The sequence below is a fragment of the Salmo salar genome, chromosome 13, assembly GCF_965601325.2.
Source record: "Salmo salar chromosome 13, fSalSal1, whole genome shotgun sequence".
Classification (NCBI taxonomy): domain Eukaryota; kingdom Metazoa; phylum Chordata; class Actinopteri; order Salmoniformes; family Salmonidae; genus Salmo; species Salmo salar.
The window spans coordinates 75,712,058-75,819,203 of NC_138303.1; the positions used below are offsets into that span (position 1 = coordinate 75,712,058).

Consider the following 107,146-nt stretch of genomic DNA (forward strand, 5'->3'; position numbering starts at 1 on the left):
TCCACCAACGCCACGTTGCACCACAGACTGTCCAGGAGTTGGCGGATGCTTTAGTCCAGGTCTGGGAGGAGATCCCTCAGGAGACCATCCGCCACCTCATCAGGAGCATGCCCAGGCGTTGTGGGGAGGTCATACAGGCACGTGGAGGCAACACACACTACTGAGCCTAATTTTGACTTGTTTTAAGGACATTACATCAAAGTTGGATCAGCCTGTACTGTGGTTTTCCACTTTAATTTTGAGTGTGACTCCAAATCCAGACCGCCATGGGTTGATAAATTGGATTTCCATTGATTATTTTTGTGTGATTTTGTTGTCAGCACATTCAACTATGTAAAGAAAAAAAGTATTTAATAAGATTATTTCATTCATTCAGATCTAGGATGTGTTATTTTAGTGTTCCCTTTATTTTTTTGAGCAGTGTATATATACAGTGCCTTGCGAAAGTATTCGGCCCCCTTGAACTTTTCGACTTTTTGCCACATTTCAGGCTTCAAACATAAAGATATAAAACTGTATTTTTTTTGTGAAGAATCAACAACAAGTGGGACACAATTATGAAGTGGAACGAAATTTATTGGATATTTCAAACTTTTTTAACAAATAAAAAACTGAAAAATTGGCCGTGCAAGATTATTCAGCCCCTTTACTTTCAGTGCAGCAAACTCTCTGCAGAAGTTCAGTGAGGATCTCTGAATGATCCAATGTTGACCTAAATGACTAATGATGATAAATAGAATCCACCTGTGTGTAATCAAATCTCCGTATAAATGCACCTGCTCTGTGATAGTCTCAGAGGTCCGTTTAAAGCGCAGAGAGCATCATGAAGAACAAGGAACACACCAGGCAGGTCTGAGATACTGTTGTGGAGAAGTTTAAAGCCGGATTTGGATACAAAAAGATTTTCCAAGCTTTAAACATCCCAAGGAGCACTGTGCAAGCGATAATATTGAAATGGAAGGAGTATCAGACCACTGCAAATCTACGAAGACCCGGCCGTCCCTCGAAACTTTCAGCTCATACAAGGAGAAGACTGATCAGAGATGCAGCCAAGAGGCCCATGATTACTCTGGATGAACTGCAGAGATCTACAGCTGAGGTGGGAGACTCTGTCCATAGGACAACAATCAGTCGTATACTGCACAAATCTGGCCTTTATGGAAGAGTGGCAAGAAGAAAGCCATTTCTTAAAGATATCCATAAAAAGTGTCGTTTAAAGTTTGCCACTAGCCACCTGGGAGACACACCAAACATGTGGAAGAAGGTGCTCTGGTCAGATGAAACCAAAATCAAACTTTTTGGCAACAATGCAAAACGTTATGTTTGGCGTAAAAGCAACACAGCTCATCACCCTGAACACACCATCCCCACTGTCAAACATGGTGGTGGCAGCATCATGGTTTGGGCCTGCTTTTCTTCAGCAGGGGCAGGGAAGATGGTTAAAATTGATGGGAAGATGGATGGAGCCAAATACAGGACCATTCTGGAAGAAAACCTGATGGAGTCTGCAAAAGACCTGAGACTGGGACGGAGATTTGTCTTCCAACAAGACAATGATCCAAAACATAAAGCAAAATCTACAATGGAATGGTTCACAAATAAACATATCCAGGTGTTAGAATGGCCAAGTCAAAGTCCAATCGAGAATCTGTGGAAAGAACTGAAAACTGCTGTTCACAAACGCTCTCCATCCAACCTCACTGAGCTCGAGCTGTTTTGCAAGGAGGAATGGGCAAACATTTCAGTCTCTCGATGTGCAAAACTGATAGAGACATACCCCAAGCGACTTAGCTGTAATCGCAGCAAAAGGTGGCGCTACAAAGTATTAACTTAAGGGGGCTGAATAATTTTGCACGCCCAATTTTTCAGTTTTTTATTTATTAAAAAAGTTTGAAATATCCAATAAATTTCGTTCCACTTCATGATTGTGTCCCACTTGTTGTTGATTCTTCACAAAAAATTACAGTTTTATATCTTTATGTTTGAAGCCTGAAATGTGGCAAAAGGTCGAAAAGTTCAACGGGGCCGAATACTTTCGCAAGGCACTGTATTTCACCTTTATTTAACCAGGTAGGCCAGTTGAGAACAAGTTCTCCTTTACAACTGCGACCTGGCCAAGATAAAGCAAAGCTGTGCCTCACAAACAACAACACAGAGTTACACATGGGATAAACAAACGTACAGTCAATAACACAATAGAATAATCTGTATACAGTGTGTGCAAATGTAGTAAGGAGGTAAGGCAATAAATAGGCCAATAGTGGTGAATTAATTACAATTTAGCAATTTACACTGGAGTGAGATATGTGCAGATGAGGATATACAAGTAGAAATACTGGTGTGCAAAAGAGCAGAAAAACAAAAACAAATATGGGGATGAGGTAGGTAGTTGGTTGGATGGGCTATTTACAGATGGGCTGTGTACAGTTGCAGCGATCGGTAAGCTGCTCTGACAGCTGACCCTTAAAGTTAGTGAGGGAGATATGTCTCCAACTTCAGTGATTTTTGCAATTTGTTCCAGTCATTGGCAGCAGAGAACTGGAAGGAAAGGCGGCCAAAGAAGGTGTTGGCTTTGGGGATGACCAGTGAAATATACCTGCTGGAGCACATGCTACGGGTGGGTGTTGCTATGTTGACCAGTGAGCTGAGATAAGGCAGAGCTTTACCTAGCAAAGACTTATAGATGACATGAAGCCAGTGGGTTTGGCGATGAATATGTAGCGAGGACCAGCCAACAAGAGCATACAGGTCGCAGTGGTGGGTAGTATATGGGGCTTTGATGACAAAACGGATGGCACTGTGATAGACTGCATCCAATTTGCTGAGTAGAGTGTTGGAGGCTATTTTGCAAATGACATTGCCGAAATCAAGGATTGTTAGGATAGTTAGTTTTACGAGGGTATGTTTGGCAGCATGAGTGAAGGAGGCTTTGTTGCGAAATAGGAAGCCGATTCTAGATTTAACTTTAGATTGGAGATGCTTAATGTGAGTCTGGAAGGAGAGTTTACAGTCTAGCCAGACACCTAGGTATTTATAGTTGTCCACATATTCTAAGTCAGAACCGTCCAGAGTAGTGATGCTAGTCGGGCAGGTGGGTGCATGCAGCGATCGGTTGAAGAGCATGCATTTCAGTTGGAGGCCAAGGAAAGAGTGTTGTATGGCGTTGAAGCTCGTTTGGAGGATTGTTAACACAGTGTCCAAAGAAGGCCCAGATGTATACCGAATGGTGTCATCTGCGTAGAGGTGGATCAAAGAATCACCTGCAGCAAGAGCGATATCATTGATATATACAGAGAGAAGAGTCGGCCCGAGAATTGAACCCTGTGGTACCCCCATAGAGACTGCCAGAACTCTATCTGAGAAGTAGTTAGTGAACCAGGCGAGGCAGTCATTAGAGAAACCAAGGCTGTTGAGTCTGCCGATAAGAGTACGGTGATTGACAGAGCCGAAAGCCTTCGCCAGGTCGATGAAGACGGCTGCACAGTACTGTCTTTTATCGATGGCGGTTATGATATCGTTTAGGACCTTGAGCGTGGCTGAGGTGCACCTGTGACCAGTTTGGAAAACAGATTGCATAGTGGAGAAGGTACAGTGGGTTTCGAAATGGTCAGTGATCTGTTTGTTAACTTCTCTAGGGTAGGGGGCAGTATTTTGACGTCCTGATGAAAGGCGTGCCCAAATTAAACTGCCTGCTACTCAGGCTCAGAAGGTTGGATATGCATATTATTAGTAGATTTGGATAGAAAACATTCTGAAGATTCTAAAGCTGTTTGAATGCACCTGAGCTCAATTTCGAGTCTCATAGCAAAGGGTCTGAATACTTATGTAAATAAGGTATATATATTTTTTTGTTACATATAGAGGGTCTCGTGGCCAGTTTCAAATTGAACACAGGAGAACTGGAAAGGGCAGTCAGACAGAGAATAGGAAAAGACAGGGGGACCACACGTGTCATTAGTGAACGAACCATCTGAGGAATGTCTGGCAATGGAGAAATGGGTTCATTAGGGAAAATGAATGACTGATTGGTAACAGTTACTGAGTGGAGACCAGCATAGTTAATTTAAAGACAGGTATATATGAAAACTGAATTGGAAAAGCGAGAACTTAACCTGGGGTCCACTTAGACGTGGGGCCCGATTAATGACAGGATGATTTGTTTTTAACTTAGGAACAGGAAGAGAAGTTAGAAGCTGTACCCCCCCGTGTTATGGTCCCAAGGACCAGTTGAGGTGGAGTTAATTAAAGGAGTTATTTTAGTATAAGTAGTCCCGAAGAACAAATTATAGATTTTATTAAAAGTAATATTTAATGAATACTCCCATATTTCAGTAATTGGTAGAAGGGGGGGTAATCAGAGAATGAGATGAAGCATAGTGCAATTCTCCAATGTTTTTGGTAAAGAAAGCAGCCTCGAGTAATGACTGGAGGATGTTATATCTACTCGGCTACTATAAGGAGTGAATTAGAGTGTAATACCTAGAGCTTTATGTGTACCAGATTTATATACTTTGTTTATTTAAATAAAACTAGAAAAAAACTTGTTTTACTGTGATAGATTTGATGAATGTATTTTTTTGTTGTTGTAATACTAGTATATCCTGATAGCCAAGGTTGGTTTGGCTTTACCTTTTAGGGGAGGAAATGGTTATATACTAGGGTATTATATAATGTTTTAATAAGTAATTATTAGTAATTTAGGAAAATTTGAGCCCCCAGAGGGAAGTTCAATTTTGATTTATGTAGATGATATTTTAGTGGCTAATCCTACTTGTGAAAGATGTAAAAAAATATATACTGCAGTTGTTGACGTATATGGCAGAATAAGGCCATAAGATAAGTAAAAGGAAATTATAATTGTGGTAAAGCGAGGTCGTTTATCTGGGATATATTATAATTCGAGAAGGGTGTATTCTGAACCCCTCTAGAAAAAAAGGTGATTTTGGAAGTACCGAAACCTATGAATAAAAAAAAAAACAGATGAGTTTTCTTGGAATTATTAATTACTGCAGAGTCTGGGTGCTATGGTATGCTTTCTATATTGGGAAGTTGAGAGCAAAGAAGGCAGCTTTAAAACCATATACAGCAGCACAGATAAATCTTAAAGAGGACAGAACAATTGACAAAGATTTGTTACAGTAAAGCCAAGAACAAGCACTTCAAAAGGAATTGGACATGTGGAAAAAGAAAGGGGTAATTCTACGAGATAATGTCTGGTATAAGGATAATTTATTTATTTTATTAAAGTTACTGTTTAGATATGTGGTAATATTGACACACGGGTAAAGCGATGTGTCAACAGGGGGGTGGTAGAGCAGGTTAGGAAACACTGCAGGTTAGGAAACACTTTGTGGCCTTTGGGATAACAAACTACTTTTACATTTTTTTATAATAGATAAATATAGTAAATGGGTAGAAGCGTTCCCAACTTACTTGGCAGACACGATTATGGTAGCTAAAATATTAGGTCCAGATATTATCCCTAGAGTTGGTTTACTAGGATCTATTTCTTTAAACAATGGATTACATTTTAGCTAATCAGGTAGACCATATAGAATGCCCGAATTGGGAGGACCAGAGCAAGCAGATATAGAAATAGAACATACCCTAGCAGAACACATAAGAAGGTTGTTTGTTAACCACACCCGTATGTCAAAGCTTTTGTATCCTAAAGGTGAGTTACAGAAGAAGGTGATTCACTCGATCCAACCGGGAGACTGGGTGTGGATTCAATCCTTGAGAAGAAAATACTGGAAGCGGCCCCGTTGGGAAGGCCCATACCAGGTTTTGTTGGTGACCGCCTTTGCCATTAGAATAGCGGAGAGAGCCACTTGGGTCCACGTTACCCACTGCAAAAAGGTAGGAACACATACAAACACTGCTGAACACACACAGAGTTAGGGAGCAGAACCGAGTACCAATAGGGTCCGGGGGTTACCTCCCTAACGAAGATTTCCTACCCTGACCTATCATCACTGTGTGTGCTCCTAGAAGTGTGAGTGTGAGGTGGTACCTAGCAGACCGACTAAGGGCAGGAGAGGGTTGGCAGTTTTTGGGAATATTAGGGACTCTGAGCTGCATCATAGTCTTGGTAATCTTTCTGATACATCCAGATCCACCACCTTCCGGTACTAATTATACGACGCCGTTGTCATTGATAAGAAGTAAAGGACAAACTATATAACAACTGACCATCAAGGACGAGTGACTTACAGAATAGGAGTCAAAGAAGGTCAAGATGTAGGATTTAAGGTAAACATTAAACAATTCCCTAGGAAAGCAGACAACTGTACAGGGATTGGGTTGGCCAGATTGAAGTACTCGGCCAACCCACCTCGGTTCACTTTAACTCCTGGTGAGTACCAGTGTTATAGACACAAGAATGGCACCAAGAACTTAGGTGATTTTAATGGCTTTAAGGCGATAGTTAATGTGACTGACTTAGGTTTGGAAGCACAGGAGAAAATTCTTAACCTCATAGCACCTATAACTGATGTATGATGGGCTTGTACCAGCAAAGGACGCATACGACAGACACTACCAAAAGGGTGGTTAGGTACTTGCGCCCCAGTATTATTGGTGCAAACAGTTAGAATTAGTCATCAGAGGCCAGTTGTGGGAAGCTCAACTAGGAAAAATAGGAGTCTTGACCTGGAAGGATAGACGCTATTGGCATTCCTAGGGGAGTTCCAGATGAATACAAGGCTATGAATCAAATTGGTGAAGACTTTACCACTACATTCTTCTGTTGGGTAACGATAAATAAAAATGTGGACTGGATCAATTATATATATTATAATCACAACGTTTTGTGAATCAGACTAGAGATGCACCTCCCTAATGACCTGGCAAAATAGGTTGGCTCTCGATATGTTATTGACAGAAAAGGGTGGAGTCTGTAGAATGGTGGGGGGGGTCATTGTTGTACGTTTATTCCTAATAACACATCACCAGAAGGGACAGTTACAAGAGCTCTAGCAGGGTTGACTGCTCTAAGTGAAGAATGGGCTGAGATCTCAGGGGTTAATACATCTGTGACAGGGTGGTTTGATGAAATGTTTGGCAAATGGAAAACCATAGTAGCTACCATCTTGGGGGCTGCTATTGTTTGTATTGGTAAGCTCGTATTATGTGGTTGTTGTTTTATTCCTTGTGTCCGAGGGTTGGTGAGCAAGGCTTTGGAGAATGCGGTGACTCAGCAGATGGTGAGGTATGGGCCCATACCTGACTCAGACCAGTGGGATGAACGCTACATTCCTCCTGGAATGGTGAATGATGCTGACCAATTCGACCCTGATGACCTACAATTAGATACAACTTTTCTTAGTTCTAACGTGTGAAGGTTATAGTGAAAATCTCAAAAGGAACAGTTATAACTGGAAGTAGAAATAGAACTATACCCAGGTGAGGTGAAATAGACGTTGTACATACATTTATGGGGGTGATGAAGTGATTTTTTAATAAACAAATGTTGTATCAAGATGTAATATTTAGTCAAAGGGTGGATTGATAAAAAATATTGTATGTTTAAGATAATTACTAAAGTATTCCACCCTGAAACCATATAATTGTATGAAATGTGTTAGAGTCATAATCCAATAATGTGTGTGACTAGACCATTGTGTTACTATTTCGCAATATGAGCAGGGTATAGTTGAGACATTCAAGGACAACTTAACTGTCCACTTGTGATAATGGTGAAACTAATAACTGGAAAGAGGCCTCCCCACCCTAGGGAGGAAAAAGCACTGTTAGGCTTGCAGAAGATGATGAAACATGTTGCAGAAGGGTGATAAACAATGTATGTGAACTTCGGAAAAATACAGCCCACCTACAGAGAGGTGGAGTTCCTACTGACATTAAAAACTTCACCTCTCTTTAGGTGGGCTGTATTTTTCCGAAGTTCACATACATTGTTTATCACCCTTCTGCAACATGCTTCATCATCTTCTGCAAGCCTAACAGTGCTCATTTGTGTGTGTGTGTGTGTGTGTGTGTGTGTGTGTGTGTGTGTGTGTGTGTGTGTGTGTGTGTGGTGTGTGTGTGTGTGTGTGTGTGCTATAAAAAGATTGTGTTCTTATTTTGAAGACAGAGCGCTCTCTGAATAAAGGACTGATCTATTGCAGGCTGAGACTGTCTATTTATTTGAACTGGAGATTTACAACCTTCAGGAATTAGACAGAGATATAAAATAGTTCAGTTAGAACATTGGGATAGAAATTCTCGTGACATGTATGTGCTGTGCTACAGCCCGATGTCTTGGAGGTGCAGGGACTTACAGTGAGGGAAAAAAGTATTTGATCCCCTGCTGATTTGGTACGTTTGCCGACTGACAAAGAAATTATCAGTCTATAATTTTAATGGTAGGTTTATTTGAACAGTGAGAGACAGAATAAACATTATTTTAAAATGATTTAAATATAATACATAGAAATGTTGTGGGACTATAGTAGATGAAGAATCAATATTTTTTAGATTGAGTATTTATTGGGTCATTATGTTAGTATATTATGTATGTTTGTAATAGTGTTATATGTGAAAATGTGTTCGTATTATAAATTGTATTTTAATGTTTAAGGACTCTTGGAAGATTAGTCCAAATGGGGACTAAAAGAGAATCAAATCAAATCTCAATCAGAAAGATTTCTGGCTCCCAGGTGTCTTTTATACAGGTAACGAGCTGAGATTGGGAGCACACTCTTAAAAGGAGTTCTCCTAATCTCAGCTTGTTATCTGTATAAAAGACACCTGTCCACAGAAGCAATCAATCAGATTCCAAACTCTCCACCATGAACAAGACCAAAGAGCTCTCCAAGGATGTCAGGGACAAGGTTGTAGACCTACACAAGGCTGGAATGGGCTCCAAGACCATTGCCAAGCAGCTTGGTGAGCAGGTGACAACAGTTGGTGCGATTATTCGCAAATGGAAGAAACACAAAAGAACTGTCAATCTCCCTCGGCCTGGGGCTCCATGCAAGATCTCACCTCGTGGAGTTGCAATGATCATGAGAACGGTGAGGAATCAGCCCAGAACTACACGGGAGGATCTTGTCAATGATCTCAAGGCAGCTGGGACCATAGTCACCAAGAAAACAATTGGTAACACACTACGCCGTGAAGGACTGAAATCCTGCAGCGCCCGCAAGGTCCCCCTGCTTAAGAAAGCACATATACATGCCCGTCTGAAGTTTGCCAATGAACATCTGAATGATTCAGAGGACAACTGGGTGAAAGTGTTGTGGTCAGATGAGACCAAAATGGAGCTCTTTGGTATCAACTCAACTCGCCGTGTTTGGAGGAGGAGGAATGCTGCCTATGAGCCCAAGAACACCATCCCCACCGTCAAACATGGAGGTGTAAACATTATGCTTTGGGGGTGTTTTTCTGCTAAGGGGACAGGACAACTTCACAGCATCAAAGGGACGATGGACGGGGCCATGTACCGTCAAATCTTGGGTGAGAACCTCCTTCCCTCAGCCGGGGCATTGAAAATGGGTCGTGGATGGGTATTCCAGCATGACAATGACCAAAAACACATGGCCAAGGCAACAAAGGAGTGGCTCAAGAAGAAGCACATTAAGGTCCTGGAGTGGCCTAGCCAGTCTCCAGACCTTAATCCCATAGAAAATCTGTGAAGGGAGCTGAAGGTTCGAGTTGCCAAACGTCAGCCTCGAAACCTTAATGACTTGGAGAAGATCTGCAAAGAGGAGTGGGACAAAATCCCTCCTGAGATGTGTGCAAACATGGTGGCCAACTACAAGAAACGTCTGACCTCTGTGATTGCCAAAAAGGGTTTTGCCACCAAGTGCTAAGTCATGTTTTTGCAGAGGGGTCAAATACTTATTTCCCTCATTAAAATGCAAATCAATTTATAAGATTTTTGACATGCGTTTTTCTGGATTGTTTTGTTGTTATTCTGTCTCTCACTGTTCAAATAAACCTACAATTAAAATTATAGACTGATCATTTCTTTGTAAGTGGGCAAACGTACAAAATCAGCAGGGGATCAAATACTTTTTTCCCTCACTGTACATTCATTTGATATGGCCCCCATTAATTGGACATTGATTGGTGCTGCCCCCTTCCTCTCCTCAAATTCAGTTCTAACCCAAACCAAGCACCAGATAGACTCTGCTAAAAGACCAAAGGCGGATGAATATCTAGGTGGAACATTACAGCTGTTGCCTTTCTTGTCTTCCGTTGGGCCTTTCCTTGAATAAACACCTCCCTCCACAACATTTTCATAGGGCTAATGAGCAGCACGCACACACGCGCGCCCACACACACACACACACACACACACACACCACACACACACACACACACACACACACACACACACACACACACACACACACACACACACACACACACACACACACACACACACACACACACACACACACACACACACACACACACATTTTCACCTGATCCCATACTGTGAATAGTTGGAAGGGAAAACAAATATTTAAACATTTCTGCCTCAATTAAACATTAAACATTCACCTGACTTAAATATCCATGCATAGGAAAAAGGAAAATATGCTTTCATAAATCAAATGTATCTTTCAACTATTAAATATGGCTGATGATTTTCTTGGTGTGAATGAAAAGGATTATAACTGGATTGAAGCTTCAAGGAGATTGAAGGCCCACCCAATGACTGTATCACTACCCTTTGTCCAGCTGAGAGACGGCCAGGCCGGCCGCGTCGCCTACAGGGAATACAAATAAGGCCAACATCTTTAATTTACGACATTGTGTGTATTTCTACTTTGTTTGTTAAAACCTGTTTAGGATAGGGGGCAGTATTTTCATGGCCGGATAAAAAACTTACCCGATTTAATCTGGTTATTACAGTTCTGTATCTATAATTCTTAAAATAATTGTTATGTTTTTTGTGAACGTTTATCGTGAGTAATTTAGTAAATTCACCGGAAGTTTTCGGTGGGTATGCTAGTTCTGAACAAAACATGCTAATGTAAAAAGCTGGTTTTTGATATAAATATGAACTTGATTGAACAAAACATGCATGTATTGTATAACATAATGTCCTAGGAGTGTCATCTGATGAAGATCATCAAAGGTTAGTGCTGCATTTAGCTGTGGTTTTGGTTTTTGTGACTTATATGCTAGCTTGAAAAATGGGTGTGTGATTATTTCTGGCTGGGTACTCTCCTGACATAATCTAATGTTTTGCTTTCGTTGTAAAGCCTTTTTGAAATCGGACAATGTGGTTAGATAAAGGAGAGTCTTGTCTTTAAAATGGTGTAAAATAGTCATATGTTTAAAAAATTGAAGTTTTTGCATTTTTGAGGTATTTGTAATAAAAATTAGGACATAGGGACGCTATACCATCGGATATTGGTGAGGCGTTCCGCTAGCGGAACATCTAGATGTAAGAGGTTAAGATTTGATAATGTAGGCCAGGTTGAAATAATGAGATCAATGAATTCATAGTAAGTGGTGTATTGTAGTGAATCAGGCATGTAGCGTGTAAATTGCTCCTGTATGTCGCTCTGGTATGTCGTATGTCGTCTGCTAAATGACTTAAAATGTCAAATGTAAATGTGTTTCCACACACAACGGGGACAATGTTTTTTCTCCTCAAGCAATCAGGTCACTGGCAGTTCAGTGTCTAGACATCCATACCAATTGACATTTCCCTAATGAGAAACCATGATTTTATTCGGAGAGGCCTGCCCTGGGGGTGCTTTCTCTTAACACTCATATTTTAGATGCCACACGTGTTCATACAGAGAACAGGCAGAAAGGGGAAATTGACTTGACTTTCATATTAATAGCAAATTTTCAATGGAATACATACTAATAATTTTTGACATTGTGCTTGCAACCATAATCCACTGACATGAAAAGCTATGGTCTTTTCATGTCAAAAGTATAGTTTTTGTCTGAGTGAGTCGTCACCATATTCCCCTCCATTTACAGGAAAGCTGAAGGAGTATTCAGTTACCTTGATGAGGGAAGGGAAATATACTGTACTGGACAAAATGTAAAAAGCTTTAGATGTGATCCTGAAACAGAAGGAAAATCCCGCATTGATATAACATACCATTCCCCTTCATAAAGATTTTCTGTGATAGATTCTGTTTATTATCATTAGGCCTAATATCTGGGTTAGAATTGAAATCCCTCTCCAGTGGCTATGGTTGATAACTTATGGTAACCTTAACTGGAGGGTGACAGTAGACCTCGCTGTTGCAAAAGTGTTAAAACATGAGTTACGTCAATTCGCCAACATGAGCTGAAAGTCCTGGTACACTGTCAACCTCGTCAGAATGAGTAGACCAAGGTGCAGCGTGGAATATGTTCATCTTGTCGTTTAAGGCAAAAGAATGAACACTTTACAAATTAAACAAAAAATGACAGCAGACAGTTCCGCCAGGTACTTACAACTAAACGGAAAATAACTACCCACAAAAAACAAAGAAAAAACAGGCTGCCTAAGTATGGCTTCCAATCAGAGACAACGATAGACACCTGCCTCTGATTGGTAACCATACCCGGCCAAAACATAGAACACAAAACATAGAATGCCCACCCACCTATCACACCCTGGCCTAGCTAAATAGAGAAAACACAGCTCTCCTAGGTCAGAGCGTGACATACACAAACAATGTGGGTTAATTAAAGTAATCTTACTCTAATCCCTTAGGTTACACATGAACTCTGTACAATCTTACTGCCATGAAAAAAATTAGGACATAGGGACTTGCTTGTTTGTGACTACAGTCCCTCCCAGTCATGGTCGTTCTCTTTGGCATGCCTTGGCACTGGTCTCATATGGAGAAGGCTCTAAATTCACACTCACCTTTTAGCCAGCTGTGCTACAAGGTCGGTCGTCAATCATGTCCTTAGATTGACCCTGAGAGCTAAACAATGTGTTTTGTTTGGTTGGAAGCCTGACTTGTCACATGGAGATTCCTGTGCCAACTGATGTAACGGACCTGCTGTGATAGTAGTTCTCTCACAATGAATATAATGCTAATCACATCATTGAGAGAAATGTATTTTATTGCTGAAAATTTTGCGCCCCATCGATTTGAAGCGTAAAACCAGGACGTTATAATGACCAATTATCCTATTTACCCCAAAGTGCACTTCTATGCTGGACCGGTAGTAAGAAAATGAAAGAGGCAAGCAATTGTTTCATATTAAATCATAACAGTACGTGCTTCCGGCAGAAGTCTGACTTTCTCACAGAGATTCAATTTGCACGCTCTTATACTCAGTTCGGAGGAGAAATAAAAACATTCAGGAAGCCCTGAAAGAAAAAACAGCCTCTCATTTATCAGAGTAAACAAAAGCCTTTGAAGCTGGGCATTTAAAATAGGATTTCCATAAATAAGTAAACCATTCACCGATGTGAATGCTTCGACACACTGTTTGTGAAATAACAAATGCAGAGTTGTGCGCTCCTCGAGGTTTATTTGTGACGGTATTCAACTTCAGCTGAGAAACCTGGTGACCCTTTAGAAAATGTAGCCCTATTTGGGAGCCGGTCCAAAGATAACAATGTTACTGTTCCCCCAAATCCACTCTCAGCGATATATTCATCATCATTATACATGTGATAATAAAAAATTTGAAAAGCCTGAGCAAACAGTCATGTTGCCAGTATATATCTACTGGCCAGATAAATAATAAATATTAGACCATCTGCTCTAAATATGCATTTGAAAGGGGAAGCTGCATAAACACTGCCACCTATTCAGTGTTCTTTGTTCATCTTTGTGTTGTGATGTCTTGTGTTTGCGCATCAGGAAAATGGCTTGGAAATGATTCCAAAATTGCATAAATATGACTGCATCGCTTGGACCGAACTATGAAACAAGTAACAACAGGGATTTAGGTTAATAATAAACACCACAATTTGTACTTTATTGATCATCAGCAAAACGACACCAGGCCATTTCAGAGAAGCCTTGCAGTTCTCAGTCGGAGGAATGGACAATGGGGTCCTTTATGACAAACCGGAGACACTACTCCATTTGAGACATTTCACAACCCTGTGACGCCCTGACAGTGTAACATTCAAAGAAAAAAACAAACAACAATGAAAACCACACCCTGTTGCTCCTTCATTCATTCACTTGCTTGCTTTCAATTACACTTACTCCATGCTTAATGGCTTCCGGTTATCTCCTTTTTAGGTATGTTTACATTTTCTGTCATGGCTGGTGAACGTATGTGTCAGATCAATTCCACAAAGTCTTCAAAGGCCATCTTTGCGTGCATGAGTCTGGTAGCCGCTGTTTGGTTCCATGTCTAGAGACCTCCGGGGCCCATGCCTCAGCTATCGGTATAGAGGCTCAGGCTGGTGAGTGGCGGGCCTATAGAGCTGCTGTAACCGCACCGGTCTGGTTGGCCAGCCACCGGGTAATTGTCCAATGAGCCGTAGGTTCACAGGGTGCCCATGTCGCGAGAGCTGGGCACTTGGACTCAGGATGTGGGTCTGGCCCGGCTGGGAGCCCAGCGGAGGTAGACTGGCGTGTGACGGAGCAGAGGGTGAGGTGGTTGGCAGGGGGAAGTGGGGCAGCAGGATGGCGGGGGTGAGGCCGTAGCGGAGCTGGAAGACCCGGGGCGGGCCCTGGGCCACGAAGCCGTTGGGCTGCTGGGTTTCAGGGTGCTTGTCTCTCTTCACCTCCTGCGCCTTGTCCTCTCGCTCCTCTAGCTTTTTGGGTTTGCTGGAATTCTCTTTGGCTCGGCTGAGCTCCTGAATTTTCTCTGCCTGAACACGACGGATGTGGTAGCTCTTCCTGGAGCTTTGGAAGGAATCCAGGAACCCCTCCAAGGGCACGTTCCCCTCCATGAACTTCTCCAGGAGGTCCTGTGAAGCAGAGGCCCAGGTATCAGAAGACAGGAAGTCTAACAAAAGGATTCCCAACCCCTGGGAACAGTGTAAACACAGCCCCACATGTAAAAGGGGGTTTCACATTGACTTGTAATGCTTTGCCATGAACTTTGACACAGATGTGTTGATAATTTAATTGCAAGATATATTATTTTACATGGGCCACAATGGTATATCCAGTAACACTTCCACTGGAACAGCCCTAGAATGACTGTAATCAGTCTGACTGGCAACTGTACCCCCAGTCATTGGGAGCAGGTGGAAAAACCTGTCTAGCCTAGTGTTGGGGGAGTGAATAATTGATTACAGTCTGCACAGCCCAGCTCCCCACTCTAACCTCTGTCTGAGCATAGTCAATGGGAAGGACTCAATTAGCAAGAAGCCAACGGCTACGCACACAAAAAAAGATTTGGGTCATTACTGTGTATCTTCCATATCAGAGCAGCACAAATGGTGCCCATGGCACCACCATAATTTCTGTGGACATTTCTTTATTCATAGTTGCCAGCTGTAGATGGCTTGACACTAGGCTTGGGTGATATACTGTATATTGGGTGATATACCGTTTACCTGTATACTGGGGTATTTCGAAATACCAACGGTTTATTATATTTTTTCAATCCCCCCCTGGATCAAGATCCCTGTTGCCTAAATTGTTTTGTGCGTCAATATATAAATATATTTTTTCAATCCCCTTGTGTGCACATTCGGTAATACCCTATACCCCGGTATGGTACAGAAACGGTATGCCGGTATGAAATCTGGATACCGCCCAACCCTACACAATCAACTCTCTATGATGTTACCTTCAGCCTCGGGGGCTGAAAGCTGTCAGCTTCAACAGGGAGCCGCTAAAGATATTAATGAGTGGCACTGGCGATACATGAAACCTAATTGCTGCAACACACAAAAGAACCCACCCTTACTGCCATTCATTAGATATATTGATTGTGTGAAATCCATTTAATAAACAAATGGGCCATTTATTATGGCCGCGAGCTGGACGGCCTTTCATTGATATATGTTGGAAGGATTGTGTGTGGGGGGATAGTCTATGGTAGTAAGCCTTTCTCATTATGGGAACGTGCTGTATAGGACTATAGTCTGTTCACGGTTATACAGTCACTTCCTTACAGTATATGGTTTGTGAAATTAAGGTTTACAAGGACCACATGGTAATGGATCTAACTCAATAAATGTGTAGTGCCATACATTCCTCTCCAAATAAAATGTTTTATCACCTAGGAAAGTATGAGGTCGGATTAAACGTGTATAGTTTGCACCAATTGCGCTGTAAAAAAAAACAACCTTTCCTACAAGGGTAAAAACATACCAATGTGGGTATGTTTGCTGGGTAGTGTCTTGGTTAAAGTATGAAGGAGCTGAATGTAGTTGTATGAAAATTGTAGCTATAGGTTAATGAGGTATTTAAATTGTTCAGTAAACCGTGGCAGTCAACGTGCAGTGCACATTAAAAAAGTAGCTGATGCAGGTGAAAAAAACGACACTTATATATTGCGATATTACTTTTGTATCGAATCATTTTGACCATATCGCAATATTATTTTGCACTAGTTTGCTGTAACTGCAACAAAACTCCAGTATTTGTCCTTCATGGCTTGTATTTTATATTCTTTTTAAATAGGGAGACCATTTGTTTTTTCCATGGCTGATCAAAACAAATTTTTTCTCATGGCTCTCTCATGTCCCTCTGAAGCAGATATATGGTGAGCAATATTTTTGGAACATTGAATCACAATAATATGAGAATTGGTACACATATCGTATCAGCACTTAAATATCATGATAATATCCTATCGTGAGGTCTGTGTGTATTTCTATTAACTGTCTAGTCATCTATAACATTATGCGTTTAATAAGCAAATGAACATTTGAAAGACCTGATTATTTTTAAATCAAAAGGTCAAGGCAAATGTTCTCGTTCAAATTGTAGACATTTCTATTGAAATCGTGGCCAGATGGAGTATAGTGCACAGAAAACTTTGGGCAAAATTATTTTTTTGATCTCGCTTGAAAAAGGCAACCAGTTCAGTGTGGATCCTAACTCCTGCAGGCTTGAATACTCAAGTATGCATGAGTTTCACAGACTATTCCTAGAATTTGTCCGATTTTAATGGAGCGCAGAATGAACAAGTGTGGCCTGGCTGTCGACTTACGTGGAGGCTTTTCAATGATTCTACACTAGTGCTGACAATGCAAAGAACACACTCAGTGGTTTATGCTAAGACCCAACAATAGAGCTCAGGCTTTGGATTTACCTCAGACAGTTCCTCAGCACGCGCCACATCTTCGTGGAGAAGATTTTGTGCTGTTTGGAGGCTGTGCTTCTGTGTGTGGGGCACTGCAAGGACAAGGAAACATAATTGATTCACAAGGAATGACAGTGACAGAGGGATCAGTTAATTACATAAAAGAGCTTACCAAAAAGAGTGACTTATGACTAGCTCAAGAATTAGGGTGGTTCAGTCAATGAGAAACCAGGAGAGATTAAATCATTTTAAAACACAAAGAACCTTTAGGGTTGTAAAGGGAGATGGTGGGTGGACAGTTTTTTTGGCTCGGTGAGAGGGGCTTGGGAGCTGTAAACGTTGCCTGTGAGCAAACATTTCAAAACATTGAGGTTTGTTCAGCTGAAGAAAAACCTGTCGCTTCTGTCTCAGTCTGTCAACCAACCCGTGAGAGAGGAGTCCACACATCAAGGTTCCACTTCCATTGAATAATGTTTGCAGTGTCATCGGTAGGCAGAGTACGAATTAAACCATGAAATTCGGGGGTCTCTATTTTTTTCATGGAACCTGCAATTTTTCTGGGCCTAATAGTAAAGACATCATATAATCATATTTTTTGATTACCTTTTTTTTTGGCATGAACATAACGTCATCTTATTGAACAACAAATCACTTCAAAAGTATGCTACCTGCGCATGTTTGTCTACTCCAAAATAATTCCAGCATCCAAACTGTGCACTCGAGACATTTGTTACAAAACACCAAGAAGTGTAATGACAGTAACATTAGCCCTTTCAAAATATTATACTAAGGAAAAAGTTTTTATATATACACTACCGTTCAAAAGTTTGGGGTCACTTAGAAATGTCCTTGTTTTTGAAAGAAAAGCAAAAAGAATTGTCCATTAAAATAACATCAAATTGATTAGAAATACAGTGAAGACATTGTTAATGTTGTAAATGACTATTGTAGCTGGAAACGGCTGATTTTTGGGGGGAATATCTACATAGGCGTACAGAGGCCCATTATCAGCAACCATCACTCCTGTGTTCCAATGGCACGTTGTGTGAGCTAATCCAAGTTTATCATTTTAAAAGGCTAATTGATCATTAAAAAACCCTTTTGCAATTATGTTAGCACAGCTGAAAACTGTTGTTCTGATTAAAGAAACAATACAACTGGCCTTCTTTAGACTAGTTGAGTATCTGGAGAATCAGCATTTGTGGGTTCGATTTCAGGCTCAAAATGGCCAGAAACAAAGACCTTTCTTCTGAAACTCGCCAGTCTATTCTTGTTCTGAGAAATGAAGGGTATTCCATGCGAGAAATTGCCAAGAAATTGAAGATCAACGTCAACAGCGAACAGGCGACTCCGGGATGCTGGCCTTCTAGGCAGAGTTCCTCTGTCCAGTGTCTTAATCTTTTATTTTTATTGGCCAGTCTGATATATTTGATTTGATTTTGATTTGATTTGGATCTCTTTTAGTCCCCATTTGGACTAATCTTCCAATAATCCTTAAACATTAAAATACAATTTATATACGAACACATTTTCACATATAACACACTATTACAAACATACATAATATACTAACATAATGAACCAATAAATACTCAAAAAAAATATTGATTCTTCATCTACTGTAATCCCACAACATTTCTGTGTATTATATTTAAATAGTTTTAAAATATTGTTAAATGTATATATTGAAAGGTTTCTGGTTTGCTCAGTTAATTTATTCAATTTCTTTATTGCTCTAAATCGAAATGTTCTTTTGCCTATTTCTCTTTTCTGTCTGGATAACACATAGATGGTGGACAATCTATTCCTAGTATTTACGGAATGTCTGTCTCTTACCAACTGATTACCGTTGTGAATAGAACTTGGCCGTTTTAAATAATATATATTATGAAATAAAATTAGCATGTTTTTTTCAATTATCTTGTCGATTGATGACCAACCAAGAACATTGCGCATGACTGCAACAGATGAACCATATCTCCACCGTAAAACAATCCTTGCTGCTTTGTTCTGTGCAATCTGCAGTCTCCTAACTTCACTTGCTGATGCATTTCCCCAGACCACAGAACAGTAGTTCACCTGACTCTCAATTAACGCTTGTGTTATTTGCTTAAGAATTTTTCCTGGTAAATATTTAGCTATCCTTCTGATTATGCATGCTGTTTTAATATTTTTTTTACATAGATTAGTTATTTGAGACGACCATGATAAGCAGTTGTCTAGCTGCACTCCCAATAGTTTGGTTTCTGCCACTTCTTTAATTTGTACTCCTCCCATACTTAATTGTATCCCATGCTGTTTTGGCCTTTTCTTAGTGGAACAGACCAACATAACTTTGGTTTTCTTGGTGTTTAAAACAAGTTTGTTCTGGCAAACCCACTTCCTGATATTCTCCAAATCTCCTTGTAAAGCTTACTGTACCTGTTGAACCGATTGTCTTGCTGCATAAATTGTAGTATCATCTGCAAATATAGTAGCTTGAGTTTCAGCTAAGGCATAGGGAAGGTCGTTGGTATATATTAAATAAAGAAGTGGCCCAAGGCAGCTGCCCTGCGGTATTCCACAGTTTAACACATGAGGGGAAGAAAATGAATCATTGATATAGGTGGACTGTTTCCTGTCAGTTAGATATGACAGTACCCAATTCAATGCTACCTCCTTAAAACCATAATGCATTCATTTTGTCAAAATTATTTCATGATCCACTAAATCAAATGCTGCACTGAAATCTAAAAATAGTACACCCACAAACTTGCCATTATGCATTGAGCCACTGGTCAGTCATGTCAACCAATGCAGTGGTAGTGGAATGTTTTTTGCGATAAGCATGCTGATTGGCTGTAATCAGATCATTATTTTCCATGTACTCCCATATTTGTCTACTCACAATACCCTCCAATATCTTACTGAGTGTAGGGAGTAGACTAATTGGTCGACTATTGGCAGGAGAAATGGGTTCTTTGCAGTCTTTGGGAATAGGACACAGTTTCACATGCTTCCATACATTTGCAAACATCCCCTTTTCCAGTGACCAATTAAATATGTATCTCAGTGGAACTGCAATCTGGGGAGCAGCACAGTGAAGCAAAAAATTGTCCATAAGATCATAACCTGTAGATTTCCCATCAGGTAATGACTTCAATAGGTTTAACACCTCCTCCACTGACACCGTTTGCAGACTAAAAGAGCAGATCTTGTTGCTCATAATATGATCATCAATCCATTGGACAATAGCTTGTTTGGAAGAATGTATGTTTACATTGTTGCTCAGTAAATTAATTTTCTTTGTAAAAAAATCTGCAAAATGATTGGCAATATCAACTGGTTTTGTTATTATTCTCCCGTCAACCTCCACACTAGATGGGAATGATGAGATAGATGTACCAAGTAAGCCCTTAACTGTGTTCCATACCTTTTTAGAATAATTTTTACAATCAATAAAAGCATTGTTGTAAAATAACTTTTTTTCTTTCGATTCAATTTAACTGTATAATTACGCAATGTTCTATAATTCTGTTGATCAATTTCTAATTTTGACTTGGCTGCTAAGACTTTTGACATATTTCTTTGAGAAAAAGCATCACCCAGTTCATCATCAATTCATGGAGATGGACGAGCACCAACTGTACTCTTTCTTATAGGGGCATGATGGTCCATTACCTCAGTGAGCAAATCAATAAAACATTCTGTAGCGTGATTTAAATCATTCTCTAGATAAATCAGCTCCCAGGGAACAGCAGCCAAATAATTTTGAAATAGCTCATGATTAAATGTTTTAAAATTTCTCTTGACCACAATCCTAGGGGGTTTCTTTGGAATCTGATTGATTGATTGCTTCTGTGGACAGGTGTCTTTTATACAGGTAACGATGAAATTAGGAGCACTCCCTTTAAGAGTGTGCTCCTAATCTCAGGTCGTTACCTGTATAAAAGACACCTGGGAGCCAGAAATCTTTCTGATTTAGAGGGGGTCAAATACTTATTTCCCTCATTAAAATGCAAATCAATTTATAATATTTTTGACATGCGTTTTTCTGGATTTTTTTGTTGTTATTCTGTCTCTCACTGTTCAAATAAACCTACCATTAAAATTATAGACTTATCATTTCTTTGTCAGTGGGCAAACGTACAAAATCAGCAGGGGATGAAATACTTTTTTCCCTCACTGTATACACACATCCCACCAATATGGCTGCCTGGTGAGGCAGATGTACCTGAGCACATAGTGCCTCTAGTTGACATACATTAAGGTCATCCCTCCTCTTAAAAGGTATATGATTCTGAATATACAGTGCTACACTCCCATCATTCCTATTCCTGTCCCTTCTAAGTAGACTATATCCATGAATGTTAATTTGCCCATCATTTACAGATGCATCTAAATGCGTTTCGGTCAAAGCCAAAATATGAATATTATTTATGTTGACCAAGTTAAAAACCTCATGTATTTTGTTAGTAAGGCTACATACATTAACCTGAGCTATATGCAACCCTTTCCTTATCAAGTGAAGATCAATAGAGCATCTATTCGTTATAGTTGAAGTTGTCATGATACACTACAACACACAAACTCAAATTTGAACATTAAATTAAAATAGCCAGGGAGTTACTCTAGAGTCCCAATACAATTGCCCGTTGATATAAAGTTTATCCATCACCATGGAAACTCGTTGATTCAGGCAACGTTTTTCCTTCATGATGGGATATAGTTTTTTCTCCTTTCATTGATCTCGGTGGGGAAGTGATCATTCATTCCAAAATCAGTGTTTCTGAGTTCTCTGCCCATGTTCTTCGTCATTTCCTTTTGCTTAAATTTGTCAAAACATGCAATAATAGCCCGTGGCCTATTTCCAGAGGCCTTACCTATTCTATGGAGACTGGAGAAAGTGACATTATGCACAACATCAGTGGGCAGTTTTAGTTGAGCTGACATAAAGTCTCGGACTGTGTCCTCACAGCCTCTGCTGTTGTCATTCTCCGGTATCCCTGAGAATATTAGATTGTCCCGCATTGATCGACACTGTACATCAAGCAAGGTTTCTTTAAGTTGTTTGTTCTCCCTTTGTACCACCTCCACCTTGCTATGAATAGAGTCTACAGTACCTTTCAGCGCCGTGTTCTCTTTCCATAGATCATCAATCTGACGTTGGCTGAATTCTAGACTAGCACATGATGCATTGATGTCCTCTCGTAATATATCCAAGATATCAAGTTTGGCAAGCCTTCCATTGATGGATTTGAACAAGTCAACATCCATATCAGTAAACCTCTCCCCACTCGCCACACGCGCCCTCTTACTAGGGGATGGTTTGGTTCCATCGTTGATACCTATTGGCCAACCTGGTTTTGGTTTGTTTTGTTGATTGGGTTGGTTGTCCTTAACAATGCTTGAGTCCTCTGAAGCCAGCGACATGCTTCTAAGAGTTCGTAAGTATCTCTCGTCAATAAATAGTTCAAGTTCTTCAATGTGTTTACAGGCAGAGTTAAACACATGATATATGGCTTTTTCTTTGCAACTCTGCCTAGATGGCCAGCATCCCGGAGTCACCTCTTCACTGTTGCCCCACCTATCTGGATTACTGACCTCTGCCTGCCATTGACCTGCCTTTTGCCTGCCCCTGTTCGATTTAATAAACTGTTGTTACTTCGACATTATCTGCATCTGGGTCTTACCTGAAACGTGATAGTAGGATCAGTCCAACTATTATTTAATTCTGATTTATAAAGATTTTCATAGAAGCTTTTAAAATTGTTATTAATAGCATTGTTGTTTCTAATTAAATAATTTGTATCGTTATCGTTTCAAATTATAACTGGTTTGGCGTGTATCCATTTGTCATTTTTTTACCCCTTTTTCTCCCCAATTTCCTGGTATCCAATTGGTAGTTACAGTCTTGTCTCATTGCTGCAACTCCGGTATGGACTTGGGAGAGGCGAAGGTTGAGAGCCGTGCGTCCAACGAAACACAACCCAACCAAGCCGCAATGCTTCTTGACACAACGCCCACTTAACCCGGAAGGCAGCCGCACCATTGTGTCGGAGTAAAAACTGTACACCTGGCGACCGTATCAGCGTGCACTGCGCCCAGCCTGCCACAGGGGTCGCTAGTGCGTGATGGGACAAGGACATCCCTGCCGACCAAACCCTCCCCTAAACCGGACGACGCTAGGCCAATTGTGCGCCACCCCATGGGTCTCCCGGTCGCGGCCGGCTGCGACAGAGCCTGGACTCGAACCCAGAATCTCTAGTGGCACAGCTAGCACTGCGATGCAGTGCCTTAGACTGCCACTGGGGAGGCCCGTCTGAACACTTAATGATGGTGTTGGAGTCGTGCCCGGCCACACAGTCGTGGGTGAACAGGGAGTACACGAGGTGACTAAGCACACCCCCATGAGGGGCCCTGGTGTTGAGGGTCAGCGTGGCGGATGTGTTGCCTACCCTCACCACCAGGGGACGGCCCGTCAGGAAGTCCAGGATCCAGTTGCAGAGGGAGGTGTTCAGTCCCAGGGTCCTTAGCCTAGTGTTGAGTTTGGAGGACACTATGGTGTTGAACGCTGTGCTATAGTCAATGAACTGCATTCTCACATAAGTGTTCCTTTTGTACAGGTGGGAAAGGGCAGTGTGGAATGCAATAGAGATTGCATCATCTGTGGTTCTATTGGGGCGGTATACGAATTTGAGTGGGGTGTCTGGGATGCTGTAGACCTGGGAGGATGGTATTGATGTGAGCCATGACCAGCCATGACCAGCCATTCAAAGCATGGCTACAGATGTGAGTGCTAAGGGGTGATAGTCATTTAGACAGGTTACCTTGGCATACTTGGACACAGGGACTATGGTGGTCTGCTTGAAACATGTAGGTACTGGGTTAGGGAGAGGTTGAAAATGTCAGTGAAGACACTTGCCAGCTGGTCAGCGCATGCTCTGAGTACGCGTCCTGGTAATCCTTCTGGTCCTGCGGCCTTGTGAATATTAACCTGTTTAAAGGTCTCACTTACATCGGCTACAGAGAGCGTGATCACACAGATGAGCTCTACATCAGAGTCTCACAACTCAATCGCTGGTTGAAAACTATTTTCTGCCCCTCCCAAAAGATAGAATTAGTAGATAATTGGCCCTCTTTCTGGGATTCACCCACAACAGGACCAACCCTGGCCTGCTGAGGACTGACAGACTCCATCCTAGCCGGAGGGGTGCTCTCATCTTATCTATGAACATAGACAGGGCTCTAACTTATCTAGCTCACAATGAGATAGCGTGTAGGCCAGGCAGCCAGCCTTCCAGCTTAGGGATGGGCAGGTAGCCTAGTGGTTAGAGCGTTAGGCCAATAACCAAAAGGTTACAAGGTAAAAATCTGTTGTTCTGCCCCTGAACAAGGCTGTTAATCCACTGTTCCCTGGTAGGCTGTCATTGTAAATAAGAATATTTTCTTAACTGACTTGCCTAGTTAAATAAAGGTTAAATAAAAAAAATATATATAAAAAATATATATATTTGGGGGAGTCTGCCACTAGCACAGTTAGTGTAGTCAGCTCAGCTATCCATTGAGACTGTGTCTGTGCCTCGATCTAGGTTGAGCTAAACAAAACATGGCAGTGTTTGCCTTAGCAATCTCACTGGAATAAAGACCTCCATTCCTGTCATAATTGAAAGAGATTGTGATATCGCTCATCTCAAAATAGGGTTATTTAATGTTAGATCCCTCACTTCCAAGGCAGTCATAGTCAATGAACAAATAACTGATCATAATCTTGATGTGATTGGCCTGACTGAAACTTGGCTCAAGCCTGATGAATTGAATGTGTTAAATGAGGCCTCTCCACCCGGTTACACCACATCCCCCACACATCCCGTAAAGGCGGAGTTGTTGCTAACATTAATGACAGAAAATCTCAAATGATATATAAAAAAAGACTGCGTTTTCGTCTTTTGAGCTTCTAGTCATGAAATCGATGCAGCCTACTCAATAACTTTTTAAAGACCTCCTGGGCCGTTTATAGCGTTCCTCGCTGAGTTCCCTGAATTCCTATCGGACCTTGGAGTCATGGCAGATAATATTCCAATTTTTGGTGACTTTAATTTTCACATGGAAAAGTCCACAGACCCACTCCAAACGGCTTTCGGATCCATCATCGACTCAGTGGATATTGTCCAACATGTCTCCGGACCTACTCATTGCCACAGTCATACCCTGGATCTAGTTTTGTCCCATGGAATAAATAAATGTAGACACCATCTTACTACATTTGCAACCAGAACAAATAATATACTCAGACCCCAACTAAGGATCATCAAAAGCTGTGCTATAAATTCTCGGACAACCCAAAGATTCCTAGATGCCCTTCCAGACTCACTTGACCTACCCAAGGACGTCGGAGTACAAAAATCGGTTAACCAACTAACTGAAGATCTAAATTTAACCTTGCATAATACCCTAGATGCAATCGCACCCATAAAACAAAAAACATTTGTCACAAGAAATTTGCTCTCTGGTATACAGAAAATACCCGAGCCCGAAAGCAAGCTTCCAGAAAACTGGAACGGAAATGGCGCTGCACCAAACTGGAAGTCTTCCAACTAGCTTGGAAAGACAGTACCGTGCTATATTGAAGAGCCCTCACTGCTGCACAATCATCCTATTTTCCAACCTAATTGGGGAGAAATAAGAACAAACCACCAAAAAAATTGGGATACTGTCGCAAAGCTAACTAAAAAGCAGCATTCAACAAGAGAGGATAGCTTTCACTTCAGTAGTGATACATTCATGAACTTCTTTGATGAAAAGATCATGATCATTAGAAAGCAAATGACGGACTCCTCTTTGAAACTGCATATTTCTCCAAAGCTCAGTTGTCCTGAGTCTGCACAGAACTGCCAGGACCTATGATCAATGGAGACACTCAAGTTTTTTTAATCCTGTATCTCTTGACACATTCCAACAGTAATTCCAACAGTAACTGTCAAGCTGCATAATGGACCCTATTCCAACTAAACTACTGAAAGAGCTAATTCCTGTCCTTGGCCCTCTTATGTTGAACAAAATAAATGGCTCCCTGTCCACCAGATGTATACCAAACTCACTAAAAGTGACAGTAATAAAGCCTCTCTTGAAAAAGCCAAACCTTGACCAGAAAAATGTAAAAAACTATCGAATCTCCCATTCCTCTCAAAAATGTTAGAAAAAGCTGTTGTGCAGCAACTCACTGCCTTCCTGAAGGCGAATAATGCATACGAAAGGCTTCAGTCTGGTTTAAGATCCCATCATAGCACTGAGACTGCACTCGTGATGGTGTTAAATTACCTTTTAATGGTGTCAGACCAAGGCTCTGCATATCTCCTAGACCTGCTTTTGACACCAATTATCACCACATACTTTTGGAGAGATTAGAAACCCTAATTGGTCTTCACTGACAAGTTCTTGCCTGGTTTAGATCTTATCTGTTGGAAAGATATCAGTTTGTCTCTGTGGACGGTATGTCCTCGGAGTTCCTCAAGGTTCCATTTTTGGACCACTATTGTTTTCACTATATATTCTACTTCTTGGTGATGTAATTCAGAAACACAATGTCAACTTTCACTGCTATGTGGACAGCAATACATTTCGATGAAACATGGTGAAGCCCCACAATTGCCTACCCTGGAAGCCTGTGTTTCAGACATAAGGAAGTGGATGGTGGCAAATGTTTTACTTTTAAACTCGGACAAAACAGAGATGCTAGTTCTACGTCCCAAGAAACAAAGAGATCTTCTGTTGGATCTGACAATTAATCTTGATGGTTGTACAGTCGTCTCAAATAACTGTAAAGGACCTCAACGTTACTCTGGACCCTGATCTCTCTTTTGACGAACATATCAAGAATATTTCAAGGACAGCTATCTTCGTAACAGAAAATTATGCAGGAAAGCTAATCCATGCTTTTGTCACTTCTAGATTAGACTACTGCAATGCTCTACTCTCCAGCTCCCCGGATAAAGCACTAAATAAAATTCAGTTAGTGCTAAACACGGCTGCTAGAATCCTGACTAGAACCCAAAAATTGTATCATATTACTCCAGTGCTAGCCTCTCTACTTTGGCTTCCTGTTAAAGCTAGGGCCGATTTCAAGGTTTTATTGCTAACCTACAAAACATTACATGGCTTGTTCCTACCTATCTCTCCAATTTGGTCCTGTTGTACATACCTACACGTACGCTACAGTCACAAGATGCAGGCCTCCTTATTTTTCCTAGAATTTCTAAGCAAACAGCTGGAGGCAGGGCTTTCTCTTACAGAACTCAGTTTATCTTTGGACGGGGCCACAGTGTCCCCCGACCCACCCCTGTCTCAGTCTACAGTATCTATGCTGAAATAGTCTATGTGCAGGGGGGCTAGGGTCAGTCTGTTATATCTGGTGTAATTCTTGTCTTATCTGGTATCTGGTGTATCTGTGTGAATTTAAGTATGCTGGACTCCCGAGTGGTGCAGTGGTCAAAGGCACTGCATCGCACTGTGCCACTAGAGATTCTGGGTTCGAGTCCATGCTCTGTCACAGCCAGCCGCGACCGGGAGACCCATGGGGCAGCGCACAATTGGCCCAGCGTCGTCCGGGTTAGGGGCGGGTTTGGCCGGTAGGGATGTCCTTGTCCCATTGTGCACTAGCGACTCCTGTGGCAGGCCGTGCGCAGTGCACGCTGACACGGTCGCCAGGTGTACAGTGTTTCCTCCGACACATTGGTGCGGCTGGCTTCCGGGTTAAGTGGGCATTGTGTCAAGAAGCAGTGCGGCTTGGTTGGTTTGTGTTTCGGAAGATGCACGGCTCTTGACCTTCGCCTCTCTCGAGTCCGTACGGGAGTTGCAGTGATGAGACAAGACTGTAACTACCAATCTGATACCAGGAAATTGGGGAGAAAAAGGGCAACAAAAAACTATCTAATCCTCTCCTCCTGGACTACATGGCCTGATGACTCCTGGCTGTCCCCAGTCCACCTTAGATCCTGGTTCCTCTAGGTTTCTTCCTAGTTTCCTGCCTTTCTAGGGAGTTTTTCCTAGCCACCACACCTCTACATCTGCATTGCTTGCTGTTTGGGGTTTTAGGCTGGGTTTCTGTATAGCATCTGTGACATCTGCTGATGTAAAAAAGGCTTTATAAATACATTTAGATTGATTGATTGATTGATTGATTGATTGATTGATTGATTGATTGATTGATTGATGGTTTTACCAGTTTTAGTTGAACGTGTCTCCACAAGCTCTTCCCTTTAAAGAACCAACAAATCACTTCAGTCAAACAATGATAATGCAATTTAGCATGATAATGGTTTATTCTGAGCACCTCAGGCAGTGGGTTCACACATAAAACAACAAACCATAGTGGACGTTCCAACAACAAGCCCATCACAACTCTGCACCTACTCGCCCCGTTCATGTCTCTCCGTTGTTTAAACATGAATAATACAAACCAACAGTAAGGCCTCTACTGGCAAAAGCTGTGTGAACATGTACCTTCATATACGTGAGAACCACGCATGCATGAAAGGATAATGGTGAGGCGTGCCACGTGCATGACCCTGTGCTCCAGTTGTTGGGGGTGTAATGGAAGGCGACAGACAGCCAAACAAACACACCAGGAGCAGCTGCATTTAATTCAGCAGGCCTGGAGGATAACTGGCTAAAACAATAGCATTACCAGGTCCTCCTCAGGCAGAATGGGGGAGGGGGCAGAGCAACACCAACCTCAGACTAGCTGGCATATGGGCGTCGGCAAATGGGGTCCCTAATAAATCAAATCAAGCCTCTGGGAGCGGCATTTGGCACGGTGACACTCACAGCAGAGGATTGAGAATTTTGCTCCCCGCTGTTTTCAGAAAACAAGATATGGTCAGATAACTGCCCCTCTTATCTGAAGCAATGGTCTACTCACGAAAGCTACCCATCCCTGGGTGGGCTTGAAGTACTAACCTTTCAGTTAAGAGCCAAACATGATAGCCGATTGCTCCAAGACACAGGAGCTATAGAAATGTGACACAGCCTGACTTACTGTATGAATGTAAGCCCTACTTGTTCCACATTTAGTTACATTACATGGATTAAATAATTTTTTCCCTCATCAACCTACACACAATACCCCATAAAGACGAAGTGAAAACAGTTTCTTTTTTTTTTACAAATGTATTACAAATATAGAACAAAAATACCTTATTTACATATAAGTATTCAGACCCTTTGCTATGAGACTCTGTAACAATGGCGCCGGAGAAGAAGGCTGACATTTTACGTGTCCCCAACCGATTGTGGTTTCTTGTTTGTTTATTTTCGTTGTTTGTAGCTTACTTTTTTACTTATTTTGTACATAATGTTGCCGCTACCATCTCTTATGACCGAAAGAATTTCTGGACATCAGGACTGCGAGTACTCACCACAGACTGGCAGAATACTTTTTTTCCTTTAACGAGTCTGACGAGCCCATGCATCAGTGACCGTACGTACATTCACCAACCAGAAGCCATGGATTACAGGCAACATCCGCCATGAGCTAAAGGCAACAGCTGCCGCTTTCAAAGAGCGGGACTCTAACCCGGAAGCTTACAAGAAATCCCACTATGCCCTCTGACGAACCATCAAACAGGTAAAGCTTGTTACCTACACATACGCTACGGTCACAAGACGCGGGCCTCCTAATTGTCCCTAGAATTTCTAAGCAAACAGCTGGAGGCAGGGCTTTCTCCTATAGAGCTCCATTTTTATGGAATAGTCTGCCTACCCATGTGAGAGACGCAGACTCAGTCTCAACCTTTAAGTCTTTACTGAAGACACATCTCTTCAGTAGGTCCTATGATTAAGTGTAGTCTGGTCCAGGGGTGTGAAGGTGAACGGAAAGGCTGGAGCAACGAACCGCCCTTGCTGTCTCTGCCTGGCCGGTTTCCCCTCTCTCCACTGGGATTCTCTGCCTCTACCCCTATTACAGGGGCTGAGTCACTGGCTTACTGGTGTTCTTCCATGCCGTCCCTGGGAGGGGTGCGTCACTTGAGTGGGTTGAGTCACTGACGTGGTCTTCTTGTCTGGGTTGTGCCGTGGCGGAGATCTTTGTGGGCTATACTCGGCCTTGTCTCGGGATGGTAAGTTGGTGGTTGGAGATATCCCTCCAGTGGTGTGGGGGCTGTGCTTTGGCAAAGTGGGTGGGGTTATATCCTACCTGTTTGGCCCTGTCCGGGGGTTTTTTATCGGATGGGGCCACAGTGTCTCCTGACCCCTCCTGTCTCAGCCTCCAGTATTTATGCTGCAGTAGTTTGTGTCGGGGGGCTAGGGTCAGTCTGTCACATCTGGAGTATTTCTCTTGTCTTTTCCGGTGTCCTGTGTGAATTTAAATATGCTCTCTCTAATTCTCTCTTTCTCTCTTTCTTTCTTTCTCTCTCTCGGAGGACCTGAGCCCTAGGACATACCTCAGGACTACCTGGCTTGATGACTCCTTGCTGTCCCCAGTCCACCTGGCCGTGCTGCTGCTCCAGTTCCAACTGTTCTGCCTGCGGCTATGGAACCCTGACCTGTTCACCGGATGTGCTACCTGTCCCAGACCTGCTGTCCCAGACCTGCTGGAACCCTGACCTGTTCACCGGACGTGCTACCTGTCCCAGACCTGCTGTTTTCAACTCTCTAGAGACAGCAGGAGCGGTAGAAATACTCTCAAAGATCGGCTATGAAAAAGCCAACTGACACTTACTCTTGTGTTACTGACTTGTTGCACCCACGACAACTACTATGATTATTATTATTTGACCATGCTGGTCATTTATGAACATTTGAACATCTTGGCCATGTGCTGTTATAATCTCCATCCGGCACAGCCAGAAGAGGACTGGCCACCCCTCATAGCCTGGTTCCTCTCTAGGTTTCTTCCTAGGTTTTGGCCTCTCTAGGGAGTTTTTCCTAGCCACCGTGCTTCTACACCTGCATTGCTTGATGTTTGGGGTTTTAGGCTGGGTTTCTGTACAGCACTTTGAGATATCAGCTGATGTAAGAAGGGCTATATAAATACATTTGATTTGATTTGATAATTTAAGACTCTAGGTTTCAGGAATTGGCAGTTACAGATTTATTTTAAATGCGCTTCCTGCTCCAACTTCACTGACCCCCTACCCAACCTTAGGTCTACATCAGCACCACCTTGTCAGAAAATCCTAAGGACAGCCCTGGAACATTTAAACACATTTCCAGTTAGCTACTGAAGAGCAGCCAATTGCCAAGTACCCATAACTGTCTTGCCTACCATTCCAAAATCATTATTAGGCTACAAAAAGGTGCATTTGCCACCCAAGTCATTGACTGACTGTTCTCTCTGCAACTGCACGGCAAGCGGTACTGGAGCGCCAAGTATGGGACCAAAAGGCTCCTGAACAGCTTCTACCCCCAAGCCATATGACTGCTGAACAGTTAATCAAATGGCTGCCTGGACTATTTGCATTGACCCCCTTTTATTTGTACTGACTCTCTTCAACTGGCTCTATACACACTCACTGGACTCTATCCACACACTCACACATACTACACTGACACTCCAACACACACATACTGTACATACACACACACACACACACACACACAATATATATATGCTCACACACAAAAAACACACACACATACACACACTTATTGACGACACACACACACAAACACACACAGACACACACACACATTATTTCACACTCTTTCACACTCTTCACATACGCTGCTGCTACTCTGTTTCTGATCTGTCCTGATTGCCTAGTAACTATTTCCCCTTCCTACATGTACAGCTGATGTCGGAAGTTTACATACATTTAGGTTAGAATCATTAAAACTAGTTTTTTAACCCCTCCACAAATGTCTTGTTAACAAACTATAGTTTTGGCAAGTTGGTTAGGACATCTACCTTGTGCATGACACAAGTAATTTTTCCAACAATCGTTTACAGACAGATTATTTCACTTATAATTCACTGTATCACAATTCCAGTAGGTCAGAAGTTTACATACACTAAATTGACTGTGCCTTTAAACAGCTTGTAAAATTCCAGATAATGATGTCATGGTTTTAGAAGCTTCTGATAGGCTAATTGACATAATTTGAGTCAATTGGAGGTGTACAGTCATGGCCAAACGTTTTGAGAATGACACCAATATTAATTTTCACAAAGTCTGCTGCCTCAGTTTGTATGATGGCAATTTGCCTATACTCCAGAATGTTATGAAGTGTGATCAGATTAATTGCAATTAATTGCAAAGTCCCTTTTTGCCATGCAAATGAACTGAATCCCAAAAAAACATTTCCACTGCATTTCAGCCCTGCCACAAAAGGACCATCTGACATCATGTCAGTGATTCTCTCGTTAACACAGGTGTGAGTGTTGACGAGGACAAGGCTGGAGATCACTCTGTCATGCTGATTGAGTTCGAATAACAGACTGGAAGCTTCAAAAGGAGGGTGGTGCTTGGAATCATTGTTCTTCCTCTGTCACCCATGGTTACCTGCCATCATTGCTTTGCACAAAAAGGGCTTCACAGGCAAGGATATTGCTGACAGTAAGATTGCACATAAATCAACTATTTATCTTATCATCAAGAACTTCAAGGAGAGCGGTTCAATTGTTGTGAAGAAGGCTTCAGGGCGCCCAAGAAAGTCCAGCAAGTGCCAGGACCATCTTGTGGTCAATCCTCACGAGGCGGGTGGACAAACAAAAACCCACAAATTCTGACAAACTCCAAGCATTGATTATGCAAGAATGGGCTGCCATCAGTCAGGATGTGGCCCAGATTTTAATTGACAGCATGCCAGGGCGGATTGCAGATGTCTTGAAAAAGAAGGGTCAACCCTGCAAATATTAACTCTTTGCATCAACTTCATGTAATTGTCAATAAAAGCCTTTGACACTTGTGAAATGCTTGTAATTATACTTCAGTATTAAATAGTAACATCTGACAAAAAATATTTAAAGACACTGAGACTTAGTGAAAATTAATATTTGTGTCATTCTCAAAACTTTTGACCACGACAGTACATGTGGATGTATTTAAAGGCCTACCTTCAAACTCAGTGCCTCTTTGCTTGACGGGAAAAATCAAAAGAAATCAGCCAGAAATTGTAGACCTCCACAAGTCTGGTTCATCCTTGGTAGCAATTTCCAAACGCCTGAATGTACCACATTCATCTGTACAGACAATAGTACGCAAGTATAAACACCATGGGACCACGCAGCCGTCATATCGCTTAGGATGGAGACGTGCTCTGTCTCCTAGAAATGAACGTACTTTGGTGTGAAAAGTGCGACTTAATCCCAGAACAACAGCAAAGGACCTTGTGAAGATGCTGGAGGAAACAGGTACAAAAGTATCTATATCCACAGTAAAATGAGTCCTATATTGACATAACTTGAAAGGGCGCTCAGCAAGGAAGAAGCCACTGCTCCAAAACCGCCATAGAAAAGCCAGACTACCGTTTGCAACTGCACATGGGGAAAAAGATTGTACTTTTTGGAGAAATGCCCTCTGGTCTGATGAAACAAAAATAGAACTGTTTGGCCATAATGACCATCCTTATGTTTGGAGGGAAAAGGGGGACGCTTGCAAGCCGAAGAACACCATCCCAACCGTGAAGCACGGGGGTGGCAGCATCATGTTGTGGGGCTGCTTTGCTGCAGGAGGGACTGGTGCACTTCACAAAAGAGATGTCATCATGAAGCAGGAAAATGATGTGTATATATTGAAGCAACATCTCAAGACATCAGTCAGGAAGTTAAAGCTTGAACGCAAATGGGCCTTCCAAATGGACAATGACCCCAAGCATACTTCCAAAGTTGTGGCAAAATGGCTTAAGGACAAAGTCAAGGTATTGGAGTGGCCATCACAAAGCCCTGACCTCAATCATATAGAACATTCGTGGGCAGAACTGAAAAAGCGTGTGCAAGCAAGGAGGCATACAAACCTTACTCAGTTACACCAGCTCTGTCAGGAGGAATGGGACAAAATTCACCCAACTTATTGTGGGAAGTTTGTGGAAGGCTACCCGAAACGTTTGACCCAAGTTAAACAATTTAAAGGCAATGCTACCAAATACTAATTAAGTGTATGTAAACTTCTGGCCCACTGGGAATGTGATGACAGAAATAAAATATTAAATAAATCATTCTCTCTACTATCATTCTGACAATTCACATTCTTAAAAAAAAGTGGTGATCCTAACTGACCTAAAACAGGGAATTTTTACTAGGATTAAATGTCAGGAATATAAAAACTGAGTTAAAATGTATTTGGCTAAGGTGTATGTAAACTTCCGACTTCAACTGTACATATTACCACAACTACTTCGTACCCCGGCACATTGACTCGGTACCGGTACTCCTTGCATATAGCCTTGTTATTGTTATATTATTGTGTTACTATTTCCTTTTTTAAATTTAGCAAATGTTTACTTTTTAACTTAAAAGTGCTCGTAAGTAAGCATTTCACGGTAAAGTCTACACCTGTTGTATTCTAAACATGTGACAAATCAAATTTGATTAGCGCGGTGTGGGTGTCGCACACGTGCCGTCATGGGGTCCGGGGCCCGGGGTGTCACCAGTTACGTAATCTGATTACATTCAGTTACTTTAACATCAATTGTCCCTTAAGAGGTATTAGAAGAAGACAAACATTTATGTTACCAATTGAACCACATCTATTGCAAGATAAATCAATGTTAAAGTCTACATAGCTGGCCATATATGGATGTTAAACTTTACTTTAGTGGTTGGTTATGTATGCATCTTCTAACCCATCGCTTTATACTACATATAATAACATGATTAAATGATATCTTCCCATTAAAAACCAAAGTCTATCAGAATTCCATAACAGCGCAAACTGGCTCTAACCAGAATAGAAAGAGGAGCGGGAGGCCCCGGTGCACAACTGGGCAAGAGGACAAGTACATTAGAGGTTCTAGTTTGAGAAACAGATGCCTCACAAGTCGTCAACTGGCAGCTTCATGTACCGCAAAAAGCCAGTTTCAACGTCAACAGTGAAGAGGCGACTTCAGGATGCTGGCCTTCTAGGCAGAGTTGCAAAGAAAAAGCCATATCTCAGACTGGCCAATAAAAATAAAAGATTAAGAGTGGCAAAAGAACACAGACACTGGACAGAGGAACTCTGCCTAGAAGGCCAGCATCCCGGAGTCGCCTCTTCACTGTTGACGTTGAGACTGGTGTTTTGCGGGTACTATTTAATGAAGCTGCCAGTTGAGGACTTGTGAGGCATCTGTTTCTCAAACTAGACATTCTAATGTACTTGTCCTCTTGCTCAGTTGTGCAGCAGGGCCTCCCACTCATCTTTCTATTCTAGTTAGAGCCAGTTTGCTCTGTTCTGTGAAGGGAGTAGTATACAGCGTTGTACGAGATCTTCAGTTTCTTGGCAATTTCTCGCATGGAATACCCTTCATTTCTCAGAACAAGAATAGACTGGCGAGTTTCAGAAGAAAGGTCTTTGTTTCTGGCCATTTTGAGCCTGTAATCGAACCCACAAATGCTGATGCTCCAGATACTCAACTAGTCTAAAGAAGGACAGTTTTATTGTTTCTTTAATCAGAACAACAGTTTTCAGCTGTGCTAACATAATTCCAAAAGGGTTTTCTAATGATCAATTAGCCTTTTAAAATGATAAACTTGGATTAGCTCACACAATGTGCCATTGGAACACAGGAGTGATGGTTGCTGATAATGGGCCTCTGTATGCCTATGTAGATATTCCATAAAAAAATCTGCCGTTTCCAGCTACAATAGTCATTTACAACATTAACAATATCTACACTGTATTTCTGATCAATTTGATGTTATTTTAATGGACAAAAAATGTGTTTGTCTTTCAAAAACAAGGACATTTCTAAGTGACCCCAAACTTTTCAACGATAGTGGTTGAATTCAAGAAGTTTAACCTGCCTATCAATCATTGTTTTTGAAACCAGTGGACAGTGTGCGGATCCAAGCCTATGGAATAAAAGTTGGGCTTTTATTGCTCAATAAAATTTATTGAGCAATAAAATACACATTTAGATTTGTGAACAGCCATCCACAATAACCACAATCCGTAAGGTGCAAATAGCTTAACGAGAGAGCAGCAGTGTGATTCACATCAATGATCTATGTAGATATCAATAATAAGTGATATCCATATCACTGTAGACTACAACACTGTTGTCATCCTTACCTCCAAGTGTTTATTCAAGTTGGATAATCTTTGGATGCAGACAGCAGTCGCACCATTGGAAGACATAGCTTGGACTGTAGCCTAGAAAAGCCTATTCCTGCTCTTTTCCCGTGATCCATCAAACCCATTTGGTGTGTCATCATAGTGGTCTCTGACTTGTGGTCAGACTCATTCAGGTGGAACAAACTTAAAACTTGCGGCTTTTTTCAGTGCTGATTTGAATGTCATTGAGAAAAAATATTTTTTTTCTCTTAAACATCCTTTCTGAATTTAAAAGTAATCCTTGAAGTAACCATCTAGTTTTTCAAAAGTATCTGTAATCTGACTACAATATTGTTGCTGGTAACGTAATGGATTACATATACCGTTTTTTGTAATCTGTTACTCCCCAAACCTGGCCGCCGCACTGAAGTGGTAGATCTGGTGACGGATTTTATTGACAAAACACTGACCACAGTAGAAACAAGCCCATGTTAATCTGTATATGAACTGGTTATTAATAAGACATTTGAAAAAGAGAATGCAGTATACTGAACATTTTGTGAAATCCTTTGAAAAATACAGCGTCCTTCCAAACACTTCCTTGGACAACTCTCAGTAAAGCATATAGTATAAAGGTCTCCAAGCAAGCCAACAGAAAGAAGACCGATTTCATGATTGAACTGCAGCTAACATTGTCTCATCAATGGCTATTAGATAGAATTTCTGCTGACTGGTATGCCTGAAGCACCGCAGCTAGACACCAATATAAGGCCATGTGTCCAAAGGAATCTCATATTTTCCAATGGTAATGTACTCTACCTATCAGCTCATACTGATGCCACGCAAATAAGTCATAATATCACAGATGGGGCCTCGCAGGGCTTGGAATATTTGAATGTTCAGAATCAGCCAGTGGTTCAGCAGTAAATTATAACCCTGCAGGACCCTGGCCCAGTTTAGATGCCTACAGAGCCCAACATGTCTTCTCTCTCAAATTAGGTCAGGATGAAAAAGACAAAGCACGCAAGCTCCGAGGCCACTTCATACAGCGAAATGAAAGCCCCCTCACACACACACAGACAGACAGACAGACAGACAGACAGACACACACACACACTTCCTGTCAATAACAGTGGGTGTTATTTGGTCTGTGGAGATAAATACTGCTGACTGGTGCTGCTCCGCTTGACTGGGGATGATAAAATGAGCTTGATGGGCTTCACACAAAGAGACGCATGTTTCCTGAATGTGTCACCCTGTCTCCTCAAAGCTTTTTATAACACAATACACTGTGCTGACATCATCTATTCCTCCCTATGACAAGTTTGGTAGAGACTTCCCAAAAATCTTTTAGGATGTAGATGAGGCAGAGAAAATGCACACCAGCATCTTGTGTAATGTCATTTGTACAGAATAGTTTCTCAGATCAAAAGAGACAGTGTGCGAGCAGAGGTTAGAGCATAGTGCTTGCTCTCCAGACTGACGCTGTGTAGCAACTCTGTGGCTTCATCTTTACTTTACCACAGTTTGACAACAGCAACACAGTTAGCAGCAGTGCCTTCAGCAGCTAACGACATAGTTGTTTCTCCACAGCAGCTAAAAATAACATGAAAAGCATTCTTTAGACAAATCCAGCAAGATAGATTACACCTTCGGGCTAGTTGAAAGGTGGAGGATTTTGTTTCTAGATAACGTCCTACAATGTGCGCTTTAACAGCTCACCACTATATCACATTTGTTGGGACTTTTATTTTCTCCTTACAGTTCCTCCAAAAATATGAGATATTGAGCAAATTATTTCATAAGCTCTATTTCGCAATCTCTTTATGACAACTTTAAGGCCTACATACTGTGTGAGATAATGGAGGCCGCTCACACCGCGCGTGTGTGTGTGTGTGTGTTTATCACCCTTTACCTTAATGTATGCTGATAGTCTTTTCGCTTCTTGGGCTGTGCTTTCCAGTGCTCTTGAGTCTATATAACGTGCAGTGGTGCCGTTTAACCTCTTGGGGCTAGGTGGGACGCTAGCGTGCCACCCGTGGTGCACTCCATCAACAGCAGGTGCATTTCAAGAGCGGCAAATTTGAATCCAAATAAATGTCAAAATTAAAATTTTTCAAAAATACAACTATTTTACACCATTTGAAAGATAAACATCTCCTTAATCTAACCACGTTTTACGATTTCAAAAAGGTTTTACGGCGAAAGCATAAATTTAGAGTATGTTAGGACAGTACATTTACAAGAGTTGTGTGTAATGTTTTGTCAAGTCAAAGACAGGGTCACCAAAACCATAAAACCAGCTAAAATGATGCACTAACCTTTTACAATCTCCATCAGATGACACTCCTAGGACATTATGTTAGACAATGCATGCATTTTTAGTTCTATCAAGTTCATATTTATATCCAAAAACAGCGTTTTACTATGGCATTGATGTTGAGGAAATCGTTTCCCTCCAATAACCGGCAGTCAAGTCAGCGTCACAAATTAAATAATTAAAATTAGAAAACATTGGTAAAATATTATATTGTCATTTAAAGAATTATAGATTTACATCTCTTGAACGCAATCAACTTGCCAGATTTAAAAATAACCTTACTGGGAAATCACACTTTGCAATAATCTGAGCACTGCGCCCAGAAAAATACGCGTTGCGATACAGACTAGACGTCATGTTGGGGAGATCTAAAATCGAAAATACTATGTAAATAATCCATTACCTTTGATTCTCTTCATCAGATGTCACTTCCAGGTATCACAGGTCCATAACGAATGTAGTTTTGTTCAAAAAAGCTCATCATTTATGTCCAAAAATCTCCGTCTCGTTAGCACATGATGTAAGCCAGCCGGACTTCTCGTCATGAACGAGGGGAAAAAATATATTTCCGTTCGTTCAAACATGTCAAACGTTGTATAGCATAAATCATTAGGGCCTTTTTTAACCAGAACATGAATAATATTCAAGGTGGACGAATGCATACTCTTTTATAACGTATTGGAACGAGGGTACCCAACATGAACTCGCGCGCCAGGTGTCTAATGGGACATCATCGTTCCATGGCTCTTGTTCGGTCAGATCTCCCTCCAGAAGACTCAAAACACTTTGTAAAGGCTGGTGACATCTAGTGGAAGCAATAGGAAGTGCCAAAATATTCCTAAGCCCCTGTGTTTTTCAATGGGATAGGTTTAAAGTCAATACAACACATCAGGTATCCACTTCCTGTCAGAAAATGTCTCAGGGTTTTGCCTGCCAAATGAGTTCTGTTATACTCACAGACACCATTCAAACAGTTTTAGAAACTTTAGAGTGTTTTCTATCCATATATAATAAGTATATGCATATTCTAGTTACTGGGTAGGATTAGTAACCAGATTAAATCGGGTACATTTTTTTATCCAGACGTGCAAATGCTGCCCCCTAGACCCAACAGGTTAAGATGAGGGAGGATGATTACAGAATATTGGATGACTGTCATTCATATTCCATTCACCCAGCTCAATGTAACATCGATAGGTTCAGGCTACTACATGATACTTGTCACGGCTGTTGTCGGTGAATGAGGACCAAAACGCAGCAGGTACGTGAATGCTCATCTTGATTTTTAATTATCTTTCAAAACGAACATACAAAATAACAAAAACACGAACGATCAACAAAAACAGTCTGGTAAGGCACAAGGCGAAACACAGAACAATCACCCACAAATCACACATACAAACACACCCTAATATATGGAACTCTCAATCAAAGGCAGATAGACAACACCTGCCTTCAACTGAGAGTCCCAACCCCAATCAACCAAACATAGAAACACACAACCTAGACTAACCATAGAATACTAAACATAAACCAAAACCCGGAATTATTAAATCAAACACCCTTTACACAAAACACACCACCCCGAACCACAGAAAACAAATACCCCCTGCCACGCCCTGACCAAACTACAAAACAATTAACCTTATATACTGGCCAGGACGTGACAGTACCCCCCCCTTAAAGGTGCTACCCCAGAAGCACCTTAACAAAAAATAACCCCAAGCAACACCAACAAAAAGTCCCCTTTTCTAAAGGGAGGGAAGGGAGGGTGGCTGCCGTCAACGACGGCACTGTGCTACACCCCCCCTCCCCAACCCACCTATTTCTGGAGGTGGCTCTGGCTCCGGCCGTTCCAGGCTGTCGGGCCACTCTGGCTTCGCCGGGGGGCAGTCGGGGCAGTCTGGCAATTCGGGAGAGTCGGGGCAGTCTGGCAATTCGGGAGAGTCTGGGCAGTCTGGCAATTCGGGACAGTCTGGGCAGTCTGGCAATTCGGGACAGTCTGGGCAGTCTGGCAATTCGGGACAGTCTGGGCAGTCTGGCAATTCGGGACAGTCTGGGCAGTCTGGCAATTCGGGACAGTCTGGGCAGTCTGGCAATTCGGGACAGTCTGGGCAGTCTGGCAATTCGGGACAGTCTGGGCAGTCTGGCAATTCGGGACAGTCTGGGCAGTCTGGCAATTCGGGACAGTCTGGCAATTCGGGACAGTCTGGGCAGTCTGGCCACTCGGGACAGTCTGGGCAGTCTGGCCACTCCGGCAGTTCAGGGCAGTCTGGCCACTCCGGCAGTTCAGGGCAGTCTGGCCACTCCGGCAGTTCAGGGCAGTCTGGCCACTCCGGCAGTTCAGGGCAGTCTGGCAATTCGGGAGAGTCGGGGCAGTCTGGCAATTCGGGAGAGTCTGGGCAGTCTGGCAATTCGGGACAGTCTGGGCAGTCTGGCAATTCGGGACAGTCTGGGCAGTCTGGCAATTCGGGACAGTCTGGGCAGTCTGGCAATTCGGGACAGTCTGGGCAGTCTGGCAATTCGGGACAGTCTGGGCAGTCTGGCAATTCGGGACAGTCTGGGCAGTCTGGCAATTCGGGACAGTCTGGCAATTCGGGACAGTCTGGGCAGTCTGGCAATTCGGGACAGTCTGGGCAGTCTGGCAATTCGGGACAGTCTGGGCAGTCTGGCCACTCCGGCAGTTCAGGGCAGTCTGGCCACTCCGGCAGTTCAGGGCAGTCTGGCCACTCCGGCAGTTCAGGGCAGTCTGGCCACTCCGGCAGTTCAGGGCAGTCTGGCCACTCCGGCAGTTCAGGGCAGTCTGGCCACTCCGGCAGTTCAGGGCAGTCTGGCCACTCCGGCAGTTCAGGGCAGTCTGGCCACTCCGGCAGTTCAGGGCAGTCTGGCCACTCCGGCAGTTCAGCGCAGTCTGGCCACTCCGGCAGTTCAGCGCAGTCTGGCCACTCCGGCAGTTCAGCGCAGTCTGGCCACTCCGGCAGTTCAGCGCAGTCTGGCCACTCCGGCAGTTCAGCGCAGTCTGACCACTCCGGCAGTTCAGCGCAGTCTGACCTCTCTGGCGACTGTTGACTGGCGGGCAGCTCTGACGACTGTTGACTGGCGGGCAGCTCTGACGACTGTTGACTGGCGGGCAGCTCTGACGACTGTTGACTGGCGGGCAGCTCTGACGACTGTTGACTGGCGGGCAGCTCTGACGATGACTGTTGACTGGCGGGCAGCTCTGACGATGACTGTTGACTGGCGGGCAGCTCTGACGATGACTGTTGACTGGCGGGCAGCTCTGACGATGACTGTTGACTGGCGGGCAGCTCTGACGATGACTGTTGACTGGCGGGCAGCTCTGACGATGACTGTTGACTGGCGGGCAGCTCTGACGATGACTGTTGACTGGCGGGCAGCTCTGATGAAGACTGTTGACTGGCGGGCAGCTCTGATGAAGACTGTTGACTGGCGAGGCTGGGTTGACGCACTTGTAGCCTGGTGCGTGGTGCTGGTACTGGGATTACCAGATTATGTACACGCACCTCCAGGCTAGTGCGGGGAGCGGGAACAGGACGAGTCGGACTGGGTTGACGCACTTCCGGGTCCGCACGAGAGACAGGAGCTGGAAACCCAGGGCTATGGAGGCGCACAGCCGGTCTAGATCTTACCTCCTGCACAACCCGCCTTGGCTGGATGGAACTAGTAGCCCTGTACGAGCGGGGTGCTCGTACAGGGCAGACTGGGCTGTGCAGGGGCCTGATGGTAGCCGTGCGTAGAGCGGGAGTTGGGTAGCCTGGTCCTCGGAGGCGTACCGGCGACCAGATGCGCTGCGCAGGCATCCTCCTACCAGGCTGGATGCCCGCTCTAGCACGGCACCTGCGAGGGGCTGGAATAACGCGCACCGGACTGTGCGTGCGTATGGGTGAGATAGTGCGCTCCTCAGCGAAACATAACGCTCTCCACCCCATACGCTCCTCCATATAACCACGAGTAGCTGGCTTCCGGCTCTTCTTACGCCTAGCCAAACTACCCGTGTGCCCCCCCCCAAAATTTTCTTGGGGGTGCCTCTCGTGCTTCTCCTTCAGCGCGTACTTGGCCTCGTACCACCGCCTCTCTGCCTTGGCTGCCTCAATTTCCCCCTGCGGGCGTCGATAATCCCCAGCCTGATGCCAGGGTCCGGCCCCGTCCAGAACTTCCTCCCAAGTCCACTTCTCCCGCCAGTCCAACTCGAACTCCGTCTGCTCCTTCCTCTGCTGCTTGGTCCTTTGGTGGTGGGTGATTCTGTCACGGCTGTTGTCGGTGAATGAGGACCAAAACGCAGCAGGTACGTGAATGCTCATCTTGATTTTTAATTATCTTTCAAAACGAACATACAAAATAACAAAAACACGAACGATCAACAAAAACAGTCTGGTAAGGCACAAGGCGAAACACAGAACAATCACCCACAAATCACACATACAAACACACCCTAATATATGGAACTCTCAATCAAAGGCAGATAGACAACACCTGCCTTCAACTGAGAGTCCCAACCCCAATCAACCAAACATAGAAACACACAACCTAGACTAACCATAGAATACTAAACATAAACCAAAACCCGGAATTATTAAATCAAACACCCTTTACACAAAACACACCACCCCGAACCACAGAAAACAAATACCCCCTGCCACGCCCTGACCAAACTACAAAACAATTAACCTTATATACTGGCCAGGACGTGACAATACTTGACTTTTCCTGGTATCCATCATGAGGTTGCTACAATCTAACCTATGAATGAAAGTTTAAAACGTAGGTCCACAGGTTGAAAGAATTTTGAGTAATCAAGGTGACAGACAGACCGACAGTGACACATTCAATACAGCCTCGCACACTCTTGCCTGCATCTAGCTGATCTAGGGTGTAATCATTAGCCCAACAGTTGCAAATGAGAGTTTCTATTGGAAAAATTCTGGTATGTTTATCGCCGTTTCGTTCCTTTTGCTTCCATTTAAGAAAGGTTTTTAACAGAATCGGCGGAATGAATACACCCCTGATCACAAGCAAACATTTCACTTTCATAGCAACCACATAAAGACAGCATGATCACTTTGCTCGTTGTATATATAATTTCTTCTCGCAACAATTTATGCCTTCTCCTTCTCTCACCTTCTCCCTTTGCTTGTGGACTTTAGTGCACAACACATCAGCTGTCTGTGACCAGGCGAAAAAACCTTTCCAAGCCAAAACTTCATATCATGACCGCGAACTGCTACACACAGCCTACATCGTTGTCATGTCATAGTCAACTAGAACTACTAGAACTAACATGTTAGTAAACCCGCTACAATCATGCAGTACTGTGTACAGTCAGAAAGCAGTTTAACAGTTAAACTGGAGGGCCCTGGTGGCAATACATTTATAAAACCAAAAGCTTACCTTGACTTGGAAAAGTTCCAGTGTTGGATAGCAATAGCCAGCTAGTTAACATAGCACCCCTCTCTGTTTGAGTCAGGTGTTTGACTAGGCTGAACTAGCTAGCTGCATAAGCAGTTTAGCAGTTACACAGGCAGGCCCCGATTGCAATAAATTAATCACACCAAAAGCTTACCTTGACTTGGAAGAGTTCCAGTGTTGGATAGCCATAGCTAGCTAGCTAACATAGCACCCCTCTCTGTTTGAGCCGGGTGTTTGACTAGGCTAAACTAGCTATCTGCATTTGCTAGCTAAGTGAAAGTTGTAAAAAAATACAACCAAAAATAGCTTTCTCTCTCGCTCGCTTTTCCTTAATTTTGGAATAAATTAATTTGTTCAAAACTGTTCAACTATTGTCTTTCTCTCTCTTTGAGTCAACTACTCACCACATTTGATGCACTGCAGTGCTAATTGTAGCTTATGCATTCAGTACTAGATACATTTTCTGATCCTTTAATTGGGTGGACAACATGCCAGTTCATGCTGCAAGAACTCTGATAGGTTGGAGGACATCCTCCGGAAGTTGTCATAATTACTTTGTAAGTCTATGGAATGGGGTGAGAACCATGTGCCTCCTAGGTGTTGTATTGAAGTCAATGTACCCAGAGGAGGACAGAAGCTAGCTGTCTTCCGGCTACAACACTGTGCTACCCTACAGAGTGCTGCTGAGGCTAGTGTAGACCTTCATTGAAAAACAGTGTATTTTAATCAATTATTTGGTGACGTGAATATATTTAGTATACTTTTATCTAAAAAGGATAACTTTTTTAATGTTGAACTATTATTTATTTTTATGAAATTCACTGAGGATAGTCCTCCCCTTCCTCCTCTGAGGAGCCTCCACGGATAACATGGCCTAAACTATTTATAGAAATGAAAAACTAGTCCAATGTGACCTCAATATCACCCCTTATATTAAAATGCAAATAAATGTATAGAATTTATAAAACATAAATTTAGATCATATAAAACCCCTGAATATGAGTCTCATTGTGATCTTTGCTAAATTGCACAAAACTATGGGTACACAATTCCCATTGGAATGTGCAATGCTAAGAAAATCTGTTTTCCATTTGTTACATATAAGTGAGGACTGTCTTTGTCTAGCTGGCAGTTGTGGTTTGATTGTCAGGGGGATCGAGTACTAAAGCCTGCAAAGGGCCCCATTCTCCCCCCATGTGGTAAAGAGTAGTGTAAGGGGAGTTCAATAGCCTTAATCCAACTTAGATAACTACCCCTACCAACACCCATACCAAAATGAAACTGAGATATTTCTGACTCTTCCACCAGGCACTGTGCGATCTCACACCTTCACACTAAAGTAGCTGGCTTCCAATCATTAAAGGCCTTGCACATCATGGTCACTCAAAGTGGACTTCGTTTGTCTAGGTCCTTCTTTTCACAATTGCATTTGTAATCACCTGATTCTTTTACCCACCTGGGGGGGTCCCTTCATATTTTTTCTTTGATCGATCTCTGTCGAGATGATCGATCTTTGTTGAGGTGATTGATCTTTGTCGAGGGAGGAGCTGATTTTTACATATTGTGTATATTTATTTATTTTGAATACATTTCTGTTTGTTGGCAATGCCAATTCTCGGAAAACTTACTTTCATGTTCGCTAGCTGGACAGGAAAACGCTGCTGAGTACTAAACCGTAAACCAGATAACGCGTGTGCTATACACTACACATGGTACTATCTCTATTGATCTTGTCTGCCAATCACGTTATCTGTATCTAAGGTCGTAGACAGCTGGTGACATCTCGAGACAGATCTTCGTCCGACAAACTGCTATCAGGTAATGTATTTTTTATTGATTTGTAATCTAACTATTTAGTTATAGAAATGTGATACCATCCATTCAAGCTGTAAAATGACTCCCAACTTAGAACACAGCAACTATAATAATGTAATGTAGCTAGCTTACTGTGTTCTAAGTTAGATACAGATAACGTGATCGCCAATATCGCAATATTATCTTTGCACTAGGTGGTGGTACCTGCACCAAAACTCCAGTATTGGGGAGCTAGCACTTTTATTTACATTACTGATGACAAAAGAAGTGCAAAGCTATTTAGCTGGAAGCAACACAAGTAAACAAGCTTACAAAAAAAGCAAGGTCTTTTTTGCAAAAACAATGCATGGCCAGAATATTTGCAAAGTTTATCATAGAAAGAATGTAGCCAGCTACATTTCCTAATGTTTTTCTTAATAAAAACCATTTTAGATCTGCATTTAAGCAAGATATTTATTGTGCGTTTTATCTTTTTTCTCTGCGTGAAAAATGCTGAATTCACCGTTAACGTGACTCCTAAGTTTAACTTGCTAGTTATCTAAGTAAGTGGCTGAATTAATAAGCAGATGGGGCATAATATAGTGTTAGCTTTCTGCTATGTTTGAGAAATCTGTACAGCTGCCAATGCTATCTTGATTTTCTTGCGTTTTTTTCTCCTTTCCATTCTCGGCCCACCCCCCTCTTTTCCGAGCAGAGCAGGCAGGCCTGTTGCCCTAGTGACTCCAGACTCCACACAGACACAGCGTGTACACATGCTGAACCAGAGCCAGTACCGTTCTTCCATCAGACAAGCATGCAGCAAAACCTTGTTAATTTGCACAATGTCTTTTGTTCACATTCACTTGTAAATGTCCAAACTCACCAAAAATGGCATTCGGTAGCTCCTTCCAATATACAGTACCAGTCAAAAGTTTGGACACACCTCATTCAAGGGGTTTTCTTTATTTTTACTATTTCCTACATTGTAGATTAATAGTGAAGACATCAAAACTATGAAATAACACATATGGAATCATGTAGTAACCAAAAAAGTGTTAAACAAATCAAAATATATTTTATATTTGAGATTCTTCAAAGTAGCCACCCTTTGCCTTGATGACAGCTTTGCACACTCTTGGCATTCTCTCAACCAGCGTTATGAGGTAGTTACCTCGAATGCATTTCAATTAACAGGTGAGCCTTGTTAAAAGTTGATTTGTGGAATTTCTTTCCTTCTTAATGTGTTTGAGCTAATCAGTTGTGTTGTGACAAGGTAGGGGGATATACAGAAGATAGCCCTCTTTGGTAAAAGACCAAGTCCATATTATGGCAAGAACAGCTCAAATAAGAAAAGGGAAACGACAGTCCATCATTACTTTAAGACATGAAGGTCAGTCAATCAGGAACATAAATGCTTCACAGAGTTCAAGTAACAGACACATCTCAACATCAACTGTTCAGAGGAGACTGTGTGAATCAGGGCTTCATGGTAGAATTGCTTCACAGAAACCACTACTAAAGGACACCAATAAGAAGAAGAGACTTGCTTGGGCCAAGAAACATGAGCAATGGACATTAGACCAGAGGAAATCTGTCCTTTGGTCTGATGAGTCCAAATTTGAGAATTTTGGCTCCAACCGCTGTTTCTTTGTGAGACGCAGAGTAGGTGAACGGATTATGTGTGGTTCCCACTGTGAAGCATGGAGGAGGAGGTATGATGGTGTGGGGTTGCTTTGCTGGTGACACTGTCTGTGATTTATTTAGAATTCAAGGCACACTTAACCAGCATGGCTACCACAGCATTCTGCAGCGATCTGCCATCACATCTGGTTTGCCCTTAGTCTGGATACCGCCCAACCCTAGCTGTGATTTATTTGTTTAATTCTTGTCTCTCACTTTTGTCTCACATGATCTACTCAGCTCTCCTGTATCTGAGAGAAGCAGAAATGAAAGAGAAATCTTTACCGATGTCAATTAGATTGTTGACGATGCATTGATCTTTCTATCGATTTATGACATTCTGGTGAGCAAGGCTTTATGTAGTATTCTAGACAAGCATCAAGTAATGACAGAAGAGAAGCTGCATGTATCTAATTATAGTGTCACACCCTGATCTGTTTCACCTGTCTTGTGATTGTCTCCACCCCCTTCCAGGTGTCGCTTATTTTCCCTGGTGTTTATATCCCTGTGTTTCCTGTCTCTCTGTGCCAGTTCGTCTTGTATGTCTTTCAAGTCAACCAGCGTTTTCCCCGTACTCCTGCTTCTATTCTCTTTTGCTAGTCCTCACAGTTTTTGACCCTTGCCTGTTTTCTGGACTCTGTACCCACCTGCCTGACCATTCTGCTTGCCACTCTGTACCTCCTGGACTCTGAACTGTTTTTGACCTTTTGCCTGTCCATGACCATTCTCTTGCCAACCACTTTCGGATTGTTTAATAAATATCAAGACTCAAACCATCTGCATCTGGGTCTCGCCTTGTGCCCTTATATATAGACAAGTTGACTAACAAATAGCTTACCACATGTCAGAAAATATAAGCATATGAATAGCTAAATGAGTCTTAAAAACACATTTTCCTGCATTCTTTCCGCCGTCCCTGAACAACGTGCACAGGTACCCTACATGAGCCTTTTGAAGTAGCCTAATTGTTTGACAATCAGATGAAAACATCAGGTAAACAACAAATCTTTACTATTAGGTCCATAGAGATCCTATTAAATTAATAGGGATTCTATATGTCTTTCAATGATTAAGCCCATAACAAAATAAAGCGTGTGCACACATGAGGTCCCCATACCGGGAACAAATTAAATCTACTTTCACCCCTGGTTTCTATGCAAAGTATATGATTGAATGTTTCTTTAAACCTGCAGCTAGTTACTTAGAATGAGACATATAATCATGCCAAAACATGATTTGTAAATGTTATTCACTGACAGAGAGATAGCTAATGAAAGACAAATTGTCATTTACAGTATCTGGCTAGGCTAGTCAAACTGTAACATTGGCTAGCTTTCAATAAATTGGCTAAATGGTCAGAGTTATCTCTTCATACAATCAGGACAAATCGTATTGCATGCTGCATATTTCAAGTGTACTCAAAAACAGATATTTATCTTATTTAAGTCTTTGGGAGCTAACTATATCTGTCCTCTTCATCAGACAGCAGCTCGCATTTTCACAAGAGGCTGTGTTTACATCAGAAGTGGTATGTACGGGAGTTCTGATTGGTTCCAAGTTAAGCAGTTTGGCAAATTTTCCTGAGCAGACAGTTTTGAAATATACTTATTTTGAGCAAATTTGCACGAATTGAAGGTGCCAATAAAATGCCATATTCATCATAAGAGTGTTTTACTGTCATATAAAAAAATAAAAATAAGCTCCTCCCTCGACGGGGATCAATCAACTTCACGTTTTTTGGCTTCAGCCTACCACCTAACAGACACACAGGGAAAATGTGTGTTTTCATCTTCAAGTAGCATTGCGAGAAGGAGAAACTGAGCTGAATAATTTGGTACACCGTTTAGATTGAGCACATCTAAGCGAAGTACTGTATACAGTGGCTTGCGAAAGTATTCACCCCCTTGGCATTTTTCCTATTTTGTTGCCTTACAGCCTGGAATTAAATGTGATTTTTTTGGGGGTTTGTATCATTTGATTTACACTACATGCCTACCAACTTGAAGATGCTAAATATTTTTTTATTGTAAAACAAACAAGAAATAAGACCAAAAAAAAGAACTTGAGCGTGCATTACTATTCCCCCCCCCCCCCAAAGTCAATAGTTTGTAGAGCCACCTTTTGCAGAAATTACAGCTGCAAGTCTCTTGGGGTATGTCTCTATAAGCTTGGCACATCTAGCCACTGGGATTTTTGCCCATTCTTCAAGGCAAAACTGCTCCAGCTCCTTCAAGTTGGATGGGTTCTGCTGGTGTACAGCAATTTTTAAGTCATAACACAGATTCTCAATTGGATTGAGGTTTGGGCTTTGACTAGGCCATTCCAAGACATTAAAATGTTTCCCCTTAAACCCCTCCAGTGTTGCTTTAGCAGTATGCTTAGGGTCATTGTCCTGCTGGAAAGTGAACCTCCATCCCAGTCTCAAATCTCTGGAAGACAAACATGTTTCCCTCAAAAATGTCCCTGTATTTAGCGCCATCCATCATTCCTTTAATTCTGACCAGTTTCCAAGTCCCTGCCGATGAAAAACATCCTCACAGCATGATGCTGCCATCACCATGCTTCACTGTGGGGATGGCGTTCTCGGGGTGATGAGAGGTGGTGGGTTTGCGCCAGACATAGCGTTTTCCTAGATGGCCAAAAAGCAAAATTTTTGTCTCATCTGACCAGAGTACCTTCTTCCATATGTTTGGTGAGTCTCCCACATGCCTTTTGGCGAACACCAAACGTGTTTGCTTATTTTTTTCTTTAAGCAATGGCTTTTTTCTGGCCACTTTTCCGTAAAGCCCAGCTCTGTGGACTGTACAGCTTAAAGTGGTCCTATGACAAGATACTCAAATCTCCGCTGTGGAGCTTTGCAGCTCCTTCAGGGTTATCTTTGGTCTCTTTGTTGCCTCTCTGATTAATGCCCTCCTTGCCTGGTCAGTGAGTTTTGGTGGGCGGCACTCTCTTGGCAGGTTTGTTGTGGTGCTATATTCTTTCAATTTTTTAACAATGGATTTAATGGCGTTCCATGGGATGTTAGAAGTTCCTGATAGTTTTTTATAACCCAACCCTGATCTGTACTTCTGCCCAACTTTGTCCTTGACCTGTTTGGAGAGCACCTTGGTCTTCATGGTGCCGCTTGCTTAGTGGTGTTGCAGACTGTGGGGCCTTTCAGAACAGGTGTATATATACTGAGATCATGTGGCAGATCATGTGACACTTAGATTGCACACAGGTGGACTTTATTTAACTAATTATGTGACTTCTGAAGGTAATTAGTTGCACCAGATCTTACTTAGGGGCTTCATAGCAAAGGGGGTGAATATATGTGCACGCAACACTTTCCGTTTTTTTATTTTTTATTATTTTAAACAAGTTTTTTTTCTTCATTTCACTTCACCAATTTTGACTATTTTGTGTATGTCCATTACATGAAATCCAAATAAAATCAATTTAAATTACAGGTTGTAATGCAACAAAATAGGAAAAATGCCAAGGGGGATGAATACTTTTGCAAGGCACTGTATACTTTGTCATGATGATATAAATGGATGGATGTGTTCTAGACAGGTATGCACATACCATCTATTGGCTGATTTGGTGATCTAAAGTGCAGGCAATTGTTTTAAAAGCGTTATGAAATGTTATAGTGTGTTATCCCCTATCTACTATTACGAGAACCATGTAGCTATGATGCGCTCCTACACAATTTCCTGATTTCGCAGACGGACCACATGGAATTTAAATCATGGGGGAAACAATTATTTTACCCACTGATAGAACATAGGCTTTCACCAAATTGACAGGAGTTTCATGATTTTTATTTCTGGGGTTGGATTATCCCTTCAATATCTTCCATCTCTAAGCAAGCTGCATTACTCAATAGGTCTTTACCTTGAGCCAAAACACAGTCTAACAGTTAGACTCTAACTCCTCTGCGATTGCTTGCCTCAGGAATTCTTCCTTTTTTTCACAATTTTTCCCCGTCTTTTCCCCCGTCGTCAGGCCAAATGAGAATCAGATGTTTTGTGGAGGAAGGAAAGACTCCCACCCATCCTGCGTTGCTGGTGCAGCTGGAGTGTTGGTACATTGTGTGTGTGTGTGTGTGTGTGTGTGTGTGTGTGTGTGTGTGTGTGTGTGTGTGTGTGTGTGTGTGTGTGTGTGTGTGTGTGTGTGTGTGTGTGTGTGTGTGTGTGTGTGTGTGTGTGTGTGTGTGTGTGTGCATGGTGGCAGGAAGGTGAACATTCCACCCTCCTTCCATCATTGGACAGCTGCTAAGGCTGTAGAAAGGGAGAAAAGGGGAGAAACGACGGGCTACAAAACATGCTGGTTGTACACAAGGTTCAGTATAAATCTGCTGGTTTTGAGATTTCCTATCTGTACATAATATGGATAAGTTTGTCTAACATCAAAATAGTTAACTGATTTAAACACATGGAGCTGAACAGCACCTGCTTCAGCCCGACTCATGAAGAGTAACATTTTTCTGAGTTTCACCCATGAGGCTCAGGATTCAGGAAGAGGGGTTTAAAGCTTCCTCTACTGAGCGGCTGCTGCTCTGCTAAAGCTAAGAGTTCTCACATACTCTACTGGTGCAGCTCTACTATTGTCCTGTCAACAGCATGACTCTGCTAAGCAAAGACAAGGCCCCTTTCCACCTCCCAAAATCCCCTGACAACTGTTCAGTTTCCTGCTGGCATTGATGCGCTCAATATTTACCATGACCATTAGCTGGTGAGCTTGCACACAGTTACAGCAGAGAAAACCGAACCTGAGGAGTGGGCCACCTGCCTTCAGAGGCTTTTGGAAACAGTTCTCTACAGTCATGTGAAACTTTCCCTTGTCTTTGAACTACCTGATAGCAGCAGGCAAAAGGCCTTACAAATAGATTTGCTGCACCACTTGGCAATGGTGTAAAGTACTTAAGTAGGTTTTGGGATATCTGCACTTTACTTTACTATTTATATTTTTGACAACTTTGATTTTTACTCCACTATATTCCGAAGAAAAAAAATGTATGTACTTTTTACTCCTTTTACACATTTTCCCTGGCACCCAAAAGTACTCGTTACATTTTGAATGCTTAGCAGGACAGGAATTGTCTAATTCACACACTTATCAAGAGAACATCCCTGAAAGTCAACATATAACTCACATCTCCTTGTCTGCTTTGAATGCTAGAACACTGGCTGAGGCTGTAGGAGAATGTGGGTCGGGATTGAATGGAAGTAGGATGGGGAAGTGCTGCAATCTCATTCCTATGCTTGTCCTCATATTGACTGCATAAATTGATGCACCTGGGAGACTTAAAGCTAATCTAGACCTTGTTAGTTTTTTTGTGCTCCCCCTACATTTTCATAATCTAAATCATTAATTCTCAGTGTGCCGAAACCGGGGTGTTGAAGATTCCGAGAGGAGTTCAATCTGAGATTACCGCTTAAAACAAGAAAGCGAGACTGAAGCTTTCTCTCTCAAGTCTCGGCAGAACTGCTTCAATAAGTGCCCCTTTGTCTCTTACCTAACACGAGGTAAGACAATGAGGGCCACTGCGGACTAAACCATGCAATTACTCAGCCCGATGAGGTTAGAGTGATTGCTCTTCTTTGGGTGCTGAGGTTTCTGCCGTTCCCTTTGGCCTTGTGGGTCGGTAGCTAAACAAGATGCATGAACAGTACCATATCTATGAAAAATGATTTTATACTGTATTCTGTTTACATTTTTATTGTCTGTTTGAATAACATATTCCTTGGTTCAGCGAGCCAAAGATGACTCTGAGATGTGTAAGTCTGTCTGACTGTGAGAAAACAGTCAGTTTCTTACACAGCCAAGAAGAAAACATTTCATCGACGGGGCTGTAGTGGAGCAGGTTGAGAGCTTCAAGTTCCTTGGTGTCCACATCACCAACAAACTAACATGGTCCAAGCACACAAAGACAGTCGTGACCTATTCCCCCTCAGGAGACTGAAAAAATTTGGCATGGGTCCTCAGATCCTCAAAAGGTTCTACAGCTGCACCATCAAGATCATCCTGACTGGTTGCATCATTGCCTGGTATGGCTGCTCGGCCTCCAACCGCAAGGCACTATAGAGGGTAGTGCGTACAGCTCAGTACATCACTGGGGACAAGCTTCCTGCCATCCAGGACCTCTACAACAGGCGGTGTCAGAGGAAGGCCCTAAAACTCCAGTCACACTAGTCGTAGACTGTTCTCTCTGCTACCTATTGTTATTTTACTGCTGCTCTTGAATTACTTGTTACTTTTATTTATTATTCTTACTCATATAATTTTTTTTAACTGTATTGTTGGTTGGGGACTCGTAAGTAAACATTTCACTGTAAGGTCTAATACCTGTTGTATTCGGCGCATGTGACTAATTGTGACGTTCGTCGTTAGGAGTTGACCAAGGCGCAGCGTGAGTTGGGTTCATCATATTTATTTATAAATGAGAACCAACATAAACAATAAACCGAACGAAACGCTAGGCGTGCAAACACATGCAACACAAAGACAAGATCCCACAACTGACTGTGGGAAAAAGGGCTGCCTAAGTATGATTCCCAATCAGAGACAAGGAATGACAGCTGCCTCTGATTGGAAACCATACTTGGCCAATCAAAGAAAAGAAAAAAACATGGACATACAACACATAGAATGCCCACCCCATGTCACACCCTGACCTAACCAAACAGAGAAAAACGTCTCTCTCAGGTCAGGGCGTGACACTAATACAATTAGATTTTAACAGGGAGGAACACAATAATATTTCATCATTTTGGCCATAAAAAAAAACAGCTCCCTTAGTAGAGGAGCGACCCTGTTCACTGTTTGGGAAGTGAAACAGGCTTATGTGGAGCAGGACTTCTATTTCATACCTGCTCCAGTGGTTATTCTTGGCTAGTGTTGAAAGTGGGGTGAAACAGCCAGGTGGGAACCCCTTGGCCTGAGCTCACCTATGGGGATACGATAGCTCTGCTACACCCCCACCTCTGGCTCCAACCCTCACACCCATGAGGGGGACGGGATGGGAGAGGGGTGGACCATGGTTTGGATCCCAACAATGCCAGCAGATTTCACCCAGTCAACCAGTCATATGGGATAACAATCCACACAAGAGGTTGTGACACTGTTCATCGCTGCCTCATAAATGAAACACAGTGGACATTAGGGTGTGTTGTTATGGAACCTTGTTGCTCTGTGATGTGTTTCCACCGACACAAAGGCACACGCCCTGGGGTTGTTTGAATGTTATTAATAAACCATTTGCAGCTTACATAAAAAATAGTTTGCTAGAACAGCTCATCAAAACCTCATGCCCTGGTCTATGATCACACCACACACAGACAATAAGACATATATTTACATAAATTGTTATCCAGATGTCTGTGTATATTCCTAATCCTGACTCATGGTGGACAGCATTATTCCCTGAACATCTGATAACAGAAAAGAAACAAAGACAGTCTTCTCTTCCTTTCTCGTCTGTCTCTCTTGGGCACATGTAGACTCACCGAGCCGGCTCTGTTTTTCCCAACAGATGGTTGCCAGATTGGCCAGCTCCTTGTATTTCTCGGCCAGCTGGAGTTTTCCGTTGTTGAGGCGGGGTCGCCTGGCGATGCTCTCGTCGGCCAAGCTCCGGTTGGAGGTCAGCAGGATCTCTCTGTCCACCTGCAGCTCCTGAAACTGGAGGCAAACATGGCATCAGGACCCTGAGGATGTACAGCTCAGCACACACAAAGGAAAGGTTAATTGATTAACTAAAACAATAGCAGACTGTGATGATGGCGTGTCATGTTTAAAATAGTATTCCAGTAATACTGGTGTATCAACCCACTTATAACATCTTGATAAACAGGAGTTTAACGTTGGCATAACAGTTGAAAAGTACTTATTTATTTAGCTATTTAGAGATTGATGTTTCCAAATCTGCCCAACTGAGCCTTCCCAGAATTTATAGTTAATCAAACATTTGTCAAGCAACAACAGATCTTCAAGGCTAACCTCACTCTGCATGAAATGCTCTACACACTGAGATTGAAATGTAGTGAGCTGGAACACTTTGTCTTATTGGGTTTGAGCAGAGAAAGCAACAGCAAGGGGATTAGTCAAAGGGGAAAGTATGAAACTGTGAGAAACAACATAGTCATTGGGGGTTAGAAACACAGGAAGGAACAAGGGTGTATATACAGTACATACATGTTTGACGGCCAGTTACTTAAGAACAAAACTTGTTCCGTGGTGTGAACTTCAGCCAGTAAGTCTATGCTACATATTGAATGTATGAAAAGATGTTCTCAGCCAGGCTAAATAAAGCTGAGGGCACATAATACTAAGAGCAACTCAGCCCGTCTCAAATCTACTTTCATGTGATGGTTAAGTAAAGATGTGTTAAACAGGATAAATAAAAGTTGGTGTTAAAAAAAATACTTATAGGCCACATTCCCAAAACCAATGTGACTTTCCACATCTGGCAAACCGCGGACTGAATTCCTGGTCAAGAGCCTTGCTCATGTTACACATGGACAGCATGGCTACGCTTGTGGCTTTGTCACACTGGGAGCATTCAGTTGATGACTTGGCATGAGTGTCCAATTTTGCTTGCTTCACATATCAGCCCTTTAAAGTAGTTTAAAAACCAAACTCAGGACTAAATTCAGGCTATTGCTTACACTTTCATCAATCTTCATACCACAAGCAAGAGCATTCATATATGCACAGTAATTAATAGTGACAGTTCCGCAGACTAAGGCTTCAATTAAGCAAAAATCAGTTTTGCATTTAAGTAAGCATCCATATATGGCAATAACCCCCAAACTGAAGGACAATTAGAAATTATGCATTGAGAAGTATTCCATTTAAAGGGCCAGCCCCAACGGTCAGGAACTAATGGCGTGTCCAGTGTTTTTTTTACTATGCATCGCTCTGGACCAAATTAGAAAAATGATGAAGAGATTCTGTGGCCTGTTATTGGGGCTCCCTCCATTTTGTTCCCAAAACGACACAAAAGGCTCCTTCAAGATGACTCCAACAGCCACCAGCAACCTTTAGCTATGGAGCTCAGGAGGAATTGAAAAATGTCGTCATGGAAGACATTTGCATATCACAGACAGGACAACAAACCACAAACCCCACTGTTAACTCCAATTGTCTGAGGCCAAAAGAGCATGGAGGTTTTATAAGGATTCACTATTTTCCATCTGTCTCGAGTGAAATTATTTGTTTTTTTAGCTGCCAATTTCACTGTTTAAAACTCAGGATATTGTTAACTCTGGCTGAGCTCACCAAAGCATAGAAGATTAATGATTTATTTATTCAATGAATATGAGATTTTTGCCTCACTTGATATTCTGCTTTAAGACCAAAACACAGTTTAGCTGTATCCATGTGGAAAGCCTCCACTTGAAATTAATTTGCTTACAGGAATGTGAGAATTTATGTTCATTGCATCATTTCTACAATCAAATACACAACAAAGTTGGTCTGTTGAAAGTGATTGAGACTGAGAAATAGCCAAGGAGGAAAAGCTTCTCAGTGACATCAGAAAGTGGGGTAAGTTACTGAGTCACAGTCGCTAATAGTGATCTTTGTCACTGATGCAGTGGGGGTGCATTGAGTTTTCTTGAAGCTTGAATTATGGATTTGAAATGCTCAGTCAAATCAAATCAAATGTTATTGGTCGCATACACATATTTAGCAGGTGTTCTTCCGGGTGCTGAAAAATGCTTATGTTCCTAGCTCCAAAAGTGTAGTTACATCTAACAATACAAAACACGCAAATCTAAAGTAAAATAATGGAATTAAGAAATATACAAATATTAGGATGAGCAATATCAGAGTCCAGAATATAAAGATATATGTATATGATGGGATATATAGACATTATGGACAGTACATGTCATATACAGTGCCTCCAGAAAGTATTAAGACCCCTTGACTTTTTCCACATTTTGTTACGTTACAGCCTTATGCTAAAAATGATTAAATAGTTTTTTCTACACACAATACCCAATAATGACAAAGCAAAAATAGTTTTTGGACATTTTTGCAAATGTATTACAAATAAAAAAAAATGGAAATATCACATTTACATAAGTGTTCAGATTCTCTACTCAGTACTTTGTTGAACCACCTTTGGCAGCAATTACAGCGTCGAGTCTTCTTGGGTATGACGCTACAAGCTTGGCACAACTGTATTTGGGGAGGTTCTCCCATTCTTCTCTGCAGATCCTCTCAAGCTCTGTCAGGTTGCATGGGGAGCGTTGCTGCACAGCTATTTTCAGGTCCCTCCAAAGATGTTTGAACGGGTTCAAGTCCGGGCTGGGCCACTCAAGGACATTCAGAGACTTGTCCGAAAAACACTCCTGCAGTGTCTTGGCTGTGTGCTTAGGGTCATTGTCCTGTTGGAAGGTGAAACTTGGCACCAGTCTGAGGAACTGAGTGCTCTGGAGCATGTTTTCATCAAGGATCTCTCTGTACTTAGCTCTGTTCATCTTTGCCTCGATCTTGACTAGTCCCCCAGTCTCTTAGGCTGAAAAACATGCCCACAGCATGACGCTGCCACCACCGTGTTTCACCGTAGGGGTGGTGCCAGGTTTCCTCCAGACGTGACGCTTGGCATTCAGGCCAAAGACTTCAATCTTGGATTCCTCAGACTAGACAATCTTGTTTCAAATGGTCTGAGAGTCTTTAGGTGCCTTTTGGCAAACTCCAAGCGGGCTGTCATGTACCTTTTACAGAGGAGTGTCTGTCTACTCTACCACCAAGGCCTGATTGGTGGAGTGCTGCAGAGATGGTTGTCCTTCTGGAAGTTTCTCCCATCTCCACAGAGGATCTTTAGAGCTCTGTCAGAGTAACCATCGGATACTTGGTCACCTCCCTGACCAAGGCCCTTCTCCCCAGATTGCTCAGTTTGGCCTGGCGGCCAGGAAGAGTGTTGGTGGTTCCAAACGTCTTCCTTTTGCGAAAGATAGAGGCCACTGTGTTCTTGGGGACCTTCAATGGTGCAGACATTTTTTGGTACCCTTCCCCAGATCTGTGCCTCGACACAATCCTGTCTCGGAGCTCTCAGACAATTCCTTCGACCTCATGGCTTGGTTTTTGCTCTGACATGCACTGTCAACTGTGCGACTTTATACAGACAGATGTGTGCCTTTCCAAATCATGTACAATCAATTGAATTTACCACAGGTGGACGCAAATCAAGTTGTAGAAACATCTCAAGGATAATGCAACCCCTATTACGAGCCTGTTCAACCTCTCTTTCGTATTGTCTGAGATCCCTAAAGATTGGAAAGCTGCTGCGGTCATCCCCCTCTTCAAAGGGGGAGACACTCTAGACCCAAACTGTTACAGACTGTCACGTCCTGGCCAGTATAAGGTTAATTGTTTTTGTAGTTTGGTCAGGACGTGGCAGAGGGTATTTGTTTTATGTGGTTCGGGGTGGTGTGTTTGTGGAAAGGGTGTTTGATTTAGTATTTCCGGGTTTTTGGTTGATGGTCTATGTGTTTGTATTCTATGGTTAGTCTGGTGTGTGTGTTTCTATGTTTGGTTAATTGGGGTTGGGACTCTCAGTTGAAGGCAGGTGTTGTCTATCTGCCTTTGATTGAGAGTCCCATATATTAGGGTGTGTTTGTGTGTGTGATTTGGGGGTGATTGTTCTGTGTGTAAGCCGTATGCTTTACCAGACTGTTTGTAGTTGTTCGTTTCGTTTTTGTTATTTTGTATGTTCATTTTTGTAGTTAATAAAAATCAAGATGAGCATACACGTACCTGCTGCGTATTGGTCCTCCTTCACCGACAACAACCGTGACACAGACTTATACCCATCCTGCCCTGCCTTTCTAAAGTCTTCGAAAGCCAAGTCAACAAACAGATCACCGACCATTTAGAATCCCACCGTACCTTCTCCACTATGTAATCTGGTTTCCGAGCTGGTCATGGGTGCACCTCAGCCTCGCTCAAGGTCCTAAATGATATCATAACCACCATAGATAAAAGACAGTACTGTTCAGCCGTTTTCATCGACCTGGCCAAGACTCTGTCAATCACTACATTCTTATCGGCAGACTCAACAGCCTTGGTTTCTCAAATGACTGCCTCGCCTGGTTCACCAACTACTTCTCAGATAGAGTTCAGTGTGTCAAATCGGAGGGCCTGTTGTCCGGACCTCTGGCAGTCTCTATGGGGTGCCACAGGGTTCAATTCTCGGGCCTACTCTTTTCTCTGTATATATCAATGATGTCGGTATTGCTTCTGGTGATTCTCTGATCCACCTCTACGCAGACGACACCATTCTGTATACATCTGGCCCTTCTTGGACACTGTGTTAACAAACCTCCAAATGAGCTTCAATGCCATACAACACTCCTTACACGGCCTGCGACTGCTCTTAAATCCTAGTAAAACGAAATGCATGCTCTCCAAACGATTGCTGCCCACACCTGCCCTCCTAGCATCACTGCTCTGGACGGTTCTGACTTAGAATATGTGGACAACTACAAATACCTAGGTGTCTGGTTAGACTATAAACTCTCCTTCCAGACTCACATTAAGCATTTCCAATCCAAAATTAAATCTAGAATTGGCTTTCTATTTCCAAACAAAGACTCCTCCACTCATGCTGCCAATCATACCCTCGTAAAACTGACTATCTTACCGATTCTTGACTTCGGCGATGTAATTTACAAAATAGCCTCCAACACTCTACTGAGTAGAGCCTCCAACACTCTACTCAGCAAATTGGATGTAGTCTATCACAGTGTCATCCATTTTGTCACCAAAGCCCCATATACTACCCAGCACTGTGACTTGTATGCTCTCGTTGGCTGGTCCTCACTACATATTCGTCGCCAAACCCACTGGCTCCAGGTCATCTATAAGTCTTTGCTAGGTAAAGCCCCGCCTTATCTCAGCTCACTGGTCTCCATAGCAACACCACCCGTAGCGCGTGCTCCAGCAGGTATATTTCACTGGTCATCCCCAAAGCCAACACCTGCTTTGGCCGCCTTTCCTTCCAGTTCTCTGCTGCCAATGACTGGAACAAATTGCAAAAATCACTGAAGTTGGAGACTTATATCTCCCTCACTAACTTTAAGCATCAGCTGTCAGAGCAGCTTACCAATCACTGTACCTGTACACAGCCCATCTGTAAATAGCACACCCAACTACCTCATCCCCATATTATTTATTTTTTGCTCTTTTGCACACCAGTATCTCTACTTGCACATCATCATCTGCATATCTATCACTCCAGTGTTAATGCTAAATTGTAATTATTTCACCACTATGGCCTATTTATTGCCTTACCTCCCTAACCTTACTACATTTGCACACACTGTACATAGATTTTTCTATTGTGTTTTTGACTGTACGTTTGTTTATCCCATGTGTAACTCTGTGTTGTTGTTTTTTATTACACTGCTTTGCTTTATCTTGGCCAGGTTGCAGTTGTAAATGAGAACTTGTTCTCAACAGCCTACCTGGTTAAATAAAGGTGAAATATATATTTTTTTAATGATCAATGGAAACAGGATGCACCTGAGCTCAATTTTGAGTCTCGTAGTAAAGGCTCTGAATATTTATGTAAATAAAGTATTTCTGTTTATTACTTAGAATACATTTCTTAAAACTTTTTTCACTTTGTCATTTTGGGGTATTGTGTGTAGATTGCTGAGGATCTTTTTTTAATATACTGCTCAAAAAAATAAAGGGAACACTAAAATAACACATCCTAGATCTGAATGAATGAAATAATCTTATTAAATACTTTTTTCTTTACATAGTTGAATGTGCTGAAAACAAAATCACACAGAAATAATCAATGGAAATCCAATTTATCAACCCATGGAGGTCTGGATTTGGAGTCACACTCAAAATAACTTTGATGTAACGTCCTTAAAACGAGTCGAAATGAGGCTCAGTAGTGTGTGTGGCCTCCACGTGCCTGTATGACCTCCCTACAACGCCTGGGCATGCTCCTGATGAGGTGGCAGATGGTCTCCTGAGGGATCTCCTCCCAGACCTGGACTAAAGCATCCGCCAACTCCTGGACAGTCTGTGGTGCAACGTGGCGTTGGTAGATGGAGCGAGACATGATGTCCCAGATGTGCTCAATTGGATTCAGGTCTGGGGAACGGGCGGGCCAGTCCATGGCATCAATGCCTTCTTCTTGCAGGAACTGCTGACACACTCCAGCCACATGAGGTCTAGCATTGTCTTGCATTAGGAGGAACCCAGGGCCAACCGCACCAGCATATGGTCTCACAAGGGGTCTGAGGATCTCATCTCGGTACCTAATGGCAGTCAGGCTACCTCTGGCGAGCACATGGAGGGCTGTGCGGCCCCCCAAAGAAATGCCACCCCACACCATGACTGACCCACCGCCAAACCGGTCATGCTGGAGGATGTTGCAGGCAGCAGAACGTTCTCCACGGCGTCTCCAGACTCTGTCACGTCTGTCACATGTGCTCAGTGTGAACCTGCTTTCATCTGTGAAGAGCACAGGGCGCCAGTGGCGAATTTGCCAATCTTGGTGTTCTCTGGCAAATGCCAAACGTCCTGCACGGTGTTGGGCTGTAAGCACAACCCCCACCTGTGGACGTCGGGCCCTCATACCACTCTCATGGAGTCTGTTTCTGACCGTTTGAGCAGACACATGCACATTTGTGGCCTGCTGGAGGTCATTTTGCAGGGCTCTGGCAGTGCTCCTCCTGCTCCTCCTTGCACAAAGGCGGAGGTAGCGGTCCTGCTGCTGGGTTGTTGCCCTCCTACGGCCTCCTCCACATCTCCTGATGTACTGGCCTGTCTCCTGGTAGCGCCTCCATGCTCTGGACACTACGCTGACAGACACAGCAAACCTTCTTGCCACAGCTAGCATTGATGTGCCATCCTGGATGAGCTGCACTACCTGAGCCACTTGTGTGGGTTGTAGACTCCGTCTCATGCTACCACTAGAGTGAAAGCACCGCCAGCATTCAAAAGTGACCAAAAACATCAGCCAGGAAGCTTAGGAACTGAGAAGTGGTCTGTGGTCCACACCTGCAGTACCACTCCTTTATTGGGGGTGTCTTGCTAATTGCCTATAATTTCCACCTGTTGTCTATTCCATTTGCACAACAGCATGTGAAATTTATTGTCAATCAGTGTTGCTTCCTAAGTGGACAGTTTGATTTCACAGAAGTGTGATTGACTTGGAGTTACATTGTGTTGTTTAAGTGTTCCCTTTATTTTTTTGAGCAGTGTATAATACATTTTCGAATAAGGCTGTAACGTAACAAAATGTGGAAAACATTTTACCCACTTCATATGTATATACTGTATTCTATTCAAGGCTGGTCATTTATAACTACTGATATACACCCGTTTTCTATTCATATACTGTCTATAATGTCTATACACACCATCATATACATATATATTTATATTCCGGACTCTGACATTGCTCGTTGTAATATTTCAATATTTCTTCATTCCTTTCTGTTTATTTTTTGGATTTGCATGCATTGTTAGGCATTAGTGACTGCACTATTGGAGCTAGGAAAATAAGTATCCCGCTACACCCGCAATAACATCTGCCAAATATGTGTATGCGACCAATACAATTTCATTTAATTGGACAACTCACACTAAATTCTTCCGCTGCTCTGTCGTTTGATACATACTTTAATCTTTGAAGTCGTTTGTGGTGATGAGGGGCACAAGGGGCATTGTACAAAACAAAGTAATCAGCGATTGGATCGTCTCTAACCAATCAGAGTATCAAAGCCAATGACGAATTTACCCATATATGTTCTAGCTCTGTCCCAACCCATCAGGGAGGTACTCAGATCCAGACTCATTGCGGAGAAGAAACTAACGTCTGTGGGCGTGACATAGCGTTTGGCCAGAGCAAGGAGTCTGGGTAGCCAGGCAAGTAAAGACATGCAGATGTTTCAGACCACTGACTGACTGGATACACAAATGAGAAGTAGATCTCTGATTAATTGTTACAATGACCAAAAAAACCCTGTGGAGGATATACAACATTATAAATGCATAATCTAATGAAGTAGTGATGGGTTGAAATATGATTTCCGCTGATCTCAGTCACAAGTCACAGGGGAAAAAAGACTGGCTTCAATTGGATAATGACTCTGGATATCACAGCTACGAATGTGATCTCATTTCAGACAGCTCTCTGAAATGACCTTGGCCAAGGGACATCTGATGTTTTTTTTCCCTGAGAAACATCTCATCTGCCATTTGACTGCCAGCCAGTTGACACTTTTCAAAGTAAGGAATGATGGTAGACACTGAAGTTGACATGAAAGTCATCAGGATAAAAAAGATTTAAAAAAACATTCCACAGATGTTACCCAAGATACTGTGGGAACACTTTTCTCTTTAACTGTCCTTGACCAACTTTTCTTTGTCAGGTCAAGATCTCGTTTAAATGATCTGGTGGGATGATACATTCTTTCCATACCAATTCATTGACGACTTAATCTAAACAAGAATATGCCCAACAGGCTAAATTGTACATTTTTCTGAATTACTTGTTGATTGCTTTTGAGAATATTGTAACTTTAAAATGTGTTCAAATTAAAGTTTATAAGCATTAAAAAGCTTGTAAAACATGTGTTTTGGGCTTGCGTGTGTTTGCTTTGAGGTTGCATTTCCTTGCAGTGTTACAAATGCTCCAAATGTGGGGTATTTTCTTCTAGTATTCCACTTCTGTATTAATTTTAAATGACAATATTAAGACACTCATTCCATGTAGTAATATAATGTGAATGTTAACGTTTAGTCTAGTTATTCATTGTAAGTTGGGAGTATATTTGCCAATACTCAAATGCATTCAAACTTTCTAAACTGAGCCCCACTCATTTTTGTATCTAGGCCAATATCCCTGAAGCATGAAACACACCGAGAATCTCACTGCCGATAGATACTTATCACAGTGGAAGGCCGTTGTTTCTCTTAAAAGCGGTACCTGCTGCTTGCTGACCCGGTAGGAACAAATTCTTCCACTTATTCTACAGATGACTCAGTCACACTTCATATACAATGTAGGCTAGCTAAGTGCAGACAATACTAAGTATTTCCTCCAAGTAAGCTAACCACTATTGACATTATAATTAAATCACAATGGATTAGATGGTTTTCAGGAAACAACTGCCAGTGTATCTATTATTATTTATTGTTTTTTACCCCTTTTTTACTCAAATTCGTGGTATCCAATTGGTAGTTACAGTCTTGTCTCATCGCTGCAGCTCCCGTATGGACTTGGGAGAAGCGAAGGTCGAGAGCCATGCGTCCTCCGAAACATGACCCAACCAAGCCGTACTGCTTCTTGACACAATGCCCGCTTAACCCGGAAGCCAGCCACACCAATGTGTCAGAGGAAACACCGTACACATGGCAACCGTGTCAGCGTGCATGCGCCCAGCCCGCCACAGGAGTTGCTAGTACGCGATGGGACAAGGACATCCCTGCCGGACAAACCCTCCCCTAACCTGGACGACGCTGGGCCAATTGTTCGCCGCCCCATGGGTCTTCCGGTCACGGCCGGCTGGGACAGAGCCTGGACTTGAACCAGGATCTCTAGTGGCACAGCTAGCAACTGCGATGCAGTGCCTTAGACCACTGCGCCACTCAGGAGGCCCCAGCTGCCAGTGTTAGCTGTCGGGTTAGTGCAGTGTCCTTAGCGAGCTAGCTAGCTAGCTATGTTGTGCTAGCTAGTGAATATGCTAACGTTAGCTAGCTAGCTAAACATTTGACTATAGGATGGCCCTGGCAGTATCGGTTTATGGAGAGTGAATTCAATTGTTTCTTTGTCATCTTGTTGGTAGCTATCTAGCTGTGGCCACCTGGCTAGTATCAACAAGGGCTTTCTACAAAATAGCAACATAAGCGCAGATAGCTTGGAATCTAGAACATAAGCAATATGCACGGATATGCATGCCAAACAACGCTACTGCCACTTTTTGGTATGGAGTATTTTAACAACGCTGAGTGGCTGATGACTTCAAAGGTGTTTGCTGTGTAAACACAAAAGAGATTGACTGCCGACACTCTGTTCAGAGGTGCTAAGTACTGTTGGCAGGCAAATGTTTGACAATCCTACCAGTGTGGCTGAGCTTTTAGGCTTGTCACACCTCTTTGTGCATACTTTCTTGTCATGGATGCAGCTTGAAATATCTGCTTTGTCACATCACAGCAGGCAAGATGGCAAAGTCTGTAGGGTATTATAATTCCATGATGCCACACTGTGTGGCTCGCACGCAATTTAGAGAGACCACAACTCTTAGCAGCCCATCTGAAAGTGCTCTAAAGATTCTATCAGTGTCTAACAGTTCCACAAGTGTTGCACTGTGCATTTCTCTCACACTTGTGGTTTGTATAATGAACATTTGCAAGGCAATCAGAGTCCCAGGTTCTGTGGAATCCAGAGCATTTGGCCCATTCAAAAGAAGCACTCCGTACACAAATCCACTGCATATCCACTGTTTCCCTTGAATTTCCTGTGACTACAAGGACACTGTACAGCTCATTTCACTCCAAATCCCCGTCATCCACGGCTATTCTTATTCACCAGAAGTTTTCCCCCAGAACAGGAATCGCAACAGACCTTCCATTTCCTGCTGTGACTGCTCCTACCCCTGTTTACCATTGAAGCGAGAGTTCCAGGAGCCCCCGGGACAGTGTGCTTGGTATGATGCACTGGTTGTAAAGCAAACCTGACAGTGTTTACTGTCACTGACAAACAACACTTGAATAGCACTTTGGATATGGAAAGATGTTGTTTGCACTTCACGAGTTGAAAATGTACTGTTTAGTTTTTGTGGGTCAATATGTGAAGACACAAAAACTGGAAATACAATACAAATGGATGTGAACCTAGTACAAAATATAATTGTTCGACATTTGATATTGGGATATATACAGTGCATTCGGAAGGTGTTCAGACCCCTTGACTTTTTACACATTTTGTTACGTTACAGCCTTGTTCTAAAATTGATTCCAATGTTTTTTCCCGTCATCAATCAACGCACCACACCCCATAATGAGAAAGCAAAATCTGTTTTTTAGAAAACTGAAATATCACATTTACATAAGTATTCAGACCCTTTAATAAGTACTTTGTTGAAGCACCTTTGGCAGTGATTACAGCCTCGAGTCTTCTTGGGTATGACGCTATAAGATTGGCACACCTGTATTTGGGGAGTTCTCCCATTCTTCTCTGCAGATCCTCTCAAGGTCTGTCAGGTTGCATGGGGAGCGTCGCTACACAGCTAATTTCAGGTCTCTCCAGAAATGTTTGATCGATTTCAAGTCCGGGCTCTGGCTGGACCACTCAAGGACATTAAGAGACTTGTCCAGAAGCCACTCTTGCGTTGTCTTGGCTGTGTGATTAGGGTCATTGTCCTGTTAGAAGGTGAACCTTCACCCCAGTCTGAGGTCCTGAGCGCTCTGGAGCAGGTTTTCATGGAAGATCTCTCTGTACTTTGCTCTGTTCATCTTTCCCTCGATCCTGACTAGTCTCCCAGTCTCTGCCCCTGAAAAACATGCCCACAGCATGATGCTGCCACCAACATGCTTCACCGTAGGGATAGTGCCAGGTTTCCTCCAGACGTGACGCTTGGCATTTAGTCCAAAGAGTTCAATCTTGGTTTCATCAGATCAGAGAATCTTGTTTCTCATGGTCTGAGAGTCCTTAGGTGCCTTTTACTGATCGGGCTGTCATGTGCATTTTACTGAGAAGTGGCTTCCGTCTGACCACGCTACCATAAAGGCCTGATTGGTGGAGTGCTGCAGAGATGGTTGTCCTTCTGGAAGGTTCTCCCATCTCCACAGAGGAACTCTGGAGCTCTGTCAGGGTGACCACTGGGTTCTTGGTCACCTCCCTGACCAAGGCCCTTCTCCCCCGATTGCTCAGTTTGGCCGGGATGCCAGCTCTAGGAAGAGTCTTGGTGGTTCCAAACTTCTTCCATTTAAGAATGATGGAGGCCACTGTGTTCTTGGGAACCTTCAATGCTGCAGAAATGTTTTGGTACCCTTCCCCAGATCTGTTCCTCCACACAATCCTGTCTCGGATCTCTACGGACAATTCCTTTGACCTCATGGCTTGGTTTTTGCTCTGACATACACTGTCAACTGTGGGACCTTATGTAGACAGGTGTGTGCCTTTCCAAATCAATTGAATTTACCACAGGTGGACTCCAATCAAGTTGTAGAAACATCTCAAGGATGATCAATGGAAACAAGATGCACCTGAGCTCAATTTTGAGTCTCATAGCAAAGAGTCTGAATACTTATGTAAATAAAGTATTTTCTGTTTTTATATTTTATAAATTTGCAAACATTTCTAAAAACCTGTTTTCGCTTTCTTATTACGGGGTATTGTGTGTAGATTGATGAGGAATTTTAGAATAAGGCTGTAACATAGCAAAATGTGGAAAACATAAAGTGGTCTGAATACTTTCTGAATGCACTGAATATTATACAAACGTGAAAAATAAGATTTATTATGCCAGCATAAGAATACTGGCTCATTTTCCAAGTCAACCTGCAAGAATCGATCAGATAGATTTGTCTTGGGGGGAAAAGGGCTTGAGTGTTACTCTTCTCCTTCACTGCCATTTGTTGTAAGCTGAGGTGCTCAAGGAGTCACTGAGTGTTTTAAAATGTAGCAGTGACAGTGTCCAGATTTCTGTTATTGAATTTTCACAGTTCGGCTAATACCCTATGTCAAATCCTATGGAGCCAGTAGAGGATAGCAATTCCGCCAGTCAGAAGGCTTAGAACATTCTCCACAAGGAGCTAGCTAGTGAGATGTGGGCTTTTTACACAAGCCTTCCATCTTATTAAGTCATTAAATCAAATTAAATCAAACTGTATTAGTCACATGCCCCGAATACAACAGGTACAACCTTACAGTGAAATGCTTACTTACGAACCCTTAACCAACAACGCAGTTGAAAAAAAATATGAGTAAAAAAACAAAATGTAACAAGTAATTAAAGAGCAGCAGTAAAATAACAATAGTGAGACTATTCACAGGGGGGGTACCAGTACAGAGTCAATGTACAGTGGCACCGATTAGTTGAGGTAATATGTACATGTAGGTAGAGTTATTAAAGTGAATATGCATAGATGATAACAACAGAGAGTAGCAGCGGTGTAAAAGAGATGGGCGGGGGGGGGGGGTATGCAAATAGTCTGGGTAGCCATTTGATTAGATGTTCAAGGGGGTCTTATGGCTTGGGGGTAGAAGCTGTTTACAAGCCTCTTGGACCTAGACTTGGTGCTCCGGTACCGCTTGTCGTGCGGTAGCAGAGAGAACAGTCTATGACTAGTGTGGCGGGAGTCTTTGACAATTTTTAGTGCCTTCCTCTGACACTGCCTGTTGTAGAGGTCCTGGATGGCAGGAAGCTTGGCCCCAGTGATGTACTGGGCCGTACGCACTACCCTCTGTAGTGCCTTGCGGTCGGAGACCAAGCAGTTGCCATACCAGGCAGTGATGCAACCAGTCAGGATGCTCTCGATGGTGCAGCTGTATAACCTTTTGAGGATCTGAGGACCCATGCCAAATCTTTTCAGTCTCCTGAGGGGGAATAGGTTTTGTCGTGCCCTCTTCACGACTGTCTTGGCGTGCTTGGGCCATGTTAGTTTGTTGGTGATGTGGACACCAAGGAACTTGAAGCTCTCAACCTGCTCCACTACAGCCCCGTCAATGAGAATGGAGGTGTGCTCGGTCCTCTTTTTCCTGTAGTCCACAATCATCTTCATTGTCTTGATCACGTTGAGGGAGAGGTTGTTGTCCTGGCACCACACAGCCAGGTTTCTGACCTCCTCCCTATAGGCTGTCTTGTTGTTGTCGGTGATCAGTCCTACCCCTTTCATGTCATCGGCAAACTTGATGATGGTATTTGAGTTGTGCCTGGCCGTGCAGTCATGAGTGAACAAGGAGTACAGGAGGGGACTGAGCACGCACCCCTGAGGGGCCCTTGTGTTGAGGATCAGCGTGGGGGATGTGTTGTTACCTACCCTTACCACCAGGGGGCAGCCCGTCAGGAAGTCCGGGATCCAGTTGCAGAGGGAGGTGTTTAGTCCCACAGTCCATAGCTTAGTGATGAGCTTTGAGGGCACTATGGTGTCGAACGCTGAGCTGTAGTCAATGAATAGCATTCTCACATAGGTGTTTTTTTTTGTCTAGGTGGGAAAGGGCAGTGTGGTGCACAATAGAGATTGCATCATCTGTGGATCTGTTGGTGTGGTATGCAAATTGGAGTGGGTCTAGGGTTTCTGGGATAATGGTGTTGATGTGAGCCATGACCAGCCTCTCAAAGCACTTCATGACTACAGACGTGAGTGCTACGGGTTGGTAGTCATTTAGGCAGGTTACCTTAGTGTTCTTGGGCACAGGGACTATGGTGGTCTGCTTAAAACATGCTGGTATTACAGACTCAGACAGGGAGAGGTTGACAATGTCAGTAAAGACACTTGCCAGTTGGTCAGCGCATGCTTGCAGTACACGTCCTGGTAATCTGTCTGGCCCTGCGGCCTTGTGATTGTGGCCTTGTGATTGTTGACCTGTTTAAAGGTCTTACTCACATCGGCTGTGGAGAGCGTGATCACACAGTCTTCCCGGAACAGCTGGTGCTCTTACGCATGTTTCAGTGTTATTTGCCTCGAAGCAAACATAGAAGTAGTTTAGCTCGTCTGGTAGGCTTGTGTCACTGGGCAGCTCTCGGCTGTGCTTCCCTTTGTAGTCTGTAATGGTTTGCAAGCCCTGCCACATCCAAAAAAAGGTCAGAGCCGGTGTAGTACGATTCGATCTTAGTCCTGTATTGACACTTTGCCTGTTTGATGGTTTGTCGGAGGGCATAGTGGGATTTCTTTTCAGCTTTTGGGTTAGAGTCCCGCTCCTTGAAAGCGGCAGCTCTAGCCTTTAGCTCAGTGCGGATGTTGCCTGTAATCCATGGCTTCTGGTTGGGGTATGTACGTACGGTCACTGTGGGGATGACGTCATCGATGCACTTATTGATGAAGCTAATGACTGATGTGGTGTACTCCTCAATGCTATCGGAGGAATCCCGGAACATATTCCAGTCTGTGCTAGCAAAACAGTCCTGTAGCTTAGCATCTGCTTCATCTGACTACTTTTTTATTGATCGAGTCACTGATGCTTCCTGCTTTAAATTTTTGTTGTAAGCAGGAATCAGGAGGTTAGAATTATGGTCAGATTTGCCAAATGGAGGGCGAGGAAGAGCTTTGTTTGCGTCTCTGTGTGTGGAGTAAAGGTGTTCCAGAGTTTTTTCCCCTCTGGTTGCACATTTAACATGCTGATAGAAATTTGGTAAGATGGATTTAAGTTTCCCTGCATTAAAGTCCCCGGCTACTAGGAGTGCCGCCTCTGGGTGAGCGTTTTCCTGTTTGCTTATGGCGGAATACAGCTCATTCAGTGCGGTCTTAGTGGCATCATCAGTCTGTGGTGGTATGTAGCTGTCTACATACCACCACAGACTGGGTGATTGCCCCCGGAGACCCCAACGCGTTACTGAATTGGAGCTCTGCTCACCAGTGGATCATAGGGGCTGTGGAGCCATCCACTACAATGAGCTCAACTACCATCACATGTCAGCCAACCATGCATATGTGGGCTTTATTAAACTGTAATGGCATCTGCAGGAAGGACAATGGGAGGGGAGCACACCCAGACACCCTAGTGATGTTTACTTACACACAGTGTAAATGAGAATGTGTGTGTGAATGTCTCAACTAACCTACAGTATCATATTGCCTAGTTTATTACTGGCATGTAACACTTTGTAAATGTATTTTCGATTAAACGTCTTGGTCATGTCGAATATAACTGCAACTACAACCATTACTGAAATCTCGACCATGGCTCTAGCTAAGTAATTCTGATCCAGTCCCTTGGGAGAATTCCATGGCCTCTCTCGGTGAGATGCAACCGCTTTGGAAACATCGCTCTAATTCATTTTCTGCAGCAGCGAGGAAGGTTTCAAATGTCATGTCTTGCTCTGAATTGGACACACCCACGTCCATTCTCAAATGAGTAACGATTTTATCTCTGTCTAAGAATGAATGCCACACCTGATGATTTCAGACAGAGGGCTATGTACCATGAATGACAATGTTTTGGAACTGTGCAAGACTCCGATTCAAATAGGAAAAGAACAAACTACCCTAGTAATTTAACATTACATTCAGGAATAGTTGTTCTAGTGAGGAATAAGACAGAAATATAGAAAGAGGTGCATTTGAATGTACAAGTGTGTGAGAGATGTGTTTACTGTGTATGTGTGTGTGTGTGTGTGTGTGTGTGTGTGTGTGTGTGTGTGTGTGTGTGTGTGTGTGTGTGTGTGTGTGTGTGTGCGTGCGTGCGTCCGTGCGTGTGTGTGCATGCAACAGAGAGACCGAGATTTGTTTTTAAATGAAAATTTGAGTGCCTTTATAGTATTTCGAATAGGTTGATCCTGCTGCTCACTGAACATGTCCTGTATGGCAAGCAGGAATTCCCTGTTCAGGTTCATTGGTATGGAAAATCATCCTGTAAAAAACGAATGGAATGTGAACAAAGCCAATTGTAAATAACTATCCTACGTTTAGTTTACATTCACATGAACTCCATAGGATTGAAGGAGAACGTGGGGGAAAAATGAAAGGCTTTCAAAAACCATTGGAAGCCACGCAGACAATAATGCAGAGAGTCATGGCAGGCTACTAAAGCGGCTCATGCATTGGCCATATCCTATATCATGTGCCATAGGATGAGGCATCAAAGCAATCATAGAAATTTGAAGAGAACATAATGTATACCTATTTAAGTTTGAATTCAATATCTGGAAGAGGAAATATCAACTACATGTAACACACAGATATATTTAGCAAAACTGTGTGGCTGTATTCGATAGTTGCCACATTGTTGAACCAAATACCTTCTCATTGAGTCGGACGATCTGGTCCATTTTTTCTTTATCTTGTAAAAGCTCCTGCAATTCACTCATGTTTAGAGCCCTATACCCGTCTGGGGTAGAGTTTGTGTCCTTAAAATTGGACATTGTATTTCCTTCACAAGCAATTCAGACGAGTTCGTTTGCAAGCCCACCTGGTTCCATGTCGTTCGCAGTGAATAGCACGGCCACAAGCGCCTAGTGAAAATGGTTTAAAGCTTCTGTTGGCGGAGTCAATACAAGATGCAGTGACACATACTTACCACGATTGCATTGCAGCTAATGTAATGCTACCGACAACCACGAGAAGGTCGTCACTAGTTACCACAGCCACGAAGTCATAAACGCCGCCTATTTCTACAATTCCACTTCTTAAAATGTGATTTTAAACCTAACCCTAACCTTTACCACAAATTTAACAACACTGCTAACGTTGTGCCTAACCTTAATCCTACATTAAGACTTTTCATACATTTTTACGATATAGCCATATATGGACTTTGTGGCTGTGGTAATTAGTGGAACCCCCACGGGAAGGCATGGTCGTGGTATAAAACGTGTATAAGCAGGTTATAAAAGTAATAAACCTCTGCCAGGATTTTGTTTGGCAATGTTTTATTCTTGCCTACGTACAACCTGTATTTTCTACATTTGCACAATTATTTGTAATGTAGGCGAGTGTGCATGTACAGTGGGAACTGGAATGCTGAAACCATTTTCACTTCGCTGACTGTTATAACATCAAATATTGTTCGATCTGTGGTTACTTTGTAACATTTTGTAGCAACTACCGGTATCAACTTTTGAGGCAACTTTCGTTTCAGTGGCTTTAAAAACTATTTGTACGCCTTTAGTTTGCCCCTGGACCTGATTGGCTGATCGAGTTGTATGTATTCTGAAGTTCGTATTCATTGGTACGTTTCTGATGACGTCATTTTCAGACGACGGGAAAATGGCGGCGTTTGCTGGCGAGCGATGGAGAAGTGAGCTACCAAGTCATTATATATTTTTTAAATTACGAGAGAAACTTGATTTGGAACCCAAAGCGAATTGCAGGAAAACTGCAAAGAATCTTACATTTTGCCTCAATGGTGACATATTCGTGTGGAACGACGCAGACAGTGTTTTCTACACGACCAACCTGAGGCAGCTGAATTCGGAGGACAGCATTGAGAGTGTGAAATATCAGGTGAGCACGTTATACTCGATGGATAACGATTTTAAAGTGTGGTTTTTCATCTTTTTAACGTATTATATTAGCTAAAATAGTATCTGCGATGTAATTTCAGCCAGCTGTCACTCCCATTCATTCTTGTCCCAACATGCAATTTTATTTCACATTGACCTCATCCAGAACAACCCATAATAACCCCTGTACTGTCCCCCTAGTAACTTGTGGAGATATGGGAGGATTGGGCAGGTGTAAACAATATGGCATATTTTCCATTACTGTTAGCTACAGATTGTAATTTACGCCAGGCGCGATAGCTATGTTTCCATTACTGGGCGTTGCAGGTTAGTTTATACAAAACGCTCCCGTAGATGTTTCAACTAACCTGCTCTTGGGGACACTGTCAAATATATGATATATGTTTTGTACCGCGTCAGGTTCCTCACCATCTTAGTTGCCACACATCTAGCATTTCCAAGCATATTTGCAGGAACTACTCGTTTACATGCGACATGGCCACGTGTAGAAGACAGTGCGACCAAAGCAAAGCAAAGATATTACTAGTTTATCTAGCCTGTCCTGCGTTTCATATAATCGATGCGGTGCGCATTCGCGAAAAAGGACTGTCATTGCTCCAACGTGTACCTAACCATAAACATCAATGTCTTTCTTAAAATCAATACACAAGTATATATTTTTAAACCTGCATATTTAGTTAATATTGCCTGCTAACATGAATTTCTTTTAACTAGGGAAATGTGTCACCTCTGCAACAGAGTCAGGGTATATGCAGCAGTTTGGGCCGCCTGGCTCGTTGCGAATTGTCTGAAGACTATTTTTTTCCTAACAAAGACAGCCAACTTTCTCCAAACGGGGGATGATTTAACAAAAGCGCATTTGCGAAAAAAAGCACAATCGTTACACGACTGTACCTAACCATAAACATCAATGCCTTTCTTAAAATCAATACACAAGTATATATTTTTAAACCTGCATATTTAGCTAAAAGAAATCCAGGTTAGCAGGCAATATTAACCAGGTGAAATTGTCACTTCTCTTGCGTTCATTGCACGCAGAGTCAGGGTATATGCAACAGTTTGGGCCGCCTGGCTCATTGCGAACTAATTTGCCAGAATTTTACGTAATTATGACATAACATTCAAGGTTGTGCAATGTAACAGGAATATTTAGACTTAGGGATGCCACCCGTTAGATAAAATACGGAACGGTTCCGTATTTCACAGAAAGAATAAACGTTTTGTTTTCGAGATGATAGTTTCTGGATTCGACCATATTAATGACCTAAGGCTCGTATTTCTGTGTTTATTATAATTAAGTCTATGATTTGATATTTGATAGAGCAGTCTGACTGAGCGGTGGTAGGCACCAGCAGGCTCGTAAGCATTCATTCAAACGGCACTTTCGTGCATTTTGCCAGCAGCTCTTCACAATGCTTCAACCATTGCGCTGTTTATGACTTCAAGCCTATCAACTCCCGAGATTAGGCTGGTGTAACCATGTGAAATGGCTAGCTAGTTAGCGGGGTGCACGCTAATAGTGTTTCAAACGTCACTCGCTCTGAGACTTGGAGTAGTTGTTCCCCTTGCTCTGCATGGGTAACGCTGCTTTGAGGGTGGCTGTTGTCGATGTGTTCCTGGTTCGAGCCCAGGTAGGAGCGAGGAGAGGGACGGAAGCTATACTGTTACACTGGCAATACTAAAGTGCTTATAAGAACATCCAATAGTCAAAGGTATATGAAATACAAATCGTATAGAGAGAAATAATCCTATAATAACTACAACCTAAAACTTCTTACCTGGGAATATTGAAGACTCATGTTAAAAGGAACCACCAGCTTTCATATGTTCTGAGCAAGGAACTTAAACGTTAGCTTTCTTACATGGCCCATATTGCACTTTTACTTTCTTCTCCAACACTTTGTTTTTGCATTATTTAAACCAAATTGAACATGTTTCATTATTTGAGGCTAAATTGATTTTATTGATGTATTAAGTTAAAATAAGTGTTCATTCAGTGTTGTTGTAATTGTCATTATTACAACAAAAAAAAGAATTGGCCGATTTAATCTCTATCGGCTTTTTTTGGTCCTCCAGTAATCGATATTGGCGTTGAAAAATCATAATCGGTCGACCTCTAGTCAGTACAGGTGCATCAAAGCTGGGACCGAGAGACTGAAAAACAGCTTATATCTCAAGGCCATCAGACTGTTAACCTCTCTGGGATATGTGGGACGCTAAAGTCAGAAATAGCATTAAAATTAATCACTTACCTTTGATGATCTTCATCTGATGGCACTCCCAGGTCTCCATGTTAGACAATAAATGTTTGTTTTGTTTGATAAAGTTCATCTTTATGTCCAAATACCTCCTTTTTGTTCGCGCGTTTTAGTCCAGTAATCCAAATGCACAAGACGTTCTCACAAAGTCCAGACGAAAAGTAAAAAAAAGTTCCATTATAGTTCGTAGAAACATGTCAAACGATGTGTATATAATCAATCTTTAGGCTGTTTTTATCATAAATCTTCAATAATATTCCAACCGGACAATTCCTTTTGTCTTTAGAAAGGAAAGGGAACGGAGTTCACGGCTGTGCGCAATAAACAACTCAAGGCTTTCAAACAGCTCTTATTTGCTCCCCCTTCACAGTAGAAGCCTGAAACAACGTTTTAAAGACTGTTGACATCTAGTGGAAGCCTTAGGAAGTCTGACCCCATAGACACAGTATATTGGATAGGCAATCACTTAAAACAAACAAAATATACAAACCTCAGATTTCCCACTACCTGGTTGGATTTTTCTCAGGTTTTCGCCTGCCATATGAGTTCTGTTATACTCACAGACATTATTTTAACAGTTTTGGAATCTTTAGTGTTTTCTATCCAAATCTACTAGTTATATGCATATTCTAGCTTCTGGTCCTGAGTAGCAGGCAGTTTACTCTGGGCACCTTATTCATCCAAGCTACTCAATACTGCCCCCCCGTTCCCAAAGAAGTTAAACAGCCATCACCAACATTGAGTGGCTGCTGCCAACATACTGACTGAAATCTCTAGCCACTTTAATAATAAAAAATTGGATGTAATAAATGTATCACTAGCCACTTTAAACAATGCCACTTTATATAATGTTTACATACCCTACATTACTCATCTCATATGTATATACTGTTCTCTATACCATCTACTGCATCTTGCCTATGCCGTTTGGCCATCGCTCATCCATATATTATATGTACATATTCATTCCTTTACACTTGTGTGTGAAAGGTAGTTGTTGTGAAATTGTTAGATATTACTGCATGGTCGGAACTAGAAGCACAAGCATTTCTCTACACTCGCATTAACATCTGCTAACCATGTGTATGTGACCAATAAAATTTGATTTGATGATTATTATTTTTTTAAACAGCCAGACACAAGATAGTTAAGGAGTGTCTGTTTATAATACATACATACACACTACCGTTCAAAAGTTTGGGGTCACTTAGAAGTGTCCTTGTTTTTGAAAGAAAAGCTTCTTTTTTTTGTCCATTTAAAATAACATTAAATTGATCAGAAATACAGTGTACACATTGTTAATTTTGTAAATGACTTGTAGCTGGAAACGGCTGAACTGATGTACTAATTAAAGAAGCAATAAAACTGGCCTTAGACCAGTTGAATATCTGGAGCATCAGCATGTGTTGGTTCGATTACAGGCTCAAAATGGCCAGAAACAAGGACTTCCTTCTGAAACTTGTTAGTCTATTCTTGTTCTGAGAAATGACGGCTATTCCATGCGAGAAATTGCCAAGAGACTGAAGATCTCGTTCAATGCTGTGTACTACTCACTTCACAGAACAGCGGTAAGCAGAATAGAAAGAGGAGTGGGAGGCCCTGGTGCACAACTGAGCAAGAGGACAAGTACATTAGTGTCTAGCCTCACAAGTCCTCAACTGGCAGCTTCATTAAATAGTAACCGCAAAACACCAGTCTCAACGTCAACAGTGAAGAGGGATGTTAGCCTTCTTGGCAGAGTTGCAAAGAAAAAGCCATATCTCATACTGGCTAACAAGTAGAAAAGATTAAGTTGGGAATAAGAACAGACACTGGACAGAGGAAGATTGGGGAAAAAAGTGTTATGGACAGACAAATCTAAGTTTGAGGTGTTCGGATCAAGAACATTTGTGAGACACAGAAAAAATTAAAATATGCTAGAAGAGTGCTTAACGCCATCTGTCAAGCATGGTGGAGGCAATGTGATGGTTTGGTGGTGGTAAAGTGGGAGATTTGTACAGGGTAAAAGCCTTCCTTCTTCAAGATCCCTATCACTCCATTTTGCAATGCCATTCCATACCCTGTGGACGGTGCTTAATTGGAGCCAATTTCTTCCTACAACAGGACAATGACCCAAAGCACAGCTCAAAAATATGCAATAACTTTATAGGGGAGAAGCAGTCAGCTGGTATTCTGTCTATAATGGAGTGGCCAGCACAGTCACCGGATCTCAACCCTATTGAGCTGTTGTCGGAGCAGCTTGACCGTATGGTACGTAAGAAGTGCCCATCAAGCCAGTCCAACTTGTGGGAGGTGCTTCAGGAAGCATGAGGTGAAATCACTCCGATTACCTCAACAAATTGACAACTAGAATGCCAAAGGTCTGCAAGGCTATAATTACTGCAAATGGAGGATTCTTTGATGAAAGCAAAGTTTGAAGGACACAATTATTTCAATTAACAATCATTATTTATAACCTTGTCAACGTCTTGACTATATTTCCTATTCATTTTGCAACTCATTTCATGTATGTTTTTAATGGAAAACAAATATATAAGGTTTAGGGTATAGCCTAATGACCATGCATCTGACAGAGAGAAACAATATTTTTGACTGGACATCCTGTTCTGCTTTGGTGGAATTCTCTGCTCTGTCTGGCCTGCATTCCTCTCTTGCGTTCTGTAGGCCATATAACATATTTATTGAAACAGGAATAGGCAAATTACTGCTGTGCGCTGCGATTTTAGTTCAAATAGGCTGAACCATTATCTGACACATCAAAATGTCGTCACCATCAACGATGGCTGTCAATAGACAGCCATATTGTAATATCGCCCAACCCTGTGAAGTTGAAGACTAACGTCAGTTGACTTTCATTTGTTTCCTCAGACTCTGTTGTGCATCAATCCACCACGGTTTGAAGTATGCCAGGTGTTGCTGAGCCCGACACAGTACCATGTCGCGCTCATTGGACAACGGGGTGTCACCGTTCTAGAATTACCACAGCGGTGGGGCAAGAGGTCTGAGTTTGAAGGAGGACGGAGTGAAGTTAACTGCAAGTGAGTATGAAATGTTAGCCCAATACCCCTTCTATCATAAATAACTATCTGACCCATCAAAGCATTTTTCTCAGGTTATGCTGGTCCTTTTTAGGGATATATAGAGCACTGTCAGCACTCAGCAGGGTCCTTACTAGAACAGTTAGGAAGCACCTGTATCATAGTTTATTTTCCTTTATAACAGAAGTGTGCTATGGGCTGGAACTCACCCATATAGCCTACTGTAAGAAAGGATCCCCATTCCACACTCATTGTCTTGAGTTATAGGGAAAAACTCATTTCAGTCCATATGAAATAAACATTCTTTACACCACTCCAAATCCTGTGTTGACTCTAATCCATGGAGTAGATTAACTAAAGATTCGGTTGTTTCCCCTCTACCAGGACTATTCCTGTGGCTGAGCGTTTCTTCACCAGCTCAGCCTCAGTGACCCTGCGGCAGGCCGCCTGGTTCCCCAGTGAGACGGAGGAGCCCCACCTAGTGCTACTGACCTCTGACAACACCATCAGGTAAACATGCTCTGGACCATTTACAAAGCACAATGTCAATTCCTTGATGAAATGACTTGTTGTGATAGTGTTTTCTTTTAGAATATATTTTATGTCTCATCAATCAATGGGTTTGTTAGCTATAGGGCCCCTAGTTATCTGCATCACCATCTCCTGCAGGTGATGTATGTGTGTATTAATAGTTTTATACTCATTGTATTTTTGTACTCCCTGACGAAGGCCATGCAGCTGAAACACGTCTGTTGGTTCCATTGAACATGGCATACAAATAAAGGCATTTTAATTCATTATATGTAGAGTGCCTTGGTCCTCCTTTCTTTTTGATAGTTTTATACTGTATTGACCATACTATTGCACTGCATTGACATTGTATTGGCGTATATAGGTTCTATGGGTTGAAAGAGCCTCAAACTCCAGCTAGAGCGCTATCAGTTTCCCAGTCAGAGGAGGACAGCAGTGTACACACTCGCGGGTGAGTTATTTCACCCTCTGTATTGACCAAATCAAAATGGAATTGACCTACACCCTGCTATGCAGTTTACTAATAAGATCTGTCTCTCACCCCTCCGTAGGCGCTCCTATGCAGCCTCTCTGGGCGAGATCGCTGTGGCTTTTGACTTTGGGCCAGTGGCCGGCGCCCCTCAACAGCTCACAGGCCAGCGGTCCAAGGAGGATGTGCTGGTGTACCCCCTCTACATCCTCTACGAGAACGGAGAGACCTATCTGAGTTACACCAGCCTCGCACACAGGTAAGTAGCTTAGCACCCTCGGGACGTTAGAAACGGGAAGCATCCGGTTTTCAGGGGAAAAGCAGAGAAAAGAGGCGAAGCCCGAAACTGGATGCTTCCTGAGATCCGCGAGGGACGGGTTGAAAGTGTGATCTTGGGTTTGCTTACATGCATATTTGATGCACAGTACCACTCATTCAAGGTTTTTATTTATTTTTACTATTTTCTACATTGTAGAATAATAGTGAAGACATCAAATCGACAAAATAAAACATATGGAATCATGTAGTAACCAAAAAAGTGTAAAGCATATAAATATTAGATTCTTCAAATTAGCCTTGATGACAGCTTTGCACACTTGGCATTCTCTCAACCAGCTTCATGAGGAATGCTTTTCCAACAGTCTTGAAGGAGTTCCCACGTATGCTGAGCAGTTGTTGGCTGCTTTTCCTTCACTCTGCGGTCCAACTCATCCCAAACCATCTCAATTGGGTTGAGGTCGGGTGATTGTGGAGGCCAGGTCATCTGATACAGCACGCCATCACTCTCCTTCTTGGTCAAATAGCCCTTAAACAGCCTGGAAGTGTGTTTTGGGTCATTGTCCTGTTGAAAAACAAATGATAGTCCCACTAAGCGCAAACCAGTTGGGATGGCGTATCGCTGCAGAATGCTGTGTGGCTTGAATTCAAAATATATCACCGACCGTGTCACCAGCAAAGCACCATCACACCTCCATGTTTCACAGTGGGAACCACACGTGCAGAGATCATCCGTTCACCTACTCTGCGTCTCACAAAGACATGGCAGTTGGAACCAGAAATCTTACATTTGGACTCATCAGACCAAAGGACAGATTTCCACCAGTCTAAAGTCCATTGCTCGTGTTTCTTGGCCCAAGCAAGTCTCTTCTTACTGGTGTCCTTTTTAGTAGTGGTTTCCTTGCAGCAATTTGACCATGAAGGCCTCATTCATGCAATCTACTCAATTGATGTTGAGATGTTTGTTACTTGAACTCTGTGAAGCATTTACTTGGGCTGCGATCTGAGGTGCAGTTAACTCTCATGAACTTATCCTCTGCAGCAGAGTTAACTAAGGGTCTTCCTTTCCTGTGGTTGTCCTCATGAGAGCCAGTTTCATCATACGCTTGATGGCTTTTGCGACTGCACTTGAAGAAACCTTCAAAGTTATTGAAATTTTCCAAATTGACTGACCTTCATGTCTTAAGACGCGTTTGAGCCAATCATTTGGGTTGTGACAAGATAGGGGTGGGATACTGAAGATGGATTTGGTATTTTACCAAATGGGGCCATATTATGGCAAAACGGCTCAAATAAGCAAAGAGAAATGACAGACCATCTTAACATTTACATCATTTAGCAGACGCTCTTATCCAGAGCTCTAATTAACTTTTAACAAGGCACACCTGTTAACTGAAATGCATTCCAGGTGACTACTTCATGAAGCTGGTTGAGAGAATGCCAAGAGTGTGCAAAGCTGCCTTCAAAGCAAAGGGTGGCTACTTTGAAGAATCTCCAATATATAAAATATATTTTGATTTGTTCAACACTTTTTGGTTACTACATGATTCCATGTGTTATTTCATAGTTTTTGTCTTCACTATTATTCTACAATGTAGAGAATAGTCAAAATAAAGAAAAACCCTTGAATGAGTAGGTGTGTCCAAAATTTTGACTGGTACTGTAGGTCAGCTTAACATTTTGTTTTCTCTGGTTTGGTCTGACTGAATTTCAGTTAAGCTTATTCAGTGGACCTTTTATAAATATATTATGCTACTGTTTGAGGACATTTTTATAAATTATCCATTAATAAGAATCTTATTTGAATCTCATCCCTAGACGGTATTCTTCTGTTTTTCAGTTTGGGAAGCCTCAGTAAGCCCATTGGGCCCTTACCCATGTACCCCGCGGCAGAGGATAACTATGGTTATGACGCCTGTGCCGTGCTCTGCCTGCCCTGCGTTCCCAATATCCTGGTCATCGCCACGGAAACAGGCACACTGTACCATTGCGTGGTGCTGGAAGCAGAAGAGGAGGAGGAGACGGGAGTAAGTACTGTACTAGAGTGCAACGTTACAGAATATTCAGATATACATGTTCTGTGCAGAATGGTTATGATTGTCTATCTGTTAGAACAGGGAACCTGTTGGCTGTATTTTATTTATATGCAGCATTCTGACAATTTCACCTCACTGAATACACCTCAGGAGTGTACTCTGAGGACTTTTCTTCTCTGTGTGTGATTGACAGGCAGTGGAGCGTTGGTTGCGGGGCTCGGAGGCAGTGCCTTCTCTCTATGTGTTTGAGTGTGTGGAGCTGGAGCTCACCCTCAAACTGCCCGCTGGGGAGGAGGAAGAGCCTGTGGAGTCTGACTTCACTTGCCCAATCAGACTGCACAGAGGTGAGTGGGTCATGCTGATTTGCTGATATAGTTTAATGCTAAAATGTGGATCCATTGATACTTCCCACCATGTCTCAAAGGTCCACACCCCATCATTATGTTTGTCTAAGGTACTTTCAATGTGGTTTTCTTTCTGTGGTGTGTCTTTTGTTTCATTGAAACCTGCTTTATGCCAAATTTCAGACCCCCTGTGCCAGCACAGATACCACTGCACACATGAGGCAGGAGTGCACAGTGTAGGCCTCACTTGGTTCAACAAACTACACAAGTTCCTCCAGTCAGGTGAGTCCTTCATGTCCAGATGGGGGTGTCAATTCAATTGTGTTGTTTACCATATAAATCAGAGGTGGTTAGTGCATCCATTTGCCTGCTTTGCCATAATGCTCTTTCTCCACAGATGAGGACAAGGATAGTCTCCAGGAGCTGGCTGCTGAGCACCGCTGCATCGTAGAGCACATCCTCTGTACCAGGCCTCTAAGTAGCAGGTAGCACAATTATCAAGGCATCAGATATTAATGACATCAATAAAAAATATTGAGGTTCTACTTGGCACCCCTAAGTCAGAAGAGCCAGCTGATGAAAGTTGTCATTGATTGTCAGCTTGGCAGTAAAGATTGTTGGCTTGTGTATTGAACAGTTATCTACTCTTTCTTTTTCACTCTCCAGCTTGTCAGCTCCCGTACGGGGCTTCTTGATTGTGTCAGACCTGTCTTTGGGTGCCACCATGATCTGCATTACCAGCACCTATGAGTGTCTACTACTGCCTCTCCTGTACGGTTCAGTATGGACTCAGTGTTTTGGTCAATTACACTTATTTTTTTATTTTATTTCACCTTTATTTAACCAGGTAGGCTAGTTGAGGACAAGTTCTCATTTATAACTGCGACCTGGCCAAGATAAAGCACAGCAGTTTGACGCATACAACAACACAGAGTTACACATGGAATAAACAAACATACTGTCAATAATACAGTAGAAAAAAGAAAAGACTATAACAGTGAGTGCAAATGAGGTAAGATAAGGGAGGTAAGGCAATAAATAGGCCATGGTGGCGAAGTAATTACAATATAGCAATTAAACACTGGAATGGTAGATGTGCAGAAGATGAATGTGCAAGTAGAGATACTGGGGTGCAAAGGAACAAGATAAATAAATACTGTATGGGGATGAGGTAGTTGGAGGGGCTGTTTACAGATGGGCTATGTACAGGTTCAGTGATCTGTGAGCTGCTCTGACAGCTGGTGCTTTTGATTCTGGAATGATAATAGCCTATTTTTAAATTCATTATTATATCAGTTCAATTATTGAAACTGCTATAGATGGAAAAGTGTGTCATAGGCTGATGGTGGATGTCTGTGTGTGCCTAGGAGTTCCATTCGGCCTCCCTCTCCTCCGCTGCTGTGTTCCCACCCAGGGGTAGGCTCAGCTAGCTCTCCTCTGCGTGGATTGCATGACGACTCCTTTGAGCAGCACATCCGCAACATCCTGGCCCGAAGCTCCACCAACCCTCTCATGCTCAGGTAACGCACTCACCACAGTGCATTGAAAACACCCCTTGAGGAGATCTTGGATTTGCACAGATCCCAATTGACTCCATGGCAACATGCTTTGGCATCATGCTGTGCTATTTTTACATGTAGGATCCTCCCTTGTTGCTGTTTTTGTGAAGGACAATTGTTTCTCCCTGACCAGGCTTGTTAAAGGTTAGATAAATCTCCCCCTATAACATACACAAAGGAACACTGTTACCCTTGGTTTAGTGTGTGTACTCGGTCCTGTTGTCCTGTGTGTTTAGGGCAGGGGACAAAGACACATCGTCTCCTCCTCCAGAGTGTCTCCAGCTGCTGAGCAGAGCCACCCAGGTTTTCAGAGAGGAGTACATCCTCAAACAGGACATTGCCCGTGAGGAGATGCAAAGAAGGTAAATGTCACTCTCATTAACAGATTCACTAATGCATACACATACAGTACCATCAAAAGTTTGGACACACCTACTCATTCAGGGGGTTTTCTTTATTTTTACTATTTTCTACATTTTAGAATAATAGTGAAGACAAACTATGAAATAACACATGGAATCATGAAGTAATAACCAAAAAAGTGTTAAACAAATCAAAATATATTTTATATTGGAGATTCTTCAAAGTAGCCACCCTTTGCCTTGATGACAGCTTTGCACGCTCTTGGCATTCTCTCAACCAGTTTCATGAAGTAGTCACCTGGAATGCATTTCAATTAACAGGTGTGCCTTCTTAAAAGTTAATTTGTGGAATTTCTTTCCTCAATGAGTTTGAGCCACTCCGTTGTGTTGTGACAAGGTAGGAGTGGTATACAGAAGATATCCCTATTTGGTAAAAGACCAAGTCCATATTATGGCAAGAACAGCTCAAATAAGCATAGAGAAACAACAGCTCATTACTTTCATCATTACTAACTGCCTTGTTCAGGGGCAGAAAGACAGATTTTTACCTTGTCAGCTCGGGGATTCGATCTAGCAACGGAAACGCTCTAACCACCTGCCACCCTGTGAAGGTGGTTAAGAGACGGCCAAGAGTGTGCATAGCTAATAAGGCAAAGGGTGGCTACTTAGAAACAAATAAAAATATATTTTAGATTTTTCAAACACTTTTTTTGGTTACTACATGATTCCATATGTGTTCATAGATTTGATGTCTTCACTATTATTCTACAATGTAGAAAATAGTAAAAATGAAACCCCTTGAATGAGAGTAGGTGTGTCAACTTTTGACTGGTACTGTATAATTAATGAACAACACACATGATCACTTGAAGTTTTAGTTTGGATATTAGTGCTGAGCATTTAACCAACATGTCGAAGGGCCGTCTGTTTTTAAATCAACTAATTGACCGACGTCACTTTAATTACTTGAACTCAACGTACCGTTTCTCTAGAGAGAAATTGGATCTTTCAAGAGGGAGTGAAATTAAGTCAAGAACTATGTGGGACGCTGGCCTGATTGGAAGTTGTGGTTTTCATTACGTAAATATTCAACCTAGTTCAGCACAAACTTGGTAATGAACTACGATTAACATAGTCCATTGCACCTGTTCTTAAAGGTCACAGACAGAGGTTGTTACAGACACCATATGAGACTGCATGAGAGAGTAATGACAACACAATGACGAGAGGGATGGAGACAGTTCATAAGGTAGCTCTACCCGATTGATAGTTAAAGTAGTTGGTAATAAGCAGTCTTGAAAGTATTCCTTATCTACTTTGAAGAACTAGTAAAATTAGTCACCCAGCTAGCAACTGCTAGCCTAGCCAAATAGGATGACTTGTTCAATGGGGAGCACAGAGATGATAACAGATGGCTGGCTGGCTGCTACTTACTGCCTGAGCAGAGATGAGATGATGATTTGAAAGAATGAAAAATAAGTCATCAAATTAAAACTAAGTAATATATACAACTGAAATGTGAATGAATTATGGTTAATAAGTGATGAGCAGTAATGGGCATTCACTACCATCATGGGGCTCTTTATGAATTGTTTTATTCTGTGTTAATATTCCACCCACTGTCGGTGTCAGGGAAAGGGCAGATGATGACTGAGGGAAGCTCTAAAATCATTTTGATGGCCATTATTTCATAATGCATTTTGTTATTTTTTGCAATCGAGAAGTGATTTTAAAACATAAAAAAAATAATCAAACTGGCCTCAAAATGCACTAATTGCTCAGCACTTTCTGATACCCACACATCATGATGGCTCCGACGGACATGGTCGCCCTGTTTCTAGCGCCTAGCCAACTTTGCAGTGTTTCTTACGTTATTTCCTTAGAATGTTCTTTTTGCATTATTACCTACAGCCAAAATAACTTTTGAATATTAGTTCAACGGTCACTCACCAGCATTTCGACCAAAATTTTGAATTTCCTAAATTGGATCCTTTGTTTGAACTCTGAGGCAATTCCATTAATCCCGGGGGCTGCTCGACGTTGCCTTCGCCGGAGAAGAGGAACATGGAGTGGGCTCTTAGACTCAGGAGGCGTGCATTTCATCCACCGCTTCCGAATATTACTCGCTAATGTTCAGTCCCTGGACAAGAAAGTAGATGAGCTCAGGGTGAGGATCTCCTTCCAGAGAGATATCAGGGACTGTAAAATAGTGTTTTACAGAATCATGGTTCCCTCCGGATATACTGTCCCCAGTATAAACACCATGGGACCACGCAGCCGTCATACCGCTCAGGAAGGAGACGCGTTCTGTCTCCTAGAGATGAACGTACTTTGGTGAGAAAAGTGCAAATCAATCCCAGAACAACAGCAAAGGACCTTGTGAAGATGCTGGAGGAAACAGGTGCAAAAGTATCTATATCCACAGTAAAACGAGTCCTATATCGCCATAACCTGAAAGGCCGCTCAGCAAGGAAGAAGCCACTCCAAAACCGCCATAAAAAAGCCAGACTACGGGTTGCAACTGCACATGGGGACAAAGATTGTACTTTTTGGAGAAATGTCCTCTGGTCTGATGAAACACAAATAGAATTGTTAGGCCATAATGACCATCGTTATGTTTGGAGGAAAAAGGGGGTTGCTTGCAAGCCGAAGAACACCAACCCAACCGTGAAGCACGGGGTTGGCAGCATCATGTTGTGGGGGTGCTTTGCTGCAGTAAGGACTGGTGCTTTTCACAAAATAGATGGCATCATGAGGCATGACAATTATGTGGATATATTGAAGCAACATCTCAAGACATCAGTCAGGAAGTTAAAGCTTGGTTGCAAATGTGTATTCCAAATGGACACCCCAAGCATACTTCCAAAGTTGTGGCAAAATGGCTTTATGACGACAAAGTCAAGGTATTGGAGTGGCCATCACAAAGCTCTGACCTCAATCCCATAGAAAATTTGTGGGCAGAACTGAAAAAGCATGTGCGAGCAAGGAGGCCTACAAACCTTACTCAGTTCCACCAGCTCTGTCAGGAGGAATTCATCCAACTTATTGTGGGAAGCTTGTGGAAGGATACCTAAAACGTTTGACCCAAGTTAAACAATTTAAAGGCAATACACTCAATTAGTATTTGGTAGCATGTAAACTTCTGACCCACTGGGAATGTGATGAAAGAAATCGCTCTACTAGTATTCTGACATTTCACATTCTTAAAGTGGTGATCCAAACTGACCTAAGACAGGGAATTTTGACTAGGATTAAATATCAGGAATTGTGAAACTGATTTTGAATGTATTTGGCTAAGGTGAATGTAAACTTCCGACTTCAACTGTATTTACAAATAAATATGGGGGAATGGAAAGGATGCAGACAATTACATTGATGAAAGCTACAATCTAAAGCTCATCTACCACCTAATGTGGAGTTGCAATTCAACGGCTTAGACACGAGACGTATGTGACTCCAGACAATCACGGATTATTAAGGGAAAGCCAGCCATGTCACCGACGCCGCGCTCCCAGACATAAACACCTTTGCCCACTTCCAGGAAAAAACATAACTGCCAATGCTGGCCACCTCCACTCACAAGGACTGTGAGCTCTTCTCCATGGCCAACTTGAGTAAGACATTTAAGCGCCTATAAACCTCGCAAGGCTGCCGGCCCGGACCCACTACAATTTGCATACCACCCCAACAAATCCATGGATGAAGCAATCGCACTGCGCACTGCCCTATCCCATCTGGACAAGAGGAATACCTATGCCATCGGCTACAGCTCAGCCTTCAAAACCATAGTGCCCTCCAAGCTCATCACTAAACTTTGGGTCTGAACTCCACCCTGTGCAACTGGGTCCTGGACTTCCTGACGGGCTGACCCCAGGTGGTGAAGGTAGGCAACAACACCTCTGCCACGCTGATCCTCAACATGGGAGGGGGCATGCTCAGCGCCATCCTGTACTCCCTGTTCACCTATGAATGTGTCGCAAGGCATGCCTCCAACTCAATCATCAAGTTTTTGTGAAGTCAACAGTGGTAGGCCTGATTACCAACATCGACAAGACCGCCTACAGGGAGGAGGTGAGGGCGGAGTGGTGCCAGGAAACTAACCTCTCCTTCAACGTCAACAAAGCGAAGGAGCTAATCGTGGACTTCAGGAGAAGGCAGAGCGCGCCCCCCTCCACATCAACAGACCTGCAGTGGAGAGGTTGAAAAGCTTCAAGTTCCTCTGTGTGCACATCACTGACAACCTGAAATGGTCCATCCACACAGACTGTGTGGTGAAGAAGGCACAACAGGGCCCCATCAACCTCCAGGAGGCTGAGAAAATGTGGCTTGACCCCATAGACCCTCAAACTTCTACAGATGTACCATTGAGAGCATCCTGTCAGGCTGTATCACCGTCTGGTACAGTAATTGCACTGTCTGCAACTGCAGGGCTCTCCAGAGGGTGGTGCGGTAGGCCAACGCATCATCAGGGGCACACTGTCTGCCCTCCAGGACATCTACAGCACCCAGTGTCACAGGAAGGCCAAGAAGATCATCAAGGACTTCAGGCTGTTCACGCCGCTACCATCTAAAAGGTGGACGCCGTACAGGTGCATCAAATCTGGGACTGAGAAACGACTATCTCCAGGCCATCAGTTACCACTAGCCGGCCTATGTCCATTACCCGGCCCTGAACTTTAGTCACTGTTACTAGCCGGCTACCACCCGGCACTCAACCCTGCACCTTAGATTGCTGCCCGATGTACATACTCATATAAATTATATACAATGCCTTCAAACTATTCATACCCCTTATTCCGCATTATTACAGCCGCAATTCAAAATGAATTAAATCTTCTTTTTTTTAAAGTTCACCTATCTACACACAATAACCCATAATGACAGTGAAAACATGCTTGTGGAAATGTTTGCAAATGTATTAAATTCAGATCTAATTTACATAAGCATTCACAATATGTTAGAATCACCTTTGGCAGTGATTACAGCTGAGTCTTTCTGGGTAAGTCTAAGAGCTTTGCACACCTGGATTGTACAATATTTGCACATTCTTAAAGTTATTCAGGCTCTGTTTTTATTTAGTTATTGATCGTTGCTAGACAGCCATTTAAGTCTTGCCATAGATTTTCAAACTGATAAGTCAACTGTAACTAGGCCACTCAGGAACATTCAATGTTGTTTTGGTAAGCAACTCCAGGGTATATTTGGCCTTGTGTTTTAGGTTATTGTCCTGCTGAAAGGTGAATTTGTCTCCCAGTGTCTGTTTGGAAAGCACACTGAACCAGGTTTTCCTTGAGGATTTTGCCTGTGCTTTGCTCGATACTGTTTCTTTTTTATCCTAACAAAAAAAAACTCCCTAGTCCTTGCCGATGACAAGCATACCCATAACATGATGCAGCCACCACCGTGCTTGAAAATATGAAGAGGGGTACTCGATGTGTTGTGTTGGATTTGCCCCAAACATATAACGCTTCGTATTCAGGACCGGAAGTACATTTCTTTGCCACATTTTTGGCAGTTTTACTTTAGTGCCTTGAATGTTTTGGAGTATTTAAAAAAAAAAAAAAAATCTGTACACGCTTTCTTTTCAGTCTGTCATTTAGGTTAGTATTGTGGAGTATCTGCAATGTTGTTGATTCAGTTTTGTCCTATCACAGCCATTAAACACTTTTAAAATCACCATTGGCCTCATGGTGAAATCCCTGAGCGGCTTCCTTCCTCTCCGGCAGCTGAGTTAGGAAGGACGCCTGTATCTTTGTAGTGACTAGGTGTATTGATACACTTTAGATGGTGTAATTAATAACTTAACCATGTTCAAATGGATATTCAATGCCTGCTTTTTATTTTAACCCATCTACCAATAGGTGCCCTTGTTTGCAAGGCCTTAGAAAACCTCCCTGGTCTTTGTGATTTGAATCTGTATGAAATTCACTGCTCCCCGGCCAAACCCACCCCTTAACCTGGACGACACTGGGCCAATTGTGCGCCGCCCTATGGGACTCCCGATCATGGCTGGTTGTGATGCAGCCCGGGATCGAACCCGACTTTGTAGTGACACCTCTAGCACTGCGATGCAGTGCCTTAGACTGCTGCTCCACTTGGCAGGCCAACACATCTCAATTTAAATCCATTTTAAATTCAGGCTGTAACAACTAAATTTGGAAGAAGTCAAGGAGTGTGAATACTTTCAAGGTACTGTCTATATACAGTGCATTCGTAAAGTATTCAGACCCCTTGACTTTTTCCACCTTGTGTTACGTTACAGCCTTATTCTAAAATTGTTTATTTTCCCTTAATCTATACAGTACCGCATAATGACAAATCCCCACCTTTTTTTTGCATTTTTTGCAAATTTGAAACTGAAATCACATTTACATAAGTATTCAGACCCTTTACTCTGTACTTTGTTGAAGCAACTTTGGCAGCAATTACAGCCTTGAGTGTTCTTGGGTATGATGCTACAAGCTTGGCACACCTGTATTTGGGGAGTTTCTCCCATTTTTCTCTGTAGATCCTCTCAAGCTCTGTCAGGTTGGATGGGGCGCGTCACTGCACAGCTATTTTCAGGTCTCCAGAGATGTTCGAACGGGTTCAGGTCTGGCCCCTGGCTGGGCCACTCAAGGACATTAAGAGACTTGTCCCGAAGCCACTCCTGCTCAGGACTTCATGGAGGATCTCTGTACTTTGCTCTGTTCATCTTTTCCTTGATCCTGACGCTTGGCATTTAGGACAAAGAGTTAAGTCTTAGTTTCATCAGACCAGTAAATCTTGTTTCTCATGGTCAGAGTCCTTTAGGTGCCCTTTGGCAAACTCCAAGCGGGCTCTCATGTGCCTTTTTTACTGAGGAGTGGCTTCCGTCTGGCCACTCTACCATCAAGGCCTGATTTGGTGGAGTGCTGCAGAGATGGTTATCCTTCTGGAAGGTTCTCCAATCTCCACCGTGGAACTCTGGAGCTCTTTCAGAGTGACCATCGGTTCTTGGTCACCTCCCTGACCAAGGCCCTTCTCCCCCGATTGCTCAGTCCAGCTCCGTGTAGCGTTTTGGTGGTTCCAAAATTCTTTGGCCACTGTTCTTGGACTTTCAATTATCATTTTTTGGTACCCAGATCTGTGCCTCGACACAATCCTCTCTGAGCTCTACAGACAATTCCTATGACCTCATGCCTAGGTTTTTGCTGCTACATGCATTGTCAACTGTGGGACCTTTAGATATAGATAGATAGATAGATAGGTGTGTGCCTTCCCAATCCATGTCCATTCAGTTGAATTTACCACAGGTGGACTCCCATCAAGTTGTAGAAACATCAAGGATGATCAATGGAAACAGGATGCACCTAAGCTCAATTTTGTTTCTCATAGCAAAGGGTCTGAATACTTAGTTATTCTTAATACATTTGCAAAAATGTATAAAAACCTGTTTTGTCATTAATGGATATTGTTTGTAGATTGAGAAATGTTTTATTCTAAAATGGATTAAGGCTGTAACGTAACAAAATGTGGAAAAAGTCAAGGGGTCTGAATACTTTCTGGATGCACTGTATGTGTACAGTACCAGTCAAAAGTTTGGACACCTACTCATTCTAGGGTTTTTCTTTATTTGGACTGTTTTCTACATTGAATAATAACAGTGAAGACATCAAAACTATAACACATGGAATCATGTAGTAACCAAAAAAGTGTAAAACAAATCAAAATGTATTTAACGAGATTCTTTAAAGTTTGCCTTTGCCTTTGCACAGCTTTGCACACTCTTGGCATTCTCTCAACCAGCTTTACCTAGAATGCTTTTCCAACAGTCTTGGAGTTACCACATAGGCTGAGCACTTGTTGGCTGCTTTTACTTCACTCTGCAGTCCAATACATCTCAACCATCTCAATTGGGTTGAGGTTAGGTGTTTGTGGAGGCCAGGTCATCTGATGCAGCACTCCATCATTCTCCTTCTTGGTCAAATAGCCCTTACATAGCCTGGAGGTGTGTTGGGGTCATTGCCCTGTTGAAAAATAAATTATACGCCATCCCATCTGGTTTGCGCTATCGCTACAGAATGCTATGGTATCCATGCTGGTTAAGTGTGTCTTGAATTCTAAATAAATCACTGACAGTGTCACCAGCAAAGCACCATCACACCACCACCTCCATGTTTCACGGTGGGAACCACACATGTGGAGCTCATCCGTTCACCTACTCTGCTTCTCACAAAGTTACAGCGGTTGTAACCAAAAATCTCACATTTGGACAGATTTCTACCGGTCTTATGTCCATTGCTAGTGTTTCTTCGCCCAAGCAAGTCTCTTCTTATTGGTGGCCTTTTGTAGTGGTTTCTTTGCAGCAATTCGACCAGTCTCCTCTGAACAGTTGATGTGTCTGTTACTTGAACTCTGAAGCATTTATTTGGGCTGCAACTTGAGGCTGGTAACTCAAATGAACTTATCCTCTGCAGCAGAGGTGACTCTTGGTCTTTCCTGTGGCGGTCCTCATGAGTCCGTTTCATAGCGCTTGATGGTTTTTGCGACTGCACTTAAACTTTAAAAGTTCTTAATTTTCCAGATTGACTGACCTTCATGTCTTAAAGTAATGATGGACTGTCGTTTCTCTTTGCTTATTTGGGCTGTTCTTGCCATCTGACATGGCCTATTCTGATATCTTTATTTTGGGGAATGTGTATTGTTAGGTATTACTGCACTGTTGAATATAGAAACATAAGTGTTTCGCCACCCATGTGATAAAATCTGCAAAATATGTGTACACTACCAATTAAAATGTGATTTTACACACACACACACACACACGTGTCCATGTGAGGAAGCATGTTGACTGGTTTCTTTTTCAGGGTGAAACTGCTGACGGGACAGAAGAACAAGCAGCTGGAGGACCTAGCCCTGTGCAAAGAGGAAAGGTGAAATAGGGACACGTTTCTCAATAAACATAGTACTTGATGCCCATGGCCAATTTTCCCTCAACTGCTCATGTGCGCAATTGCGCACTTCCTCCAGACTGCCGTGCAGAAGAAATGCCATACTGCACTGTGACGCAAGAGATTGAACTTAACTGAGTTTGCCCAGTTTAGTTTGCACTATATAGATTTTTTTTTTCTCTGATCGAATCAGCATTTAACCAACAAAACAAATCAAGCTTTACAAGATTGAGTCTGATTTTGTTGTAGGCAGAGCCAGAGCGCAGCGTGGGTAGCCCCTACTAGCAGTCTTTCAATCACCCGTGAGTGAAAGCGCTATTCAGATCAGTTTAGCCCAGTAAGGGGCGCCTCACAATCCTCAACTGGCAGCTTCATTAAATAGTACCCGTAAAACACCAGTTTCAACGTCAACAGTGAAGAGGTGACTCCGGGATGCTGGTCTTCTAGGCAGAGTTGCAAAGAAAAATCCATACCTCAGACTGGCCAATAAAAAGAAAAGATTAAGATGGACAAAAGAGCAGACACTGGACAGAGGAACTCTGCCTAGAAGGCCAGCATTCCGGAGTCGCCTCTTCACTGTTGACATTGAGACTGGTGTTTTGCGGGTACCATGTAATGAAGCTGCCAGTTGAGGACTTGTGAGGTGTCTGTTTCTCAAACTAGGCACTAATGTACTTGTCCTCTTGCTCAGTTGTGCACCTGGGCCTCCCGCTCATCATTCTATTCTGGTTAGAGCCAGTTTGCGCTGTTCTGTGAAGGGAGTAGTACACAGTGTTGTTCGAGAACTTCAGTTTCTAGGCAATTTCTAGCATTGAATAGCCTTCATTTCTCAGAACAAGAATAGACCGACGCGTTTCAGAAGAAAGGTCTTTGTTTCTGGCCCTTTTGAGCCTGTAATCGAACCCACAAATACTGATGCTCCAGATACTCAACTGGTCTAAGGCCAGTTTTATTGTTTCTTTAATGAGAACAACAGTTTTCAGCTATGCTAACATAATTGCAAAAGGGTTTTCTAATGATCAATTAGCCTTTTAAAATGATACACTTGGATTAGCTAACAACGTGCCATTGGAACACAGGAGTGATGATTGCTGATATTGGACCTCTGTAGATATTCCATTAAAAAAAATCTGCTGTTTCCAGCTACAATACTCATTTACAATGTCTACACTATTTCTGATCAATTTGTTATTTTAAATGGACAAAAAAATTGCTTTTCTTTCAAAAACAAGGACATTTCTACATGACCCCAAACTTTTGAACAGTGATATAAGTGATTTGGTACGCCGGCAGCCTGGGGTTGATGATGCCATTAGAGGCCAAACGGAAGCATTTGATGTACAGAGGCTTCATATGAGCTTCACCTACATTTCATATACTTGAGAGCTATTCTTCATCTTGTATTTATTTTTCTATCAATAGGAAAAGTCTGCGAGAGTCTGCAGAGCTTCTGGCTGATAAGTATGAGGATGCCAAGTATCGCCAGGAAGCCACCATGAACAGGTAGCTAGATATGCTCGTCTTTCAAATCTAAACTTTCTTCCGGGCTTAGGTTCAGAAGTCATTGAAATGGTCAGATGCCCAAGCAACATAACTGGCTTCCTCTCAAAACTAATGCGATCTGCTTCAGAGCTTCTATTACAACAGATATGAACCTATTTCCTCCTTCTCTGGCTTGTGTTCTGTACTATTCCAGGGTGAAGCAGGTTCTGGGCAGTCTGCGCAGTCAGCTGCCCGTTCTGTCTGACAGCGAGAAGGACATGAAGAAAGAGCTGCAGACCATCAACGACCAGCTGCGTCACCTGGGCAATGGCATCAAACAAGTGAGCTACCGCCTTGAGGTCTATCATCGTCATCATCACCAAGCCTCGTACTGGTTCACAGTAATAACTGGACTGGTGTCTTATCTTCTTCCAGGTAAATATGAAGAAGGAGTACCAGAAGAAACAGATGGACAAAGGGCTGTCTCCAGCCAGAGCTACTGTCGCCCTCAACCCCCACCAGAGGAAGTGTGTCCAGGGAGTGATAAAGGAACAGTGAGTATGGGCAGTTCTTCCCTGGGTGGCATGCTAGTTTTTGCCAGCCTGTTGACCTTATGACACCCATTGACCTCTTTGTTTGTAGAATTGTCTCTGTTTTAATGTTGGTCCTGAGTCTTGTCTAATATGATCTGGTGTAATGGAGTTAAGGATGTACCGTAAGCTCAATCCACAGCTAGCTTGAAATGTTGCAGATGGAGACATTAATACCTTTTGGGTGGCTCAAACCATTGGAATGTTGTTAAGGAGGGCGGTCACGTGTGTTAGCAAAGTAGAGGTCTCAAGTTCGAGCCAGGTATGAACTGAATCGGAGGGAAGGGGTACTCGCTAAGCAAGCAATGTGACATGTGTAACAATGGTGCCGAGTGACTCCGATGCGTAGTTGGGCTTAGCTCGACGGCTGTTGTCACTGTGGCGAGTTTTAAAGTGGGTGAGTGTAAGAGTGAAGAACGTACCATAAGCGCACTCCACAGCTAGATTGATTGAGCCATCCAATTTGTAGCTTTTGGGTGGCTCAAACCGTTGGAATGTTTGAGGGCGGTCACGTGTTAGCCAAGCAGAGTTCCCAAGTTCGAGTTCGCTAGGAGCCGAATTGGGGGGGGACAACTCGCAGTGTTCTTTCCCTCAAATAGCCTCTTGACAGCCTTGTTTCCTTTTCTCTTCCAGGGGAGAGCACATAGGAGAAATGATGAAACAGATCAAGGACATCAAGAACCATTTCAGTGTCTGAGACCGTTAAGGGAGCCATCTTTCATCCACAGCTGTACCACTGCTTTCCAAACAACCAAAATAATAATTGCTAAAATAGTCTGTCTCGTGACATCAACTCAGTGACTCATAAGGCTAGTCATTGTGTCTGCCAGTCACATTTTTGGAACCAGTAGTGGAAATTAGAAAATCACCAAGGTTTTATACACTGTATGTTTGTCTATCTGGAGAATAAAATTTGTGTACAGTACTGCCATGATTGACTGCCTATTTTTAACTGCATGAACGGTTAGCTCTGCATACGGGCCTTGGTGGAGATGTTCTTCAGTGTCACCATTAGACAATGGATCCTTATCTCAGTTAATCTCCTATCGTGTGATTTACTCCTCTGTCAGTGTGACTTAAACTGCTGTCACATGACCCATGCATCTCCATACCTTTTGATGCATAGGTTAGATCAGCTAAATCTATTCATGGTCTTAAAACAAAGGGAGATTAATTTAAGGCAAGTAGGGCAGATTCAATCCAGACCACGGAAGATCCGCTCTATAGCACGATTTAAATTTAAAAGCAATGTTCCTGCGTTTGGAGACTGCATTCACAGTAAATGCTGCATATGTTCGGTCAATGGGAAATTACTTTTTAAATGTAAATTGTGCTATGATCTATCTTGCTATGGTCAAGATTGAATCTACCCCTAATACTCGTTTTCCATAGCATACCCATCTTCGAACCTTGGGTGGATGAGCTTTGTGCCCAAGATGCATTTCCCATTTATTTTAGTATCTGGACTCCCATAATTGTTTTATAGCTTCTAAGAGCCTTTTACAGGATTGCCCTCCAATGAAGCATTGTTTTTGAGAGACAGTCACGCATACCATAAAGTGCAATTTGATTTATTAGATAATACAGAAATGTACACGGTACTGTATAGACATTTGTGAAGCAGAAGCATGCAGAGAACTCATGATTTACTTTAGATTCCACACAATATTACTGTTCTGCAGGGAACATTACACCACAGTGAAATCCTAAATTAAATGCTGCCTAAAATGAAAGCCACGGCCTTGTTTATCGACAGCCCAAATAAAGGGGTTGTTTGAGACAATTACACACTAGCACCATCCAAGGGAAGGGTAGACGAGTTATTCTATAAAAATTATAGAACCCTAACGTCTTTTGTTAAGTCCGACTGTTAAGAATTCAGTGCTTTACAAATAAATGTGGTGCTGTGAGCATGTGGTAGTGAATGAGTTAAGACTACATGGCTTAGTCACTTAAGCTTAAGTCTACACCTGTTGTATTTGGCGCATGTGACCAATACAATGTGTTTATATGAATCAACCCTTTTCTGGGTAATTTGGTTCAATTTCTGCTGTCATTACCAAATGGGGAACATTGTTATGAACACACCAACCCAATGTAAGAGGTCTCTTGATGGATATCAAACACACGCACAGTATAGAAGTCCTACTGTGCCAGATCAAACTTTCAGGGAGCGAAGTGAATTTAAAAATATTACACGGAATCCCTTTTTTACAAGCCATAAACATGAATTTATCTTTCAGTACAAGTTCATCTGGCTTCCTTACTCATATCCTCAAACTATTAGATGGACAAAACATAGCAGGATTCTTTGATAAATATCAACAAGACATTTACAGATGTATCAAATTGATACAGATGTAGCACATGCAAGTCAAATAATCTCCAATGTATTCTTAATCACATTGTTGTATTATAAATGTTCAACCACGATTAAGCAGCAGGAAATATTTTTCTAGGTATTGTTTTACAACAGTTAAAAGCAATACATCAATGTCTAAACAGTTTCCATAGAACCACCCTAAGAACCCCAGTCACATCAGCCAATGAGTGATAAAGCATTTTACCCACAGAAAACTTAACTACCAGCATTTAAAACTGACTAGATAAGTTGTCTTTCCTTTAGAGAAATGAGCTGAAACATTCAAATGAAAATACTTCACGGTGCATTACATGTTTGGAAAAGTCTGTATTAAGTAGATTAAAATGTAGAAGCTTTTTCTTCTCCAAAGCCAACCATTCTTTGAAGTTAACTGCCTGTTAAGATTCCTTGAGAACAACCCATATTGAAAATATGCTATGTTGCTGAACAAGCTTTTCTGATGCCAGGGACTGACCTGAGTTCTTTCTATTGGTAATGATCATAACCCTCGTTGCCAAAACCATATTCATTCTGATCTAATAATTCATCTCCTACTAGTGCCCAGTGATCATTTGTCAATGATTTGACAGTTCTGTCCAAGGGACATGAAACCAACAGGAAGAGTACTCAACCAGTTCCTTGGAAACAAAGTACAACTCTAAGTAGAATACAACCATGATGAGCCAACTGATTTTTCACACTATTCATAATTTCCACTGAGACATGACACCTACACTTAAGCGACCAGGATGCCTTCTCTATTCCCTAGTAGAGGTGAGCGGTTATGTTTTATCCACTGATGTTAGAGAAACCTAAGAAGGTGCTCAGGAAGTTATGAGCCAGAAACTCCATGAAACCAGCGAGTGTTGGTGAATCAGATATTGTTCAATGTGGACAGACTGTACAGAAAGACTAATTATGACGTCAATGCCCCCTTAAATGACTTGAGGTTGCAAGAGTATTGCTGACTAGTGATGCAGCCGGAACAAAACTATACATGTGAAGTGAAATACAAAATATCAAGTAGCGAGAATAATTTTTTTGCAAGAGAAACAAAAGCCAGATTATATTTTCAAAAACAATTTACCATTAACATCCAGGCCTGTCGCACAAAAAGATTCACTGAAAATGTCAAAAGGAATATTGTCAGTGATCCCGACCATTTAAAAATCCACTCTTCAGAAGAAGTCAATTAGTTAGTTGTACGGATTATCTATTCCCAGGGTTGGGTAGGTTACTTTCTAAATGTAATCCGTAAGTTACTACTTACCTGTCAAATTGTAATCAGTAATGTAACTTTTGGATTACCCAAACTCAGTAACATAATCTGATTAAATTCCATTACTTTCCCTTTAAGAGGCATTAGAAGACAATTTATGTTACCAATTGAACCACATCTATTGCAGGATAAATCAATGATAATGCCTCTTTAGCTGGCCATGGATGTTACATTTTACTTTATGGGTTGGTTATGTAGGCTTCTTCTAACCCATTGCTTTCTACCACATATAATAATATTAATAATAATAATATGATTAAATTATATCTTTACATAAAAAAACCGAACTATCAGAATTCTAGTCATTCCAATAAATGTTATACCTCTTGATCTTCAAGAATAGGATTTGGGAATATGGAAGTATAGATTAGCCAAATTGTTTTACCTGAGCATGACCCCAAAACTAAGGATTTAGCAGCCAGCCCTACTCTGTTGTTTATGACTTTGTTGTCATGGAGGACTGATTGGGCTCATTGAGACGAAAAATACATCATGCGCTCATGGAATTGCATGCTTTGAGCTCTACTGAAAAATGATATTTACATGTGAAAAATGAATGCCATTTGCTATAGGCCTATTGTTTGCCTTTTTGTTGGTGAAACTGATAGCTTGATAATATGCAGCTGTTTAAAGGGCAAATCCACAGATGAAAAAATAACATAACGGACACCCCGCCTGTGTTTTGGTAAAAAAAAAAAAAACGGAGGGATGTGCCTGGATAAATGTAACCACACTCAGAATAATAGACAGAGCATCGATGCAAGGACTGACCATCCATGATATAAAAATTGTTTTAACCATGTTGAGGCTATACATTTACAAACATCGGACTTAAACAAGCTCCTATTTTGGATTCTCATGGAGTGTGACAGTTGAACTAAGCTCATGAGCCATTTATAAGTTATATTCTTCAAGAATCAATGGAATCAAAGTCCAAAAATGGATGTTGCAACTACAGATTTCCCCTTCGTCTATCAAAAGTGTGCACGTTTGAGCATGTGTCCATTAGGACTTTTTTAAATTTATTTTTAAATTAGAATTAGATTGAGCAATAAAATATCCACTTTTATTCCATAGGCTTGGATCCGCACTATGCCGCTTTTTCAAGAGCGCGTTTTTTCACTGGCTGTCCATTGGTTTCAAAAACAATGATTGATAGGCAGCTAACTCATAGAATTCAACTCTTACTGGGTTCAAATACACATTTAGATTTGTGAACATCCATCCACAACAACCACAATCCGTAAGGCGCAAATAGCTAAATGAGAGAGCAGGAGTGATTCACATCAATGATCTATGTAGATATCAATAATAAGTGATATCCGTATCGCCGTGGACTACACCGCTGTTGTCATCCTTACCTCCAAGCGTTTATTCAAGCTGAATAATCTTTGGATGCCGACAGCAGTCGCACTATTGGAAGACATGGCTTGGACTGTAGCCTACAAAAACCTATTCCTGCTCTTTTTCCGCAATCCACCTAACACATTTGGTGTGTCATCACAGTAGTATCTGACTTGTGGTCAGACTCGCTCACGTGGAACAAACTTAAAATGTGCGGCTTTTTTAGATGCTGATTTGAATGTCATTGAGTAAACAGAGAAGTGTTTTTTTTCTCGCAAACATCCTTTCTGAATGTAAAAGTAATGGTTGAAGTAATTCAATATTTGTTCAAAGGTATCTAACGTGAGTACAATTTTAGCTGGTAACGGATTACAGTTCGTTTTTTGTAATCCTTTTTGTAATCCGTTACTCCCCAACCCTGTCCATTCCATTGTGATAATTGGTCATTAGTCACTATGGCTGTGTCTCAATAGTCCTAAACGGTTCCCACAAATGTATAGACGTGAGCAATATGTTTTGTACATAACCAGTCATTTCACCTGCCTGAGGTCCTAAAGAAAAGGAGACTAGTAAAGCAAAATTAACCTATTTCATACCATTGGGACACAGCCTACAAATCAAGCAAGTGTGTTTGGCCCTCCATGCATTCTACAATTCAGAGACAACAGGCTGAGATAGATCAGGAGGACTACTAGATGCAGGCATGGAGTAAGAGACCATAGTATTGGAGCTGGAGCTGTAGACGTTTTATTGAAATGGTACTGTATGTATGTATGTATGTATACTGCATTGATTAAGTAACACAGAAATGATTACCCTGCCCTCATTCATTTCTTGGAATGCCGTCAAAGTAAAATAAGAATTTGTTCTAAATGGACTTGCCTAGTTAAATAAAGGTTAAGTAAAAAAACAAAATATGTATGTACATGTATAACATATACAGTACCAGTCAAAAGTTTGGGGACCTACTCATTCAAGGGTTTTTATTTTGACTATTTTCTATGTTGTAGAATAAGAGTGAAGACATCAAAAGTATGAAATAACACATGGAATCATATTGTAATGCAAAAAGTGTTAAACAAATCAAAATATATTTTAGATTTTTCAAAGTAGCCACCCTTCGCCTTGATGACAGCTTTGCACATTTGGCATTCACTCAACCAGCTTCATGAGCTAGTCACCTGGAATGCATTTCAATTAACAGGTGTGCGTTAAAAGTTAATGTGGAATTTCTTTGCTTCCTAATGCATTTGAACCAATCAGTTGTGTTGTGACAAGGTAGGTGTGGTATACAGAAAATATCCCTATTTGGTAAAAGAAAACAAGTCCATATTATGGCAAGGACAGCTCAAATAAGCAAATAGAAACGACAGTGCTGCGTCAGATGACCTGGCCTCCACAATTTTTATTTGATTTATTTCACCTTTATTTAACCAGGTAGGCAAGTTGAGAACAAGTTCTCATTTACAATTGCGACCTGGCCAAGATAAAGCAAAGCAGTTTGACACATATTACAACACAGAGTTACACTTGGAGTAAAACAAACATACAGTCAATAATACAGAAGAAAAATAAGTCTATATACAATGTGAGCAAATGAGGTGAGATAAGGGAGGTAAAGGCAAAAAAAGGCCATGGTGGCGAAGTACATACAATATAGCAAGTAAAACACTGGAATGGTAATCAATCACCCGACCTCAACCCAATTGAGATGGTTTGGGATGAGTTGAAGGAAAAGCAGCCAACAAGTGCTCAGCATATGTGGGAACTCCTTCAAGACTGTTGGAAAAGCATTCCAGATGAAGCTGGTTGAGAGAATGCCATGAGTGTGCAAAGCTTTCATCAAGGCAAAGGGTGGCTATGTTGAAGAATTTCAAATCTAAAATATATTTTGATTTGTTGACACTTTTTTGGTTACTACATGATTCCATGTATGTTATTTCATAGTTTTGATGTCTTCACTATTATTCTACGATGTAGAAAATAGTAAAAATAAAAACCCTTGAATGAGTAGGTGTGTCCAAACTTTTGACTAGTACTGTATATGTGTAAACATATACACATATATACATATTGTTTTTTTTATATAAACTAGGCAAGTCCGTTAAGAACAAATTCTTATTTTACAATTGACGGCCTACTGGCCTCAACTATAATGGCATTCCAATAAATTAATGAGGGCTGGGTAACAACTTCAGTTTTACTTCATCAATGCAAGTGTTCTAAAACTTTTGACTGGTTGAGTGAATATATATACATAAACTCAGAAACGTCCCTTTTCAGGACCCTGTCTTTCAAAGATAATTCGTAAAAATCCAAATAACTTCAGATGTTCATTGTAAAGGGTTAAACACTGTTTCCCATGCTTGTTCAATGAACCATAAACAATTCATGAACATGCACCTGTGGAACGGTCGTTAAGACACTAACAGTTTACAGACGGTAAGCAATTAAGGTCACAGTTATGAAAACTTAGGACACTAAAGAGGCCTTTCTACTGACTATGAAAAACACCAAAAGAAAGATGCCCAGTGTCTCTGCTCATCTGGATGAATGTGCCTTGCATGCTGCAAGGAGGCATGAGGACTGCAGATGTGGCCAGGGCAGTAAATTGCAATGTCCTTACTGTGAGACACATAAGACAGCGCTATAGGGAGACAGGACGGACAGTTGATCGTCCTCGCAGTGGTAGACCACGTGTAACACCTGCACAGGATCGGTACATCTGAACATCACACCTGCGGGAACGGTACAGGATGGCAACAACAACTGCCCGAGTTACACCAGGAACACACAATCCCTCTATCAGTGCTCAGACTGTCCGCAATAGGCTGAGAGGCTGGACTGAGGGCTTGTAGGCCTGTTGTAAGGCAGGTCCTCACCAGACATCACTGGCAACAATGTCGCCTATGGGCACAAACCCACCGTTGCTGGACCAGACAGGACTGGCAAAAAGTGCTCTTCACTGATGAGTCGTGGTTTTCTCTCACCAGGAGTGGTCGGATGTGCGTTACACCAAGGCCTGTACTCTGGAGCAGGATCGATTTGGAGGTGGAGGGTCCGTCGTGGGGCGGTGTGTCACAGCATCAGACTGAGCTTGTCATTGCAGGCAATCTCAACGCTGTGCGTCACAGGGAAGACCTCCTCCCTCATGTGGTACACTTCCTGCAGGCTCATCCTAACATGACCCTCCAGCATGACAATGCCATCAGCCATTCATCTCGTTCTGTGCGTGATTTCCTGCAAGACAGGAATGTCAGTGTTCTGCCATGGCCAGCGAAGAGCCTGGATCTCAATCCCATTGAGCATGTCTGGGACCTGTTGGATCGGCGGGTGAGTGCTAGGGCCATTCCCCCTAGAAATGTCCAGGAACTTGCAGGTGCCTTGGTGGAAGAGTGGGGTACCATCTCACAGCAAGAACAGGCAAATCTGGTGCAGTCCATGAGGAGGAAGGAGATGCACTGCAGTACTTAATGCAGCTGGTGGCCACACCAGATACTGACTGTTACTTTTGATTTTGACCCCGCATTTGTTCAGGGACACATTATTCAATTGCAGTGGAACTTGTTCAGTTTGTCTCAGTTGTTGAATCTTATGTTCATACAAATATTTACACATGTTAAGTTTGCTGAAAATAAATGCAGTTGATAGTGAGGACGTTTATTTTTTTGCTGAGTTTACAGACACACACACACACACACACACACACACACACACACACACACACACACACACACACACACACACACACACACACACACACACACACACACACACACACACACACACACACACACACACACACACACACACAGTGGCCAGTTTATTAGGTACACCCTTCTAGTACCGCCTCAGACCACCACTTTCGTCTCCAGGACAGCCATAATTCTTCGGGGCATGGAAACATTGCTCTATTGATATCAAGGTACCTAAAGTGCCAGGAAAATAATCCCTACACCAGTGGTTCCCAAACTTTTTATAGTCCCGTACCCCTTCAAATATTCAACCCCCAGCTGCATACCCCCTCTAGCACCAGGGTCAGTGCACTCTCAAATAATACATTTTGCCATCATTGTAAGCCTGTCACACACACACTATATGATACATTTATTAAACATAAGAATGAGTGTGAGTTGTCACAACCCGGCTCGTGGTTAGTGACAAAGTGGCACAAATAATAATTTTGCTCTTTATTTAATCATCTTACATATAAAACCTTTTTTGTTAATCAAATTGTGAATAACTCGCAAATGAGAAGGGTGTGCTTGAAAGGATGCACATACCTCTGCAATGTTGGGTTGTATTGGAGAGTCAAATCATTTCCCATACACAGTCTGTGCCTGTATTTCGTTTTCATGCTAGTGAGGGCCGAGAATCCACTCTCACATAGGTACGTGGTTGCAAAGGGCATCAGTGTCTTAACAGTGCAATTTGCAAAGGCAGGATACTCTGAGCGCAGCCCAATCCAGATATCTGGCAGTAGCTTCTAATTAAATTAAATTTTCACAGAACTGCTTGTTGCAATTGTGATGAGGCTCTCTTGTTCAGATATCGGTAAGTGGACTGGAGACAGGGCATGAAAGGGATAACGAATCCAGTTGTTTGTGTCATCCGTTCAGGAAAGTACCTGCGTAATTGCGCACCCAACTCACTCAGGTGCTTTGCTATATTACATTTGACATTGTCCGTAAGCTTGAGTTAATTTGCACACAAAACATACAATGATGATAAGACCTGTGTGTTGTCCTTATTAATGCAGACAGAAGGGCACCAACTTCTTTTTCAGCCTCAATTTTGTCCCGCACATTGAATATAGTTGGAGAGTCCCTGTAATCCTAGATTCAGATCATTCAGGCGAGAAAAACATCACCCAGGTTTGCAGAAGAGGATGTCTTCCTTAATTGACCCCTCATAAACGTAACGGACAAATACCAGGAGCTGTGCCAGGCCCGCCACGTCTGTTGACTCATCCAGCTGTAACACATATAATTCACTGTCTTGTATGCGAAGCAGTAATTGTTTCAATACATCTCCTGCCATGTCAATGATGCGTCGTGAAACGGTGTTTGATGTAGGCATTGTCTGTATAGTTTTTTTGGCCTTTTCCCCTGCAATGTCCCAGACAAATCTGCAGCAGCAGGAAGAATGAAGTCCTCCACAATAATATGGTGCTTGACTGTCCTAGCCACACGGTAGCTCACCATATAAGACGCTTCCCTTCTTATTAATGGTATCTGTTGCTTTTATACGTCTTACTACTCGAAAGTCGTCTTAATTCTCACTCAAAAAACTCCTAGGGCTTATTTTTGAAATTGGCATGTTTTGTTTCTAAATGTCTGCACAAGTGTGAATGTTTCATCTAGTTGTGAGATAGCCAGTGTGTTATATGTGCAAAAGTACTGAGGAAAGGCACTACTCCCAATATAAGTGAACCCCAAATCAATGTAGTTATCATATTTGCGCATCTTCGATGGTTCAACGAAACTGTCTGTTGTTCGGTGCTTTCCGGGGTAAGGTGGCTCTCTGGCTGCATCAGATGCACAACTGTCAGTGTCCATGCTAGCTGGTCTAACAACAAATGTAGAATTATTGATGCTAGCATTGGATGTGCTCGTGGAAGCAGAACAACTTGTGTCATCGACAGGTGCAGGTGAAGTACTACCAGTAGAGCTGGTATGTGTGTCTATGGACATGGGCCTTACTTATTTTAACCATTAATCAATTTTCGAGCAAACGGAATGAGCAGCAAATACATTTGGCTACATACAGACCGTTAGTGGAATTCCCGTAACGGTTAATGTGATTGGATGTTAATTATTTGACTAGGCTACCTGTATTTGACAATGTGTTGTTATTTCGCTTAACACTAGATGGTTTAATTTTATATTTGGCAGTAAAACGAGGCTACTCAGGAGAGAAAAAAACCTCACCCAAATGTATAGCCCTGTTCGAAAATCTAAATGGACTGTTTGAAAATGTAAAAAAAAAAAAAAAAAAAAAAAAAAAAAAAAAAATTCAATTAACATTTGAATCACTTTTATTTGGTGTACCCCCGACGGAATTGAGCATACCCCAGTTTGGGAATACCTGCCCTACACCTTTACACCAGCAGCCTGTACCGTTGACACCAGGCAGGATGGGGCCAGGGGCTTATGCTGCTTATAATATATGCCAAATCTTGCATGACGCATCAGGAAACGGGATTCGTTGGACAAGGCAATGTTTTTCCATTTCTCAATTGTCCAGTGATCGCGTGCCTACTGGAGGTGCTGCGTCTTGTTTTTAGCTGATAGGAGTGGAACCCGGTGTGGTGGTCTGCTGCAATAGCCCATCCGTGACACCATCTGCGCCTGTTCGTGGCCCGCACGTACGATTCTTTCCCTTCAACCTCTCATCAATGAGCCGTTTTCGCCCACAGGACCGCCGTTGACTGGATATTTTTTGTTTTGTCGCACCATTCTCAGCGAACCCTGGACACTGTCATGCGGGAAAAGCCCAGGCTGACCGTTAGAGATACTGTAATGGGCGCGCCTGGCGATAATCACGCTCAAAGTCGCATTGGTCAGTCATTTAGCTCATTCTAACAGTCAATCGGACAGTAACTGAATGAATGCCT

At 42.4% G+C, this 107,146-nt stretch overlaps 2 protein-coding genes across 2 annotated transcripts; one reads left to right on the forward strand and one right to left on the reverse strand.

The window, feature by feature from the left end:
- Positions 1-13,871: 13,871 nt before the first annotated feature.
- Positions 13,872-72,736, reverse strand: LOC106567677 (vacuolar protein sorting-associated protein 37D). Its single transcript, XM_014137240.3, has 4 exons — positions 72,465-72,736; positions 55,032-55,203; positions 17,158-17,240; positions 13,872-14,854 (listed from the first exon to the last, which is right to left on the reverse strand). Exons 1-4 carry the CDS (start codon positions 72,585-72,587, stop codon positions 14,321-14,323), a joined length of 912 nt encoding a protein of 303 aa, XP_013992715.1. The 5' UTR covers positions 72,588-72,736; the 3' UTR covers positions 13,872-14,320.
- Positions 72,737-73,375: 639 nt separating this feature from the next.
- LOC106567676 (nucleoporin 88-like) lies at positions 73,376-96,470 on the forward strand. Its single transcript, XM_014137239.3, has 17 exons — positions 73,376-73,668; positions 78,815-78,984; positions 79,369-79,494; positions 79,880-79,966; positions 80,067-80,243; positions 82,101-82,287; positions 82,490-82,640; positions 82,824-82,922; positions 83,038-83,125; positions 83,307-83,411; positions 84,008-84,160; positions 84,436-84,561; positions 93,390-93,455; positions 94,896-94,976; positions 95,170-95,296; positions 95,391-95,509; positions 96,179-96,470. Exons 1-17 carry the CDS (start codon positions 73,405-73,407, stop codon positions 96,240-96,242), a joined length of 2,190 nt encoding a protein of 729 aa, XP_013992714.2. The 5' UTR covers positions 73,376-73,404; the 3' UTR covers positions 96,243-96,470.
- Positions 96,471-107,146: the final 10,676 nt, after the last annotated feature.

Excerpts from the sequence above, each read along its gene's own strand:
- LOC106567677 (XM_014137240.3), bottom strand. The coding sequence starts at position 72,587 with ATGTCCAATTTTAAGGACACAAACTCTACCCCAGACGGGTATAGGGCT. Across the intron at positions 55,204-72,464 it reads TCGTCCGACTCAATGAGAAG|TTTCAGGAGCTGCAGGTGGA; the intron begins GTATTTGGTTCA and ends GTTTGCCTCCAG. Across the intron at positions 14,855-17,157 it reads GTGCTGAGGAACTGTCTGAG|GACCTCCTGGAGAAGTTCAT; the intron begins GTAAATCCAAAG and ends TCTGCTTCACAG.
- LOC106567676 (XM_014137239.3), top strand. The coding sequence starts at position 73,405 with ATGACGTCATTTTCAGACGACGGGAAAATGGCGGCGTTTGCTGGCGAG. Across the intron at positions 79,495-79,879 it reads ACCTCTGACAACACCATCAG|GTTCTATGGGTTGAAAGAGC; the intron begins GTAAACATGCTC and ends TGGCGTATATAG. Across the intron at positions 83,412-84,007 it reads TGTCTACTACTGCCTCTCCT|GAGTTCCATTCGGCCTCCCT; the intron begins GTACGGTTCAGT and ends GTGTGTGCCTAG.